The 115,619-nt window shown below is 39.8% G+C and overlaps 1 protein-coding gene and 1 long non-coding RNA gene across 3 annotated transcripts; one reads left to right on the plus strand and one right to left on the minus strand.

Moving 5' to 3' along the window:
• Window positions 1-239: 239 nt before the first annotated feature.
• On the minus strand, window positions 240-51,660 carry ANP32A (acidic nuclear phosphoprotein 32 family member A). Of its 2 annotated transcripts, none has more exons than XM_072615167.1 (7): window positions 51,429-51,660; window positions 9,044-9,193; window positions 8,663-8,785; window positions 5,051-5,249; window positions 3,429-3,526; window positions 1,988-2,051; window positions 240-1,654 (listed from the first exon to the last, which is right to left on the minus strand). In XM_072615167.1, exons 1-7 carry the CDS (start codon window positions 51,480-51,482, stop codon window positions 1,593-1,595), a joined length of 750 nt encoding a protein of 249 aa, XP_072471268.1. In that variant the 5' UTR covers window positions 51,483-51,660; the 3' UTR covers window positions 240-1,592. The 2 variants fall into 2 exon arrangements, with proteins under 2 accessions (XP_072471268.1, XP_072471257.1); XM_072615156.1 differs by lacking the exon at window positions 51,429-51,660 and adding an exon at window positions 48,543-48,722.
• On the plus strand, window positions 48,720-84,027 carry LOC140507170 (uncharacterized). Its single transcript, XR_011968232.1, has 2 exons — window positions 48,720-48,902; window positions 83,122-84,027. It is a non-coding gene; the product is annotated as an uncharacterized lncRNA (long non-coding RNA).
• Window positions 84,028-115,619: the final 31,592 nt, after the last annotated feature.

The following is a 115,619-nucleotide window of genomic DNA, read 5'->3' on the forward strand; positions in this document are numbered from 1 at the left end:
GGAATAAGAATAACCATTCAAGTGTTCAGGAGAGGATTCCATTGTTTTTGGCTTTCAAGTCAAAAACAATGGCTGTTTTGACCCAGCTGGACTTCCTGGTTACATTTCATATAGGAAAAAATAAGCTTCACTGAATACAAAAATTCCTGCAGAATTCCTCCTGAGGAATAATAGGCTATTTGGGAGGTGTTCATGAACGGCCAGTGGGCCATCAGACTCAAATAAGCCACCCCAAAAAATTGTATAAAAAGATTTATTGAAATTTTATCAATGACAAACAGACATAAAACTCAAAGTTTGGCTCTTCTGGGGGAGGGGGAGGAACTGTTGCAAATGTTCTTTTATACAGATGAAATATTGACTAGGAAATAACAAGTCACTTCTAAAGCGATCCAAAAGAGGGATAGGAAAGAAAAACTGTACATTCACTAGGCAATTGCAGTCATTTCAGACTTCCACTAGGTAAGAAAATACAATTTTGCATTAGTTTTTCCGTGCTCGGGTGTACGAAAAAAGAAATCCCTACATTACATGCGGTGCTATCTCCTGCACTTCGGTTCATAAAAATTTTCAAAGTATATAAGCACAAGTGGAAGTCTCTCTTTTTTTTTCCCCAAATGCTGGAGTGTCATAATATAATACAAAACCAAGCAGTATACACCTTGTTTTTGTCCCTTCTTTTAAAAGGGTAGAAAAAAAATGTTGTTTCTTTAAATTACATTTGTCAAATTAATTTCCCGTAGAACTCAGAGGACTTGAGAACCCTTGGACACCTTCCAAATGTCTGCGATTTTCAGCATTCTGGCGCCTCCCCTAGTCAATACAATGGGGACAGCTTAGTCTTTTCATAAAACAGAACCCAGCATGGGATTTGGGGAGTGAGGAGGGGAAAGAGAGGGAAAGAGAGAGACATGATTGTGGAGGGGCCGGGAAAATACCTCTTCAAACCAAGACCACCACCCCCCAAAAAAACCAACCCCACCATCAAACCACTCCCTTGGCTGCTCGTTACAAACCACACACGATTCTGATCCTCCAAGAGGTACAGGGGCAACCCAGGCTGAAAGTGGCAAGTCACTCAGGAACAAGAAACAAGACATCACCTGCTCAGTGTAGCGGCTTCCCCCTTCTGTGGTGGGTGAGTGGGTGATTGTGCCTGTGCCATCCAAAGTAGCACCTATAATATGGCTGGTATTCCATGTGCACCCCCCACCCTGATGGGACAAGCCCAAGCCCAGATGCTGCCCATCTGGGGAAATGTCACCCACCAATATTTGTAAAATGTGAGGATGCCAACACTCTCTACTCCCAGAATAAGAAACATATATAACCACTTGGTTTATACTTGCATTTACGGGGACTAAACCAGACACAAAGAAAAAGTAGGAAAAAAAAAAATTTAAGAGCGGCAGTAAAAATAGTACTTTATTCCACCCTTTCCCACCCCCCACCCAATCCACTTTTCCCCTCTCATTCCCACAGCAACATTACAATCAGAAAAAAATAAGTTTTGGGGTGGGGGTGGGGGTTGGGGGGGATAGGGTAAAAACAGTCAAATCACAATAGGAATTTTTCAAAATAGGTTATTCCGTTTAGTCATCTTCATCTCCCCCGTCTTCAGGTTCTCGTTTTCTCTTTTGTCCCTTTTCTTCTTCTAAAAGAGGAAAAAAAAGGGGGGGGAATGCATGATCTAGTTATATGCATGTCCTATCTTTTTACAGAATACAGTCACCGAGAAAGTACCTAGATGAGGCGGACCTCAGCACATGTTCAGCTGCTCCCAACTCAGTCTGTTTCAAACCCAGAAAGCTAATATGTATTTTCTGCAAAGCAGGAGAGACAACCAGAGCCTTTGGACAGAGACTCCAGCTAGCTCAACCTGGGCCCCACCGCATCTTGTGGAGGAGGGAGGGGGCAGAGGAGGAGAAAACACTAGGAGATCTATTTGCTACCTCTGTTCCCCATGAAAACAAAATGTCTGCCTTACCACCGACTTCATCTTCATCATCTTCATCATCTACTTCCCCATCATTGTAACCTTCCTCATCCTCCTGAAAGAATGAAAGGACAGAACATCAAACATGTCGAAGCCTCACTAGAAGGTCTCACAGTGCAGGGAAGGTTTGCCAGAGAACGGTTACTTTCCTTGATCCTGAATTCAAAAGGTTAAGAATACATCCCTCAAATGCCACAAAGTTCCTTTAATAAACTATTTAAAGGTCTATCATGTAAGAATTTTTTCTAAATCCTACTAGAACTCATTTCTTAGGGACATGAGTTCTATAAATTAACTTATAGAGTATCACATTCTTAGAGCTTCAAAGGCCCTTGAGATCATCTAACCTAACCTTCATCTTGCAAAGTCATAGGTACTGACGCCCAGAAAAGTAAAATGAGTCACAGAGCTAGGAAGGATAAGAACTTGGACCAGAATCTGGATCTCCCAACTTCTAATCCAATGCTTTCTTCCACTTCCCTCTTATCTGAGCTAAGCTTCTTTCTTTGACAGGACCTTGTTCTGGCCTAGCAGGATTTGACAGATAAGTATGTATTCATGTCCTTTGTCCTTTTATAGGTTTTTATTTTTTTTATTTATTTTAAAATTTTATGATTTATTTCTATTTTATTTTATTTTTATTTATTTTCTTTAATCATGGAGAGGGAAAAAAGGAGTATGAAAAGAACTTAGTGTGTTCTCATCCCATGGGAATAATTTCTACATATCCTAGAATGCTGACAGTTAGGACTCATAGTCAAGCTGATATATGTTTTATCCCAAGCAAAAGAACCTCCTTTCACTTTCAACAGACTTCACTTTACACTCCTCCTGAAAAAAAGCATCAGTTGGAAATGGAATCTCCACACATAGAAACTTGTCTTGAATATGCTGAAGGGAGCCCATTGTCTAAAGAAGTCCTGGGATTTTTTTTTAAACAAAGGAAAACATTCCTTTTTCAAGAGTCTGTAAAAGAAATTAGGTAGTGACTAGGTCTAGCTTTGGGAGCATGGTGTGATGGAAGAAACACCAGGCTGGGAGTCAGGAAATCTAGGTTCTGGTCTAGCTAGGGCTAGTTATATAGCTGGACCCAATGTTGGTGCCATTACTTTTGGCAAGAACTGTACCTCTTGTGGGACTTGGCTTCCTTCTCTGCAAAGTGAAGCTATGACACTGGATGCTCTGTAACATTCTCTGACTCTGTCATCTCAAAGAGCAACTAGCCATGTCCATGGAGAGAGCAATGGACTTGGTGTCAGAAAGACCTGAGTTCAAATCCCATCCCAGCCACTCTCTGGTCCTCAAAGAATCAATGAACATCTCTGAGCCTCCAAGTTTTGACATCTGGAATCCTTTCCAGCTCAAAATCTATGCTCAGCACAGAGCTTCTAGAGGACAGCCTCTATCCTTCCACCACACTGTGGGGCCTTACCTCTTCTTCTCCACTCACGTCCTCCTCTTCTCCTTCCTCTTCTTCATCATCATCTTCTTCATCTTCCACGACCTGGGCATCCTTGTCATACTCCTCCTCTGTACAATCAGAGCCAGAATCAAAGTAATTAGGTGGTCCCTTCCTCTTGTACGTGTGCTCCAGATACTATGAGGGCCTGAGTTCTGAAGAGTGTATAGCCAAAAACACCGGTATTTGCACTAATGTTTCACATCGTCTTACCTCTAATTTCTTTCTATCTTTATCTTCTGGCTTGGGGGTTGGGGGAGGGTGAACGTGGGTGGTGGTTGTGGAAAACAAAAAAACTAAAGATCTATTGCAATAATGTTAGTAAGTATTATATGAAAAACCTTATAATCTAAAAGTTTTCTAGCTCTTCTTGAGAAGACACGAACAGCATAAAGAACAAAAGATCTCTTATTTGGTCATTGGAAAAGCCCTTAGGATGAAGCAAAATGGCTACTCAGACCATATTCAAAATGCCACCTTCACAGGTACAATGATTCATAGGGCCCAGAAAGGTCCTAGCCAGTTTCCTGGCCAAAGCAAATATGATGCAATCACTAGAATGGTTTGAGTTAAAAAGGAAAAAAATAAATATTTTGTCTGAATTATTCAGATGATTGCCTCAATTCTCTACTTCCTTTTGGCAGCAAAATCCCCACCAAAGGCTGCTGGACTGACACAGATCTTGGAGTCACTGCAAAATATAGGGGAAAACCAGGAGGTGGGGTTTCTTTCTCTCTCATCTCTCCAGAGGGTTCTGCAAAAGAAGATGGCTGTTTCCCCGAATTTACTTCATTCTGGCTTTTGAGTACACCTTGGCTTGCCTTTACTGCCAAAGTCATCTGCATCCTGGGCACCTGGGTAATCCTTTAGTTCCCTGGGCCACAGCTGCCAGGAGAATGCAGGTGATCTCTCTGCCCCCACATCTAGAGGAGTGAAGACATCATGTGCCTCAGGTGATCAGGGAGAGAGCAGCGCCAATCCTCCCCCACAGCTAAAGAGGTAAAGTCAGCAGAAGGGAACACTAACCCTTGTCTGAACTGACTATGGAGGTCAGGGGAAGGGCATTTTCAGTTCCCATGTTAATCTCCTTTGTCCAGTATACCTGCAGACAGGATGGTTAAACCTTGGGCCAGATTGCACTGGGGCCCAGGAGGATTTCCTTTCCAGGGGCTGGGGGAACATTAGAAAAAGACAGAAATCAAAGGAACAAGGATTATTCTAGTTATATGGCTTTTATCATGGGGTTTGGTGAATTAGGATCCCTTGAGAGGCTTTGTGGTTGAGTTCACATCCTTTCCATTCATATGAAGTCACCTGGGTTAAGAGCTGCTAACTTTTCTACAGGATACTAGGGGACATTGGAATTTCTTTCCCAGGAAGGGTTTGGAAAGAGGATAGACACCCCACCCTGTTAGGAGTCTGGAAGCAGAAGGATGAGCTCAGTGACTTTGTGGAAAGCACAGTGAGCCCTATTGTAATCATTCAACTGTTCCTGGCTTATTCTCTGAAAGGAAGAAGCAGAGAACAGCAGAGGCCCGAGAGCCCGAGAACATCAAAGGCATTTGAAACTACAGAGCTCTCCGTAAGTTACCTACCATCCTCATCTTCCTCGTCATCTTCCAGTCCCTCCACGTAGCCCTCAGCATCTGAGTCAGGGGCCTCCTCCTCATCCCGGTCATAGCCATCAAGGTATGTGAGTTGGGGGAGGAGTTTGAACACGTTTTCTCTGTAGTCATTCAAGTTAGTTACCTCACAATTAAAAAGATCTAAGCTCTTGAGGTTTTCTAACTTTTTCTGAAAGCCAAAAGCAAACAAACAGTGAATCAATGATATGAGGGGACTGGAATTTGAAAAGAGGAAAGTCAAAGAAGTAAATATTGTGCTCAGAAATAATAAACAAATACGTATTAAGCGTCTACTGTGGAACAAGCATCGCCAACAATACAGAATGTAGATGTGCCATGCGTGGTCTCTGCCCTCGCTGACCTTACAAGTTTAGTAGGAGGTAACAGCCCTTAGTTATGTAGAACATAGAATATTATATGATATGAGGTCTGAGGGGAAAGAGTGTTTAGATGGGATAGAATGGGGAGAGAATCCGGGTAGGCTTCTTTGAGATGGGCTCTAAAAAAACAAAGTGAGAGGAGGACATGCTAGGCATGGAAACTGCTGGGATTGTGTGTGTGTGTGTGTGTGTGTGTGTGTGTGTGTGTGTGTGTGTGTGTGAGAGAGAGAGAGAGAGAGAGAGAGAGAGAGAGAGAAAGGGAGAGGGAGAAGGAGAAGGAGGCAAGGCAGAGCGCAATGTGACTACAGTGTAGATAGCATGAAGGGGAGTGATCAGAAATAAGGCTTGGAAAGATATGATGGCCACCAGACTGTGGAAGGCCTTCTGAATGCCACCGAAGGGGAACTGGAATTTTCTTCAAGAGGAAATAGGGAGCCACTGAAGACTGTTTTCTAGCTGGAGTGACAAGTGAATCTGTGAATAAGTAAAATTATTTTTAGCAACATTATCAAGGATGGATTAGAGAGGAGAGAGACTAGAGGTGGGATGTGTAGGGAGGTTTTTAAAAATAGCCTAAGTAGGTGGCAGTGAAGGTAAGATCTATCTGCTAACCCCTTGAAAGAGAAATTAATTTAGCAACCACATTAACCCCATCTGGGCTAAAAGACTTCCCTAAGACAGGCAGCAATATATCTGTGCAGGCCTTTTAATGATTACAACCAATTCTCAATTCTCCAGGGACTCTCCAAACTGTGTTTTCCTTCTCCTTCCTGTAGCCCAAATTGTGGCCACATGTCCCCACCTCTTGTAGAGGAATGCGATGGTCTAGAGTTTTGTCCTGAGGTGTTAATTTGTTTCCATTCAGGATTTAGATGTGTGAGGTTTAGGAGCTTTTTCTGACAAAACTTCTGGCCCTCGAATTCTGCTATCACTTAGTTCAAGTAAAACTGGCCCATCTGCTCACACGTAAAAGTCAAGAAGAAAAAAGTAAACTTTGCTAAACCCCAATCAGAATAGCTCTCTGGTTCCCAGGCAAGTTTAGTAAAAAATAATTTGCATTGTAGAGTGCCTTATATTTTCTCAAAGACCTTTCATATGTAATGAATCTCATTTTTAATTCCCAAGAACTAAGAGGCAGGCAAGGTTCTTGTGTCTCCATTTGACAGATGAGGAAACGAAGCTTCTGCGAGGTAAAGTGAAAGGTCTAGAGTTACACAGCTAGCTAAGGGTTGAGTTAGAACCCAGGCCTCTTGATTTCCTAATCCTGTGCTCTTCTGAAATGGTCCACATTCGGAACAAACAGAACAGGGTAGGGAAGCAAGAAGGAAAATGTGGAAGGTGGCAGAAATTAAGGATGTGACTGCCACAAGTGGACCTAGCAACAGAGCACAGAGTCTGGGAGTGGGCCTTCATGGCCCAAACGTCTCCATCCCACCAAAAGCAGGTTTCTACCACCTAGTGGCCCAGTACAGAAAACACATCATGCTCAATCTCCACAATGAGCCAGTCTTCCCATGGTGCTGTCAGTGGCTCACACACTCTGGGTATTTAGGTTGGCCAATAATCACTGAGCCACACAGATGTCACAAGGACCCTATTCAATCAACAAGTCCTCCAAAGTGCCTACTAGCATCAGGCACCATGGTAGGTGGTGGATATACAAAAACAACACACAAAGCATTCAACAGTCTCTACTTACAGAGAGCACACATTGCCCACAGACCCAAGGATTTCTCCAAAACCCTTTCTAGCTCTAATCCTCTGATCCTGCTCTGATTCCAAGCTTATCTCTTTCCTACTAAAACTGTTCCAATGCCAGGGAGCAAACAAAATGAGCTACCTCAAAAGGTGGGGAATACTCATCACCTGATATGACAGAATAGATGACCAACCTACTGGAAATGACTGAGACAAGGGTTCAGGTACTAAGTTGGCTTATGTTTCTATTTTAGAGGGCCTTCTTTTGTAATAATTTGTATTCTTCTGCCATGTGACTGGAAAAGCAAAGGTGCCTGCTCACTTTTACGGGTACTCCCATTTCAGAGTAGGAGAAACTGAGGCAAATTTGCCAAATGGAACCAGTTCAGTCCCTCTCAGCTATAGCTCAAAACAAATGCCTTCTCTGTGTTCTAATTCACATGCCCCCACATTCCAGGACTGTAGAAGTGCTTTCTAATCACCCTAATCTAGATCCTGTTGGGCTCCCATCTCAGGAATTCAAGGAGCGAATTCATTCACCGGGGCTGGGATTTGCAAGATCTGTAAGGAAAAGGTTTGATAACTAAATTGACAACATGGACAGCATTACAAGGGGAATGCTCAGCTGTTTCGGAACAGACTGCTTAAGTATCCGGAGGCACTTCAGAAACACTCATTTACATTCCAACAGATGTGTTAATCTAATCGGGAATCATTCGGCATTCATTAAAGCAGATCCCCTCAGGATCTCAACCAGGTAACACTTTGTTAACCTAATTCTAGTTACTAGCTTTCCTACCAATTACCATGTCACTTAAAGTGATAAAGAATATTTTAAAATACACATTTAAAATTCAGACATGCTCTCCTTTGCAACTAATAGGAATTTGTGAGATCTGGTCACATTTGCAGCCTTCTGAATCACATATCAAGTCAGATTCATATCCAGGAAAGAGAAGGGGGAACTCATTCCAGTTGGGTCCCCTTCCCCAGGGATGTTACAAAAACTGTAATTCTAAGCTGTCCCAGCAGATTCCTGTGTAAAAGGACACCTGATTAAAGCCTAGAAGCTGATTCCACAGACTCACAGAATGTCAGGGCAGGAGCTACAAGATTACCTGCTTTAACTTCTCCATTTTACAGAGGAAAAAAATGAGGAACAATGAGGTTCCTCAAGTTTCTAGAACATATCAGGGTGGTGTAGAGGGAAAAGTACAGGTATTAGGAACTGGAAGACCTGAGCTCTAGCCCTAGTTCTGCCTCTGATTGGTTCATGATCAGTCATTTAACCTCTGGGACTTAATTTCCTCTCTGGCAAATGAGGATGATAGACCTTATCTGTTGATCGCACAGAGATCTGGTGATGATGACATGTGAGAATGTGTGTGAAAGCACTTTGGAAATGATAAAATATTACACAAGTGTGAAGATTATTGCTATATTCCATGGGGTTTTTGCTTGTTTTTGTTTCAGGAGTAGGGGGCTTCATGCACTCATTACTCACCAGCGGGTCTATTGTACTGAGGTCTTTTATTGTGTTCCCGCTTAGATTTAGATGTGTGAGGTTTGGGCACTTTTCTGCCAATACTTCCAGTCCTCCGGAGATTCTGTTATCACTTAGTTCAAGCTAAAGAAGGCAGGGAAATGAGAAAAAAACCACCACTTCACATTACACAGCCAACTGAAAACAACCAATCTCCACCCTCCCTTCTCAGTCCCCATGCTCCCCACTAAAAAAGCAAGGCTACTAGTCATAGGAAATTATCCGGCAAGTTGGAGCAGACATCTGGCACTTAACCACTTAACTTCAATTACGCTCCTCAAATATAAAATAATAACTCCCCACCTCCACATAGCAAAACACATTCCAATTATTCTTATTTACCTTCTTAAGTTTATTTAACTTTGGTAAGTTTGCAACTGAAGAGAGGCCTACGTTGATTGTACTTAAGAATTCCAGCTCTTCAAATTCATCTGTGAGGCCTTCGATTTTACCATCACATGACCGACAGTTGTCCAGGATGAGCTCTTTCACCTGTAAGGAGAAAACACCTTGGTGAGGAAAAGTGGGGTGGGGGGATGGGGAGGAAGAGAAAGGAAGCCCCACTGCCAACCTGCACAATGAGAACTGAACAGGAGCTCGGGGGAGGGAGTAGGAAGCCGTCTGTAATTACACCGTAGGGAAGGCTTTTCCAGTTTGGGGCGTGACGTTGCTGACGACACAAAGATAGCGTTACAAAACATGGTCTTTTTCCCTTGGGTCTGGAAACACTAGAGAATGGTAGAAGGAGAGGAACAGGGAGAGAGTACGAGGGGAAGAGAGGGAGACAATTTGCTGAATTTAGGAGTGGTGAAAGTCTCGGAGGAAATACAGAGGTGCAGACCCAACTTACTGAAGACACTACTGGCTACTTGTGATAATTGCCACATTACAATCCAACAGCCAAGAGCTCTCAAATTGCCATTAAAAAAATAACACACAGACACACACACACACACCACAGCCCTAAAGCCACCTGACTTGATGCTACCTGCCAGTATTTGCCTCAGCAACAACATGGTTAAGAAATCTTCCAATGCAGAGAAGCAGCATCCCACTGGATTTCTCCGTCCTCTGATTCATCTCCAGTCGCTGCCTGCCCTCTAGCCTTGATTTTTCATCTTTCTTCCCTCTTTGGGTCAGCCATCCAGTTCACTTTATATTTACCACTGTTCTCCTTCCTTGCCCCTTCAGCTTCCCTGGCATTCATACTTTCTGGACATTCCCACAGTCTCCATGTCCCTCATGAGCTGAAACATCACCTTTCTTTAGCTTTTGCAAACACTTGGATTTTCTCCGTCTGTCTGTCTGTCTCCTCCTCCCCCTTAAGACTCACTCTCGTTATGGTTACTGCCATGATCATTTTCCATCATGTCAGGATGATGGAGGTAGCTGTGCTGCGGCAGAAACAGCAATCCAATGGATTTGAAGTCAGAGGAGCAGGATTCAAATCCTCACCTTGAAATTTGTTGCCTGGGTGACCTTGGGGGAGTCAATCTCCCTGTGCCTCAGTTTCCTCATTTGTAAAATGAGCATACCAATACACTACTCTGAGTGCTACACTCAGAGGAATATTGAAATAATGTACACAAGGCATTTTGCAAACATCGGGTAAAGGACAGTTACGATGATCCTCATCACATTATCAGATTAGGGACTGAAGCTAGTGGAGGACAACACAGCTTCAAAGCACCTCAGAGGTCATCTAGACCAGCCCCCTCATTTGAATGAGAAGGAAACCCAGACCAACAGAAGGGGTAGTAGTTGGGTCAAGGTCACACAACTAGACAGGCAAAGTTTGGGCTAGAACCCAGGTCCTGTTCTGATCTTACTTCTTGGATCTCCAGGGTTTAGAATTTCAGTTTTTGTCTTTGTTGCTTCTGTATGTGGTCTGTTTTTTGGGGGTAAAGGAAAGATGAACAAGGGCAGAGAGAATAGAAAATCACAAACTCAGGGCCTGCCCTCAGCAGATTGCCAAATCAGCAGTTTGTCTTCGGAGTCTCTGGTTTCCCTTCCTTCATGTCTCCCCCCCACCCCCCCTTAACCCTACTCCAACCCAACACATCAATGCCCTTACGCTCTTTCTTCCAGCAAACCAGAGCTTTCATTCCTACCAAGGAGTAAATAATTTATAACAGCTTAAAGGGGAATTTTGCACTTTATGAAGAATCAAAACTTTAGCCTAAAAGGATGAAGCTTCAATGTGGGATTCTGAGGAGAGGACAGCAGTGGGGAGGGGGGAAGGGGGACATGAAGAAAGCTTTCCAAGAGTCTGTGAAATCCCATCTTGGTTTAAGGCAGAAATGGCCCAAGAAAGGCCTGGGCAAACTCCACAGACACTGTGAATTGTTCTCACAGTGGTTCATTCTTGTTTGTAAAGAAGTTTGGTTTGCTTAGAAACAGAGCCTGGATATTCAGTGTCCTCACCCCCCTGCACGGCAAAGCAAAAAACTAGATTCCTCTGACGGTGTGAGAAAAGGAAAGGGAGGAGAGGTGACAAACAGAGCAGACATATGGCCTGGCCCAACACCCCAGCCAGCAAACACAGCACAAAGGGTGGGTGCTGCCTGCACAACAGTGCTAGATTTGGGAGCACTGGCAACATACTAGCCTTCTGTTTGCTTTCCTCCTCCTCAGCCCCAGGGCCTGCTTCCCCACTGTGGTCCACTGGACCCATTCCCAGAGTACCTCATTTCCACTGTAGGTAGCCTGGTAAAAGGGCCATATCCTCCAGACTGCTGCTACCTCTCCCAAGAGGGGAGGGAGGGGGAAGTCTGCAGGATGAAGTCACCAGCAGCTTTAATTTTCACGGTCACGTCCATTTTACAGATGGAGAAGTAAAAAACTGGCCCTGGCCCAAAGTCTCTCTCCCAAGCTTCTCCCAGGAGGCAGTGGATGGAAAAGGTAAAGTTCAGTTCAGTTTTCCAAGGTTATTTGTTAAACAAACTGCACTCGGGAGTAAATGGTGATAAACCTCAATTCCCTGGAACAGCTAATTCCTCTTTGCCCTTAGGTCTGGGATCTCCCAACTTGCTGAAAGGGGGGATGACTCTCTGGTCAGAGTCTAAGTGGGGAACCAACTAGGGCATAAGGGATCAGGGGGTAGAATTCTCAACTCTAGAATATTTTCGACAGAGCACCCAGTAAGCACAAATCAGGAGGATATAAGAAAGAGCCTTGAGAGCCAGGCTGTTCTTTCTGTACTCTCCTCCCTCCAGCTCTTAGCTCAGTCAGCCCCTTGCCCAGAGCAGGCAATTGAATGCTTGTTGAATTGAATTAAAAATAGTGATAAATGATTTCTCTTTACTGTGTTACCTCATAAGCAATACTTATTACTAAAGAATATAGGATTACTATGTAACTACAGTACACAGTGAGGGCAGCTAGGAGGTGCAGTGGATAAAGGGCAGGTCTGGAGTTGGGAACACTCACCTTCCTGAATTCAAACATTTAAAGGCTGTGTGACACTAGGTAAGTCATTTTACCCTGCCTGCCTCGGTTTCCTCATCTGTAAAATGAGCTGGAGAAGGAAATGGCAAAGCCCTCCAGTATCTTTGTCGAGAAAACTCCAAATGGGGTCATGAGTTAACATGACTGAAACTACTAGAAGTTACTATGGGATTTGGGATTGGGTGTGGGGATACCTTGGTATAGGGTCATTGATCATAGGGTCCTAGTTTTTTTTACAGTAGATGGGTCCACAGAAGTCACTGAGGCCAACTCTTTCATTTTACAAATATAAGAAATGTTGGATGCATAGAATCTTTTTACAGTTGGGAGGGACCTCATCAACCACCTAATTCAATCCATACCCAGCAAAGGAATCCTCAGTGTAACATGCCCAAACAGTCATCAGCTAGCCTCTGTTTGAGGACTTGCAAAGAGGAGAACCTATTCCACTTCTGGATGGTTCTTTTTTTGGGGGGTGGGGAGGCAAAAAGGGTTAAGTGACTTGCCCAGGGTCACACAGTCAGTAAGTAGCTGAGACTAGATTTAAACTCAGGTCCTCCTGACTCCCACTTAGCCGCCCCTCTGGAAAGTTCCAATTGTTAGTATGCCTAAATCTGTCTCTTTGCACAAAGACAATTATCTTTTCTTCTCCAATCTAAACCTTCTCTGGTACTTCAATTGATCCATCCCATGACACGGACTCAAGGCTCTTTTCTATCCTTGTGGCCTACCTCTGGATACTCCCTAACTGATCAAATTCTTTCCTAACTTTGTGATCAGAACTGAAAACAATATTCCAGATGTGGTCTGAGCAGGGCAGCTGGGCTATGTCACCTACTAATTCTTGGAAGTTATTCTCTTTTAGTAGAACCTAAAATCACACTAGCTTTGGTGTCTGTCATATAACGCTTATCCACTAAAACCCTAAAACCCTGGATCTTTTTGTAGTTGCTGTTCTGTCCTTTCCCATCATTCCTTTTTGGCTAAAAAAACAAAAGCCAAGTAAGAATTGAGCAGCTCTTCTTTCTCTCATCAGTTATCACTGTCCCATCCACCCCATCCTCTTTCCTTCAATCCAATGATCTTTCCACACTATCTCTCATTTCTGGTCTTTAAAAAAAGTTTCTTTTTATTGAATATCCTTATTATAATGGGACTTGGTCATCTCTGTTAACCTTGATCCCTTAGATGGCTTTTAAAATGTTTTAAGTTCCACTGATGGGGGAAAAGATAGAAATCTACCTTTCACTTTCCCCCCAACTTCAAAACAAAACAAAGACTGTCGTCTGTGTTCAGACAACAGCTGTCTGTGTATCTGCAATTCAGAATGCACTGTGACTAATAAACCACTCCCTTTTCAAGCATTTCAGATATAAAGTCTTTCCTGAAGTACAGTGGGAATCTGGCTCTCCTTTCCACTGCCTTCTCCTTTACAGAATCAGAGACTACTTGAGTTGGAAGGGACCTAGGACTAGGTCAGCTAGACCAATCCAAATCTGAAATATGAATCCCCCTCTACAACACCTCCAAAGGGTCACCTAGCCTTTGTTCAAAGGCTTCTAATGATGAAGCACTTCCTAATCCTCAATTCAATTCATTCCACATTTAGCATTTACTACGATTAAGGCACTAGGCTAAGGATACACAGGCCAAAATGAACCAGCCCCTAACTTCGAGGAACTTACAATTCTTCTGGGCAGACTGAATAGGGTGAAGGGGGCAAAGGAGAGACTAGATAAAGTATTCTAGGAATGTTTAGGGGAGAGGACATTTACAGGGGAGATCGGTGATGACTTCAAAGAAGGTTGCTGCCTCAGTTGAACTTTGGAGAAAAGAGAGATTCTGAAAACTGGAGATAAGGGACTGCTTTCCAGGCACTGAGGACAAGCTTGTATTTCTAAATGCACAGCAGTGGGAGACAGTAGGCCAATTTGAGGAAACAGCTAATAGTCTAGTTTGACTGCAACAGAAAATCAAAGCCAAATGGGTATAAAACTGTTGAGGGCATTGAAGAGTTTATACAGTATCTCAGAGCCAACAGGGAGCTGCCGAAAGCTTTTGGAGCAGGACAGTGAAGTGGTCAGGCTACACTTCACACTATAAAGTTTTTTTGTTTTTTTTTTTTTTTTGATACCTGAGTCTAGCTAGATAGTTGGCATATAATAGGCCCCTGATAAAAGCTTGACTGGAAGAGAGGCCTATAGAGGAGAGGAAGGGGAGAGGGAGAATTCAGATGAGGCACAATGCGATGGGTCGGGGGTTGACATCCAGCAACTAGGAAAGAGATCAGGAATATATTAAAGAAGCCCTGGTCTAGGTTAAAATCCCGATAATACTATTTAGGGAAAGGGAACAAGCATTTCTACAGTATCTATTACTTCAGGTACAGTGCTCATTATTATCTCATCTGATGCTCACAACAACTCTGGGAGGTGGGTGCTGTTATTAAACCCATTTTATAGATGAAGAAACTGCAGCAAATTGGGGTTAAGTGACATATGTGACTTAAGAAAGTGACTGAGGCCACATTTGAACTTGGGTCCAGCGCTCCAACCACTGCTGGTCTCCATTTTACGACTGAGGGAACGGAGGTGAAGTGGCTTGCTGGCAGTCACACCATTAGGAAATGTGTCTGAGGTTGGATTCAAAGTCACATTTTCCTAAATCCAGGCCCAACACTCTGTGCACTATGGTGCCACCAAGCTGCCTGGGGGACCTTGACTATCTTCCTTTCTCTGAGCTTTAGTTTCTCATCTGCATCATGGAAGAGGGTAGGCTAAATGATCTCTAAGGAATAAACTTTGTATCTGCCCCAGCTCAAAGAGCCATGTAAAGTGCGTCCTTAACACAAATCTGCTAAACTGAGGTGTTTTGTTTTTGTTTTTGTTTTTTTTTTATTAAATAAGCTATTGGCCTACCTGTAATTTCTACTCATTGGTCCCATTTTTATAGATGAAAAAGCAAGAATGCTTCTTCTATATGACCTTTAAAATAACTGACTATAGTGATCATATGCCCCCCAACCCCCACACACCTTAGTATTCTCTTCCCCAGTGCAAATATCCCCAGTTTCTTGGAGGTATCTTTATATTATGGAGTGTTTAGTCCCTTTATCAATCTTGTTACTATCCAGGTGGTCAATAATCCTTCCTAAAATGTGGTACCTACTCCTGGGGACATGCTAAATGTGAGAAGCCAGGAGAGAGAGGATGGTGGAATTCACTCTCATCGCCATCACTCTGGACTTTGCTCTCATTAACAAAGATTTCTGTCTGCCACATCATACTGTTGACTTCCAGCAACAATCGCTGGTTCTCTTTCCAGTTGTCTGGCCTTGTCTCCCTCATCAGAGAGTAAGCTTGTTGAGGGAAGGGACTGTGTGTGTGTGTGTGTGTGTGTGTGTGTGTATTTCTCTTTCTATTCCTAGCACTCAGCACAGTGCCTGGCACATGGGAAACAATTAATGCTTCCAGGCCGACTGACCTAAGGAGCTGAGTTTTCTTCTAAGTGCCAAACTTTACATTTATCCCTATTACACCTCATCTTGTCAAGATCTTCTCATTGTTCCAACCTGTCAAGGCATTTGTTTGATCCTGATTCTCTCATCCAATACATTAGCTATGCCTCCCAGCTCCCTATGTTATCTGCAAACATATAAGCATGCCATCTCAGGGAAGAGTCAAGGAGAGAGATCTCTGGGGAGACAGACTTAACCACAATGTACCATGGCTTATACCCTGGGAAAGTATATCCTGCCCCACTGCTGTTTCTCAGGGTGGGGGGAGACTAAGGATTTATGGCTGTGAGCTTCTGGTCTCAGCATATGTTGGAAGGTAACCTGCTTTGTCTGGCAATAACCCTCTCCTACAAGAACCAGGCTGTATTAGGCTCAGCCTATCTTCTGTAGGGAGGAAGGCATGCTGAGAGCCAGAAACTATTTGTGTATGGATAATATACCCAGTGTACTTCCTCAACAGCAAATCAGATGTATTGACAGATTCCAAAAATTTGTGCAATTATTCCACTTGGGAGAAAAGAAGGAGAACCAGTCAGTTAGAAAGGGAAAATGAAGTGGCAGGTTCTATGCAGCTCAGTATGTATACACACACACACACACACACACACACATACACACATACACACACACACACTAACATACACATACACTCTAACATACACACACTAACATACACATATACACATACTAACACACACACACACTGATAGCTTTAGACTCATTTCTACTTATACCTATGGTATATATGGCACCAGACTTTCAGTCAGAAAGACCTGGCTTCATATCTCACTTAGTGACTTTGTGACTCCAGGAAAGTCATTTAACCATCCTGGGCCTGAGTTTCTTATCTGTAAAATTCAGTTCCAACTTGTGTCCTGATCTCCAGCCTCATATCTTCAATTATCTACCAGACAATTGGAAATGGATGTCCTTTAGATATTTTAAACCAAGCATATCCAAAACTAAGTTTATTATCTTTCCCCCAAAATTGTCGCCTTTCTCTAACTTTCAAAATACCATCCTCCCAGTCACCCAGACCTGAAAGCTAGGCTTCATGCTTGACTTTCACCCTGCCTCTGTATGTAACCAGATGCCAAGTCCTGTTAATCCTACCTGTGCTACATTTTTCATATATTCCCCCTTCTCTTGAATCTGACATGGCCACTACCCTGGTACCAGCCCTTATCAGCTCAGAGCTGAGCTATCGCAATAGCTTCCTGGCTGGTCTACCTGCCTCAAGTCTCTTTACACTGCAGTCTGTCCTCTACTCAGCCATCAAAATGATCTTTCTAAAGTACAGGTCTGACCAAGTCACTCCCCTATTCATTTAGTGGCTCCCTATTGCCTCCAGGATCAAATATAAAATACTGTTTAGCTTTTAAAGTCCTCCATAACCTTGCCCCTTCCTCTCCCATCTCTCCTGTCTTCTTCCATCTTATTCCCCCTCCTTGCGATTCCTTGTACATCTCGTGACTCCAGTCATATTTACTGACTGTCCCTCACACTTGGAATTCTCATCTCCATCTGTGGGCTTACCTGACTCCTTTCAGGTCCTCGCTTAAAATCCACCTTTCTATAAGAAGCCTTTCCTGATCCTCGTTAATACTAATATCTTCCCTCTGTGATTATCTCCAAATTAATATATATGCATATATATATGTGTATATATGTGGTATATGTATATGTACATATGCATTGTTTGTACTTATTAGTTTCCATGTTGTTTCCCCATTAGACTGCGAGATGCTTGAGAGCAGAAGCTGTTTTGCCTTTTTTTGTGTATCCCTAGTGCTTAGCACAGGACTTGGCACATAGTAGGTGTGTAATAAATGCTCACTGACTAGACTTGACTTGACTGGATCCAAAGGTTTTTCAGTTTCCTTTCAGTTCTAAACCAATGATCCCCGTTAAACACTCTTACCCAACTGTATTCTGACTGCCAATCATTCCTTTCCTTGACTATAACCTGCCCTTCTCATCTCTTTTCATTCTCCCTTCCAAATATATCTGCCGGTTACCTCTCATCTAATTGCATTCATTCTGGGTTATGCCCCGAACAAATGATAAACCAAACCACAGTCTCCTTTCCCAACCGAAGCCTCCCTTCAGCTGGGTGTAAATTCAGTGAAATTCTTGAAAAAAAAGATGATGCCAAAATGAGGTAATGGGTTTGAGAAGGAAAGGGGATGGAGTTGTGAGGACAACCTTCCCTTCCCCAGGCACAGACATTCCACCTGAAAATCCCCTAGTGGGAAAGGCTGTCATTTCTGAACTCAGTAAAAGGCAGTTGGGACAGTTAAGGCTACACTGCTGCCCAGCTCACATCCGTCTAGCTTTCTGCATTTCCTTCCTGGTTGTCGTTACATCACTGTGCATCGGGTGGAGGTGTGGGGGTGGAGGGGGAGGGAGAAATGTGTATCTCTGGGGAGGCCAGCATCACCAAAGAACCCCTTCTACTATGATGCACTGGGCTCTTTGGCACAGAAGGCCCCCCAATGAACAAGGAGATGTGCTATTACGGTTGGGATGGCAACCTGATTTCCGAGTCAGCAGCAGCACATTGTTAGGTGCCTGGCACAGACTCCATTTATTCAACTGCTCCTTTCTCCCACAGCCAATCTCTTATTCATAGACACCTAAGGCTAAAAAAAAGGAGTCATGAAGTTCATCCTGCTGCTTCCAGACCTAGCCATGTTCCACCATTTTCTTTACAGGCCTCTAAGGAAGGAGGCTTTGAGAATGGGAATGTATTATTCTGCCTCACAAGCCTAACTTTCAAGTCACTTCATTCTATCCTATGTTCCATGGGGTTATAACCCCAAACTACCCAATACAAAAAGAATACTATCTCTTTTACATCTAGTGTATGTGTCCTGCCTTAAAAAAAAAAAAAAAAAGAAGTCCTTTCTCCCTGCCAAGTCCTGGGTGTGATCTAAGTGCCAAGTTAAAATTAAACTGAAAATTTGTACTTTGGATTTAAACTACATGTTCCTCATTTTGGGACATCCCTCCCCCCCCCTCAACAAACTAAAAATATCACCAGTATGTGGTTATATTCCTCTTTCCAACAACTAGAGTTACTCAGGTTGTAAAAACTGTTTTTTCTACCTTAAAAAAAAAAATCAAGAACAGGAATCCTAGGTTTTATTCTTCAAGTGTCAACTTAAAAAAAATTTTTTTAAGCAAACTCTTCCAAGTTCAGGCATTACCAATGAAGAGGATCAATGACGTGGAAAATTCTGAAGTAATGGAATCTAGGAGTGACTGTGCTGATCAGCAGGGAAGTTCCAGACTCCGCTTTACACAGTGCATAGCTCTCAACAAACAAATGAAATAAAGCCACATCAGAAACGTGCCACCAACAAAAGAGAAATCTACCATCGCAAACACTGAGTTTAACACCAAATATACCTATTATTACTCTAAGGAATGCCATTAAGCTTCTATGAATGACAGCAAAGAGTACAGGATATGAAGGCAGAAGTCTCAAAGCTCAACTGTTACCTTATAACCACTAGGAAATCACTTAATGTATCTGAACCTCGGTTTCCTCCTCTGTAAAACTGGCAATGAGAGGAAAGAGTGGAAAGATTGGCCATTGAATGATCTCTGAGGTGCCTTGCCAGCTCTTTGATTCCTGAAACTTTGTCTAATTTTTCCTTTAAATTCTTCCATCTTCCTCTCCAGTCCCTCTAGACCATGGGATCTAGAGCTAGGAGGGACCTTATAAGCTATTTGGCTACTTCAAATTCCAACTTCAAATCCAACTCTTTCCACTTAATCGCCTCTCTAAAATGCTAAAGTGTCTAGGTAACTGATTTGAGATTTGTGCTACTGCGTATCTTGGTAGGCAGAGACTGCTTCTTTTATGGGCAGATAGTACTGGCATCTTACTATTCCCATGTGGCATGGCTATCAGCCCTCCGGGTCCATTACGCCATTTGCCTGGTGGCCCGTAATGAAATTGTACAGGCACCACCTCCTCTACAAAGCCTCCCCCGATCTCCCTTGCCAGAAGTAGCCACCAAATTTTTATAGTACTTTGTTTGGCTCTCTGTACAGTCACACTGTACCCTGTCCTAGAGTTGTATGTGTATACAGGATCACAGATTTAGTTTCAGAGTTGGAAGGGAACTTAGAAATTGAGTCTGACCGTCCTCCTCCTTCATTTCAACAAAGAAAATGAGGCCCAGAGAGGCTATGACTTATTTTAGGTCACATAAGTAATAAACTCAGAATCAGGCTTTTGACTTTCAAGTCACCATCCTACTATGATAGGGCAGCAAGTGGATAAAGCACCAGGTCTGAAGTCAGGAAGATCTGAGTTCAAATTCTACCTCAGACATTCCTCCTTGTGTGATCTTGAGATAGTCCCTTAACTGCCATGTGTCTCGGTTTCCGTTTGTAAAATGTGAATAAGAATAGCACCTATTATTTCCCAGGGTTGTTGTGAAGACTAAATGAGGTAATCACTTTGAAGTGTTTACTACGGTGTCCAGCACAATATAAATAAGGGCTGTGTAAATGCTTCACATATGTATGTATACACACATATGTATACATGTGTATGTATATGTACACACACATAACCAAAAATCTTCTCAAAACTCATACCCTTTCCCGTTAGAATCCTAAGCTCCTTTAGGGCGCAGACTATCTTACTGCATCTTTGCACAATGCTTTACATTAAAAGCTTAAGATTTTTTTAGAAAAAAATTAATAGCAGGTGATCAATAAAGTCTTGTGGAGTGCATTCCAGCTCTCCCCAGCACTATGTAGTAGGATCCCAAAATCATGGTAATGGGAGGGACTTGAGAGAGAGCTCATCTAGCTTAAGCCTCCTCCATTTTATTGAGGAAGAAATGGAGGACCACAGAAATAAAATGTCTTGGCCAAGGTAACAGAACCAGTTGGTAGTAGAACTGGGACCAGAATGTTCATTTTCCTGGTCCAGTGCTTGAGCTATAGGACATATATTTTTTTTAAATTTAAATCTTTATGCATGTGTGTGTAAGTGTATGCGTTGCATGTATATATATGTACATTGGTTCTTCCTATCTCATCCAGGCTCTAAAAAGTGATTAGCATAGAAGCTTTAATCTGCTCCGTTTTTCCACTCAGAACCGGTTCACCCCTCCTTGGGCAGCCTGTGCTCCTGGGTGCTCACCATAATGGCACGAGACTTAATTTGGACATCCAGTTGGTTTTAGCCCTCCTGCAGCTCAAAACTCACAAACTCCAGCGATCCATAAACCTCCGGCTCCCCAGCAGGACATATTAATTTAAGTACTTAAACGTATTCATCCCTTTAAGTCTCAGCTAGGACCAGAGGCCCAGATCATGAAAAAGAAAACAAAACAAAAACAATAAAACTATAAAACAAAAACTATGAAACTATAAACGAAAAAAAGACCTTTCTGAATTTGCAAACTGTTTTTGTTTTGTATAACAGAGCATGAGAACACAGACAGGCAAAGCAATGAAGACGCATGGAGGATATGCTGGGTGACGACATCCCTTATTATTTTAAGGAGCCATCTGAATTCAGGATGAGGCTACGCCTTGTGCCGTCGTAATTAAGCTGTCCATCTCCGCCCTAGTTTAATAGGCTAATCCAAACGGGGAGGGGAAAAGGGAGGGAGGAGGGAATAGAAGAGGGAGATTGTCAGAAGTTAATGTAATGTAAGCATTGTTGCTCCCCTGCATAAGTGGGTGAGGGATTGGGTTTCTCCCTCCCAAGTGCAGGACAGCTGGTTCCTTTGCAAGACTCACCCACTGAGCTGAATGAGCAGATCCAAGTGTGGCTTGAAATGACAGCCCAGGTGTAAGAGAAAGATTTTGGTTTGGGCTTTTGAACTAAGCCAGTTCAGTCAGGTTCCATCCCCCTACTCACTCCATGATAGGAGTTTCTGAGAATTTGATGAGACACAGGAATATAGGGTTAGGTTTTGAGTGATGCCAGAAGGCAAGTCTGGGGCTCTTAAGTAATTATGGAAATGGAGAACCACCTGTTCTCCAAAAATACCATGAAAACAAAAAATGTCTCTTGAGATGGTAACCTTGTTAACTGCTGCCACCAGAGGTTGTCAGCGCTTTACTCCATTTGTTTCAGTCAGACTTGTTTCCCAGTCTCCCTGGCCCATGCTCTCTTCTGCTCCATTTCTGGAATGACCCTCCAGTCTGCTTATCTGATTGCCTTACCTATTTCTCAAAGACCATACCGCCCCTCCTCTCCCAAGGTTTTTTCTCCCAACCCTGAGGCTCAGTGACATGATGCAGTTTTACCTAGGTCACAGGAGCAAGCATCTCAAATTGTGAAGTTCTGCTTCCAAACACTGGGCCACACTGTTCTAACTCTGAATTTTACAAATCACAAACAGCCTGTCTTATTAGAGAGATGCAATTTTCCCTAAGCAATAGTAAGTCAGGGAGAAAGGTTCGGAAGGAATGAGCAAAGAAGGAAATCCTGACTCCACTTTGATCATGGCATTTCCTTCCTCAAGAAGCCTCTTCTTCATCTTTAAAACAAAGTGTAACCCCCTTAGATTGTTATTCAAGGCTTTCCACAATCAAACTTTGCAGTATCAATCTATTTCCTTTTCTCTCTATACTCCCCAGCTCCATTTGGCTCCTTGAACATCCCCTTGACGGCCATGGAACCCCTCCCCTCACCTCCCCACCTCCCAGCCCAATCGCACATGTAGAACAAGATTCCTTCTCCTCTCTGCCTATCATTCTTATTCATCCTTCAAAGACTAGTTTTAAACCTCTTGAGGCCTTCCCTGACCAGACCAGTCTTCAGTATTAATTCCCTGGTCTGACTATACACATTACTTATGACCCACCATGCTATTAGTTTTCTTTCTATGTATATGTCCATCTTCCACTAAAGTCCTTAGTCCTGATGCCTCACTGTGGCATGCAGGTGACTTGGAGTTAAACAAAGTGCAGAATTTGGTAGATCCTATACCAAGCTGCTCGGCTTTGGGGACAGGCAGGGTGATGGACTGTATGGACCAACCAGACTAAATGGTTGGACTTAAAGCTTTATTATCAAGTTGGTCCCAGATAATGGATTTTTCAGCTATAGAAACTCTCAAAGACAGTATTAGAGTAAACTATACTCCAATGGTGATCCGCAGTGTTGGGGGTATGCTGTAGCTATGCCCTGAAAGGCCCCATGCCTGGTCTCTCCCACCTTGTCTGTAAGCTCCGAGTAGCCAAAGATGGCTTTTACTTTTTTTTGTACCATTGGAATGTATCATGGAACATGATACAATACTGGGCATATAAATGTCCAGGAGATCAATCAATTAATTGTTGATTGCTTAAATGAGCACATGAAAACGAACCACTAGAGTGGAGACAGAGTTATCAGAAGGGCATCTCTACAAAGAAAGTTTTAAGATCCTCTAAAAATCCATTCATTTGCTTCCAGAGGGAAAGGATATCCTTCTTACGCAAAGTCTTACAAGCTACCAGAATAGTTTTCCAGGTCCACTGGTCAAGTACAAAGATTAATCTAGTTGAATGGGTCTCCTGAAATTGTCTTCTGGTTCTAAAGGTTGGCTAGGGCTCTTTAATGTATCGTCTAACAAACCAGCATAAATAAATGTCCTCAAGAAAATAAGTTAGTCTGAGTTTGTTTCCCTGTGAACAAAAGAGACACATCTGTATGATGTCTGGCTCTGGGGGGGAACAGCAGTAGATGGGAGCAAAGGGGGGATTTTTCTCTGGGTGAAGCTAACTGACCCAATACAGAAATTGAACCCATGACCTTGGCCTCATTAGTCCTGTACTGTGGCAACACAGGATGACAGAATCATCTGCAGTGACAGAGGTACTGTAAAGCCTACACAATTTAAATGTTGCCAATCCAAAGAGGAGTTGGGCAGAAGCAGAGAATAACCGGACAGAATTTTTAGAGCTAGGGCAGAAATCTTTTTTTGATCATGAACCAGAGAATCCACTCCCATGATCCCTCTTCCCCACAAGAGGGCCATATATAAAAAGCAACTTAGTTTAGGTTTGTTTGTTTTTTTCTTAAAGAGAGACATATAAAACAATTATTTTAAAACTATAAACAATAAAAATTCATTCCTAAGTACAACAAATACTAAGAAATATATTTTAGTTCCATGTTAATGAACAGGATGGGGTATGGGCAGGAGGTGGGGAGGAAGGGAAAGGCAAGAAATATAAAAGAGACAGTAAGACAAGAGAGAGGTCAGACTCATTTGTTAAGATGAGTATTAGGAGATTACATTCTGTTTCACTTGGGTAAAGAGATTCAGGTAACAAGATTTGATTAGCCAATTCATGTCTTCACAGGTCTTCATCTATTCTAATCCTTAAGTAGAAGAAAAATTGTAAATAACAGGAAGTACTCTGAGAATAAGTGGAAGAAATAGTAGAAAAACACAGTGAACCTGATATCAACCCCTACTGAAACTTATTAAATAAATCCAAGCACTTAGAAAAGAAATTAGTGATCACCAGAAGTCAGCATAGATTCACTAGGAACAAGAACTTTATTTCCCTTTTTGGTTAGTTTATTAGGGTGGTAAATTGGATGAATACTAGCATATTTCTATTTCAATAAGGAATTTGGAAAAGTCTCATGATCACCATGTGAAGTTAGGCAAATACGAGTTTTGTGATTGTATAGCTAAATGGGTTCAAAGCTGTACCCCCCAAAATGTTAATTAATGATGGATATTAACTTTTAGGAAGGCCTCTTGTGGCTCCATTAAAGGCTCTGTATTTGGATCAGTTCAACTCTTTTTTTTTTTTTTAATCAGTAATGTGAACAGGAAGAAGTCTGCTTACTCAACTTCAGGAATAGACAAGCTAATGTGACAGGTGAGACAATTTAGGTTTTAAAGGATCTCAACAGAATGATTCTATAGGTAAAAGACAAGCTATAATTCAACAGGAACAACTGTCAGGGCCTCCATTTAAGTTTTTAAAGCAAAATCTCATAGGAGATGTTTAATAAACGCTTGTTGATTGCTGATTGTCCTTCATTCTCAGAGGACCAATGATATCAGGAAGGTGAAGTCTTGACTTGCAAGTGACATTTCACTTTTTAAGTGAGGGAGGATTGTGCAAAGTCACCAGCCTTACTCTCTCCTCCAGAGTCGTCTGGATCAGGACAACTGGAAATGACCACAGTGCAGTGGAAACCTTGGCCTTTTTAAGCTGAGGTCTTTCCCAGGTCTGTGTCTGAGGCAACACCCATTCAAGATTAAGTATAGGTAAGAAATGCTGTTTGCTTGTTGATTGACTGATAGGTAGGCAGATCCCTGGCCATAGTCATGTAATTAGTATGTGCCTGAGGCAGTCCTTTAACCTCTGTTTTCCTAACTCCAAAGTCAGACTTTATTCACTTCACTACACCACTTCTCAGGAAATATGTTTGTTTTCTTTACATCTTAATATCTGAAAGGCTGTCACTGGAAGAGTTAGTAAATAGTCTTGCTTACTTCACAGGTGGAGAAACTTAACCATTAGGTGGATGTTAGAAAGGAGCAGATTTCAGCTGAAAGCAAGAGAGAACCTTGAAACCATCAGAGATGTTCCAAAATGGAAGAAGCTACTTTATAGTAAGTTTCCTATCAGAGCTAGTCACCCAGCCTTGAATTCTGGTTTAGGGGGAATGAAATAAATTACTTCTAAGGTCCTAACCAAGGGGTAGCTACATGGCACTGTAGAGAGACCATTGGGCTTGGAATCAGGAAGACTCATTTTCATGATTTTAAATAACACCTCAGATAGTACTGTTAGACCTTGGGCAAGTCACTTTGCCCTGTTTGTCTCAGTTCCTCATCTGTAAAATGAACTGGAAAGGACTATCTATCTTTGCCAAGAAAACCCCAAAACGATGTCACAGAGAATCAGACATGACTGAAATGACTTAACAACAAAAGGACCTGACCACTGCTGAGAGTCTATGACTTCACTCCTGCCAGGTTAGATATTATTCTCTGGCCTATAAGCCCAATGGCCAGAATAAGAGACTTACCCCTACCTTACAAAAGAAGGCTATTTTATCATATGAAAGTAAAAGGAACAACTACTTCTAAAATTTCACAACTAGGACTGCCCATGTTTCCAAATAAAAATGGTACTAATTCTCAGTAAAATTCTTAGGGATACAAGCACTGGTACAGGGAACCTTCAGAAAAGGAAATTCCCTCTACAAATGCAAGCTGGAACCTTCTCTGAAACTTAAGTCTTAGAGGAGTTGTCCAGAACATTGAGAGATTAAGTGACTTGTCCAAGGTCATATACCCAGTTATGTGTCAAAGGTGAGACTTGAACCCAAGCCTTCTTGATTTCCAGACTAGCTCTCTAGCCACTACATCACACTTTCCCACCAAAGTAGAATTTAGGCAGAATGATTCAGGCCCAGGAATAGAAAGTAGGGCCATAGGGCAGTGAGGGGATTGTATTCCCAAAGCAAGAGCTGGGAAAGCGCAGTCAGTAGCAGCCAGCGTAGCACTGGAATGCCAGACAAGCATGGGATGTGAAGTATGGTCTGGTATGGAACCAACTAGATAGATATTGGGCAAGGCTGAGACTGCACTCACTCATCTGGGACTTCAGCTCAGTTCTGTCTCCTAGTTCATAAGCTTTACTTTGCTCTTGAGAAACTTCTCTCTAGTTAAGGGTGACCAGACTCATCCCAACCAGTGAATTGAGTCTGTCTTCAAATGATAAGCTCCCAGGAGCCAAGAAATACCAGCAGCTTGACACCTGTCACCTGACACCTTACTCAGACCACTGCAGAGTGAAATCGTCTTGCTGAAGTTCCTACCTTTTTTAATACTCTGTGACTATTTTCTGAACTGAGCAAGCTGTTGGTTCACAGCCCTGTCCACACAGATCAGAGTAATCCTATGGTGCTCAGTCTGTTGCTAAGGTGGAAGACCATGGCGTAGCCTCCTTGTGTACGTACAGCCAGATTATGTTCACTCAGGAGACCTGTGCTAACCAGTCTGAGGGTTTGACTTTGCCAAAATACCATTCTGCTGGAGGAAAAATATTAGATGATGTTTTATAGTCTCATGGGGGTGGGGCAGAGCAAAAGAGTATTACAGAGTCACCCTTTCCTGGAGTTTATCCACCTGGATGTAATGAAGCCTGGACAGGCAAAGGATACTACTGTTTATATTTATATATGGTAACAACTTGCCTCACCATCTAGATGGAAGATTTCTTGAGGTCATGACTGAGACCTAATTACTTCCTTTTCTCCTCAGAGCTTCACACTGACCTTCACCTCGCACAGGGGCTCTTAATCTGGGGTCAATACATTTTTTATTAATAACTGTACTTCCACATGATTTGTTTTCTTTGAAATCTCACGTATTTTATTTTATGCATTTAAAATTCAAAAGAAGCGATTTAAAGGCATCACCTGCCCACTAAGGAGGGTCATGAGACAAAAATGGTTAAGTACTCAAAGCAGGACCTCATTTATTTCTGAGAACATTAAGGCTTATATCCCTCCCAAGTGGGGAACAAAAAGTCATGTTCATGAGATTTCCATGTAACTTTTAATTATTTTTGCTGATAGGGGAGAGCATAAATTACCCAGCGTAATGAAAAATCCAAACATTATTTTATTGGGCATTAAAATACATTATTGTTGGGAATCTGTAACAATAAACTTCAGTGACTTGATTCAATTCAACACTTATGAAGCACATACTGTGGGTGAAATGCCGTGCTAGGTGCTGAGGATACAGACATTAATAAAATAAATAAATATTATTAAATAATTAAAAATTAATAAAATAAAATAAAATAAAACACAGACCTTGCCTCTCTCTCCTGGGAGATACAACGTATGAATATAGCAAGCCAGAAGCAGATTTGCTTCTCTTGACAGGTTGTCTCTTTAAGTTTGATGTTGGGGAGTACAACTAACTATCCCACAAACCTTCTCAATATGACTGCCTTTCCACAAAGGAGAGAGATGATTGTCAAACAAATTAGAAGTTGACCGACCTAGTGTTTTGTTTTGGATTTTTTGGACAATGTAAAATAGCTTATTTTAAAATAAAGACTTTATAGTATCACAGATACTATTGAAGGCCTGGAAGAGCCTTCAATCAAGGTCACTGAGTTTGATCTTCAAATTTTAATGGCCCACAAGCCTAGAGGTACCAAGTGGCAGCTTCATTGAGCATTGAAAGGGAAATGTTTACAGTAGAGAAGGAATGAAGTTAATGGGGGCATCAACTATAGAGAAGGTTGGAATATGTATGCTATCAATATCCTACCCTGAAGTTGGTTAAAAGGGGCTGTAATTCTCATGCACCATAAAAGGTCTCTGAAGTCTGTTTCAGATTACATGCCCTTACCCTACAAAAAAATTTGAAGTTGCTACATTCACATTCTAACAGTCTCCTTGGTAAATATGATTAGCCAAAGTTTCTACAAATATGTATAAAATCTGGCTAACTAATTTGTGTCTGGTCAGACATTTTTATTCATTGAAATGAAGTCTACAGTTAAAATAAAAGGATGCCCTGGGTGAGGAATACAGTAAGGGTAAAATAAAAGCCTTTACAAAATATGAAGCCACAAGACCACATTTTATTGTATCCACAAGACTTGGAAGTCATTTTTTAAAAAAGTATCTTTTCAAAGAAGCATCTTCCAAATTCACATGGGAAACATCTTTTCATTTAAAACAATCAACAAATCGTAATACTCTATGTACTGGTCCTTAGAGGAAAGAGAATTAATGACTAGGTATGGTAGGCTGAGCTGGGAGTCAGGAGCTGGGGTTCTAGTCTTAACATGGTTTCTAACCCTGTGTTACCTTAGATGAGTCATTTCATTTATCTAACTTTGAAATGAAGAGGTTGGACTAATCTCTCTAAGATTCCTCCAGCTCCCAAGTTGAGTCTCCCTGGGCCTCAGCCTAACTCTGAGCCCCAGTGAGAACTCTTTCCCAAGTCCTCTTGGGAGCTAAAAACCCTCACACAACAGGTGGCATGGAAATCATTAACTCCAACACTGCAACATAACCCCTATGATTGTGAGGCACTTACAACTTTTCAAGGCACTTCTGCCGTATCTATGATCTTATTTTAACTTCATGACAATCCTGGGATGCAGATAGGACAGGTATTAACATTGTTTTTTAAAGCAAGGACCTGAGACCCAGAGACAGTATTGATTTGCCCAACAGAGCAGGTTAGTTGTAGAGCTTAGACTAGAACTAAGTACTCCTGTCTTAATCCCATTTTGGGGACAGACACATTGTGCTTGGGGAGAGCAGCAGACCTATACATCAGGGAGTTTGTGACTCAAGGGACTCCAATCAAAATGCCTTAGTGAGAGGCTATGAGAGGAATGGTGAGAAAAAATGTCTGCCATCCCATGCTACCATCCTCACCTTCCAACCACTCGTTTGTGCTACACATTTTGTTCCTAGATCACAGAGTAGAGGTGGAAAGACCTTTAGATGTCAGACATCTGGTCCACCTCATTACTTACAGATAAGGTTTGGAGTAGGGAACATGGTTAGTCCATGGTAAAGTCAGGAATCAGGCTCAGCTCCTGACTCTAAACCCATTGAATCTTGAAAGTGTCCGATTATGATACTCTGCTAAGTTCAGCTCTGATCTCTTGTCATTACATTACCTCCCTTTATACCAACTTAACATATGATAATTTGGATTTACACAAACAATATGAATCAGGGGGTGATTGTTCACTTTATAAAAAGAACTTGTCATACAATTCCTTTAAATAGAAAGTTCCCTATGGTACATTTATAGGAAATTCTTGATTTTTTTTCCCCAAAAGGTATTTATGTCAACTTGTTGGAAACATGTTCCTGGAACATTCCTCCATTTTGAGGAAACTGGGAACTCAGTAGATCTAGGGCAGGATTTGGAGTCAGAAAAACTTCAGTGCAAAAGATCCTGGGCAACTCACTTAACGTCTATCTGCCTTAGTTTCTTCATCTATATAAAGACAATAACAATAGAACCTTCCTCACAGGGTTGTTTTAAGGACTATGCATGTGTGTGTGTGTATGTGTGTGTGTACATATACACAGACAGACATAATGTGTGTGCATGTGTAGATATGCATAGACATATATGTATATAGACACATTATCCTACATATACATGTATGTATGTATTTGTAAGTATGTAGATGAAAGTGCTTTGCAAACCTTAAAAAACCACATAAATAGAGACGTGAGGCCTAGTTCGGTGGCCATCCCTTCCAAGAAACCTTTCTGGATTCCCACTCTGTAGAAGGGAGGGCAGGGTAATCTGTCTTTTTCACATTCTGCCTTACGGTTATTTGGAAATATAATTATAGTGATCAGACTGTAAGCTCCTAATGGGCAAGGACCATGTCTTTTGTACTTATAATCTATGTTTCCTTAGCTTCTAACACAATGTCTTGCACAGAACAGACACAACAAATCATTGAATTGTTTAGTAAACTCAATAAGTAAAGCAAACTATCCCAGACAGCTTGGACAGAATACAATCCCAACCCCCCAACCTCCTTCACTCGTCAATTCCCTCTTCCCTGGAAAAACCCTAGTTCCCACATTTCTAAATTCCAGTTGCTCTCCAGAGACTTGTCTCTCCTCTAGAAGGATATATATGATAAAGTATATTAAAAGTGCTTTGCAAACCTCAGAACACCAAATACCTATCAACTACTATTATTATGCTTCCAGTTACTGACCTCAGGCTTGCCCATTCCAGTTACTCTACCAAGGCTTTGGAAGAGGAGATTACCATACAGTCAGCCCTCACTTCACCTTAGGTCCCCTTTAATGTAAGTGAAAGTACCAACGTGACCATATTTATTTCAACTAAAGTATTCAAATTGTTGAAATATTTTTCCCTTAACCTAGTTGAAACTCACGGTCTGCTCTACTCAACAAAGCAACAAACTTACAATATGGTTCTCACAAGAAACTTCCCCTTCCCATTCCACCCCTTTCCTGAGCTGTACCTCAGCTGAAAGGGGTCTAGTAATGGGATGAATGCTAACTACCGGCAAGAAATTGGATGGGAAACGAAAGCTGGTTGGTGATGGGCAGAACACTTAAGAACCAGGTAGGAGACCTGGGACCCAGTACTGGCTCTTTCCTTAACTATGTGTAACCTCCTTTTGAGTTAGAATTATTTCATTAATTGCCTTTGTACCCCCAGAACCTAGCTCCTGTACACCTTCCTTAGGTTTTTACTCTGTGTCTTACTGTCCCTTGGAGGTTTTTAGCCTTCGCTCACTCCAACACCTTGACTGGTCACATGTTAAGTAGAGCTGCACATCATGGAGGCGATGAGAATTTTCTGGAATTAAACATATGTATAAGAAGCAACATAAGAAAGCATTCGTTCTTTGTCCCCTTAGGTGACTGCCTAACTTTTCCCTTCCCAGTTCAGGCCTTGGACAAGTCATTTCATCTATGGAAACCTCAGTGTCCCAGCTTGTCAAATGAGACAAATAACATTTACTTTAATTCACCAGTATCATGAAGATCAAATTAGATAATGGTTGTGAAAAAGCTACAAAAAAACCAAGGACATTATATAAATGTAAACTATTATCTTCATCCCCAAAAGTTCCTCACCAAAGAAATAATTCATGCAAAGTAACACCCACATGTGTGTACATATGGGTGTGTATGCATGTGTATGCCACTACAGATACGTATATGAAGTCCAACAGTGGACTAGAGAGAATATGTGTGCAGATGGTTTGGAGTTCTTAAGGAGCCAATGGTGGCCATGATATGCAGGATTTTCTCAAAGTCTCAGTACAGTTTTAAGCTATAATTACAACAACAGAGCTGAGATTGGAAGTTCCTAGAGGGCAAGGACCATGTCTTTCTTATTTTTCTATGTTTCCTTAGCATCTAGCACAATACTTTGCACAGAGTAGACATAACAAATTACTGAATTATTTATTAAACTCAAGAATAAGAAAAGCAGACTGAACTTAAGATGGAACAGTCCCAACCCTCCAACTTCCTTAATTTCCCCTTCCCTGAAAAAAACAACAACCCTAAATTCCCACCTCTCTGAATTCCAGTTGTTCTCCAAAGATTACACTCTACAATGCCTTAAAATTGCACTAAGACTTTTGGGACACACTGTAATATCCATCCTGGACTTGGAGTCAGAGAACTTGGGTGTGAATTCTGGCTCAGAAACTTATACCAACTGATCTTGGAGCTGGACACTTCCTCTTTCTAGAGGTCAACATGAAGTTGGACTAGATGAACTTGAAGGTACCCTTCAACTCTAAATCCTAGTTTATGGGATGAGCCAACATTTAATGTGAATAAAGAGAAAGATGGCAGGTATCTGGTCCCTCGATCTGTGTGAATGTACCTGCCCTATCAATAATCTTGTGAATGACACTATTCACCTCTCAAAAGGGACAAGAGACTTGGGTTCCAGTCCCCTTCCTGCCACAAACTTGGCAAAAGCAACTAAACAAACTTACACATCATTCTTAGTTTCCTTATCTCTAAGGCGAACTGGAGTTTATCTACATGATGATAATAAAAATAACCAAAAGTTACACAGCTTCACAGCTTAAAAAGCCCTTTACATACACAAGTTCACTGGCATCTCACAGAAACACAGTGAGGCAAGTACTGTAGGTAACAACATGCCCATTTTGCAGGTTAGGAAAACTGAGGATCAGAGAATGTAAGCATCTTGTCCATGGTTATATTGTTGTTGTTCAGTCATTTCTGACTCTTCATGACACCATTTGGAGTTTTCTTGGAAAAGATACTAGAGCGGTTTTCCATTTCCTTCTCTAACTCATTTTGCAGATGAGGAAACTGAGGTGAAAATGGTTAAGTGACTTGCCCAGGGTCACACAGCTAGGAGGTGTCTGAGGTCACATTTGAATTCAGGTCTTCTTGACGCCAGGCCTGGTATTGTACTCATTGTGCCACCCAGCTGCCCATTGTTATACCTACTAGTGAATACAAGGGGCAGGATTTGAAGCCCATTCGCTGCTGACTGGGTAAAGCCTCTCCAAAGGTGCCTTCTACTTCTAAAAGGGTTAAGATTTTATATGCTCTGTTTGTTCTCTTGGCACAGAGGGTATAGCAGTGGGCCTGGAATGAGTGAGACCTGGGTTTAAATCTGGCCTCAGATAATGACTAGCTGTATGATGACACAGAGCTAGTTTAACCTGAGTGAGTGCCATTTTCCCCATCTGTAAAAAGGGGATGACAAAGCCTGAAGTAGCTACCCCACAACACTGTGAGACTCATGAAATGGTCTACATAAGGCACTTTACAAACTTTATAGCATTTGCCAAATATTATTCTTTTGAGGAAATATCCAGCTTCTTCACCCCAGGTTATTGAAAGGATTGAATGTATTGGCATCAATAGCTTCAACCGAATTAAATTCAAGCGTTTCTTGAGTACCTGCTACAGTACAGCACGTCCCAAAAGTCTTAGTGTAGTTAAGCTTTGATAGCTATTAAAGTCTAACAGTTATTCGTAGCTATTAAAGCTTAAAATACACTGTCTTTTTATTAGCTTAAATAAGCTATTAAAGCTTAAGACTGTACTAAGACCTTTGAGACATGCCTTACTCACAATACTATTATTGATATGTGTCGATATTGGCCTCCTTGGGTTGGAGCTCAAAGGAATCTTAGGAGTCAATCTCTTCATTTTGTAAATGAGGAAACTGAGTTAAAGGAAGGTAAATGACTGGGCCAGGGTCACATAGCTAGTTGTCCTGTCTGAGGCAAGATTTGAAACCAGGGCTAGATATAAATGATTCCTAACATGGGTGTCATCTAGGACAAGTGACCAAACCCCCTCCCTGAGCCAATCACTGCCATTCAAATACACTGATACTTCAATGTTACACAACTCTGCTTTTGCAACTTATCCTCCGACAGGGCTAGCCAAAATGACTACTTGTGGTGGGTGATTAAAGGCTCTTTAGTTTAACCAAAACCAATTACATTTGGCTCACCTGAATTTCTGCCATAGCTTTAACTAAATGGCATTCTTCCCCTCTTTTCTCCTGAAGCAAAATGTCATGGCTCATTTCTTCTCATGCCCTTGAACCCCCAACTCCATGTCTCAGGTCTCATAGCAGGGATTATATTATATAGTTCATTCTTTGGCTCAGAGCAATGGTATCCTACCCTCAAGCAAGCATATCTGCAGAAGCTTATCGGTCGACACCCTTAGGAATCTGCAGGATGGGATTATGCAGGTCTAGACTACTCACAACATACCCCTAGGCTCTGTAACTACACCTAAGTTGATGAGCTCTGGGGATACATTTACATTCAGCAAGTTGAAATATTTGTAGGTAACTCATACACTTAATTATGAAGATGAATATAATATGACAAAAGGGTTGGAGACTAATATGAAAAAAAGTCTTCATTTTTGGGAAATACTGCAAGTACTTATGACTAACATTTTATGGTTTACAAATATATAACATTTCATTTGTCATTTATAAAACCCTGTATTGTCCCCATTTTGAGGGGACCTCTTGGCCATAGCTGTTCAGTGATTTGCTCCAGATTACACAGTAATGAGTAGGATAGCTGAGACTTGAACTCAAGTTAAACTCTGGCTCCAAAACTAGTAATTTTCCCACTATATATACATATGTATAAGATATATAATATTACATAATGACATATAATTATAACATAATAGATATGGTATATACTGGGGAAAATTTCTCTCTACATATGTATGTGTGAATATATATATATATGTATGCACAAATATATTTATCTGAATTACCAGTGGCCCCAAAGTTAGCAGAGGATCAGCCTCACAAAGGCTTTACCAAAGTACCAAGCTCTATGCAGAGCCATACACGCACTGTAAAACCCACCAACAGGCGGAGTGCCTGCTTCCTGACGTGTAAAGTTGGATGTAGGGCTGTTGGTGGGTAAAGAGCTGGGACCACATTCACCAAATATAAGGACAACTTAAGAAACATGGAGTGAATGTGTGGCTCAAATAACTGATGTTACTCATCTGAGAAGTGGATAAATGTTGGAGGTCAGGGAAGGGGATACTGAGTAAAGGAAATTGTTCTACTTCATATTACTCCTAATTCCAGTCCTCTACAATTCCAACCAAACCTGAAGCCTGGAGTGTCCCTGAATTTGACCTTCCAATTCTTACTTCACTGTATGACTAAAAGTTAACCTCCGTTCCAGGCCTGCACTTCTTTCTCAGAGTCGCTTAAGGCTTGGTTCAGGTGCCTCCCTAACTGCACATTCCTTCCTCAACTGAAAACATTCTCTTTTTCTTCTTCAATTACCTTTCATTTCTTTACTTGTGTGTACTGTCACAATCCCAAGAAGAAAACGAGCCTCTCCAGGACAAGGATTTATTTCTGCATAGTAGGTGCTTAATAACTCTTGGTTGAATTGAATTGAATTGTGTGCATTCAAATGAGATGAGATCAGAGAGAATTTGCTGCCTCTCTGGATCGGCTTCCTCATCTGTAAAATGGAACAAATGGATTCTAGGGTTTTTTGTAGTTCTAATATTTTATGAATCTGTGAATCTTACCATTAAGGGAGGGTTCCTGGAGGAGGGAGACTCTCTAAGGGGAGTAACCAAATACAAGGAAAAGCATGATGTGGTGCAACAGTTTAAGGAAAGCAACACCCAAGATTTTAGGATCCAAAAGAAAGCTCAAAAAAACAGGAGAACTCTAGTGACTAAATTAAAAATGCATGGTGCTTTGCACATCTTAGACACTTAACTATTGGTTAAAGAGGCAGGCCAGAGAAGAAGCTACCGAAAGATGCAGCCTGGCACACTGTCCCCAAGCAGTAAAATGGGGATGGGGAGCACAGGAGGGAAGGGATGTCCATGTTCTGGCTGAAGTCCCAGAATGGGAAGAGATTCAGGGGGCCTGCTGTTTGCCTGCTCTCCCTCCTCTCCTACCCCATCTGCATCACCAGTATTGGGGGGGCAATTTGGCTACAGCTCCCAGCACTGGGAAACAGAAAAACTTGCCACGAATTGATGCTAGGTAGCTTCTGGACTCACTTCATCTTACTCTACAAGCTCAGACACCTTAGAGATTCTTGTTCAGATTAGCCAGACCCTCATTCATAGGAATCATCCAACCAGAGGCAGTTAGTTAGAAGGCAGGTCCCAACCTTCTGTCAGTTCCCTGAGGGGAGAGAATGAGAAACATGTAGTCTGTCTCCACCCACCAAGATGGAGACTTCCCTTTATCATTAATTTGGCCTCCAACGGAAAAGAGAAGCATGGCATGGTTCAGGGAAAGGGGTGGGCCTCTCCTACTCTTGCTCTCTTTTTTCTCTTCCTTTCCTTCCTTCCTTCCTTTCTTACAATCCCCCCCTCCCTTTTCTTGCTCGCCTAAGAGCACTAAGAGTCTGTGCCATACAGTTTAGCACTTACTCATACACTTTCTCTTTTTTGTGTGTATGTCTCACCTCCCAAACTTGACTAAACTTCTCAAGGCCATGTACTTTTTCTATATCCATCCCCATACAGTGCCTAGCCATATGCCCTCTGCAGTAGGCATTCAAAATAAGTAACTTATTTTTTTCCTCCCTTCCTTTTCCTAATGTCTCTAAGACCTGTCGGTGGACCCCACCCACCACCACTGCTCAGAACTGATGTAGACTTAAAGAATTGCCCATCCACAAAATGAGTCTTCATTGTTATTGTGCCAAGGTGGATCTCTCCAGAGTCCCTTTCCTCCAAATAGCACACAAGGCACTTTACTAAATCTGACAGTAATCCTGCTAAATCTCTCATTTCCCTCCTCCCTCCACAATGCACCACCTCATACAAGCCACACACACAGTTCCCATCACCACCACAGAAGGCACCAGAGATCTGGCAGTACAGACCTTCTGGGGGATGGATGGATGAACAGTCCCTGCGCAACCTGGTTCTGTTCTTGGCTTTGCATAGCAGTTTCTGCCTCTCTTAGAAACACCAGGAGTCGACTCTCCAGCATTCAGAGGCTCATCAGTCTGCTGGTTATGGCAAGTCCTCTCCATCCTCTTCCTTCCTTCCTCCACTTTGCCCCCTACTCACTAGCCTGACAAATGATAACCAGCATCCATGTAGTGCTTAAGGGCTGGCAAAGAACTTTACCAAGATATGTCATTTAAGCCTTATAATATTTCTGTGAGGCAGTTGCTAAAAGTATTATCATCCCCATTTTATAAATGAGGGTTAAGTCACTTGCCTATGGTCACATAGCTAGTAAAAAGTCAGCACGACATTTTAAGACTCCTGGTCCAACACTACTACACAAGAGGAAGCTACTCAATCCTGAGCCCAAAATCTAGGGCATTAGGAGTCTCTTGGGGGGTACCAGAGAATTGCTAATGGCCTACTCCCTGCCCCACCCCCAAACTTGAAGCACATGTATCTTTCTCTTCTAAGGTATTCCGAAATGCTGACTAGTCTCCTGAGCCAATAGTTTCACTGGGTAGATGGATGGGAGAGTGCAGTAGTTGTCCTCCATGACATCAACCTCAGAAAGAATGAACACAGGCCTCATAGCGGTCAAGAGATGCATAGCTGCTGTGGGCTGACCATATGACCTTGGGCAAGGGGGCTGAAGTAGAACAAGTACTGGCCTGGAAAGGAAGAGAAACTGAGCTCCACTCTTGGCCCTGTGTCCTCTGCACCAAAGAGGTGAACTACAGCTTTGGACCTCAGCTCCCTTAACTACAGAATGAGGTGGTTCTTGAAGATTCCTTCTTCTTCCAACAACTGCTTTCTTTGGGATGCTTTGAGTCACTCCCCATCATTTCCCTTTTCAGACTGCTCATGACTCACTGGGCTTTCTCTGCCATGCCTGGAGGATCTTTCCACCCCTGGACTTCTCACACTAGGAATATTCTCTGCCCCCATTGGCTGGTTCCTCCCAGAAACTCCATTTTGAGGTGGCCCAGGTCAGTCATGTCTATATTCTGACTCTCTGGACTTTCTCTACCCCATCCCCATGGCTATCCCTTCCCTTTGCAGCTTCCTTTTAACAGAGGCCTTTCCCCATTAGACTTGAGCTCCTTGAGGGTAGGAATAATTTTTGGCTTTCTTTGTATCCCTAGCATTTAGAACAAACCCTGAACATAATGTAAATGCTTAAAAAATGCTTTTTAACTTGATCTTTTTTCTTATCTTACCCCTGGGTCAAATCTAATCAACTGTCAGGTCTTAATGATTTTTCTAGCATCCTATTTCTTGCATCAGTCCTCTTATTTCCACTAATAGGGCCACCACTCTACTTTGGGCCCTCATCTCCTCTTATCTGGACTATTGCAAGTCTCCTTATTTTGGTTCAAAGCCAACACTCTCCCCCCTCTATAATCCATAGCATTCCTCTGATCAAGAACTTTCAGTGGCTCCCTATTGCCTTTAGTATAAAATACAAACACCTCAGCTTGTCATAGAAAGCCCTTCATAGTGTGGCTACAGTCAGCCTTTGCAAGCTTTTTACACATCCCTACCCTTTGCATACTTTGCATGCTGGACAAGCTACTGGCTATTCTTCTAACTTGGCACTCCATCTCTCACCTCTGTGCTTAGACACAACCTGGCCCTCATGCCTGGAATATATGTCCTCATCACCTCTGTCTGTTGGCTTCCTCCAAGGCTCAGCACTGTGCCACCTCCTAGGGGGACCTCTTCTGATTCTCTTTTGTGTTCTTCTCCTTCTTTCCAAGTTACCTGAGTTTAAATCTGGCCTCTGACACTTTCCAGCTGTGTGATTCCAAATGTGTGCCCATCTTTGAGGGCAGAACTGTTGAAATTTGGTTTTGTATTCCCAGAGTTCAATATGGCATCTTGCATATATTAATAAATGTTTGTTGGACTGGAATTATGAATTATGAAACCAAGTCACTTAGAGTCTCTGTTTCCTCATCTTAAAATACATAGATCACCTACCCTACCTGTCTTTTGGGTTTTTTTTAAAGACACACCATGTAAATGTGCTTTGAACAGTACAAAATATCATACAAATGTATGGAATTGATACAAAACAAAGAACCACTCTTTTCCTTATTTCTTCCTCCTTTAGACTTGCCAGTAGTACTTAGAACTAAAAGGCTACTGATCTTAGAATTAAGTAACAACTAAGAACAGGACAGAAGAGTTTACTTATCCATCCTCTTGATTCTTCCTGTGATAGATGAGGTCATAGAAGAGAGAAGGAAAGTTCACACTACTGCCTACTCAAGACACTGGAGAAACAATCAGAAATGACTTTGTACTTCATTGGATTGGTGATCTTATCAAAAACCAATGGTGCAAATCACAATTTATCCAGGCTTCCTTGTCTGATAGTACTTTTTTATACTTCTTTCCATAAATCTATTATAGAGAACTTACCCAATGTGCTGGAAGATTTAGGACTATATATTTCCAAAATGCAATTCATTCTGTCAATTCAGGGCCCAACTCATTGTAAGTCTGCAAGGTCTGTTTAAGACGTGTACTGATGGACTAATGCAATGGCTATGTATCATAATCTGGAAAACAGACATTTTTCATCCATTTGGTTTTTCCTGTGTGTATTGTCAAGTAAATCTCACTTGAGTGGTTGCAGATTACAACAGGGAAACCACATAGTATTTATGTGGGTTTACTAATTTCTTTTTTCCTAAATGTTCTTTTATTTTAACCAACAAGATTTCCTCACCTCCTCTCCCTCCAACTCACCCCTTTTTTGGGGAAATTTAAAACAACCCCCCTAAAACAAATATGTATAGCCAAATATAACAAAATACATTCTCACAGACCTAAATACATTCTCACAGACCATGTCCTAAAATGTATGGGCAGGTAGGTGGTACATTGGATAGAGTGCTGGACCTGGAGTCAGCAAGACTCATTTTCTCGAGTTCAAATCTGACCTCAGACAGCTATTAGCTATGTGACCCTGGGCAAGTCACTTCACTCTGTTGGCCTCAGTTTCCTCATTTGTAAAATGAACCGAAGGAAATGGCAAACCATTCTGATCTTTGCTACTAGCTGCAGTAAACATTTTTTTTTTTGTAAATATTGTTCCTTTCTTTCTTTCTTTCTTTCTTTGATCTCCCTGATGTAAAAGGAGTGACAAAGTATCTAGAATTAGGATTTATATATAGGGAATCCCTCTTTAATTGGATTATGTAAAGAACATCTTTACATGGCAGGGGCAAATATGTGTCTTTTAGCATTACTTGTCAAGTTTTATGCCTTACTGAATAGTAAAATCAGAAGACTGGTAAACAAAGTTACCATTGTGGTTACATCTATCAAAGAATCTTAAATGACCTTAACATAGGCATGGGAGATACTTTGTTAAAAGAGAGACATTAAGTCTGAATTTTGCTGCAGAGAGTCAAATATTTTGTAATCAATAAACAAATAGATCTTGTACTCTCAACCTTTCAGTCAATTGTGTAACTGATCTGATGTAGAAAATGATTTATTTTTGCTTTTTGATGTAGATCATTCATATCATCATAGATTTAGAATAGTAGAGGACCTTCAAAGTTGTTGAATACAATTTCCTCATCGTAGAGATGAGGAAACCAAAGCTCTGAGAAGCTAAGTGACTTGTCCAAACAAGTAACTAAGGCGGGATTCCAACTCCGGTCTTCCTAACTCCAAGTCCAACACATCATAATGCTTCTTCTAGAGATTTTATTAATATGCAAAATATACAAATAGGTTGTTAGTTTCTGATGTCATTTTAATCACTTTTTCCCAATAATATTTACCCTTCATGATGTATGTGTGTATTTTTTCTCATTGTTTGGGTGTTTCCCCTCTTGTAACTATATTAAAAATTGATTCCTTGATGCTCACAAAATTCTTCCCTCCAGATACCTTCTGTGTGTATTACCGGGTCTGCTACTCATCTTTCTGACTTTATTTTCCTATGTGTCATTTCTACTTCTTCAGAGATAGCACACCAGGGGCTGATGTGTTGAAAGTTCAAATGTGGCCATTTCAAACAAATAACAAATAGATGAAAAATGGAACAGATCTGCCAAAGTTTCAATAGATTGTAGTCTACTTTCATTGTTAAAAAAAAGTGGAAACACCATATTTGGAAGGGATATGATAAAAAAAAAAATAACCACACTAACAGATATATAGCCACTTGTTCTGTGGCTCTTCAAAGTAATACAGTAACTAGAATTAGTCAGGGAAGGTTTCAGAGAAAGCTGAATTGAATAATATTGGGGAAGAGTGTTATAAATTAATACAGTACATAAAGGCAGGACAATGGTGTTGAACTGGCCTGTGTAAGATGACTGCAGTAAGGATGGTTTAGGAAATATTTAGGTCATATAGAGAGAGGGAGACAGAGAGAGAGGGGGGGGGGGGAGACAGAGAGAGAGAGAGAGAGAGAGAGAGAGAGAGAGAGAGAGAGAGAGAGAGAGAGAGAGAGAGAGAGAGGTAGAAGCAATTACAAGGGATGATACTAGGGGTATTGGATGTAGGGATCTGAACAGGAGAGACAATATTTGGGCAACTTGGCTAATGGATGGAGCTCTGAACTCCAAGTTAGGTAGACCTAAGTTTGAAACCTTCCTCAGATACTGTGTGACCTTGTACAGGTCACCTTTTTTTTTGCCTTCAGTTTATTCATCTCTAAAATGGGATTGAAGATTATATCTACTTCACTGAGCTGTTGTGATGATCAAACAAGAGAATATATACATGATGCTTTGCCAGTCTTCAAGTGCTACATGTTAGCTATAGTCATGATTACTATTATCATTTCAATAAATGGAAAAGGATTTATTTAGTGCTTCCTCTGTTTAAAGTACTGTACTAAGCTCTGGGGATACAAATAAAACAGACAGTCCCTATTCTCAAGCTTACAAATTTTAATAGAGACAACCCACAATGGAGGGTTCATCAAGAACTCAGATGGTAATGTATTTTCTCCAGTGAAGTTTCATTGATAAAACCACACTCATTGAAACACTTGACAGTGCTGAGGGCTTTGGTTGTGAGAACTTTTGTTTCTGCTCATTGTGGCTACAGCTGTAGCACCTGCAGAAGAAGTTGCCAGGTGGCATCTCCCAAGGGGTTGTTTCCCAGGATGATATCCACAAGGGGTGGGCTGGATACAAGTCATGTGAGTGGGATACAGGTACTGCTATTGTCAAAGGTCTTGGGCTTATCTGTCCATGGTGGTGGTTATGTTAGGCTGCTTCCCCTCAGGGGTTGCTCCCTTGGTTGATGGCTTGGAGGACCAGACTAGAAACAAGGAAGTTGATCTGTGGCCCTCCAACAGCTTTTAAAGAGGATGAGACTTTCAATACCATATGTCAGACATGGGAAAGGTCATCTTAGAGACACAAAACTTGGAGACATGGCCAGTCTCATATGTACACAGGTTTCAGGGAATTTTCTAACTCTCCATCTCAATCACAAAAAGTTAACTGAATTTGAGATGTAGAGCAGGAATACAGGTCTCCTATCTTCCAAGAAGGGGCCACCAATAATTTCCTCATTCATTAGAGACCCAAAATAGGAATATCCTGTTGAAAAGCAACATGTAAATTTAAATTTACACGAAAGTAAATTACTGATATCAGATCCTTTCCTTGGATCAGGTTTTAATTGGGGAAATCTGAGAGAACCAAAGTACCTTCCAACTGTACTTATACTTAGGCCCAGTTGTGTCTGCAGTCCTGGGTTCTAATACCAGTTCTCTATGCCTCTGTTTCTTCATATTATCTTAATAAGGATGGGATAGATATAACAATAAGTGAAAACACCTTGAAGGAAAGAACTTCTATATGAAGCAAGTTACTTTCCTCTGTGGGTGCTTCCATTAACTGTAGAATGAGGGAGCTGAGCTAGAAAATCCAAGTTGGTCATTAGCAACAAACCCTATGGTTGTAGATAAGAAAATAAAATATTACTTCTTCTTTACAAAATTTTGTATTAAAATGCATATCATTACAACTTGTAACTAAGTGATTTCCATGTACAGAAAATGGTTCAGAAAAATAGAGCATCATTTGTCTCATTTTAAAATGATTATAACTTTAAAATCCTCTCTCAAATATAATTAATTTGTTATTTATCATTTATGTCACAAGAATATCTAAATGTTAGGATATAGTCTTAAAGTTAGTAGGGATTTGCCAAAATCTGTTTCTCAAATTGGAGAGTATTTGGATGGAATGAGAAGGAGAAGGCATGAATAAGGATACTTCCTGTGGGGACTAGAACCCTAAATTTTAAGGTAGAACAGAGTTTCATGAAAAGGCAAAAGACCTGGAAACTGTATCTTGTCTCTACATATTGAAGTGATAGGTTTGTTACTTTCTTATAGAATTGAAACTACAATAGCAATTTTGAGGTCCTGTCAATTTTTATTTAAATTAATAGTCTATATATTTGGATCCAGAGTTAATTAGACATGGAGATAAACTGAGTCAAGCAGAGGTGGCAACTCAACTGAAATTTCAAAAATCATTTATAAAAACACCTATTCCATAGAAGGCATTGTACTAAGTACTGGGGACAGAAATAAGATTCTTGCCTATGAGGAGATTTTACACAAATAACCATAATTCATTTTAAAAATGATAAGCACATAGGAGAGGTCAAACAGGCAAGATGATCATGATGGTGATGATGGTTAACATTTATATAGTACTTACCATGTGCCAGACACTACACTAAGCACTTTAAAAATATAATCTCATTTGATCCTTGCAACGATCGGGGTGGGGGGGGGGGGGGAATGCTATTATTATCCCTATTTTACAGATGAGGAAACTGAGACAAACCGAAGTTAAGTGACTTGCCCAAAGTCACAAAGCCAGTAGGTGGGAGGTCAGATTTGAATTCAAGTTTTCCTGACTCCAGGACCATCAATCTATCTACTGTGCCACCTTCTAATCAAACTCAGGCACATCAACGGTTCTATAGCTTTAAAATTTCAATTTGGTGTACTTAATTTAGACTAAAGCTCCAGGCCAGGGATTCTTAACTTGGGGTCTAGAAGCTTTTAAAATATATGTTTTGATAACTGTATCTCAATATAACTGGTTTCCCTTGTAATCTTATGTGTTTTATTTTAGGTATTTAAAAACATGATCCTGGGAGGACCAGTTTTCACCACATTGCCAAAGGTGTCCAGGACAAAGAAAGGTGAAAATCCCTGCTCTAAGGTTATAATATTTAAGAAATAGCAGAAACTCTGGCACATGATATTATACAGTATTTCAAATAGTAATTGCTGTAAATCATTCAAGCCTGCAAAAGTTAAGAGGCATGATGGTGCAGTGTATGGTGGCTAGCCTTGTAATTAGGCAGACTTTGATTCAAGGCTTGCCTTCTGATATATATTAGGTATGTGCTTAAGGGCATATAACTAGGCCTTTCAGTGGTCCAAATCAATTTGTTCAGATTCTAAGCGGAATACTGTCCATCAGTATGTATTTGGAAGAAGGAGTTTCAAAACCAGGAATTCTGCCTGAGGAGCAACTCAAAGGTATAAGAGCCCCACCCTGTACTCCTCACCCTCCAAAAGAACAACTTAGCCTTGAGAGAATGATTCAGTTGATGGCACGGTTTGGTAGAAACATTGGCCTTTGAAATCAGAAGACACGTGGAACCCTAGTTCTCACACATATTTGCTGTCCAACTCTGGGCAGATCACAGCCTCCGTGGGCCTCAGTTTTCTTGTCTGGCAGATAGGGATGATATATCATCTATTTCATTAGAAAATGAGAGGAAAGTGTTTGTACAACTTAAATTATTACAGAAATACTAGTAGCTGCTTGGGCCAGAAAACGAAGATTGATATGTGGTTTGATATCCTCTTGAAGTAAAAAATCCTGGTTTTTCAGCAGCTGGCAATCCCCTTCTCTTCTTAACAGCCTTATATTTTCCCCAATCCTTAGTACTAGCACTAGAGGTCAAAGGTAGGAAAAAGCTAAAAATCAAACCAGTCTATTTATTAACATTCTAGTAAAGAAAAAAAAAGTTTAGTGGAAAAGAAGTGGTTGAAACTATAGTTTTTGGTTATCTATGGTTTTTTATCATTTATATCACATTACTAACAATTGACTGGCTCTAGAGGTGGGGTGCAGCCTCGAGGCTACATGTGGCCTTCTAGGTCCTTGGGTTTTACCTTTTGATAGAGTCCAAGTTTTACAGAACTAGTCTTTTTATGAGGGGTTCTATGAAGTCTGGATTCAGTCAAAGGGCCACATTTGAGAACCAAGAGGGCTAGGTATGGCCTTAAGGCTGCAGGTTGCCCACCCCTGAGGATCTGACATGAATACTAGTCAATGCATAACACAGAGATGTATGTAGTTTAAGACAATTCTACAATTCTACCTCTGCTTTTAACAATGTCAGTTTCCATATGTATAGTGCTTTAGAATTACCAAAGCATAATCTTAAGGTAAACATTTAGCCATGAGATATTTTATAATCATGAATTTTAGATAAAAACTTGAAAAGAGCTTAATATGTAGTATAAAGCAGCTAGGCAGTTAGTTCATACAAATAGACCTGGAAGAAACTTTAGAAGTCATTTATAATCCCACCCTCCCATTTTATGAAGACACTGAGGGCCAAGGAGGATAAGTGACTTGCCCAAGGTCACCTAGGTAGTAATTACCAAAGGTATTATTTGAACCTATTTCCTATGAATTCAGTCATCATTTGTCCTTTGAGTTCGGTGCTTTTTCTACCATTGTTCTCTGTCTCCCAGAAGATCTCTCAAACACTTTAAAGCATTCTCTGTTGCTGCTGCTAAAATTCATGTAGTCTAATCCCTTCATTTTATAGATAGGGAAAGTGAGGCCCAAGAAATTAAGTGACTTGCTTACCTTAACAGAGGTGATAAGAGCCAAAGCCTGGATCTGAATCCATGTTCTCCAATTCCAAATCTCCTTTTACGACCCCATATTGTCTCCCATGTAAGAACTCCACAACACCAAGAGAATCATAGGATTATAGGTTTAGGGCTGGAAGGGACTTTAAAGGTTAGAGTCCAATCCTCTCCATTTCACAAAAGAGCAAACTGAGGCATTTTCACAGAGTGTCACCTATGATTGGAATTCTCTCCCTCCTTGTCTACACCTCTTGGCTTTCCTGGCTTCCTTCTTCAAAAAATCCTACCTTCTATAAGAAGTCTTTTCTGGTCCCCTTTAAAGCTAGTGTCTTCCTTGTGAGATTATTTTCATTTTATCCTGTATATAGCCTGTTTGTACATAGTCATTTGCAAACTGTCTTCTCCATTAGATTGTGAGCTCCTTTAGAAAATATTTTTTTTTAATGGGGGTGATGGGCAATGGGAAGGAGTCCTATGTATTTTTTGTTGTTTTTGGTATGCCCAATACTTAACACAGTGCTGGCAAAAGTAGGTGTTTAATAAATGCTTGTTGACTTGTTGACCTGATTTAGGCCTAAAGTGGTGGTGGCTCCTCCAGAGATTCTTTAAGTATTGGCACAGATTATCAGTCTTCAGTGGCTTAGGTCATGCCTCCAAAAGGAGTCAATAAGAATTGATCCGTGGATCTTGAAGGCTTACTCAGTAGAAATCCCAGATAGCTACCAGCTAAATTACTGTAGGCATTTCCCCTCACCTGCACCCAAATAAGACCATCAGAGATGAAAAAGAAACCTTTCTAAGGAAGGTTAGAAGAGAAGGGGAAAGTCCTGCCTAGGTTAGGTGGCAATTCAACAATCATTTATTAAGGTGCTATACAGGCAATTTACATAAGAAATTTACATAAAAAACACAACCCCTTGAGAGCAGGGACTGTTTCACTTTTGTCTTTGTATGCCCTCTGCCTACCCACAGCAGGCACTTACTACGTGCTTACTGATTGAATTTGTCAGAATACATACTTTTTCCTACCCCATATACGCTATGCTCAAATCTTCATTAAAAAGGTATTGCCCAAGAGCTATTCCTAGGCTTTTTCTGGATGCCAAACCCCACAGAGCTTTTATTCTGAAGTATCAATGCACCTGTACTGTAGTGGGAGAATGAAGAAGTACTGGAAGGAGACTGAAGTCAGTGACTGCTTCTGCTTTGAAGAATCTGGATCAGTTAGCCACTTAATTGAAAGTACTGTTACATCCAGAAAATCATAAACTTAACCAAACTCATTTCCCTCAAAAATATACAAGAGGGCTTCTCCCAATGCAAGTTAACTAGTAATATTTTCCTGGGTTTTTTTTTCCACTAAATTTCAGACCTTCAGGATATATGTATATATAGAGAGAATCTTGTCACCTTTCCCCTATAAATACCATCTATTCCTTTCATCACTATAAAAATAAAACAAATAAGTGTGTCTATGTTTATAGAGTCAATCTCCAATTGTCTATGGCAATATTTCATATCTGCTTTGTTCCCAACCCACCCTTCAAAACTTCCAATGATCTTAAGAATCCTGGGTCCCAAAGCTTCTAAATATTCCGGGAATATAATCATCAGCCCAGATGAAATATAACTAGGTAACTAAGATTGCTATAAAACCATCCTATGATGTATTCTACAGCCTAATAATAGTTTTCTTTCATTATTGCAAAAGGGGACTCCTCTCATTTGATGTCAATAGGAGAACTGCATAGCCCTAGATTTATGTGTTCCCAAGAAAGCTCATTCACTCACAACCAAAGGATCTGGCAACAGGTAGTTGCAACTCAGATATTTTAACCTGTAAGATGTTTGGCTAGTCAAGCCTCACAGAAGAGCCTTCCTTCCAAAAAGAATGCTGCCGTTTGAAAAGTGCCTCAACTCAAGAGCAGTCAACACTAATTTTGCTCTGTGAAAATAAACAAGAGGAAGACCTATTAATATAAGGATTTTGTCTGCTTTTAAAAAATATCCTATTTCCTTTTAGTTTAAGAGAAATATTCATAACCTTAATCTCCTCCAAAGCAAAAGGAGGGGCGGAGGGAGGGAGGACTCCAGGACTTTCACTAAACGCTGACAGCCAGCGGAGGCGCTGTTATAACATACTAGAAACAGAAAGAACGCGACCTACCTTCCCGGAGAGCCCAGCCCAGGAAGGCGTTTTCCCAACTCATCAATAATTCGTTCCCTCCCGTAGGAAGCGGCTGCTGCTGCTGCTGCTGCGGGCATCAGAGATCAAAAGTCTTGTGCATTTCACGTCTCCCCCCACCCCACCCCACCCCCCAAAAAAGAAAGAAAAAGATCGTGTTTGCCCCACCTTTGGTCAATTCCAGTGAAATAATAATGTCAGGTTTTGTTTTTTTCTAAAGAAGCAATATTAATGTAAAAGTTAACTCCGAGGTTCAGGGTGAGAAAAATATAGGAGGAGAGCAAAATATTGGGGTAGGGAAAGGACCTCGGAAGGAAGAGAACCTGATTCGGTGTGGCCGTCTACACAGAAAATTCAATCCTTTCAATGTTACTACTCCAAAGAACATGGACAACAACAACGTTCCATTTAAAGACACAGGACATTCCATTTAAAGATACCGGGCGATTCCAAGGGAGCGGGAGACGTCCCTGCGGAGAAACCACGAAATATGGGCTCCTCCTTCACCCTCTCCGGCCCCAAAAAGACCAGGCAGAGGCAGCCAAGCTCTTGATCGGTCACTCTACTATCAGCCAGTTCGTTTGGAAACTAGTCCTGTGGTGCGCTTTCGGAGATGGCGCAAGACTTAGCATTTTCCCTTTATTTTCTCCCCAGTGACAACAGCCACAGTGACAAAATGGCAGCTCTCTGCGCTGGCAGTCATGTTACACACACACGCAGAGCGCAGTGAAAGCGCCCCTAGAGCCTTCGCTGCAATTCCGGAGCAACCTTCTCCCACCTCCCCCCAATAACCAGAAAGTATACCTCTCTTCTTAACCTCAGAGCGGGGGAGGAGAGGGGTGCGAGCCGTTCGAACCCCCCGGGCTCCCGAGCTGCCCCGGAGAAAGGATATTGACTATTTTTAAAGGCTGGCAACCATCTCGCTCCGCCACCCACCCTAAGACACATACGCACACCCTTGTCCCACATCTCCCGCCCCGAATATCGCCCAAATCCTCATGGAGACAGTCGCCTTCATTTCAAACCCAGCATTTTTCTTTTGCAGCTCGATGGGGGAGGGGGGGGCGGGACGGGAGAAACCCAGGAAAAAATGGCTGCTCGTCCTATTTCAGCTTCAACGCGGTGTTGCCAGCCCCCGGGACAAAGTTGAGAAAGGATTTGGAGGTGTGTACGGGGGGCTAGGGGAAGGGGAGGTTTGGGGGGGCGCTGGGGGCGCTCTCTCGAATCCTTTCGGAAAGAAAACAAAAATACACGCACCCAATTCTCTCCTCTCCTTCCCAACCCCCTTTGTCTCTTATTACCCTGTTTTCTTAGCAAACAACAAGCAAACTGCCCCCCTCCTCCCCCACTAATGCCCAACCACTCCCCACTGGAGTGAAGCGGGGATCTGGGGAAAAAAGGATACGAAGGGTACGGGGTGGGGGGAGGGAGGACGCGTGTGAAATATCGTTTAGTATGCGCGTCGTATTCCCCTCCCCCCTCAACATAAGACACGAAGACTTTGTGAAGTTTAAAGAGCGGGTTCTATTCGCTCCCCAATCTCTCTTCCATTTGGTTAAGCATGTTTTTAGAACCCACTCCTTGATCCACATCATCGCCCAACGCTGTCCTCGGCCCCTCCCCCCCACCAGGGAACGTAGCTCTAGGTCTTATCTGTGGCTGGGTGGGGGTCGTTAAAGTAGGTGGCCAGACCAGTCTCCGTGTAGACTACACGCGGCACCCCCCTTCCCCCATGCCCTAACCCTTAGAGCAGTTATCCAAAGATGTGATGTGAAAACATAACCAAAATATTTATGGTAATTCTCCCTTTCGATGAGCAGCCCCCCTCGTCTAACAAACCATAAAACACGCAAATAGAGTGTACACAACTGCGTTATGACAGCATGGGCACAAAACAAATCTTGGATTCAAAAGTCAAACCGAGGTTTGGAGGAGAAATTACGGGAGGAGAAGTGGAGGAAGGGAGGAGAGGAGGGAGGAAACGGGTGGAAAGGTTCCATCTTCCCCAAGGATTAGTCTTTACTGGGGCGGGCAGAGAGGGTGGTGGTGTTTGGGGTCCGCTTATAACGCTTTCAAAGTTGTCTACGCGCCCAGTCTACGAAACCCATCGTCTCCCGGGTTTCGGCGATAACCTCGTCTCTTCCCGCCCTGCGCCCCTTCGAAAGGGAAATTGGGCGAGACTCCCTATAACCCCGGTCCTTTCTTTGGAAAGTATAAACAACCTCCATCCTCTCGAAAGAGGGCAAATAAACTAAGTCGAGACAGCCAGAATGATCATGGTAATGAGTGCATACGCTTCACCTTCCCCTTTTCTTGGGTGTGTGTTTTGCAAGATGCTCTCTCCTTGCCCATCCATTTAAGTTTCTTCCGACTGTGCTACCGCCGCTGCCCAATCACTAAAAGCCAAGGGAGGTAAGCTCCGATCCGAGAGATACAGGTTTTCTGGTGCTCGCATAAATCTGGACACAGCCAATACCCACCACCGCCACCAGCCATGGACTGCTTGCGTCCTGACAAACTTTCTTGTTCTCGTTTATTCAGCCAGGCGCCCAACAGCTGCCTAAGTGCTAACCGCGGAGGGAAAAAACAGGGTGGAAGGTTTGTTTTAGGGGGCAAAAAGCCCTTCACCTTTGTGGGGAGCAGGGTTCGCAGGGGAGTGGAGTGAGAAGGGGGACACACTGCCTTTTACTAACTTGAAATCGCTTTCAAGGGGGGGGCGCGGGGATTTCAAACGTCTTCTCCCTTTAAAAAAATCCCCTTTTAATTTTTTTTGGGGGGGTGGAGGAGAAGAAGAATCCTCAGCCTCTGGAGGGAAGGTGAGATAGAGTGAGGGAGAAAGAGGAGAAAGAGGAAGGGAGACAGAGAAAGGGAGGGAGGGAGGGGGAGAGAGAGAAAGGGCGCGTTCACGAACACTACAAAGTTACAAATATGGCTCCCCCGTCTCTCGCCTGATCACTGCAAAGAAATGAAGACGCACTTTAAACTCGAACCATTCCCAACTCCACCGCATCCTCTCTCCCCACACTCTCCTCCCTGGGGGGGCACTTAGCCCAAATATATCGGGAACTAAACCCGACTCAAGAAGCACAAAACTTATTGTGTGCTGTGTGCATGGGAAGGGAGGGGGGACGAGGTGGGGGGGGATTTTCTCTCCCTTTCTTTCTTTCTTTCTTTCTTTCTTTCTTTCTTTCTTTCTTCTTTCCTTCTTTTCTTCTTTTTCCTGGGTGGGGGGTTAAATTCTGGAGGCAGCCCCTTCTCCCTCCCCCACCCCTCCTCCTTCATTTATCTTTCATCCAGACACCGACTCACTGGAGCAGCGGGCTCGTAATGTGTTATTTTTTCCCTCATTCTCTCAGACCATAACGCGTGCGCCTTCTGGCCCCCCAATGGGGTGTGCACACACACACACACACACACAGACACACACACACACAGACACACACACACAGACACACACACACAGACACACACACACACACACAGGTAGTCACACACCAAGGGCAGCGGCGGCAGCGGCAACAGCAGCCGGAACATGCATGGCCATTGCAACCCCCACAACCTTGCAATTCATTTTGCAGACGGGCTTCCCAGCCCACCCCACCCCCCGCGCCAAAAAATAAAAATCAAGAAGAGACCACCGCTCCCCCCAAAAAGTGGGAACACAGATCGCTATTTTTGGCCCATGCTCACGTCGGAGGGCGTCCTGTTCCGCAGCTCTAGATGGATCCGTTTCTCCATTTCCATCTCTCGCTCCCTCTGTGCACAAGTCTCCCGCTTGGGCGGTATTCAGTCCGTGCACCCCGAGCCCACGGCAGCGCGTTTAGGACTTTGAAGGCTCAACCAGCTCGCTCGGCTCTCGAGCCCCCAGCACCGCGGCGCACACTAGCCTGATCGCCGCGGAGGCGGGCTCTGCGGGCCCGGCGGAGCGACCGCGGCCCCGGCCAATGGCCGCGCGGGGCCTCCCGGCGTCGGCCAATAACGACGCCGGCGGCGGAGGCCCAGGCCAATGGGCGAGCGGCGGAGCGGGCCGGGGGGGCGCTGCTCTCGGGCTGTGGTGCTGGAGACGGACCCCTTAGATTTCGGGGCGGCTGGAAAGAGCTGCGGCCGTTCGGCGGCAAAGTAGGGGGAAAAAAGGTGACGGTGCCTCGGGGCGCCGCACCGCCATGACTAGCCGCCGCCGCCGCCGCCTCGGCCCTCTCCCGGGGGCGGGGCCGCAGGTGCGTTGTGTCGGGGGGCGGGAGGGCGGCTTCCGCGTTCTGCCGGGGAGGAGGTGGGCACGGATAGCGGGGTGGGGGGCCCACCGCGGCGGGCTCCGGGACGAGGCCCGAGGAGGCCTTGGCGCCGAGCCGGGGGTCAGGCCCTGCAGCCGGCGCGGTCGGCGCGAGGCGGGGCGGGGCGGGCGAGCCTCCTCCCGGGCTGCCCCAGCCCCCACTCCGCAGCCGCGCCGCGCGTGGGAAGAAGGGTGGGCGAGCCTCCGAAGGATCCGGAGCGGCGAGGGAGGACCGGGTATTCGGGGGAGGGGAAGGATGTTTGCGGTTTGTCCCACCGTCCATCCCTCCATCCTCCCTCCCCCCGCTTCCTGCCCAGCCCCCACGAAGGAATTCCACTACCCACCCGCCGCCTCCCCCCAACGTCCCGTCCCCATCCCTGGGCTCAGCCGTGCCCCGCACTCGGCCCGGGTTTGCCAGAGCCAAGGGTAGTTCACCCTCTCCCTTCCCAGCCTTCCAAATAAATAACAGTTCCCCTGTTGCTCCGGGGCGTTCCACGGGTTCTGGGTGAACTTCTGGCGATGCTCTCCATACCCTCTCCATGGCACTTCGAGGGCTGTCAGAGAAAGATCAGCCTCGCTGGGAGAAGCTCCCCCTTTCCTTTCCTCCCGTTCCCCCCAATAAAAATATGGATGGATAAAGGAATGGGACCCGTGGATGAAATGAATGATGCCACTCTTTTTTTCTAAAGGAGAAAGGAAAATAGAGTGAGAGGAGGTGATTTTAATAAGTTTTCTTTAGATACCCCCCCTCCCAGGCTTAGACACCCTGTGTCCTTTTAGTCTGAGAGCGAGTAAAAAGTATTGCAAACATATTTCAGAGACTTGGTTCACAACTTTTGATTTTTATCAGGGACTCCTTATTTGATTAAATTGAGATAACAGAGAAGCTTGAACTTGGAGAGCTTTCTTCAAAGTTTATTTATTAATTTGAGAGGGGAGACCTTGGAGACCTCCATTTTTACAAACACCCTGAATACTCGTTTACTTTCCTTAACTGTTCATCAGTGAAAGTGAGTAATAGTTGTCAGTTCAGCAGCATTACATGGGACGTGTCTGTTCTTTCCTTTAGTTAAAGTTAAAAGGCATAGCATTTTTTGAGTGGGGAAGGGGCCTTAAAGGTGATCTTTTCCAGCCCCCCTGATTTTGCACTGAGAAAACTGGTCCAGAGAGTTTGCAACTTTCCTGAAGGTCAAGCAGTAAATTAGTGGTAGAGCTTGAGACTAACCTGACTTTCCAGTTACAGGATTGTAGAATTTCAGGCTGGGTGGGACCTTCAAGATCATTTAGGCCAACCCCATCATTTAACAAATAAGGAAACTGAGGCCTGGAGAGGTTAAGTGATTTGCCCAAGTCCAGGGCCCTTTGTACTGTGCCATACTTTGTGTAGCGTACCCATTTCCTCATCACCAAAACCATCAAAGATAGCTTTTCTGCCAGATCTAAAGGTGCTGTATGTCTTTTGGGGGGAGGGTAATAGGAAGCAGACTTGATGTAAGTACAATAAATGTGAAATATTGTTTTGCAATTTTCCAATTCAGCTTCATTTTTTTACATGTAAGAAATTCTTTCCTTCAGTGGAAGAGGGAATCAAAAGGGGCAGGAAATAAACAGTATACATTTATATAAACAAATAGAAAATATACACTGGGGAGAGAACTCTAGTCACCATAGGATATTAAGCTGATGGATTACAAATTTAGACCTCTCACTGGAAAATGGCACAGGGCATTATTAACAGAAGCATATTTACTTTAGTTAGTTCTCATTCTCTGATGAAATATCAAGTAATAAATGAAACATAAAAGGGTGAAATATTTAAATTTTGACTAGCATGGAAATACAGAGTAAAGAAAATAAGTTAAGATGTTAGTCTTCCAACTGTGCTTATATTTTTCAGAGCAGGTTAGCTTAACTTTTTTCCTGTCATTGGATAGTATGTGTTCATGGGAAAAACACCCATCTTTACAAACTGACTTCAACCTTGTTAACTTTGAACCAAGTATATTTATATAGTCAAATTATTCATACCAATATTATTTTGTTGTATTCTCTCTACGTCTACATAGATAGTTTTTGAAAATTTCTGTAGTTGAAGAATCATCACCCTTCAACCAGCCTTCTGGTGATGAGCTTCTTTGAACTTACAAGCTAAATCCTTGTCCTTGCAAGATGGACAAACATGTCCATCCTTAGGCCTTTGCATCTTGTTAGGATCTTCTAGCCCTCCTGCTCTGGTCTGAGAACTTGAGTCACCACTAATCCCTTCACTTTAATAAGGAAATGAAAAATTGTTCTTTTTTCCCCCTCTTAATGTGCTGTGGGGTTTTGTATATTGTGTATTTTGTAGAAAAAATATGGTCTTGAGAAAGCAATCTACCTAGTTTGCCCAGGACTCAGTTGCTACTTAAGGATATAGTGCGTAAGAATGTATCAAAACAAACCTCAGAATAACTTAGCCGAGAACACTTTGAATCAACATAATATATGGTAACTGTGTAGTGTAACAGCATAGAAGTTACATGTTTTTAATAAAAGGATCTTTTGCTGTAAATCCCAGGGGTCAATTAATGATTTTAAGACAGAAACAATTAAACAGTTTAAAATTGTTTCAGCAAAAACAAAACCTTAGGAGCTACTCATATTCATTGTGTATGTATTATCATACTGAGTGGAGCTAGTACTATAAATACATAACTGTTTTGATAATAAATTCACATCCCCAAGTAACTAAATTTATTTCTGAATTGAGGAATATAATATAACCTGTGTTGCAGAAGGGGGAGAGTGTTCTTTTGCCACCAGAATAGCCATTATTACCTGGCCAATCAGATTTTAAAACTCTATAGATGAGCCCCAATTAGTTCCTCCAAGCAGAGAGAGATTGAATATTTTTTGTAAGCACTCAAAATAGTAGGACAAAACAGTCACCTATATGTGAAACCAAACTGGAAATGTGAAAATAACCCTTTCTTGGGACAGTCAAATGGGAGAACTAGCGAAGAGGGTTTGTGAAAAGACCATGGTCTTAAATGAAATTCAGTTCTGTTTTGTAGAAGCATATTTGTTTTTTCCATTTTGATAGTAAATTTTACATAGGAGCTTAGAAAATCATTCTTTCACTTTTCTACTAGAAAAGCTTCACTCTACATTTGTACTTCAGAATAACCACTAAACACTGAAATAATCTGAGAAGTAGAATTTATAGTTAATGTAGTATATTTTTCATAGAACAATATGGTTTTAAAAAATGCTTTGCCATATTAACTCACTGGAATTGCCCAACAACTCTCTGAAATAGGTTTTTCAAGTATTATCCCCATTTTGTAGATGAGAAAACTGAGAATAGAAAGTGTTTGTGACTTAACTAAGGTTTCACAGTTCAGTGACAGAGCCAGACTTAAACCCATCTCCAAACATCAGTGTTCTTTCCACTATACCACCCTTACCTCCCTCTCCCCCCACCAACCGCCCTTTGATCCCAGATCATTCAGAAAGATATTTATATTTATCCTGTAAAGATTTTAAAAAGAAGATATTTTCTTACTCTGTCTTGGAGTTATTGTAGTTATTGAAAAACGCCTCGTCTAGCTTGAATCTCTTACCTGTACTAATAGTAATGTCTGATATTGCTACATTACATTTCACTGGTTGCAAAGCATTTTCCTTCCAACCACTGTACAGCAGGTAGTGAAAATGTTACTGTCCCTTTTTTGCAAATGAAGAAATTGATTTGGGTGAAATAACTTATAGGAAATTAAGCCAGGCCTGCACAACATTCCTCCTGCCAAAGGATTTTGGGTGGCCCTCAAAAATTTTAGGGCTGCTACTGTGCATTCTGTTTGTCATATGACCTGTGGCAACCAACCATTGACAGTCTGTCTCTAGTCTAACCCATCTTCATGAAGAAGCTTAGGCTATTTTAATTTTGGCCCCTACATACTGCCAAGTTGTGCAAGTTAGAATTAAACAGTAAATGGCCAAAGAGATTTTGACCTGGCCTCAGTTTTCTTATGAGTAAAATGAAGAGAACTGGATTACATCATTTTAGAAGATTCTTCCCATCATCCTGTGATGCTTTGACTGCCTCATTTACTCTTTTGAGTGTAAGTGAAGATGAAAAAGTGAGTATCCTCATGAGTACTCATAATAATTAGAAGACTGAGCTTAATTTTTCTTTAGAGTGAATAATGTACATACTAAAATCTATCTACTGCATTGGAAACTCCAATATAATACAGTTCTGGTGCCTGGAATTCAAAGACAGTTGTTACAGCAAAGCATCAGTGTGATTATTTTCCTTTTAGTGTGTATTTTAAATAGTTTTTTAGGAGTGTAGATTATTTCTTTAAAGTCTACTGTTAACTAACACTTTAAATTAAAGTGAGATTTGAATAAAAATATGTTGACATATCTAAAATGTTTACTTTTAAAAATTGCCTGTTGCTGAAAAAAAAGGATTTGATTGTGCTTTTTCAAAGATTAGAGTTTACTACCTATCAATTTTATGTATTTACTTAATATATATTTAAATATGAGTGCTTAAAAGACAAGGGAAGAGAGAGATTTTGAACTTAAGCACTTGTGTTGATATTAAAATCCCCTACTTGATACACATGCGTCAGAATCATTACATGAAAATGTTATTATGTATGTCATTTTAAAAGCAATAAAAACTTAAATGCTCTAACTTTTAAAGATGTCTTAGTATTTCAAAGATAAAAAAATTCAAATATACATCCTCCATTTGGAATTACCATTTAAGAGAATTGTATTCAAAATAAATTAAGCATTAGAGAACCAGCTTCCTACATAGTTATTAAGGAAAATTTGAAGTAAACAGCAATAACAATGAACCTATATTTCATCTTCAGCAGAAGAACCTAAGATGTAAGAAAATGTTTGTGTTTTAGAGCAATAATAAATGTTTTAGAAACAAATAATGAAAGAATGTTTGAAAAAAGAATGTATAGGCTTCTTGGTTGTGATTAAAGAAGAAACTTATAAGAACATACAAAACAAAAATCTCATTCATTCAGACTACAGATGTGAGTATGACAATTCAGCCTGAGTCAAAGTTAACCTTTTCATAGTCTCAGAACAAAACATTTATTAGATGAATGAATTGCTTAAACAAAAATTATTTGAGACATACATTACAAAAGAAACATACCTACTTAATGAAACAGGGCCCTCAGAGCCTCTATTTGGTAACAAGTTAACAGTTTGGTACTCTTTACTGTATGTACTTGAAAATAGTAAAACTGCATTCAAAAGTTTTTTAGATTACATTTTCAACTAATTTTCATGTAATTGAATCTGTTGTACAAGGTGAGACCTCTAAAAATTTGATATCTGGAAATACTGAGACTTAGTAGTAATTCATGGTGGCAGCGTTAAACTCTGTCATAAGTGACCATACCAAAGAAATGAACTCTGAAGCATTAGACTAGGCCTTCATGTGAAAATGTCAAAGAACCACAACTTTGACCCTTATGGATTGATTGCAATAACCTGAGCCAAGAATTTACTTCCAGTGGTAAAAAAAAAAAAAAAAAGAAAAGAAAAGAAAAAAAATTATGGCATTTCTGATTGGTGAATTTTTAAAATATATTTATTTAAAAGACAATAAACATGATAAATATACCATAATAAAAATCTAGCTACAGCTCATGATTCTCTATCCTAATGGAGAGAATTAGTAGCATGGATAATTCTTAACAGCAAGTAAGCCAAAGAATAATTTCTGTTTGATTTTGGGAACATTATTGTCTTGGGCTATATATGTATCTGATATTTTGAGCCTTCACAATGATTCGAACTAAGGAAACAATATGGTAAAGGTCCTTCTACAGGACCTTATACTTAGTTCAACTCCTTTCCTTCCCTAATCTCTGTTGGGAATAGATTACATCACCTCTCAGACTAACACAAAGAGCCCACTTAAAAGCAGAGTTGACCTCTGAGCTAACTTGTTCAATCACACCTTCCCTGGAGTAGAGATATAATTGATTTGGCTTAAAAGGCCTCCTCTTACATCTCTTTCTAGTCTAGAATAAACAAAGATATTGTATATGCCAACAAAGTGCTTAACTAAGCTGAGTAGATGATATGAAAATTTGAGAGTAAGAATTAACATGGGATAATCCACAGTGGAGAGATATGATTGTAAACTATAAAAGGTTAATCCTACAATATAAAACCAAAAAATAGGACTCATTTTATACTTTTTAAAAAAAAAAAGCAGAGGAGAACATAGGGATCTCTAGAAACTTAATGATACATGATAGGAACAGTAATGGATTGTCACTAACAGGTTGCTGAACACTTCTCTGTAGACATTATAAACCCACCAAACAGAAGAGTACACTGTTAGGTAAAAGGGAAAGATATAGGTAGTAAAGACACTTGGTTTATTGATACATATGATACTGTACAAAAGGGAAGAAGAGTGATTCCAGTCAGGCCTTTTTCAAGGACAGTTTGTAAGAGAAAGTGCTGGCAATAAAACAAAGTGAAAGTCACAGGTGCATCAGTGATCCCAGTTCCAAGTACTAGAAGGTCTGTATCAACAATTCAAAAGAAACATTTCTGAAATAACTGCATAAAGGAAATGTATTGTCATCTTTTACATAATTCTGAGCCAATAAAATTCCATTTGGGAGGCTTCACCTGGGAAAAGCAGTTACCATGTTATACTAACCACCAAAGAGATGGTTCTAAAATTCAGATGTAACTATTCCACCTCCCTCCCCAATGAAATCCAGTAGCTCCCTAGAGATAATAGGCATGTTTGGCATTTAAAGTACTTTATAACCTGGCCTCTTCCTATCTTTCCAGTCTTCTTACACATTCTTTCCCTTCATGCATTCTACAATCTGGTATACTGGTCTATCTCCATTCTCCAGGCTTTTGAACTAATCTCTCTCTGCCTCTTGAAATCCCTGTTTTATTTTTCAAGACCCAGCTCAAGCTCCACCTTCTCCATCCTTTCCTGCTCCTCTTAACTACTAGTGCCTTGTCATCTTAAGGTTCCCTTGTTATCTCCTTTGTGTGTATCTTGTATATATCCATTTTTGTACATATTGTCTCTCTGGGTAGAATGTTAGCCCTTTGGGCATTTTATTTTTCACTTGTATCCCTCTCACCAGACCCATCTATAGTCTAAGACATTAATGTGCCAAAAGCAAAATATAATTTTTTTTTTGCTTGCTTGCTATTATGATTTTCCATGCTACTAATTTCCTCCATCAGGATGGAGAATCACAAGCTATCACTAGATTTTTTTAGTATGGCATATTGATTGGGTCAATAAAATGGCATTTGAGAGATCTTGCCTGGGAAAAGCTGATAATATCATATTATGAAAACGATTTCCCTCAATTTCAAGAGTGACTTGGGACCTGGGTGGTAGTGCCAGCTCACTTACCTGTCAGCATTATGATCTGAGGTGAGTTACTTCAAATGTGTAAAATAAGGGGCTTGGAAAACACCATTTCTAATATCTAGCTCTAATGTTCTTTGATTCTGGGTTGATCTACATATAGTTAGGCCATTAAAAGAATTCAACTTGTCTTCATTCTATCTTGACAGATGTTAAGGCCTGCTTTGAATGAATAGAAGTTTCTTATAACACTTCCACAAAACAGGAGCAAAACTAATATTCATCACTAAGCAAATGCACTTCATCAAATTTTTTAAGGAAAATGCTTTGTGTTTTAAATTTTAACATTTAACATCACTCTTTTTTTTAAGCCACAAGAACCCTAGATTTCTATTCTTGCAAGCTTTGAGTAGACTATTATTCCTTTTTTAAGAAAACAATCCATAACATTCAAGAGATACCACAAAACTAATATCAGAAGTCTCCCTATATTTTTTAAAAAGCACCAGTAAATGAAGAAAAGATGAGAGGTTGCTTCTAAACTTTTTTTTTAATTTAAGTAACTTTCTTGTTTAAATGAAAGTTAAATGACAATAGGCATGGCTAGAAAGCCAGAAGAATTGTTAAGTGATGGCCTAATTCCTGCTGTAAACACTAACAGAGCAGAAACAAAAGATTTCTGATTTCTAGGACTTTTCAAACCATTGTAATAAAAGTTGATTTTCAGTATAAAATCTTACTTTAACTTACCCCAAAATTGCATTTTGAGTTGTCTTTTATAATTTGTATTAGGAAGGGTGAGGTGAAAAAAAGCATTTTTAAAGTGTCTACTATGTAGGCACTGTGCTAAGCCCTTTACAAATATCTTTTAATCCTCACAACAACCCTCTGAGAGAGAGTTGGAGAGCTGGGAATAAAGCTTAAGAGTAATAGTGTATCCTCTTGCTATTAATCAACAATCTAAATTTTTTGCATTTTTCTCTAAATATGGATCATCTTAACAATTTCATTTTTATTTGTTAATTAGGAGAAATATTGCTACTTTCATAAGTAAATACAGAATATATGCAAAGTATAGGATGGCATCACTAATACCTGGAGAACCAGAAAAAGCCTCTAGTAGGAAGGTGTAGCTAAGTGGTGCCTTAGTGATGGGCCTGGAGTCAGGAAGTCCTAAGTTCAGATCTGGCCTCAGACACTTACTAGCTGTGTGACCCTGGGCAAGTCCCTTAATCTGTTTGCCTCAGTTTCCCCATCTGTCAAATGAGCCAGAGAAGGAAATGGCAAATCACTCCAGTATCTTTGCTAAGAAAACCCCAAATGAGGCCACGAAGTGTTGGACATGACTGAAATGACTGAACAGTAACAACAAACTTGAACTGAACCATGAAGGGATCTGATTATTTCAAAAGGCAAGTGAGGAAGGAGAATGGCAGGTGTGGGGGACAGCCTGTGCAAAGACATGGAAGTGGGAGATGCAGAACCACATAAGACACACAAGTCCTAGTACTTGCAGGAACTTCATTTCCTATGAGATCTTGTCCTACAAGATCAGGTGAGACAGTTTCCTAGAATAAAGAGGGGGCTTTTTTTTTGTTGTTTTTTTTAAAACAAGAAACTAAATCTGAGTGGAAGCAATTGCTAAATAAATCTTGCAACTTTGGCCTTTGTTTACAGATTGAGATATGAAAAACGTATTTGCTCTTTTAACTTTTTGTACCCTTATGAAATGTTTGATTTGCCAGGCCTACAAGTCATTAAAGCTAGGTAGATTCATGTAAAGCCTAGCATACTTAAAAAAAACAATCTGCTTCCTCACTTTTCCTAAGAAACACATTATCATCATCACTGATTTTATACACACACACACATATGTACACAGTTGAGGCATTATTGTATACATTTTTTATATATTTATATACAGCTTATGGACAGCCTAAAATAGAATGGATCGAGGACTTGACCTAGACAGGAAGACTGTAGTTCAAATCTAGCCCCACATAAGTCACTTAATACTCTTGCGTCAGTTTTCCCATCTTTAAAATGGGGGTGATCATAGCACCTATAAAATAAAATTTATAAAGTGCTTCACAAACCTTAAAATTCTGCATAAATGCTGCTGTTATTGTTTTACAAGAATGACTGACTCCCAAAACAAAAGTATGGGCTCTATTCCTTAAAATCTCCAGAGAAAGAGATTCACTCATCTCCCTTAGAAACTAGTTCCAATACTTTATAGCATTTGAAGTCAGAAAGGTAAAATCAAAATACTTTTAGTCAAATACTATGACAAGATAACAAAATCCCAGAGGCTAACACCCAGCCCTCTGTGGAAACAAGGATTTCTCATAATGCAGAAAACATTACTTTACATATGACTTTAAATTCTTCTTTTCTGTTTTACTCTCCAAGCTAAATAAGCTTTATTCCTTTAGCTTAAAAAAAATAAGGCCAATTTCATGAGTGTTTCTCTCTCTCTTTAAGTTATTCAAGTCAGTCTCTAGACATAGACTTCAGGAAATATAAAATTTACATGTATTGATATCCACAGGTTATGTACATTTTTGTGATTCATATTTTTAAAAGCCGGTCTGTTTGCTGTATTGTGTCAACCTGTTATTGTTAATTATTTGCAGATGCAGAAAGAAAACAACACTGATGTATATCAAATGATGGGGCTGGGATCTACTGGAACTTGAATTGTCTTTGTCTAGTTATTAGATTGTTTAAAGCACAGACATTGGCATTTTCTTCCCCTTTCCACATTACTGTGTAAACCCTGGGACTAATAATTCATTTTCATTTTACCTTACTTAATAATCTACCCATTTCATATTTTATAAACAGTCACCATTTCATTTGCACTAATGGTAATAAATTTTTCTTTCCATTTGTATGTCTAGTTATAAACTGCTCTTCTGTTAGCAAATCCAATTTCTTAAATTACTGTAACTGAAATCCCAAATGGTTTTAGATTAAAAGTACTTCTTTTAGGGAGCCAGAAAATTAAGAACTCATATTTTTAGTGAACAAACTAACCCAGACTTGATAAGAACCATAGACCATAAAGAGCTAAAGAAAAGGTGGCATGACCTCATTGAAGGAAGGGGAGAAGAAAAGGGAAGGGTGGTGCTGGCAGGGACCAAGCAAGACATTCCAGAGAGGCAATTGAGTCCAATGAGAACCCAGCAAGGCAGGATTCCAGATTGGCTGCTGTAACAAAAACGCCACAGTGGTGAAAACACTGTCTGCCTCTAGATGCACCACTGGGTTTTAAATATATGAAATGATGCCAAAATAAGAATACATGCCAAGGCTATCTCAGTCTCCTCTCATTTCCACAATGTCACAGTTGGGCAAATAGCCACAAGGGCACAGGTGGTAGAAATGAATTGGGGAGAAAAATTGGAGTATATTTAACAGGGTGCTCCATAACTTTAATCACTAATATATTTCACTTCTCATGAGTAAGACATTTTTATTTCACCTCTTGAAAATTAGCAGAATAATTCAACTATATGACCAAAGTGCATGTGGTATTTACAAAGGATGCAACAAATATGTATTCAATTCCCAAACTTTTCTTGTATATGGGATTTGTAGATCAAAGCTGAAATGACAGACATTGTAATGTTACTTGTTCACAATAAAATACTTAATAAACCTTTGGTAAGTGTATGAGCCTTTATTGTCATTCTATTAAATAACCAATCACACCCAATTCTAAAAAAAACCCCAACAAATCATAAGCATTATAAAGACATTAAAATGAAAACCTTTGACAACAGGTAGGCTAATGTGCTTCATTAAACTTTTGTGATGTCTTATCATAGTCCTAATTCAGCTTGTGAAGAAAATAGACTTGGGGCAATTTATCCCTTCAACTGGTATGCAAAAGATCTTCATCTGTTAATGTCATTAATGGCAGTATTTGTTTATGTTATTACATTTATGTTGTTAAATGATGTATAGTGTCTAGAATTACTAGCCCTAGGTAGAGTTCAAGGGTTAACTGTGCATGTATCATATAAAATATCGAAAAAGTAAATCTTTCTTATTTTCTGATGTTGTGATTCTGATTTTGTTTGAGAGATCTAGTTTGAGGCAAAGGATTATATTGAAAAAGTCTTAATGTCTCTACTATCAAGTGATAATAAAGTAGGATCTAGGATAGCACATTGGGACTCAGAACTAGGAAAGCAGAGAAATAGCGAAAATTGGCATCCAACTCATTATACCTCTGAACTAAGACATGGAATTTTAGTTGGACAATATGATTTTTGAACACAAGGAATCTATGGATTCCAAATCCTGTTAGTTATTTCAAAATGTTTCAAATCTGCCCTCTTCCGATTGCCAGTAACCCAATTCAGGCCCTCAACACTCCATAACTGTTACAACAAGTCCTTAACTGGTCTCTGTGCTTGGTACATCTTACCTCCATACTTTCCTTTGACTCATTTAATTCAATTAAGTATTTATTATGTGCCTAGTATGTGTAAAACATGGCTATATATGGAGGACTCAAAAACATAATCCTTGCTTTTCAGAAATTTACTGTCCAATATATGCAAATATTCTATAATAAAAGAATGTGAACCAAAAATCTATGAGCACTTGAGAAGGGAGTATTCAATTCTAGCTGCAAAGATTCATGGAGAAGGTGACACCTGAAGTTTCTCTTAAGAAAAGAAGTTTAATAGATGGAAATATGGCAAGTTCCTCCCAGCTCTAAGAGTGGAAAGACACAAAGGAGGAAAGCAGATAAGAATGGAGGATGGATAGCAGTTCAGTTTGAATGGAACATGAGTGTGCAAAGAGAAAGAACAAGGATAGAGATTGGTCCTGTAAGTTTGTTGACGTAAGGAACTTTTGAGAACCATCTCTACACAGAACCTTTACAACTTATGGTCTTAGAGTTGCCTAGAATACTAAAGATGATTTGCCCAGGATCTCACACCACAATTTATGCCAGAGGTGGATAAAGGGAAGTAATCTGAAAGGGAAGTGCTATTTTCATTATATTACTTCCTGATGAAAAATTTTTAGTGGCTTCCCAAGGTATATTTAATAAAAATCTAAATTCTACCTCAAACCCTTCCCTGAAATCTGTCTTTACTGTTATTTAACATCAAATCTTTGCTGTCACCCAACAAACAGTACCATTGTTCTCTACATATAACAATCCCTATATTCACTTTTGCCTTTGTTAAAACTGCCACCTGTAATCAATCAAGTAGTGCCATGGCACTCGATGGATACAGGGGATACATGCAAAAACAAATAAACAAAAAAACCTCATAACTCATAACTATTGAGGAGCTTAGGTCCTATAAGGAAAAATACTACTTACACATATAAGTAAATACATTGGTAATTTTTTTTGAAGGAGGAGTCACTAATAGCTGAGGGGAGCTAGGGATTCTAAGATGCAGAGATCAGGAGAGAGTACATTCCAGGCATGAGGGACAACCTATGTCAAAGCACAGAGACCAGAGATAGAATATCACGTATGAGAAATTAGCTAATTTGGCTGAATTCAAGCATATGGGCATGATTCTTAGGTAATATAGGGTTAGAGTTTGATAAGATGTGAGCAAATAGGAAAAGAGGGCAAGAGATTTGAAAAAAATGGTAAAAATTTGAATTAGTTAATTAGAGGGTTGATATTAAGAAGGGAAAAAAATGAAGATAGATCAGAGAGCCCTAAGGGGTGAAGGGACTCATAGTCATGAGGAGATTAAAAAATAGATTGGGAAGAATAAGGCATGGGAAAGATGAAATGATGAGACACTATTGTTAAATCAAGGAATTTCAAAATTCTGAATCATGAAAGTAAAATACCCAAAATGCCTTATTTCAATTCTTTGCATACTTCAAGGCCCAGCTCAAGCCATAAAATGTTATCAGGCCATTCCAGTCTCTCTCCACTCCCTCCAATGATCTCTCCATTTCCTGAAAACTTATAGTGTTTAACTTCTGAAATTCTATGCCCTCACTTTCATACTTATCTGCTACCGTTTTACAATTGTTATTTATACACACATACAATTAAATGTATATATATATGCATATATATATGTATATATACACACATATATTATGTATAATTTCCTCAGTGGGATTATAAATTATTTTGTGGATGAAGATGTTGGTTTTAGATAATATGTGGAAAGACTTGTATGAAATAATAATGAATGAAATGAAGAAAATGAAGAGAAAAGAAGTGAAGAGTAATAGCAATATTGTTTAAAGAATAACTGTGAATTACTAAGCTATTCTGAACATAATAAATATTCAAATCAACTTCAACAGACTTGTGAAGGAAGATGATATCCATTTCCAGAGAAAGAACTGATAAATAGAAATATGCATAGTACAGTGATGTGTGTATGAGTGTGTGTGAGTGTGTGAGTGTGAATGAGTGTGTGTGTGTGTGTGTGTGTGTGTGTGTGTGTGTGAAATGGTGGCCTTCTCTAGTGTAGGGTGAGGAGGGAGATAATTTGGAACTTAAAAAGAGAAAGAGGTGGGGCAGAGCCAAAATGGCAGAGTAGAAGTAGAGACTTGCTAGAGCTCTCCCCCAAAATCTGTAAAAAATGACTCTAACCAAATTCTGGAGCTGCAGAACCCACAGAATGACAGAGTGAAGCAAATCTCCAGCCCAAGACAGCCTGGAAGATTGATGGGAAGCATCTATCGCACCACACTGGGAGCAGAGTGCAGTCCAACGTGGGTCATGCTGGCACAGACAGGATCTGAGCAGGCCTGGGAGGGAGGGAGGGACTGAATCTCTGACACCTGTGGAAATTTCCAGACTTCACAACTCCAAAACACTGAGGACAAGTTGGAAAGTCAGTGGAAAAAACCTGTCGGACTTGTGTAAGAGTAAAGTGGTTGGCCCCTAGCTCCAGGGCAGTGGAGGGGATGGAGGAGCCCAAAACAGCTGCAGCAGGAGGAGAGGCAGAGACAACAGCTATTTCTGGAGCTCTAGGCCAACAGATTGTAGGGGGATCAAGGAGGTGACAGTATACCCCTCCACCCCCGCTGGAAGCAGAGATCTACCTTGCCAAAGAGTTCAAAAGCCAAGTAAATGTCTGGGGAAATGAGCAAAAACTGGAAAAAGAATCAGTCTTACTTTGATGACAAGGAAGACCAAAATATACAAATATACAAATAGAAGACAACAAAGTCAAAGCTCCTACATCCAAAGCCACCAAGAAAAATATGAATTGGTCTCAGTGCATGGAAGAGTTCAAAAAAGATTTTGAAAAATCAAGTAAGAGAGTAGAGGGAAAATTGGGAAGAGCAATGAGAGTGATGCAAGAAAATCATGAAAAACAAATCAACTGCTTGCTAAAGGGGACTCAAAAATGCTAAAGAAAATAATGCCTTAAAAAATAGAGTAACCCAAATGGCAAAAGAGGTCCAAAAAGCCAATAAGGAAAAGAATACCTTAAAAATCAGAATTGGCCAGATAGAAAAGAAGGCTCGAAAGCTCACTGAAGAAAGTAATTCCTTAAAGATTAGAATGGAGCAGATGGAAACTAATGACTTTATGAAAAATCAAGAAATTATAAAACAAAACCAAAGGAATGAAAAATAGCAGACAATGAGAAATATTTCATTGGAAAAACAACTGACCTGGAGAATAGCTCCAGGAATGACAATTTAAAAATTATTGAACTTCCTGAAAACCATGATCAAAAAAGAGCTTAGACATCATCTTTCAAGAAATTATCAAGGCAAACTGCTCTGATATTCTAGAGCCAGAGGGTAAAATAGATATTGAAAGAATCCACCAATCACCTCTTGAAAGAGATCCCAAAAGGAAAACTCCTAGAAATATTGTAGCCAAATTTCAAAATTCCCGGGTCAAGGAGAAAATATTGCAAGTAGCCGGAAAGAAACAATTCGAGTATTGTGAAAATAAAATCAGAATAACACAAGATCTAGCAGCTTCTACATTAAGAGATTGGAGGACTTGGTATATGATATTCCAGACATCAAAGGAGCTAGGATTAGAACCAAGAATCACCTGTCCAGCAAAGCTGAGTATAATTCTTCAGGGAAAAACAATGGAACTTCAATGAAATAGTGAACTGCTGAGCATTCTTGTTGAAAAGACCAGAACTGAATAGAAAATTTGACTTTCAAATACAAGAATCAAGAGAAACATGGTAAACAGGAAAGAGAAATCATAAGGGACTTACTAAAGTTAAACTGTTTACATTCCTACATGGAAAGATCATATTTGTAACTCTTGAGACTTTTCTCAATATTAGGGTAGTTGGAGGGATTATATACATATAGACAGAGGGCACAGGGTGAGTTGAATATGAAGGGATGATATCTAAAAAAATAAAATTAAGGGATGAGTGGAATATATTGGGAGAAGGAGAAAGGGAGAAATAGAATGGGGTAAATTATCTCTCACATAAAAGAGGCAAGGAAAAGGTTTTTCAATGGAGGGGAAGAGGGGAAAGGTGAGAGGGAAAAAGTGACTCTTACTCTCATTGGATTTGGCTTAAGGAGGTAATAACATACACACTCAATTTGGTATGAAAATCTATCTTACACTACAGGAAAATAGGGAGGAAGGGGATAAGTGGGGGTGGGGTGGATGATAAAAGAGAGGGCAAATGGAAAGATAGGGTAAGTAAAAGTAAATACTTTTGAGGAAGGACAGGGTCATCATGACTGTTATGGAAGTGTTTTGCACAACTACACATGTATAACCTATATCCAATTGCTGCCTTCTCAGTAGGGATGGGTGGGGAGGGAGGGGGGCAGAGAAGTTGGAACTCAAAGTTTTAAAAATGAATGTTAAAAATTGTTTTTATATGCATCTGGGAAATAAGACATACAGGCAATGGAGTATAGAAATCTATCTTGCCCTACAAGAAAATAGAGGTGAAGGGAATGAGAGAAGGGAGAGGTGTGATAAAAGGGAGGGCAGATTGGGGGAAGGGGTAATTGAAATGCACTATCTCTTGGGGTGGGTGGAGGGGAGAGATGAGGAGAAAATTTGGAACTCAAATTTGGAACTTCACTTGTGGAAGTGAAGGATGAAAATTAAAAATAATAAATAAATAAATTTCCAACCAAAAAGAAGAAGAAGAAGAAGAAAACCACAGTCTATTTTGCACAAATAAACTTTCTGGTGCTCCTATAGCAAGAGTGATGGATAGTATATGGACAACCCAAGTTTTGCACTAATATCCACAAAATATTAAAAGATTTCAAAAGAGTCTTCTTCAATTTGAGAAATCATTCTTTGAGGATTTGAAAGAGGACAGACAAGAATCCCATGCAATAAGTTGTGGATGGGTTTTGATTTTCATAGAAAGAGGAAATATCCATCACCAAAATGACATAACTATCAAACTTAATTTTGACATTTCAGTGAATGATTTTATACAATGGAGATTTTTACTTTTAAGATAGAATATAACTTCTAGGTAGGAGTTTTCAGATTCATAAAGGGCATGTGGAAAATGACTGTAATTTATTTAAAAAACTGTTGTTCTTTGTCCATTCTATAAAAGGACCGTGACATCAGGAAGGTGATGCCACAACTTGCAAGTGAATTGAATTTAAGTGAGGCAGGGCTGTCTAACTCACCCCCCTCACTTTCTCTTCCAGAGTCATCTGGGTCCAGTGGCAAGATATAGATCATGATGACTGGAGATGACCTTGATGCAGTGGAGGACCTTGGCCCTTTAAAGCTGAGGTCTTTCTGAACTCTCTGTGTGAGGCAATGCCCATTCAGTGATTAAGGCTAGGTAAAAAAAAAAATAAGCCAAGTATTAATCAGTCTGGGAGAGGGAAGATCCACAGGGTTTCTGGCCCAAACAGGAACAATTACTACTGACATCCACTCTTAGTCCTTAGTGCCCAAACAATGACCACTAATTGGGACTTGGGGCCTATTGTTGGCCAATCAAAGAGAGTCAGAGTGAATTGAGTTTAAGGCATGGTCTTTAAGAAAGAAATCTAGCCCACAATACCCAAGATATCTTCCTAAATTTCAGCAATCAAAATTTACTTTCCTTTATATTCCATAAGTAAAGGTGTAATACTCTGTGTAGATGGAGGGTGAGGACGGAGGGAAGGAAAGGGAAGGGAGGGAAGGCAGAAAAGAAGGATGAAGGAAGGAAGGAAGGAAGGAAGGAAGGAAGGAAGGAAGGAAGGAAGGAAGGAAGGAAGGAAGGAAGGAAGGAAGGAAGGAGCTGAGTTGCCTAACTGGAACTGGCCAGTTGGGTCCCCAGTGTGGCAGTTTGTTCTTCATTCTTGAAGAGGACTGTGGCATCAGGAATGTGATGTCATGACTTGTAAGTGAATTGGATTTAAGCGAGGGAGGGCTATGAAAGGCACCAACCTCACTTTCTCCTCCAGAGCCATCTGAGTCCAATGACCAGATATAGATCAGGATGACCGGAGATGGCCCACATTCGAAAACTAGAGGAAGACTGAAGGATATCTCTCTCACATTATGGTTTGAAGGAAATTTCATATACAAATAAGGTATAGAGGAAATTACAAAAGATTATTTTTATTATACTAATTTAAAAGCTTTTTCATAAGCATAATCAGTATAGCTAGAAAAAGAAGTGTGGTTGTTATTGTTCAGTTGTGTCCAACACTTGATGACCCATTTGAGGTTTTCTTTACAAAGATATTGGAGTGGTTTGCCATTTTCTTTTCCAGGTCATTTTACAAAAGAGGAAACTGAGGCAAGCAGGGTTGAGTGACTTGCCCAAGGTCACACAGTTAATAAGTGTCTGAGGCTAGATTTGAACTCAGGAAGATGAGTTTTCCTGACTCCAGACCTGGCACTCTATCCACTGTGTCATCTAGCTGCCCAAGAAAAGAAATCATCTGTTGGGGAAAATTTGCATCAAATATCTCTGATAAAGATCTGATGTCCTGGATAAATGAGAGTCAGTGTAAAGCACCAATTTAAATTATATTTAAAAGTGGTTAAAAGATATGAATAGTTTTGAAAGAAAAACTATAAATGATCCACAGCCACATAAAATGCTCCAGATTACTGTTAATAAGAAATGCACATTGAAACAATGATGAAGTTTTATATAACATTCATCAAATTGTCAGAGATGATAAAAGACAGAAACAGTAATCGTGGAAAGGGCTGTGGGAGGACAGGCTCACTTGGGAGCTTTCAAATGGTCAAACAATTTGGAACTATGGTAGGAGAGTCACTAAATCACATAAACTCCTTGACTCATGAACTCTACATTCCAAGCCAGGGGTGGGGGTGGGGTGTGAAGTCCCATAGATACCAAGATATTCACAGTAATATTTTCTGAGGTGAGAAAAACAAAACAAAACAAAACAAAACAAAATGGGTTTCCATTGATTAGGGAATAATAAATTGTAGACTAGTATTTGAAGAGACTTCTTTGAAGTGATGTAAAAAGTAAGATAAAATAGACAATTAATTTACCGACACAATGGCTAAAATAATGGAAATGAAAGCAAGAGTAGAAGACATATGAATATATCAAAATGTATTCACCTGTCTAGGGGAAGCTAAGTGGTGCAGTGGGAAATGGGGGACCTGGAGTCAGGAAAACTTGTCTTCCTGAGTTCAAATCTGGCCTCAGACATTTACTAGCTGTATGACCCTGGGCAAGTCACTGCACCCTGTTTTCCTAGTTTCCTCATATGTAAAATGAGTTGGAAAAGGAAATGGCAAACTGCGTCTGTGTCTTTGCAAAGAAAAACCTAAAGGGGGTCACAAAGAGTAGGTAGGACACACCTGAAACAGCTCAACAACTACAGGAACAACAATCATCTATCTTGACTCCAAAAGACTAATGATGGAACATACCTTCCTTTTCTCAGGAGAGAAGTGGTGGGCAACAGACGCAGACAAGGCTGTTAATATTAAACATGCAATTTCATTTTGCTTCATTATATTTCCATGTTACAAGTTGAAAGTGAGGGGTATATATGCAATATAAAAGAAAAAAACACCATAGCATTAAGACATTTTAAAAAAAAAACGATAAAAAATATATCCATTTTCCCCTCCCCCCTCCAAATTTTAAAGGTCCTGAGCTCTTCAAAGAGCCATTTGAAAATACACAATGGGTCATGAAAAACTATTAAAGGTAATTTGTTAAAACCGTAAAGTATCATTTATCCAGAATACAAATGATCCCAAATCCAAATAACCACAATTTTTTGGTACTCTTGAAGAATGGTGAAATATTCAAAATGATTCTACATATCCCCTCCCAAAGAACTACATGATTGTAAAATGCATTCTGAATTTTTAAAAATGATTATATTCTTTATCATTTTAATATTAAAGTATATTTTTATACACCTAGTACAGGAAAGCAGAATAGGTACCAGTAGAAATGGTTTCTTCTATTTCTTTAAGGATGGGTTGGCAGAGTTTTCTGTAAACTTTTTCTTCCCTTCCATTGCTCCCAACAGGTTCTCATTATCTTTATGAGGTAATACTAGTAGTAATCTTCCACTATCCTTTTTCATCATATTTATAATGAAGTTTACTTTCTGAATCAGTTATTGGCCTTGGCTGCTATATCTCTCTACCTGATGAGAAGAGTATATTTTCTTGCTAAGGCAGTTTCTATGTTTTTTTTAGTTTCTTTGTAGCAATTGATTGAAATCTACCAAACTTCCTTAGGAAATCATAATAATCTATGTCAATATTGCTTCTCATCTCTTTCCTAAGCACTTAAAATTTGTTTAAGTAGGACAAATTGGTGTTTGTGTGCTTATCTGCTTCTCATTTTTATTTTTCTAATTTGTTATTAATTTTGCTCTTCAATCTAACAAGACAGTGGTGTGACTGTACAGAGATAGCTGATTTAGAAATGATTCTCACAATGGTAAGAAGTCATTTCCTGTAGACTAAAATATAATCAATTTCATTTTTAGTGATGTTATTTTGACCTTACTATGTCTAGTGCCTCCTGACTCTCATCTTGACATAGTCATCACATATGCATGTGGTTTCTGTCTAGTCTATAGCCTTTTAGCCCCTCATCTTATGCCTGAATCAGTCAAGGAGGCAATAATTTATAACTGAACTATGTATGTCAAAATATTTTACCTAGTCCATTGTCCTGCCCACCTTTGAATTGAAACAATTGAGTGAATATTCAAGTCTGTGTTGAACAAAATTAGAGGATCTTATTCAATTTTTTGCAGAATTTCTCTACCTTTACATATTTTGTAACAGTTGTTGGAATATAAATTGTAAATATTTTCATGGTGGTTTTTTTGAAAATGATTATCAAGTATACACTGTAATGCCAGATGACCAAATGTCCCATGCTATGGTATTTCTTGTTGCTTTTGCATGTACAATAACACCAATTGCACCAGAGCTAATTTACATCTCCAAGGAAATTCTGAGAGCCATCCTTCCATTTAGCTATGATTTCTCTCTTTTTTTGTTTCATTTATCACAAAAATCTCAAGACTGATATGATTCAGTTTCTGTAATAGTATGTTAAGTCAAGTCAACAAGCATTTACTGAGAACATTTTTTGTGAGTTCTGGAATACAAAAAAGATGTTGGTGGGGGCAATGGTCCCTACTCTTAAGAAGCTCACATTCTTAATTGGGGAGGATCACATACAAACAATGATGTACATACAGGGTGCATTAGAGGAAATCTCCCACTAGTAGTGGAAGTTGGGTGAGGATGAAAGTCACTGGGAAAGTCTCCTTGCAGAAGGTTCAGTGATGGTCACTAGATGAGGATCTCACATTTAGAGTATCAATAATTAAGTTAATGCTTATAAAATCTATCTTAGCACTCTGGTGCGCCTATCAACCATTCTGCCTCTAAAATCAATTGACAAGCATTTATAAAAGATTTATTATGTTCCATTCAGACCCTGTGCTAAACACTGGGGATGCAAATACAAACAAAACGAAAGACAGTCCCTGTCCTTAGGGAGTCTATATTCTAATGGTCACAGACAGTATATAAAAGGAATCTTAAAGTGAAGGCAAAGATGGAGAAAGAAGTCTGGAGAGTCAGGACCAGAGTCCAGAGAGGAATGGAGAGCTGAATATAGCTGGCCTAGACACTGCCCTTAAAATGGAAGTTCCAGGAGGTCCTGAGCAGTTAGGGAAAGGGGCCATGGGGGCATAGTTAAGCCGAACCAGAAGAGGGACTAGAAGCCCAAGGCCATTTTGTAGTTTTTCACCACATACCCAGTCCACTAGCAATGGTCCTCTCCATACCTAGCTAGGCTGATCCTTAGGAATAGACACAGTCTGCTACTGGAATTATACTTGAAGCCTTTGTATCTTGGGAGACCCTGCCAGAGTTTGTGCCCTACTGGTGTAGCCTTCAAGGACCCACAGTGACCTCCATGGCAAGGAACCAAAGTAGGACTTTGTAGAGTTTTCCAAAAATTGGAAGGTGGGATATGTGCTATAACTCATCACAAGCCTGTCTTAAGTTCTTTTCACTGAGCCTTCCTAATAATGGTGCTCCTTATGTGAGTCTCCCTTTCCATTGTCTTCTATTATTCACTGATGTTCTTCTAAATTCAGTGGGAAGATAACTGCACAGAATCATCTTTGGCCCCAATCAGTCCTTCCCTTTCTGTGCACCCCTTCTCTTTTGGAATGGCTGACTTCACATCAGTTGAGCCCAGAGGATTATTTTTTTCCTAGAGATGAACAGAATCCAACTATTTTCCTTTAGTGTTAAAACAGGCATCTCTACGCTAGAAAAATGGTTGCCAAGAGAAAAAAAGTGCTAGGCTGTGAAGTATGTTGACTTACCAACTCAAATGAAACATTTAATGAAAACAAAATACAATTATGTCATGTCCTTCCTATAAGTTCCAGCAGGGAACTTTACAATCTAGAAAAGAAATTAACAGGAGAGACTTTTATGTTTTTATTTAAAGACTGGATAAAACTCAGCTTTCTAAAATTTGCTTGGAAGACAATTCCACAACTGTGCAGTATAATTATGGAAGTCTGGACTCCCATTATTCTAAGGCTGTATTTAGGGTATCCCAGATAGTCAACCAATTCAGACCACTAAGTGACTAGGGACAGAAAATGGAAGAAATGGATGGAAGATTTTGTGGCACTGCTAAAACTGTATACTGTGTAAGTGAGTTAAAGAACTTCAAAATCAATACACAATTTTACTGGAAGCTAAGCTATTTTAATGTAGTTGTAATGTGCTGAGACAACTTAGTACTAAGGGAGAAGTGCAGCATTCTGTTTGGCTTATGAGTATCTATCCTACTAATAGCATGATCTAGGAGACTCATAAATAACGAGTTATGATGATCAACCCTTGAAGAAAAGTCATTTGAGATCAGGTTTGATGGAAGTCTTTGTCCATTCATACTTCTGAGATGGTAAGATGGAAATCTTTAGAGGTTTAACAGACACATCAAATAAAAAATAATACATCAGAGTGGGGGTTAGCACACCAAAAATGCAGGACTGGTTCACTTATAGCATTAGCATTTAATGTGAGGTGAAGATAAAGTTGAAGAATCCAATGATGATTAGTTGAAAGCAAATCAGAGTTCTTCAGTGTTTTAGAAGAAGAGCTAAATTGATCAGCAGTGCAAAAGGAGAAGCCTGAATTCAAAATTACACCGACAAATGACTACTCTTTTTTCACCCTTCATTCTCCAATGGTACCACTAGCTCTGATTTGCTCCTGCTTTTAGTAGTCACTTACATTTTGTTAATTGATCATAGGACTGCCGTATGTTACGCCATCTCCCCTTGCCTGACCACATCCTTATGATGGGTCAGTTGGTTTAGTGGATTAGACCATGGTGCTAATGAGGTTTGGCAATCTAGTTCAATCCCCACATATATCAGTTAGTGAGATACACATAGAAACACTTCCTTGCATCCTTACTTGTGTCCTCAAGTCTTAATTGCCTTTTAATAAATGCAGTCCCTAATTTTGTCATAAGGTAGATTGGTGACAAAATGGATTTTTTGATACCACTGATCCCTGGGATTCAGGACTATTGCCATAGCCTCTAAATAGGACTGTTGACTTCCAGTCTTTCCCCACTCCAATCCTTCTTTCATAATATGTCAAAATATTATTCCTAAAGCTTGTCTGACCATTTCACTCTCCTACTCAAGAAACATTCGTGGCTTCCTCTTATTGCCTCTAGGATAAAATACAACCTTGTCAGTCTAACTTTTAATGCTCTTTACAATCTGCTCCAACCTTCCTTTCTGGACTTATTGTACATTACTTTTCTAAACATAATTTCCTTTATATTCAAACTTGCTACTCTTCCCTCATGACTTCACCTTTGGTCATGGTGTCTTTGCATAGGTCCTGTGCCTGGATGCCATTATTCCTCATGTTGACATCTCAGAATCCCTAGCTTCTTTCTAAAGTCAGCTCATATGCCATCCCCTATACGAAGTCTTCCCTGAGCCCCTCCATTGTTAATGCTTTCTTCTACCTTCTCAAATCTTCTACATGTTACATCCTTCCTTCCTATAGATTCTCAATTTCTTGGGGTCAGGGACTGATTTTCTTTGTGTCTTTGTAGTTGCCTTTGGAGACAGCTAGGTGGCACAATGCATAGAGTCTGGAGCCAGGAAGACCTGAGTTCAAATCCAGCCTCAGACGCTAGCTGTGTGATCCTGGGCAAGTCATTTAAACTCTGTTTGCCCCAGTTTCCTCAACTGGAAAATGGGGATAATAACAGCACCTAACCGGCAGGGTTATTGTGAGGATCAAATAATATAATATGTGAAAAGCACACAGCACAGTTCCTGGAACATATTAAGTGTTTTATTAAATTCTTATTCTCTTTCCTCACTCTTTTCACCCTTAGCTCTTAGCATAAAATAAGTGATTAATAAATACTTATTGGATTGGGGTCAAAGAGAGATAAAAAATCTGAGATTTTGTGGGATTTTGTTTATGCACATATTACTATCACAGATATAAACCATAAATCTGCTACAACTTAGTAGATGTTCCCCTTGTAGAAATTTCATGACTAAAAATTCCATCCCACTATAGCCAACCAAATGATGAAATCTGTTGATTTAGTTTATGAGACAAAAAAGCCACTTAAGTAGTACTTTACGGTTTGTAAAGTGTTTTGCATATATTATCTCAAAATTCTGAGAAGTAAATGCTAGTATTATCTCCCTTTTACAGATGAGAAAACTGAGGCAGAAGTTAATGTCTTGCCTAGCATTACAGAGCTTATAAGTATTGGAGGCATGATTCAAACTCAGTTCTTCCTAAATCAAGCCCAGCACTCTGACCACTATTCTACCTCTATGGTCTCCCTCATTGGACTCATATCAGAAGCCTTTCTAACTTGATAGAGCCTACCAGAGCTTACCTTCTGCTAGCATAGCCTTCACACTGCGATGAAACATCAGAGAAGGATCATTCATCTCTACTACTGGGAAAACAAACTCCAAGTGAACCTTCCATTCACTGATGAATACAGATAAGATTTCTTTAGGTTTTATAGTCAGTCAATTAACATTTATTAAGCACCTACTATGTATCAGGTACTGGGTCAAGAAGTGAAGATACAGAGGAGACAAGAAATAATCTGTGTCTCAAGGAAGTCACAAACTAATGCTAGAGACACTAGAATAAATAGAAAAGAATTAACAAAAGGAAGACATTAAAATTGAGTGGTTGGGAGAGACTTTCTGTAGAAGATGGGACTTTAAATCAGACTTGAAGGAAGCCAGAGAAGTTAGTAGACAGATAAGAGGAGAGAGAGCATTCTAGGCATGGAAGACAGAGAAAATGCCCAGAGCTGAGAGATGCAACATCTTGCTTTTGGAATAGGAGGCCAGTCTACTGGATCAAAGAGTATGTGGTGGGGAGTATAAGAAGACTGAAAAGATAGAAAGGGGTTAGCTTATGAAGGGCATTGAATGTCAAACAGAGGATTTGATCCTGAAGGAAATAGGCAGCCCCTGACATTTATTGAGTAGGGATGGGTATATTTGAATCTGTGATTTAGGAAAACCCCTTCGGCAGCTGAATGGAGGATGGACTGCAGTGAGGAGAGATTTATGACAGTTAGAACCACCAGCAGGCTGCTGTCCAAGTATAAGATAATGAGAATCTACATGAGGACAGTCACATTATCAGAGGAGATAAAGGGATGCTGCACAGGTAAAATTGACAAACCTTGGCAACAAGTTGTATATGAGGGTGGTGGTGATGAGAGATAATGAGGAGTCAAAGATGACACCTGGGTTGCAAGCCCAGGGGCCTGGGAAGATGCCCTCAACAATAACAGGGAAGTTTGGAGGGGAGGAAGGCTTAGGAAGGAAGATCAAGTCTCATGGGGTATTGCATTCCAAAGGAATGTATAAATAGAACCAAAAAACTATAGGTCAAAAAGTGGCAGAGCCAAGATGGCAGAGTAGAAGGATGGACCTGCTCTAGCTCTCCCCTCATAGCCCATAAAATATTGTAAAAATGACTCTAAATAAATTCTAGAAGAGCAGAAGCCACAAAATGACAAAATGAAACAGATTTCCAGCCCAAGACAACCTGAAAGGCCAAGAGTAAAGGTCTCTATCACACTGGACTTAGAGCAGAGCTCAGCCCACCCTGGGCTACACAGCATGGATAGGACTGGAGGAGGCTCCAGAGTGCTGAGCCATGGGTAGCTGGGGTTCCCAGATTTCTCAACTACAAATGCCAAAGACAGCTTCAAAAGTCAGTAAGGAAACTCTTTCACCTGGGTGAGAGGGGAGCCTAGCCCTAGCCCCAGGCGACAGCCACTGTGGTAACAGCATCCATTTTCAGTGCCCTCAGCTTAAAGATGCTGGAGGAATCAAGCAGCTGATCTGGGTCTCAGTCCTGAGTGGTGGTTCTGGGGTGAGGAGGAGTGCTGGTGTGGTCCAGTCGGTGGTAGCTGTGGAGAGGGAATCCTACTTGCAGTTCCAGCACAGAAAAGAGAACTTGTGGTTGCTCACAGGTCAAAGAGCAGGCCAGGAGAAGACTAAACTCCTCTCCCTTGATTGTGCCACCTTGGAGGAACTGAGAACTTACAGGTCCCTAGAGATATCTCAGAGAATAGCTGCACAAAACCTCTGATGCCTAGGCTAGTATACCCTTTATTTGACAAAGGACTCAAAAGTCAAGTAACTGACTGGGAAAATGCCCAAAGAAAGGGAAAAAATAAGACTATAGAAGGTTACTTTCTTGGTGAAAAGGTACTTTCTTCCATCCTTTTGGATGAGGAAGAACAAAGCATAGCATCAGAAGAAGACATTAAAATCAAGTCTTCTACATCCAAAACCTCCAAAAAAAATATGCAGTGGTCTCAGGTCATGGAAGAGCTCAAAAAGGATTTTGAAAATCAAGTAAGAGAAGTGGAGGAAGAACTGGGAAGAGAAATACGAGCGATGCAAGAAAATCATGAAAAGTGAGTCAACACCTAGCTAAAGGAGACCCTAAAAATGCTGAAGAAAATAACACCTTTAAAAATAAAGTGACTCAAATGGCAAAAGAAGTCCAAAAAGCCAATGAGGAGAAGAATGATTTAAAAATAAGAACTGGCCACATGGAAAAGGAGGTTCAAAAGCTCACTGAAGAAAGTAGTTCCTTAAAAATTAGAATGGAACAGATAGAAGCTAATGACTTTATGAGAAACCAAGAAATTACAAAACAAAACCAAAAGAATGAAAAAATAGAAGACAATGTGAAATATCTCATTGGAAAAACAACTGACCTGGAAAATAGATCCAGGTGAGATAATTTAAAAATTATTGGTCTACCTGAAAACCCTGATCAAAAAAGAGCCTAGACATCATCTTCCAAGAAATTATGGAAAACTGCCCTGATATTCCAGACCCAGAGGGTAAAATAGCAATGGAAAGAATTCACTCATCAACTCCCGAAAGAGATCCTGAAAAGAAAACTCCTAGCAATGTTGTAGCAAAATTTCAGAGTTCCAAGGTCAGGAAGAAAATATTACAAGCAGCCAGAAAGAAACAATCCAAGTATTGTGTAAATACAATCAGAATAGCACAGGATTTAGCAACTTCTACACCAAGGGATCGAAGGACTTGGAATATGATATTCCAGAGGTCAAAGGAGATGGGATTAAAACCAAGACTCACCCACCTAGCAAGACTGAGTATAATACTTCAAGAAAAAAAATGGAATTTCAATGAAATAGAACTTCCAAGCATTCTTGTTGAAATGTCCAGAGCTGAATAGAAAATTTCACTTCCAAATACAAGAATCAAGAGAAATATGAAAAAGTAAACATTTAAGAGAAGCCTTAAGGAACTCATTAAACTTGAACTGTTTACATTCCTACATGGAAAGATGTTATTTGTAACTCATGAGCCCTTTTTCAGTATCAGGGTAGTTACAGGGAATATATGTGTATGTTATATATGTGTAGGTATGTATATATACATGGGTGTATGTGTGTGTGTATATATAGATATCTATATATATCTATATACACACACATAGACAGAGGGCACAGTGTGAGCTGAATATGAAGGGAGAATACCTAAAAAATTTACTATTGGATGGAATGTACTAGGAGTAAGAGAAAGGGAGAGGTAGAATGCAGCAAATCAACTCACATAAAAGAGGGAAGAACTAGCTACTACAATGGAGGGGAAGAAGGGGGAGATGAAAGGAAATAATTGAGCCTCACTCTAATGGGATTTGGCTTAAGGAGGAAATAACATGCACTCAATTGGATATGGAAATCTATTTTACTCTGCAGGAAGGCAAGGGGGGAAGGGGATTGGAGAGGGAAGATAATAGAAGGGATAGCAAATTGGGGAGAGGGATAATCAGAAGCAAACACTATTGGGGGAGAAAGATCAAGGGAGAGAGTAGAATAAATGAATGACAGGATAGATCAGAGGGAAATGTGGTTAGTCTCTTACAACATAACTATTATGGAAGTGCTCTGCATTGTTACACGTGTATGACCTATATTGAATTGCTTGTTTTCTCAATGAGGGTGGGTGGGGAGGGAGGGAGAGAATATGGAACTCAAAGCTTTAAGAATGAATGTTAAAAATTGTTTTAGCATGCAACTGGAAATGAAACTATGCAGGCAATGGAGTATAGAAATCTATTTTGCCCTATAGGAAAATAGAGGGGAAGGGGGATGGAAGAAGGTAATAGAAGGGAGGAAGGGATAGATGGGGTGCATGCTGTCCCAGGGTGGAGGGGTGGGGAGAGATGGGGAGAAAATTTGAAATTCAGATTCTTGTGGAAGTGAATATTGAGAACTGAAAAATAAATAAATTATGTATTAAAAATACTATAGATCAAAAAGCCCATATTTACTGAACCTTTGTAGAAAGGGCCCATTGTGAAAGGGAAAGGAAAACTTTTTTTTTAAGAGCTAGGCTTTAAATAGCTCTCACATATGACATTTCTTTCCATTAAAATTATTTTCGAACTGATTTTTAAAAATATATTATTTCATTACTCTTGAATTGATGTCTTTCTTTGGGTTATAAAATGGAGTCTCTTTTTGAAAAGGAGGGAAAAGTATAAGATAGAAAAATCCTGATTCCTCTAGACATTGCTATATACTGCCAACACACTCCTCACCTTTGCAGCATGCCGCTGGTAGCTTAGCATTGAACATCCATTACTGAAAATTAATTGCATACTTAATTACTAATCGTGCTTAATTAGGCATGCAAAGCATATTATTGGACATGTAACATTGGCACAAAGTTTGGATAGTTTAGTTCAGTCTTCAGAGCTATTGTGTTATTTATTGCTGAATCAGACAGTTCAAACTGAATCTGTTCAAACTACCTCTGCACTTAGCTCAGTATTCAATATACATCCTGGGTGGGCCTTATTTCAGACAATTTGCTTTGAAAAGTTTGCCTGGAAATAATCTATGACAGCTGTTCTCAGAGTGTGGTCTGGGGGTCCTTGAGACCCTTTCAGGGAGTCCTCCAGGTCAAAAGCATTTTCATAATAATACTAAGATATTTTAATTTCCAATATGGCAAATATCAATGGATATAACCCACATAAACAAAAACTCTTTGGGTGAGGGAGTCCTCAATAAGATTTTTAAGAGTACAAAGGAGACTAAAAAGTTTAAAGAACCACTGATCTAGGGAATTACTAAACAAACAAACAAAACTAGAAACAAGGAAAGAGAAATTCTTTCCAAATAACAACAAAATGTATAAAATATTTGACTTTTAGTCAGTCAAAACACATATAAGACTTAATATAAATACAATTAGAAGCATTTTATACAGAAATAAAGGAAGATAAATAATTGGAAAGAAATTCATTGTTCTTGATCTGGCTGCTCCAATATTATAAAAAATGATGGTATTACCAAATGAAATTGTAAATTTAATGCATGGTTATGAAAATTACCAAAGAGGTTCTTTGTAGATCCAGAAAAAAAAGTAATAAAAATTTATTTGGAAAGACAAAATCCCTCTAGAATGTCAAATGAAATAAAGAAAAGAAACAGGAATAAAGGGGTCTTATTAAAATCGCAACTATTTGATTGTGGTTAAAAAAGAAAAAGAAAAATAGATCAGTAGAACAGATTATATAAACAAGATCCAGAAACAATCAAACACACTTGTCCAATGCTTGATTAATTATAGAACATAAAACATTGAGTAAAGGAGACTCTTTTTGACAATAAATGCTAGAAAGCTGGAAAGCAATTTGGCAGAAATTAGTTTTAGACCAGTATCTTATATACTACAATAAGCTCTAAATGAACATAGGACCAAAATACAAAATGTTGTCAGTTAATTTTTAAATTAACTTAAAGTAAATAGAAGAAAATGGAAAGAAGCACCTCTCAGATCTATGTTTTAGGGAAAATTAGGGAATACTAGTTAACCAAGCAAAGAATAAATGATATTAAAAAAAGATAAATGGAACCATTTGCATTACATAAATTTTTTAAAAAGCTTTTACATGAACAAAATCAATACATCTAGAATAAGAAAAAAGTTTTCAGTTAGGAAAACATCTTAGGAAAACAATCTTTGTATGAGATATCTCTGATAAATTCTTATATCTGAGACATGTAGGGATTTGATATAAATATGTAAGAACTAGAACCATTCTCTCATAGATAAATGGTCAAGGAATATAAATGTTTCCAGAAGCGGAGGAAAAAACCATGATCAGCACTATATAAGAAAATGCACTAATAATAAGGTAAGTACAACATTCAAATAACTCTGAGTTCTCACATTAATCAAATTTGCAAAGATGTTAAAAGATAGAAATAGATAATATTGGGAAAACTGAAGAAAAATGGACTGAGTAATGTAGTGTTGTTGGAGTTGTGAACTGGTCATCATTCTGTAAAACTATTTAGAATTATGCAACAAGTCATCAAATTTGTTACACTCTTTGACCCAGAGATCCTACTGCTGTGCATATACCCTAAGGAGGTAAATGACAGACACACAGTTTCCAAATATACCAAAATGTTTACTGCAGTCCTCTGGAAACTGGAAACAAAAATGGATTTCCATCAATTGGGGAAATACCTGAACAAATTGTGGTAAATAAAAATAATAGAACACTTGTCTGGCAAGTAACAGCAAAAATGAAGAAACTTGGGAGACCTTACTTAAAATGGTATAAGGCAAACAAAACAGTATGAGAAGACCAACAGGCACAATGAGTACATGGCTGTTACTAATGTTCATCTTTCATTTTCTAGGAGGACCAATTGTATGTTGGGGTGATATCTTGACTTGCTTGTGAATTGGATTTAGTTGCATCGGACCTGCACAAAGTCATCAGTGTCACTGCCTTCCAGAATCATCAAAATCCAGTGACCAGACCAAAGTCAGGAGGACTGGCAATGGCCTGGGATACAAATGGATGACGTTCGCGTCTTTATGTCTGACCAAGCTTTAGGCACTTCACAAGCACTGCTTTAGTTGCTTCATGGTTGTTGGGATGAATTGTTCTCATCTGTCCACTTCACTGAAGGAAGTCTTCATATGCTTGTGGTAGACATCCCCCTAACTCAACAATGAGTTACACCCATCTGCTTATGTAGATGACTGCTACATATGCTAGAGCATCTTGGAGCCACAGGTGAGAGTTGGGTGAAAGTGGACACCAAAGGTGGATGAGCAGCCTGAAAAGGGCTCAGCAAGACCTCCCATCAGAGGTGCTAATCCTCCCTGAACACCCCACACACCCCACAGTGACTACAATCATTAAAGTGGAAGCAATACTGAAAGGCAACAAATTGATTATAGTATATATATCTTGCTTTTAGATAACAGGATGAAACATCCTTCCTCCAAATAGAGAAATGGTAAACTATGTGTCTGGAGTGCTTCATACATTCTAAAATACAGTCATTTTGCCATTTGGTTTTATCTAATTCTTTTTCCTTCTGACAATGAAAGGTTTGATGTGACCATGGGTATATATATTAAGAGATGACTACGATGTAAAGAAAAAGCAAATAACCCAAAGGCATCACTAAAAATAAATAAACTAAGGAAATGGTCAGAGGTTTTGAAGAGCATGCTGAAGTGCTCTGAGGTTCAAAATTCCCAGAGATCACATTCTGTACCCAGTAAGTCAAATAAAAGGATTGAATAAAATATATTTCTCTATTGACTAGTTACTTCAGAGCTACTTTTAAAAATACAATTTACTCATTTATTTTCTAAATTTCAAATTTCATAACTTGTTTCTTATCTCTGAGATAAATTTTCTTACCCACTTTTCCTCTGCCAATTCCAATTCAATCTAATCCAATAAGCATTTATTTAAGAATTTACTAGAATATGCAAGGCACCATGCTAGGCACTGGGATTAAAAGACAAACTATAAAGAGAATTCCTAACTTCAAGGAGATACATTCTACATTAGAAATTCCTTATATTTGGTTTTCCTGAAAATTTTGGTGAATGTAGATACAGAACACCCAGAATAGAAAGTTACATTTTAATGTCTAATGTGATACTAAATTTTTAAGATTAAAATAAAAATTTTTTTAAATTAAGAAAAACTACATAGGAGCAAAATGAACTTTGAAAAAATTAGTATATGGTCTTTATAAAATGAAGATCTCAGTCAACAAAGCAAAGTGTTGCCTAGTTTTTTAAAATTTTGTTTTATTTTGCTTGGTCTAAAGCAGTTATTTCATTAGTGTAAGGAATTAATATAAAAATTTCATTACTATAAATTACTTTATCAATGCAGGTCTGCAGTTGTTTTATAATTTAGAGTCTTACAAAAGCTTCCTTTAATGACTTGCCCAGACTCACACAGCACATTTATATCAGAGACAGAACCTGAACTCAGATCTATCCTGACTCAGAGGCTAAGATGTAGACCACTAAACCACATTACCTATCCTATAGACACTCAGTTTACAACTAGTATCAGAAGACCTGGAGGACAGCAATGATATCGAACTGGGAAGAATTGTGGTTATCTGTACATAAGAGACCTAGAATTTCACCATGAAAAAGCAGCACTATTTACCATGAATTTGTTTCTACTCTAGAATTACCTTTTCAGATACTATGACACCTATAGTTTCCCTTTGATTTCCAGATATCTTGAAAAAGTCACTGAGTCACAGATTTTGTGAAAATCACCCTACATTAGTTTTGTCAGCTGTCTTGTGCAATTCAACTCAACTTAATTTAATTCATTTCATTTCAATAAAAAAAGCATTTATATAGAGCCTACTATTATGCTACACATTTAGGATACAAAGGCAAAACCAAAATGGCTTGCCCTCAAGGAACTAATTTTCTATAAGGCAGAAACAACATGGACCCAGATAAACAAAAACAAAATATAGACAAAGTAATTCTAGGAAAGAGAGGAAATCCTAATAACTGGAAAATCCAGAAAAGTTTCACATAAGAGGTAGTACTTGAGATAGGCTCATTAGAGACTGCCAGAAGTAGAGGTACAGAGGGAGATTGTTTCAACAATGGGTAATAACTGGTGCAAAGGCAGAGGTAGGAGATGGAATGTTGGGTATGAGAAATTAGAAATAGACTAGTTTGGTTGAAATGAAGAGTATATGAAAAAGAGTTATGGGAAATAACCATAGAAAGACAGCTAGGATACTAGATTGTGAAGGGCTTTTAATGCCAAAAAGAGGAATACATATTTTTTTCTAGAGGAAATGGTCAAAGCTTTTTGAGCAGAGGAGTAGCACTTCTGTATAGCTGTAATTCTGAGGAAGTTTTTCTATGTCAAATCTAAATTTACCTCTTTGAAACTTTGAAGGCTTAAGTAGAGTGCCCCCAAACCCTTGGTCCACAATAGCCCCACAATCAGCTAGCTCTCCATAGGCACTGCAGACAACCAAACATAGTCCTGAACTAGAGGAGTAAAAACAACTTGGGTTCCAAACTCTAGACCACTTCTTTTCAATAAGAAAAATGGACTAAATGATCTCTGTCTTTCTTCCAGTTCTGCTATTTTATGATCCTAATAGCAAGTGCAGCAAATCCTAAGTCAGTCACAGAAGTTTCTATGAAGAGGAAGTTATCTGCTTACCAGGTCATATGCATTTGGTCAGCAAGCACTTATTAAGCTTTCTTTTACTTCTAGTGTACTGGGGGACTCAGACAGGTAGGTGGCAAAGTGGATAGAGTGCAGGCCCTGGAGTGAGGAAGTATCATCTTCCTGAATTCAAATCTGTCCTTAGACCCTTACTTGTTAGTTATGAGACCTTGGACAAGACACTTAACCCTGTTTGCCTCAGTTTCCTCATCTGTAAAATGAGATGGAGAAGGAAATGGCAAACCACTCCAGTATGTCTGCTAAGAAAGCCCCAAATGGAGTCACAAAGAGTTGGACAGGACTGAACAACTAAACAGTAACAATGGGCAATGAAGGTTCAGTCCATAGACCATGGAATGACTGTGACCCTGGTGGGTCACACAGAGTATAAGCAATATTCTCTGCCGACTGCCAATACACTATGTAAGACTTTAGAAAGAGGGATACTGAGCAGCTTTCCCACAAGTTTGTTTGAGGGGCTGGTTCTGTGTGGTATTTAGGAGTTTTCTAATTGGCTTCAGAGCCAAAATGACTAATAATAGAACTGAAAAAAAATTGGAAGGATTCATATGCCCTTTCCCTCCCTCCTTTTTGCATTTTTCTTTCCTAATGATGAGGAAAGAAAGAAGTGCTATAAGCCTCCCGGCCTTGGGAGGAGCTACACTAGTAGCAATAGCTTTGGTTGCCTTATCTTCCTCCCAGCTTCCATGTGTCAGTAAACACATGCTACCTCTATTTCTTTTGTTTCCTATTTATTCTTTTTTGATTGTAAGTAAATGAGTATCTGAAGAACAAATGGACCATTTTATAAACTTGTGAACTTTGAAAGGTTAAAGGAACTATCGGAGGATCAGCAACTGGAGGTGGTAGAAGGGTCTATTGGCCATCACAGCAACTGAATGCAGTGGGGAACCAGCACAGAGGAGTGCCCTGCTTGACCTACACCAGCAGTCCATCTAGCTCGTATCTGAGACACCATGTCCTGAAAACAAGGAACCTACTCGTTCACTGACTGAGTCACCTCCAGACCCCCCAAACTTTGTGGGGTCTCTGTGAAGGGAGAAAATAATTTCCAGGGCCAAGAAGTGCCCTCCAGGTGTATTGGGGTGGGGGTGATATTTTGTAACAACCACTTTGAGTTTAAGCCTACTCTCTCCAGGAATTCAGTGTGTGAAGACAGGAGAGTCCACCTCCCAGTTTATGTGATATCATCCTACTTTTACCCTTGCTACCTCTCCTCAGTAAATATTCCTTTGTTAAAGCTAAGTGATAGCAATTAGTTGAGTGATATTGGGGAACACATCAGATGGGGTTTATAAGTGCTAGTGTTGGAATACCTCAGTTATCTAGGGTTTGCCCTAGAACCTTAGGGAAATTTTGGTCAACTACCTTCTAGGGCAGCTAATCCAGTGGGGACTGAGAAAGTAAGCCCTGAAGAAGAGCTGTACCAGTAGGAATGAACAAATAAGCATTCATTAGTCAACAAATATGTTCCAGGTTCTGTGCTGGCCACTGGGGATACAAATACAAAAGTGAGATACCACTTCTTCCTGGAGGACCTTGTATTCTAATATAACACACAGAAACACAACACATATAGGAGGGTATGTGCCATGGAAAGAAGCTCTGGCATGAAAAATCGTATAATGATGAGTAGAAATGCCATAAAACATCTGGTCATCACAACCTTTCCAGTCGAAATGATAGCACTGATTTTAGTGCAAGAAGAGCTGGAAGGGGGTGGAGAAGGTGGAAGGTCCCTGGTGGATTGTTACACGAGATATGAAGTACAGTTTGGAGTCAGGTACATGTAGTGGGATACCTGAATACTATAAGAGGAAAATACAGTCTTACGCACCCACATAACTTATAGTATAGTACAGAAGACGAGAGAAAGGATGTTCCTAATCTACTAGGAATAAAAACAGTCTTTTATTAATCCATACAAACTAGAAAATATAGGCAAGTTGGTGATAGGGTGCTAACCAGAAACCAACGTCAGGAATCTATGATTTCTAAGGCAGAGGGTCACAACAGCTATAATTTAGTAGCTAAATCTCAGAGAATTGCTTGAAACTCAATGATGCCAAGTGACTTCCCCATGAATTGTCTTATAGATAGTATTAGAAACAGAATTTGACCTTGGGTCTTCCTGACTCTCAAATCTAGCACATTATTTAATAAAGCAAATCCTTTCAGAAGAGAAGGCTTCTTGGAGACGGTAAATCTTAAGCCAGGAAGTGATAAGGGAGGGGGAGTCGGAGACTGGCAGAGAGGAGGTAAGGGTGGAGCCTCTTGTATCCTATGCATCTCTAATTTGAGTGAATTCCACAGATCTCTCTAATTTTAGTTACATGTTCTTGATTTTTAGCTAATGCTTTGAATTTAGAAGACATGTGGAGATGTGAAAAAAAGTTGGGTGTGTATTGAGCATATTAATGTAATTTTTAAAACAATCAAGCACTCTGTTACAGATGGTGGTAGTATGATTATGCTTAGCAAAACATAGACTTGGGGAGCTAGATTATGTGGTTCAACTCGCTGCTTTTGCTGAGAAGGAAACTAAAACCCAAAATGCAATGATCTGCCCACAGTCACACAGAAAGTTAGTGCAGGAGCCAAGACCAGACTCCAGACCTCTTGATTTCCAATCAAGTGCCTTACTGCTGTCCCACACTGCCTCCCAATTCCAACTTTTCCCTTGTAATATAATATTTGCCCAACATAGAAATAATCATTGCTCCCACAGAGCTCTCTAAGACTGTAATTTACAGCTGAGTTGCCAATTTGCATTGCCAAAGGAGTTTCCATGGAAGGACTTCCTTACACTGATGGAATCACAGATCTGAACCAAAAGACAATTCACATGGATATAACACTTCATTGTTTTCAAAGCACTCCCCCTTCCCCCAACCACCACAATATCATATGAGGTAAGTAGTGTGCACATTATTATGCCCATTTTGCAGCTGAAAAGCCTGAGATTCTGAGAGTTAAGGGATCTGCCAAAGGAAACCAAGTGAACAAGTATCTGGGGCAGAATTTAGGTCCAATTCTGCTAACTCTGAATCCAATACTCTTGCCACTAAACTGTACTTCCTCTCTAGCTTCTGCTGCTCTGATGTAAGCTTCAGGGGAAAAGTTGAAAGGACTGAACTGTTGGTTTTTGTTTTGTTTTGTTTTTGTTTTGGGCCCTAGTGTGTATTTTCTCTGGGGACAGAGAGACACAAGGGCAGCTAGGAGGTGCAGTAGATAGAGTGCAGGGTCCAGAGTCAGGAAGACTCTTCTTTGTGAGTTCAAATCTGGTCTCTCGTTTGCTACTGTTCATTCTTCCAAGAGGACCAATGACATCAGGAGGGTGATGTCTTGACTTGCAAGTGAATTGGATTTAAGTAAGACAGGACTGTGCAGTCATCAGCCTCATTGTCTCCTCCAGAGTCACTGGAGTGCAGTGGCAGGACATAGGAGAGGACAACTGGCGATGGCCTCAAATGCAGTAGGCAAAATTCACTTGTAAGTCAAGACATCACCCTCCTGATGTCATCAGTCCTCTTGGAGAAGGAAGGACAAGCAGCAATCTGTGAGCAGTAACAGCTGCCCCCTTGATGACCTACCTGGCTGGTTCCAGTTGGGTAATGCTGCTGTAAATGTGGCCTCATACACTTACTAGTTGCGTAACCTTTGGGCAAGTCACTTAGCATCGTTTGCCTCCACTTCTTTACCTGTAAAATGAGCTGGAGAAAAAATGGCAGACCACTCTAGTACCTTTGCCAAGGAAACTTCAAAATGCGGTCATGAAGAGTCAGACATGACTGAAAAATGATGAATCACAACATCAGCGAGACCCAAAGAAGCAACCTCTCCCACTAATGCAGGTCTATAACTGTTTTGTAATTTATCATCTTAGAATTGTCTCAGGCACTGAGAGTTGAGTGACTTGGCCAGGGTCACAGTGTAGCACTAAAGAAAGGAGCATTTAGACCAGATGTCTGAAAGTCATTCTCTTCTCTAGTCATGATGGTGGTGAAAACACCCATGGAAGTCTTTGTATTATCAGAACCTCAGAATTCCTAACTATCCTGAAGTACAGAGGGGACTTTTCATCATATGCTTTCTTTAAAAAGACCAGGGGAGAAATCCCATGTAGGGCAAGTTCCTATATTGCTGGCCCAATGAGCTACAGTTTTCCCTTCCACATTGCGACTTTCCCCATCATGGTTTTGATATGTTACAAGTTGGTATAAGAAATTAACTAGGAATTTTTCAGGAGTTTTGTGAAAGCCTTAAGTGATACAAAAAGCCCAGCAGATGACATAGAGCCTATGACCAAATACTTAACCCAAATTTTACAAAAGGTATTATAAACACCCCATAAAAGAAAAAGAAAAATTTAGACATCTTGTCTGGTACAAAAAAAGGGCCAAAAAATTTATGTGGATTTTCCAGATCACAGGGATATCATGCCCCTAACCTCCATAACATGGAAGGGATAACTGTAATCTGCCAGCTTCTTCTCAGTCTTACATTTATGTTGCTTCTACATATTGGGTAACACAGCCTGGTGAAAAGAGTACTCCAGTAAGTGGTCAAGAAACCTCAATCCTCTGCAACTAATTTGGTCCCACAGTAAATAGGTTATCTGGGCCTCAGTTTCTTTATCTGTAAAATTTGCCATCACTTGCTTAAGAGCAGAAACTCATACCAGGTTTAGACCTGGTAGTAATTAAGGAGCAAAACAGCCGGCAATTAAAGGTTCATATGTGGAAACGGTAGTTCTAGGCTCAGTTCCAGGACCAGCCTTCCTTGAAGTCTGTCCCTCAGTTCAAAATGTTGAAGATGGGCGGAGAGGAGGTGAGAGTGGAACTTCTTGCATTCTGTGCAGTTTTAATTTCGGTGAATTTCACAGATTTTACTAATTTTAGTTATACGTTCTTGATACTTAGCCACACTTAGAATTTGGAAGACATAGAGATATGGGGAAAAAACCATAATTTTTCCTCAAGTTTTCCCTTTTGTCTAGATGTCACTTTTGCCCTTACTGAATTCAACCTTGCATTATATACATACACACATATGTATATGTGTGTATACATACATATATAGGTATACACACATGTGTGTTTACATGTATATGTTTTCATCCCTTTGAGTAAAATACAGGCTCTTGAGACCTGGAACAGGGTCCTTATTTTTCACTTTTTATCTCTTGCAGCTAACTTGAGGCTTTTCACACATGTAGGTAAGGAAGGAGTTTTGCTTTAATTTAGGTACAGATCACAAGATGAGGTGCACTGATATCAAGTGACTTGCCTAAGATCCTACACAGGAAATATCTGAGATGAGATATGAACCCATATCTTCCTGATTCCAAACCCTGCACATTATAAAATATGCCACATTGAATACCAATTTACTAAGTGCATTTCAACTGATACAGCGCTGAACCTGAATTCTAATTCTGATGCTTACTAACTTAGATCTTAAAGCAACCTTGCATAACCTTGAACCAATCAGGCAAGCTTTGTGAGCCTCGTGTAAAATGAGGATACTGATACTTTTACCATCTATGGATGCAAAGACAAAGATGAAATCATCCTTAATTTCAAGAAGTTTACATTCTATAAACTAACTGGATAAAAAACACGCACTCCCGATTACCTTCCCCCATCTCCTCTGTGCCCTAAGATTTGGCCACAGTGCATCAAAAAGACATGGTGCCCCAAATGGTCAACCACTACTTGAGACTCATAGCCCCATATATATATAATTAGTGTCTTTTTTCACTGCTTCAGTAGAATTGAATTCAACTAATATGTATTGAATTCCTACTGTGTGCCTGCCACTCTGCTCCTTGAAGGCAGGGAATTTTTTTCTCATCTTTGTACCCCTAGTGTCCATCACAGGGACAGGTACTAAATAAATTCTTGTCTTTGTTAATGTTATAGACCTTGCTTTCCCAATTAGTACATAACTAGACATAGAATTTAGAAATCCCCCAGTAAAACCACCTTTCATCCTTAACTTGGCCCATATCGCTGCTATATTGAGTAGTTTTGTTGCTGAGGCATCATCTCTAAACTAACAATCCCAACTTCTGGTCAGGATCTGTAACAAATTTTTACTGGTCTGCAAAACTTTTGCTACCAAGGACCTTGCTTCATAAAACTTATGCACTTAAAAGATCAACTCTATTGCTTTCTCTCTTGCTTTTTGTCCCTCCCTAACTCTTAGTTCTGCTTCCTGAGCTTCTAAGAGACACCTGGAAGACATTAGTGAGTTCTGGGTAGGAAAAGGGCAAAGAAACTAGATTTTTAATTGTTTTATAGCACTAGAGATTACCAAGCCATTTCAACGAGGACTCATCAAGACTTAAAAATTTATTTGTTAACCAAAGTGTCCCCTATTGTGAGATTAAAAAAGGTAACATATTTGTATAAATAATTGGTAATAAATGCTATTTTTTGCAAGTCCTACCCCATTACAGAAATCAAATTATAGATAGATATGCAGCTATCTATATAAATATTTTATTTTGTGGAGATCACTTTATTTTCAGTTATGTTTGTGGGCAGTGCTAGGAGTCATTTATAAATAAGTTTTTAAAATGTACTTTATATGCAGTTTAAGAAATAATTTTAAATTATATAAGAAAAGTCAATAATCTATTAAGACTTTTTGACACAGAGGTCCCATTCCTGGGCATATTTCCCAGAGAGATATAACATTGACAAAGCAGCCTGATATATACTCAAGGCCCAATACATACCAAAATATATACAAATATAAATAATAGCAATTTTTGTGGTGGCAAAAAACGAGAAACAAAGCAAATGTTCATTGATTAGAGAATGCTTGAAAAAAATTGTAGTATATAAGTGTGGTGAGCTACTTTTGTGTTAGAAGAAATATGAATATAAGTAATTCAGAGAAACATGGAAAGAATGTAAGGTGAAATGACCAGAATCAGGAGAGCAATATGCATAACATCTGCATGTGTCAACAAAATCAGCAGTAGAAGGCAACTAACCTTTGATTATTAGTAATAACTAATCTTGTTCATCTTGGATAACAATTGATGAAACATGGCTCCCTCATCCTGGTATAGAGGTGAGGGGCTTTGCATGCTCTGTAAACCTAAGTAACTGTCTTGGTTTTGCTTGTCTATCTATCTATCTAGCTGTCTGTCTGTCTATCTATTTATTCATTGTTATAAAGGAGAATTCAGTGGTAAGGGTAAGGGAAGAGAGGCATACAGTATCAGGAAAATGGGTGCCACAAAAACAAATGGCACTAGTAAAACTTAAAAACAAATACCATCTTATAAAATATAGATATAAATGAATCATTTTTTGGTATCATAAAAATATCTATGTAAAACTAAAAGCAAGTACAATATGGAATGAGGATACACTAGAAGCTTTCCCAATGAAAACAGGAGTAAAGCAAAGATGATCATTGTTCCCACAATTATTTTATATAGTTCTAGGAATGCCAGCAATAGTAATTTTAAAAAGAGAAAAACTGAAGGCATAAAGATGGACAAAGAAAAGATAAAATTAACATCATGATTTGCTTAGAAAATTCCAGGGAATCAGTAAAGATATTAAGTGAGACAATTCATATTTTGAGTCAAGTTGTAATCTACAAAATAAATCCATAAGAATAAATTTCTATTCAATAATAATGAGACAATAGTAGACAGGAAAATCTCATCCTTGATAACTACAAAATACATAAAATACTGTGAGATTAACTTGTCAAAGCACAAAAAAATAATACTAAGGCAGATTTAACTACAAAGTGCTCTTTTATAAAAATAAAGAATAACCTAAATAGCACGAATAATAGTAAATGCTCACATCTAGGCTGTGCTAATATAATAAAATGACAATACTATGAAATTTACAGTTTTAGTGCTCTACTAATCAAATTATCAAAAGGACAATTTACAGAACTCAATAAAACAATTACAAAGTTAATTTGGAGAAATAAAAGATCTAGTATATCAAGAAAAAAATGTAAAAGGCAAGGACGAAGGGAGAATAGCAGTTCCAGGACTCAAACTATGTTCTAAATCAGCCCTTTTCAAAGCCATTTGATAGTGGTTAAAAAATAGAAAAGTAGATCAATGGAACATATGATACAATACAGAATCAGAGACAATGGAACTCAATAATCTTATCTTCAGTACACTATAAAACATAAATCACTTAGGAAAGAACTCTATCTGAGGAAAACTACCATGAAAACTGGAAAGTGATCCAGAAGAAATTAGCTTCATACTAACATCTTACCCCATATTCTTCAATAAATTCCAAATGGATATTATGTTAAAATGAAAGATTATACCATAAAAAAATTTAAAGAGAAGCAGACCATATACTTTTGATAGCTATGAGTAGGAAGTGCATTCTTAAACAAAGAGGGGACAGAGACAATTGCAAAAAATAAATCAGAGAACTGATTGCATGAAACAGAAAAGCTTCTGTACAAATAAAATTAATGCAGAGACAACAAGAAGAGAAGCATCTTATTGGGAGAAATGGGGGGAAACCTTTTATATCAATTTCTCAGCTAAAGGCTTGGTATTCAAGATTACATATATATGCATATATAAACATATATGCATATACATGCATATATTCACATATAATTTACACATATATAGATACCCATAAAACCAAAAGCCTTTTCTCAATAGATGCAAGTAATCAAATGTTATGAACAAGCAGTTCTCAAAGGAAGTATTGAAAATGATTAACAGCCATATGAAGAAATATTCCAAATCACTAATAATTAAAGAAACAGAAATCAAAAACAAATCTGAGGGAAGTTTCATCACACACCCAGCAAATTGTCAAAAATGACAAAAGATGGGGATAGTCAACGTTGGAGGAAGTTATGAATCATTCCAACCATTTTGGAAAGTAATTTGTAATTATGCAAATAAAGTGATCAAAATGTCTATACAATTTGACCCAGAAATTCCGCCATTAGGCTTATACCCCAAGGAGGTCATTGATAAGAAGACAGTCCTTACACAACTATATTTATAGCAGTACTTTCTGTGGCAGCAAGAATTGGAAACAAAGTAGATGTTGATCAATTGAGAAATGGCTAAACAAATTGTGGTATATTAATATCATGGAATATTACTATGCTATAAGAAGTGATGATTAAGATGAATACAGAGATGTGTGGAAAGATCTTCGTGAACTGATGCAGAGTGAAGTAAGCAGTCAAGAAAATAATATATACAAATGACTACATTAACATAAATGGAAAAAACAACACCCATAAAACTGTCAAAAGTGAATGTTGTAAAAGAGCAACGAAGCCACATGGCCCCAGAGAAGAGCATAGATAACTGCCCCACCCCCACTCCTTTGCAGAAGTAGAAGGTGCATGGCTCAGGAATGTATTGATTGGTATAGATGATTTTTCTCTTCCTCATTTTTTTTTCTTTAAAAATATTGTTATGTGGGATGGCTCTCTGGAAATGGAGGAGTGGAGATGGAGTGATACTGGGAGACATTCTGATGATGTAAAAAAGGTAGCAATAAAGTTTATTTTTAAACAAATAATATGTAGATACTCTTTAGTGAAAAATAAAATAAAGTTCAGACATGTTCTTTCAGAAAATTTGACATGAAAATGTGAATTTGCAAAGTAATAAGTTAGAGGTTTTCTATTTGGATCCCAAGGGAATTCTTCACTTCACAAAAGGATACACTGCAGGATTCCTTTAAATAATGAGCTCCCCTAGCACATGGAAGTATTGCTTTACAGCTCATTAACTACATGTCAAAGAGACTGAGTTGCCAAGAAACTTAAAACTGAAGTGTTTAGGGCCATTGCCAATTAAAGATCAGTCAGAACCAATGATGAAACGTCTTTGAAATTATGATGGAAGTGGGTAGCAAAATAAGATTCAGTTTACAAAGATTCAATTTACACAACTTTTGCAGGGAGTGGAGCATATCTAGAACTACATTGAGATATATCTTTAATAAGAAAGGTAGCATTTATATAGAGCTTTAAGGTCTGAAAAGTACTTTGCAAATGTTATCCCATTTGATGCTCACTCTTAGGTGCTATTGTTATCCCCATCTTACAGATGAGGTTACTGAGAGATGGCATATGACTTGTTCAGGGTCACACAGCTAGTGTGTCTGAAGTAGGATTCTAACTCAGTTTCTCAGTCAAAGTCCAGTGCTTTGTTTTTATAAATTGACTTCTCTTTGTCTTTGTGTAGACAGGAAACAAAATAGCTCAGAGCCCAAATGTGCAAGTCCCTTTCATTACATTAGTCCAAGTAAGAAGAGGTGACAGAGGACTGAAGGAGGGTGAGAGCCATGTGAGTGGAGAGAAGGGGCAACACACCAGAGCCGTGGAGGTAGAAATGACAAGTTTGGGTAATTGATTGTAGGGGGAAGGAGGACTGAAATCATCTTCCTTCTCCTTCAGTTATCATGAAGGCCTCTACTCTAGATCATAGAGTAAATGCCATGTAAATATGTAGGAAGGGGCCAGGTGGTGAAGGGCTTTGAAAGGCAAACAGAAGATTTTATATTTGATCCTGGAGGTTGTGGGAAGCCTCGTTTGTACTTATCCTATCCACTATCATATAACTCATATCATAATCACTTATGTACTTGCCTTGCTTCCCCTGGCAGACCAAAAAAAAAACAAAAAACACTTGAAAAGAAGGCCCCTATCTTGGTTCAATTTTGTATCTTTTGCCCTTAGGGGGAAAAAAGCATTTCTGGTAGTAATTACTTAATAACTATTAGCTAAATTGAATTGTAAGCTGGTAAACAGAGGACTCCCTTGGGGTTCATTATTTCTTTCTACCGTATTTAAGAATGTGTCATGTATGTGTGGTGGGATAGTAAAAGGGGAAGCTGTAACCTGGCGATTTTTCAAAAGTTCCAACTTTTGAAAGCATTTGAAGGGATCACCAAGCAGGAAACAATGCTAGCAATTTTTCGTTTCCATAGCACTTTATAATTTACAAAGTGCTTTTCTCAAAACAGCCTGTGAGGCACACAGTACTAGTATTGTCATTTCTCTTTCCAAAGGAGGAAAGTGGCTTCACAGCGAGCTAGGATCTTGCCTATGGCCACAAGTTGACTGTTTAGAAAAATTTTTTGCTCATTTCATCTCTAACTGACGTTTTGTTTTTTCAGATGTGAGACCCTGAGTAGGTTCTAGCATGTAGGATAATTGTCTATATTTCCTAAGGTGGAAGAAAGGGAAAAAAACACCTTGAAAGTCCTTAAGACTACGATAGAGGAGCCAGAGTGCCAGACAGACTGTGGTGGAGGAGCCAGGGTGCCAGAATTCAGTTCAGAGGACCCAACTTCAGGTTCTGTCTCTGCCATTTACTAGCTGAGTGTACAGTTATCCTTTCTACATCATGACTTTTCCCACTATAGCTTTGATATATCATAAGACATTCAATAGGAATTTGGGGGAGTTTAGTGGAAGCCACAGATAATACATGAAGGCCAGCAGATGACATAGAAAAGGTTTAGAAACAGAAATGCATAAAAAAATTTATATAGTATTGTATAGTATTAATATATTTTCTCTTCTAATACCATAATAATTTAGACTTCTTTTCTGCTACTGGGAGAGGGTCAAAAAATTTGGTGTGAATTTTCCAGATCTCAGGAGGTGGGTATCGGTGGGAGGAAGGGAGAAATGACAGGGGAGGCACTGCACCTCTAACACCACAACGAGGAAGGGATAACTGTATTTGGCCAAAGGCACTTGATTTCTCTGACATCCTTTCCTCGTCTATAAAATTAGGATATTGGACTAGAAGCAGGAGCCTCAGGTCTTCACCATAGACTTCATGAAGCTGATTGCCCAAGGGTTCCATGACACAGAAAGAGTCAGAACCCCTAGCCTCAACATCCCTAAGGTCCCTTCTAGCTTCAAAATGCTATAACTCCTCAGTTAGTGGAAATGCCTGGTCTGGATCTATCAGTCCCTAGCAAAGGATCAGGAAAAAAAACCCCAACAACCACCATTATGCCTTGGACTGGTTACTGTGGTTTTTCTTGTTGATGAAAGTCTCTAGACTTTCATCATCTCATTTTCGTTATTATCACCATCAAGTATTTACTGAAAAACCACTAACCAAGTTTCAGGCACTGTGAGTTAAGAATTTTGGCACTTCATCAGACACCCTCCTGTATCCGTCATCTGATTGTTTTGTGTGTATAAAGGCTGCTTCCCCTATGAAATTGTAAGCTCAGTGAGGGAAGAGACTTAGACTTTGCTGTCCCCATAGTGCCTAGCACAGGTCTAGGTACATAGCACATATCCAATTATATGGAAGTGAACTTGAGACATTTTCCTCCTAGGAGTTTAATAAAGACAGCTAGCACATATATATAGGGGTATAAGTTTGCAAAGTGTGTGTATTGTGTGTGTGCACATATATGTGCATATATATACACACATGTGTACACACACAATACATATACATAACATTGTTGTTTAGTCATTTTTTGGTTGTGTCCAACACTTTATGATCCCATTTTAGTTTTCCTGGTTTTCTGAGTCCTGGCTCACTCTATCCACAGCATATACATACATGGGCATATGTGTATATATACACATATATAGGTCTACACACATATACATACACATCTCTCTGTGTATTTATATGTGCATACATATATGTATATATACACATGCATGTATACATATATACATGCATACAGACATATATACATACATACAACACCTAGGTGGTACTGTAAATAGAGTGTTAGGCCTGAAGTCAGGAAAGCTAATTTTCCTGAGTTGAAATTTAGCCTCAAACACTTACTAGCTGTGTGATCCTGGGCAAGTCACTTGATCCTGTTTGCCTCAGTTTCCTCATCTGTAAAATGAACTGGAAAAAAAAATGGCTAAACCACTCCAGCATCTCTACCAAGAAAACCCCAGATGGGGTCACAAAGTCAAACATGACTGAAAAATGACTCAACAACATGTAAATATGCATACATATGTAAATTTCATTTGATCTTCACAGCAACAACCTTGTGAGGTAGGTGCTATTATGATTTGCATTTTACAAACGGAGAAACTGTGAATGAGAAAGATCAAATGACTTGTCCAACTTAACACAGCAGGTATTTAGGTGGAATTTTGGACTCTAGTCTTCCCAAGTCCAAGTAAAACCTCTACCCCCTACTCTGACCTCTAGTGACCTCTGAGCAGATATTCTTAGTGTGTTCATATGAAAACAGGGTTGAAATCAGAGCCCAGGGACTTGAGTTTGATTTCTAGTCCAAGCACTTATTGGCTGTGCGATATGGAAAAGTAGCTGAGTGTCTCTGAACACTTACTGTTGTGAATCACCTACTGAAAGTCTCCATCAAGTTTAGTTTCACACAATGACAGAATTTGAGAGTCTGAACTGATGCAAAGTGAAGTGAGCAGAAGTAGGAGAACGTTGCACACAGTGATGGCAACATTGTACGATGGTCAATGGTGAATGACTTAGCTATTCTCAGCAATACAATGATCTAAGATAGTTCTGAAGGATTTATGATGAAAAATGCTTCCCATCTCCAGGGGAAGAACTGATGGAATCTCAAAGCAGATCAAAATATATTTTTAAAAAAGCTTTCCTTATTTTTTCTTTTATTTTTTTTTTGGAGGGGAGCTGCGTTTTTTTTTTGCAACATGGTTAATATGGAAACGTTTTGTATGCATAATCTATATCTAAAGGCTTGTCAACTCAAGGGTGGGGGAGGGGAAGAAGGAAAAGAGGGAAATTTGAAATTCACATTTTAAAAAATTGAAAGTTAAAAATTGTTTTTACATGAAATCTTAAGAAATATAAAAATTTTAAAAAGAAACCTTTCTAAAATCTAGATAAAATATTTTGACAGCATTCTTGTTCTCTACTAACTTAGTAATCCTTTCAAAAAAAGAAGATGAGGTTATTCTGGTATGACCCATTCTTTTAAAAGAATTAATTTATTTTTAGTTTTCAACATTCACTTCCAAAAGATTTTGAGTTCCAAATTTTCTCCCCATCATTCCTGTCCCCCGCTCCAAGAAAGCATGCAGTCTGATATAGGCTCTACATATACATTCATACTAAGCGATTTCACATTAGTCATGTTGTAAAGAAGAATTAGAAGAACAATGGATGTTGGATGGGGAGGCAGTGAAAATGGTTACCGGTTCTCTCTGTTTCTGAGAAACTGGTGTTGTTATTAGCTGTTCTGCATCTCACTGAAATTTTTAGAACAACTTCCCAGGGTGATTAAGAATAACCACAACAGGCAATGATGTTTCATAAGTGCTTTTGAAATTCAAAGTGCTATATTAAGGTTAAGTACACTGGCCAAATGTTTATATATCTATATAAAGACACATAAATCTATATATGCATATATGCATGTATGTGAGATATCTAATATACAATTGTTCAAATATGGTAAATGCATGTATTTTGTGTCTGTATTTTCTGTTCCAATGGGAGGAACCATGAGAAAAAAGAAACAAGCAAACTTAAAAAGAGAGCAAACAGTCTTCTTTGAGCTACATTCAGTTCATTTTCTGGACATGGATAGCTTTTTCCATCATGAGTCTTTTGGAGTTGTCTTAGGTCCTTACATTGCCAAGAAGAGGTAAGTCTATCAAAGTTGGTCGTTGCACAATGTTACTGAGTACAGTGTTCCCCCGGTTCGGCTCATTTCACTCAGCATTAGTTCATGTAAGTCTTTCCAGGCTTTTCTGTGGCATGACTCATTCTTGATGAAGTATGATGACTGTGATGATGGATGTCCTTCTTAGATATTTTCCAACCATCTTTTAAGTGATGACTTCTAGAATTTTCCACAAAATTCAAGACAAGCTCATTTGCTTTTTTTTTTTTAAAGAAAATCCCCCTTCTCCAATCCTGCAGTATCTCTCCCATTTCCTATGATCTATCCAATATTAGTGACAGCGTCTCAGCAATTACATCTGTCAGTTCTTTTAGGGTTAGGATGCAACTCTTTTGGACCAAATGTCATGAAGTGATAAAGGGAATCTTGGTGGTCCCTTCCAATCCCCTTTGTTATCTTGGGCATTGCCTCTCTGTTAGTCATTTTGGTTTTGTCATTTGTTTTGCCAGTGTAAATGACATCTTCCTTTGCTGAGAAAACAGTAACTAAACAACAAGTGAGCAGCTTTGCCTCAGTAGTGACCTTGGCCAGAATTATAGTGGTAGCCTTGGAATGGACAAGGAGCCATGGAAGCAAGTGAGATGACTAAAGCATAGTATTATTACAATCCTTCACTCTGATGTTCCTAAACTGGGAGCCAGCCTTAGAACTGTTTAATATTTATGGAAAGCCCACCACATGCTGGATGTGGTACAGAACATACACATGACAGCAGCTGTCTTCTCTTCCTTCAAGAGCCTCCCACACTTGCAGCCAGCATGTGCTGCTGGGGGAAGGCCTAGAGCCTGGCGGCGGGAGTTGAAAACACTGGCTAACAAAGCAACTGTGTTTGGGGATTAGGAACGTGTTGTACTGTAGCTTTCAGGTGCACTGACCTCCTCCATAGGAAAATCCTATCAAAGGCCTCTTTGGACTTGTCTTTCCAACAGTCAACCATTTCATTTCCCTCTCTCCACTTAATTGCTGCCCTCGGGCCAGCAAGGGAGGGCTGCTGAGGAGCTTTGCTTGCAGTCAAACCCTGATCGAACTTCATTTTGCACCAGTGGTGCCTGCAAAGAAGATTACCGGACCAGTTAGCAACATAGAATTGAAGAAAGTTAAGAGCTGGAAGGAAGACACCTTCTGCAGTCAAATGTCCTCGTGTTATAGATGAGGAAACTGGGACTCAGAGAACTCTTTGACAAACTGACTTTCTTATGGTAATGACGCTAAGCAGTGGCAGAACCCAAGTCTCCAGATTCTTACCCCAGTGCCCTTTCTATTACACCACATTGCCTCTCTTTTATTAATAAAAGTACACTACTGGTTTCATTACAGCAAGTCCCATTTATCTCAAGGAAACAATGACTTAACTAGAACAAAATAAATGCTGACTTCCCACTGATCACCCCTGTGTTGTTCTGTTTAATTTTTAACCAGGTTTTAAGAGCCATTGGAGAATCAGAGGGCTGGAAGGAACCCTGGGACTCCTTCTGCCTTTGAGTAGGGTGCTCTCACACCCCCGATCAATCAGCTGATTCTTCCAGCTCCCAGGCTATGTATTGAACACCTGCAATTTATAGAGTACCATGCTAGTTGAAGTGCAGCAAACAAAATCAGAGGACATGCTCATTGCCCTCAAAAAGCTTACAATCTAGTCCTCTGTGAGACAACAATGTATGATATTAAAGCACTCCAATGGGTCTGGATTTCATCCATGTGGGTATTACCATGTGGGTAGTCCCTCCAAAAAGGCAGATCACAACTTTGGAGATATTCTTGGCTCTTGGCTTTCCCGCAGTCTTCATACCCAATCAATGGCTGAGTCCTGTGGATTCTACTCACATATCTCTCATATCCATCCTAGTCTCTCCATTCACATATGATATCACCCTCATTCAAACCTTCATTATTTCTCATCTGGATTTTTTCAATAGCCTTCCAACTCTCCCCTCCCCATCTCTAACCCATACCCCACAAAGCTGCTAAAGCAATATTCCAAAGAACATAGCTCGGACTCTATCTGTCTTCTGTCTTTCTATCAGTCATTAGCTCCCAACTGGCCCAAGGATAAAATGTGAAATTTCTCTTTGGCATTTAAAGCCCTCCACAATTTGGCTCTAGTCTACTTTTCAATCCTTATTACACATCTTTCCTCTTTGTACTTGCTACGTTTCAGAGACACTGACTTGCTTTCTGGTCCTCATATAGACATGATAACCTACTTACTGTCTCCATTTCTTTGCCCAGACTGTCCTCCAGACCTGGAATGCACTCTCTCCTTACCTCTTGTCCTTATAATCCCATGCTGCTCTGGTCTGTCATCTCTGCCAAGAGGTGGGAGGCATGTTTCATCAATGTTCTGAAGTCATGGCTAGTCACTGATCTGATCAGGGTTCAAAGTCTTTCATAGTTGTTTTCCCTTCTATTACTGTGGCCATCAGATACATTCTGCTGGTTCTCAGGGGAGGCAGTCTCCAAGTTCTTCTGACATCCTGAGGCTGCCTAAGATGCACATAGGAAATACATCCATTATCCTTCCCTCTCTCCATAAGATAAACTCATCTTTTTCTATTATCCATTTTTTTGGTGACATTGTGTACACCACTCTTCCTATAATCATATCCTTTGTAATTTATAATGACTTTATAGTTCCTTGTTTGAAATACATCTCAACCTTCTCACACCTGCATGGGGCGCTTTGGTTGAGTCTTAAGTTCAGTTTTTCAGAGACTATAGTAGTTCATGCTTTGCCATGTGACTGGAAGAATGTTGCTATTCAAAGATGAGCCTTCATTTCAAGAAGAAGTTCAGAGACTTTCAAATACTTCAATAATACAGGCAACCAGGAAGTCTCAGAATGGCCCAGTGGACAAGGGACAAGGTAACAACAACCAGGGGGTTCAGAGAGAGGCAGAAATTGGAGCTTATCTATAATGAGGAGGGCTACGAGATTCAGTTGGAAATCTCAAAGAGCCAGAAGCATAGGGCCTGCGGGGAAAGTCTGGGCTAGGTGACAGACACCCAGTCCACATGCTCCTGCTGGTGGAAATTGTACATACTTTTTAATATCTGCTTCAACTTGTGTCAATTCAGTATATCCATATGCTGTACTACATACTAACTGGTAAAAAAGTGAAAAATGCCATCATCCCTACTCTCAAGGAGCTTACACATCCAACAGGAGAGAGGCAGTATTCATCTTCGTATGCAACATAATGGGGAACCCAAGACAAATTATTTAATCTCTCCTTGCTTCCGGACATGAATCAAAGGCAATTCTATAAGGTAAGGTAGTAAATTGCTGAGCAGAGGTAAAATTGAATCAGGAGAGAATTTCCTTCTAGAGAGTCCCTCACCTCAGGGAAATCACAGAGCCAGTCCATAAAAAATCACTGAACCAACGCGTAAACTAGTATAACAGAGGGACAAAATGATCAGAGTAAAGAAGTCTGGGTGAAATGTTCTAAGACAATGTGAGCTAGGACAGGCAGGTAACTTGCCGTTCAAATTCTAGGTGGCCTGGTGGATAGAGTGGTTGACCTCAAGTCAAGGAGATCTGAACCCAAATGCAGTCTCATTTGTTAGCTTTGGGACCATGGACAAGTCATTTAACCCCCCTATGCCTCATTTTCCTCATCTATAAAATGGGGATAATAATAGCACCTACCTTCCATGGTAATTGTGAAGTTAAATGAGATAATGTTTGTAGAGCTTGTTCTAAGCCTTAAAGGGCTACATAAATGCTGGATTATATTATTATTATTATTATTATTATATGTTCCATGAATCCTTCTCTAGTCCTTTTAGATAGGAAAGAATCCTTCCTGTCTTTGAATTCTCATATATCTATAACTATTTTTTATATGACACTTTGACATTTGCAAAGTACATATATTCTCTGAGAATCATATATCTGGAATTGGAAGGGACCTCAGAGACCTTCTCTAGAGTCCAATTCCCTCATTTGATGGGGAGGAAACTAAGACCTAGCATGGTTAAGTGATTTGTCCAAGGTAACACAGGTTATTCATAAAAAGATCTGGAATTCAAACACAGAGCCTCTGACCATCAATTCAAGTTTCTTCTCAATGTACTGTGCTAGATTAAGCCTGACCACATCCCATGCGGTAGGAATTAGAAATATTGTTACCTTTTCCACCCGCATCCCTCCCTTTTACAGCTGAGAAAACTGCAGCACAGAGAGATTAGGTGATTCCTCCATGGTCACACAGCTAATAGGTGTCAAGGGGGTTGTTTGCATAATTTCAGAATTCAGGTTCAGTATTCTATCACCCATGTCGCATTCCACTTTATTTAAGGTTTATTTGTGTGTTTGTTTTGTGTTTCCTACTGGAAGGAGCTATAAGCTATAGGACATCTACACATAGTTCAGCACAGGACCTCGAATGTAGTAGGTACTATTTAAATACTTACTCCCTTTCCTTCCCCTTACGAAGGACAAACACATACACACATTTCCAGAGTGATCATTCAGTCTCTGTTAAGCATCTACAAGGTTGAGGAGCTCACTAACTTACAGGAACAGTCTCTAGGCTGTTTTAGCTATGGGTGCTTCATTCCTTTACACCCCAGGGGGGCGGTCCTTTATTGTAGCACATTTCCATACAGGCACTCTATTTCAGTTATGACTCAGAAGTAGCCAAGACAACTAAAGAAAAAAAACAGCAGGGGGTAGAGAGGGACTGCCAGGTTGGAAGACTAACCAAAAACTTCAGTCAGATCTCTACTGGCAGAAAAAGTGGATAAATGAGACATTTCTGGGGCCAATTGAGGGGAAAGTACCTCCAGCTAGAACTGAATCATCCAAATTGTGGCATTTATCCACTTGACTTTCCCAGCCTCATCCTGTTTGTATTTTAGCCACAATGGTGTAGTGGGAAGAGCCCTGGACTGTGCTTTCTCCTTAGCCCTTGAAATTATGACATCGCTTGGCTTATTCTCTTTATCTCAAATGGCAGTGAGGCATAATGGGACTAGATCAGTCCTGAGAGACCTGTATTCAAGTCTTGCCTCTGATGTGAATTGACTGTGTGACTCTGAGCAAATTCCTTGACCTCTCAGTGCTCCAGGCATCTCTCTAAAACCTTAAATTGCAGAATAAGCCCTGAGCTCCCTTTCCTCCCCAATTCCACACTTTGAACTGCTTCAATTTCATTCTCTTCCTTTGCTCCAGTCTTGGAGGAAAGGCGAGCCCTTCTTGCCAGCACCAGCTACTTGAATTCTTAATTCTGTGTCCTGTGAGAATGTGATCACTCCCTCTCTCGCCTTGATTTTCAGCTTCTTATCCACCAGCACCTCCCATGCTGCCTTTAAATATCCTTAAAAATCCTTTACTTGATCCTACCATCTTCTCAATCTATCATACTGTATCTCTCCCCCTCCCTTTTATAACCAAAGTAGAATATGCTGTCTACAATCAGTACCTCCTGTTCCTTCCACCTTCTTCCCTCGCACTCCTCAAATTCTTGCCATCTCGCTCCTCTGCCTGACCCCCCACCCACCACTCTATTGAATCTACTTTCTCCAACATGACCAATGACCTCTTAAATGGTAGATCCAATGGCTTTGTCTAAGTCTTCATCTTTGTCCCATCTAAAGGGTTTGACACTGCTGACCCTCTCTTCCTTTTGGATATTCTCTGTTCCTTGAGTTTCCAGAACATTGTCCTATTAGAGGTTCTGTTGCTACCTGTCTGATCAGTCCTTTTCAGTCATCTTTGCAGGATCATCATTCGTATCCCACTCTCTGTGCATGCATGGATGAACAACAGAGATTTATCTTGGGCTCTCTGCTCTTCCTCTCTCTGATCTTATCTGCTCCCATGGGCTCAACTATCACTTTTGTGTAAATGACTCCCAAATCAATATACCTAGCCCTTATCTACCTATGTGACCTTGGACAAGTAACTTTTTTACTCTAGGCTTCAGTTTCCTTATCTGTCAAATAAGGGAGCTAAACTAGTTTGCTGCTAAAGTTCCCTCCAGCTTTGAATCTGTGATCTTGTGATCCTATAATCTATCTCCTGAGCCCTAGGCCTGGAACTAGAACTTCCTGCTATATCTCTGCCTGAATGTCAGTCATATGGAGATCTTAAACAGCACGTCAGAAACAGAAGTTGTTATCTCTGTTCTTTTTCCTCCTAATTTTTCTGTTTCCCTGATGTCAAAGACATCACTTCCTGGTCCAGGAATTATCCTTAATTCTTTACTTTCATTTATTATCATTTAATTGTGAACTCCTCAAGGCCTTTTACCTCTTAGCATAGTTCCTGGCACATAGAAGGCACTTAGTAAATGCTTATTGACTGACTGACTGACTATCCACTCTCACCATCAGTTGCCAAGTCTTGTCTCTTCTACCTCTACTTCACCCTTGTGACCATTCCTTTCTCTACTCACACCACAGCGACCTTGGCTCAGGCCCTTACCATCTTTCCTTTGGACTATGTTTCCCAGTTGAGTTTCTTCTCTCTCAAATCCAACTTCCAGGCAAATGACAAACTGATATTTCTAAAGAGAGGTATGACTGCTCTGTCCCTGGTTCCCCATTGCCTTTAGGTTAAAATGCAAAACCTTCTGTTTGGCATTTAGAACCCTTCCAGGCTCATTATATATTAGTCTTCCTCATGAACTCTGTGGTCTAGTCAAATAAGTTTATTTGCAGTTCCCTGTATATACCATTCTATCTCCTGCTTCCACACCTTTGCACAGGCTATTTCCCATGCTTTAAATGTTCTCTCTCATCAATTCCACCTATTCGAATGCATGCATTCAATAAGGGCTCAGTTCATGTTTCTTTAAGAAGTTTTTAATAACTTTTTCAATTCTAAGTGCATTTACTCAATCACAAGATATTTTATACATATCCACTATTTACTTATCTGTGGATATGTGCACCCTGATCCAGGGGTTCTTAACCTTTTTTGTGTCATAGACTCCTTGGTCAGGCTAGCAAAACTTATGGACCCTTTCTTGGAATGATACTTTTAAATAATTGAAGAAAATTCTAAATTTCAGTTAGAAGTTTGTGAAAATAAAGATGGCAATTTTTCCCATCCAAATTCCCATACCCTCTGAAGTCTACTCACACCTATGGATTCCAGGTAAAGAACTCCAGACCCAATAAAATGTCAACTCCTTGAGGGCAAGAAATGTCTCACTTTTAAATTTGTATCCTCACACAATACCTGGCTCTTAGTAGGCAGCTGGTAAATGCTTGTGGTTGATTAGCTGGTCTTCATTATTATAAGGAGTTTCCTCGCTGGGAATTCACTGTATCAGTTAATTTCAGGTTTGCCCTCTTCCCCCTAATTCTTCCATCTATTTCAAATCACAAATTTTAGACTATAAAGGGCCCTAGAGCTCTTCTAACCCAATCCCCTCATTTTATAGATGAACTGAGGCCATGGAGGTTACATAATTTGCCCAAAGTCACACATAGTAAGTAGCAGAGATGATATCAGAGCTCAAATTCCAAATCTAATGTTCTTTCATTCAGACCAGTATCCTCAGTATACATACATACTTGTTGACTCTAACTTTCTTTTTTATACAAAAAATTTAATTAATCAATTTCTTTGCAGTTTTCAACAATCACTTCCATATGTTTTAAATTTTCCCCCTCTACCTCTCCCCGAAATGGCATGCAATCTTATGTGGGCTCTACACATGTGTTCTTATTAAACACATTTCCACATTAGTCATGTTGCATAGAAGAATTAAACTGAATGGGAGAAACCATGAGAAAAACCAAACCAAAGCAAAACATAACCCAAGAGAAAACTGACACTAGCCTTCTTGACTTTGCTTATGCTGTGCCCTTCTGCCCTTTCATGTCTTCTTCTTGTCAATTAATGGAAGCTTATGCAACAAGGCACACTAAGAGACTGTGTATATGGCAAGCAAGTCAAACTACCTCAGCTACTCCTTGCCCTCATACCTGAATGTAGCCAACATAGGGCACTTACCCCAAGAATACTGCAAATCATAATGATCTCCCTAGTACCACTAGCTGTTTTTTTCAACTTGGTTTCCACAATAATCTTTGAAGGGAACAGTCTCTGAAGAGAAAAGCCCTCTTTTATCATGACGACTGATTCCAAGAACTGCTTGGCAGGTAAACCCAAATGTCCCAGGAATAGCGATGCCCAACCAGACAGTCCCCTAGGCTGTCATCAGGGAAGCAACTATTTGAAGATGGGGTCCATTGCTGACAAACTGCTACTTATGGGACAGGCAAGGTAATGACTAAAATAACAAGGAAGGCACCATAGAAGAGACAGGAGGCAGCATAAGTCGGGCAAATCAAACCCTCATGACCACCACCTCCCTTCAGACTCTAACTGAAAGAACTTAGAACCCAGAACCGTGGGAACAGTAGCGTTCCCAGACTCTGCCTACAGCCTGGTTCATGTGGCCATCATCCCAGAAAATAATTTCTATGTAGATGTGACTCAGCAGATGCTTATACAGATGCTGATACCTTTACCTACCCCCCACTCCCAGAAAATTATGGTTCCTGAAGATGCAGAAATGTCTCAACAAAGTCCTTGGTATTTTCAAATTGTTACAAAATCAGAAACAGAAATGATTCTTTTTAAATTAGTGGAAACCTCTTTAAAGAAGTGCATCACCATTTGCTTTTTCTATGGTCCTTTTCCCTGAGGATCATGTGACATTTACTCTGACTTGTGTGTGAAACCTTATTAAAATGTGAGCTCCTTGAGAGTAGAGACTGGCTCTGATTTTTTAATTTGTATTCCCAGTGAATATGAATGCACATAGTAAACATTTAGAAAATGTTTGTTTTTCATCCATTCCTTCATCCATTTATCCACCCATCCATTCCTTTAAATCAACAATCTCAAACTAGAACATCTGTTGAAGTTAATATTGCTAGCCTCCATTTTCTAGTATTATCTAAAGCTGTGACTTTTCATGTTTCTCTGAAAAGAGGAGAAAAGGGCCACAATAATCTAAATTATATGGGAGGTACAGAAGCCCCAGAAAGGCATCAACTTTGAAAATCCTGGTTAACCCATTCTCCAAGACCTGGTCCAAGTTTTACTCCCTTTGTGGAGCCTTGTGAAGGCTTTCCTTTCAGTCTTTCTCTCTTCTGAAGTCTGTGTGCTTCTACTACATGAGCTGTACTCCTAATACTTTAATAATATATAAGTTGAGGATCTGTGATTTTCTAGGTGGGGGAATTCCCTCTGTCTATGCAATTAACAAGCCGCCTATAATTTAGCAGCTAGTTTTAGAAAGTTACATGAGTTTCAGAGAAGGGAACTCTTTTGCATATGATTTCAGAGCTCGCAAGCGCTAGAAATTGAGAAATAGTGGAGTGAAATGAACAGAACCATGAAGATATTGTATACAGTAAGAGCAATATTGTTCAAAGAGTAAATGTGAATGACGAGCTTAGTCTGAATTATGTGAATATTCAAAGGACCTATAAAGAAAGATATTATTCACCTCCAGGGAAAGAATAACTATATTGAACTATGTGTTGTATAGTTGTGTGTGCGTGTGTGTGTGTGTGCATGTGTGTGTGAAACATTGACCTGTAGTTTAGGATTGGGAGGGAGGGGGGAAATAGCTTGGAACTCAAATGTAGCAAAAAAAAAAAGTATTACAAAAAAAGAAATATGAGTTGAATCCAGTTTTTACCACTAATATTATACACTACAAATACTACCAGTGTCTCATCTTACCCAATGTTGTCCTTTTCTTCATTGTACAATAGAATAATTTGTTATTTCAGTGCAGAATTTTGTCTTATTCCTCATTCCGTGAGTATTAGGTCTTGCCTCACCACTTAGTTGCTACTTATGGGCATGGGGCATGTATTTAGTTTTGATATCATAGGAAAATGTCCAGCATGTGGTTAGCACACAGTAGCTATAAGGTGTGCTCAGAACATATTTGGAATTTCCCTTTTGGAATTTGGCTTGCACATAGGAGCTCAAAAAATGTTTATTGAATTAAATTAAGACAAAATGATATAATCCAATCCAATATGTATTTATTAATTATCTACCATATACTTTATATTCCTGGGGACACAAAGATAAACAAACAACTAATCCCTGCCATTGCTTTCCACAGGGGATACAACTTGGAAACAGATAAGTACATAAAGCATTATCTTAAGAGTATTTTTAATTTTAGGATTTATCCATCCTTTAGGAAGTGACACAGTGAGCTGATTCATTAGGAAACCAGAGATTCTAAGAGGTAGAGATGAGGAGTACATTCCACAGCCCTCATGAAGGCACAGAAACAAAAAATAGAATGTCATGTACATTTAATAAATACATTTTCTCTTTTGTTGTGTTTTTAATTCTGTAGTTTTATAGAATTGATATTTCAAAGAAGTAGGCAAAAATTCTAACTCATAAAGAGCACATTGCAGTGACTGTTAGAGATATTGTAGAGGCTGTTGGTGTAGGGAAGACATGTTTGTGGATCATTTAAGTTCACAATGAAGCAAAATCAATTGCACCAAGGTGTAAAGGGAGGTGTGGTTAAAAAATAGTTCAAAGACTGGCAGACTGTTGCTGCCAAAACAATCTTATTAATCCTCAGTAAGTAAGCAGAGATCTGTAGAGAGACCTGGGATATAATGGGGCTGTCACTAATTGTTCTGTAATGCAAAATAAGCTTCTTAAATTGGAAGAATGGCAAAAAGATAGTAAAAAAGAGACGTTAACCATTACTATGAGAAAAAACCTTTTGTCCTAGGAAAGACAATACAAAGACTGGAGTACTGAAGAGTGAAAAAAAAGTCTTTTATGGATAAAACTCACTTTTTTATTTAAGGCTAACAATAGAAGTCCAGGAGAATCTATAAGATTTGGACATCTCCATCAGATTATAAAACATCCACCACCACCTCTCCGAAAGTTTTGAAGATTTTCTTTTTATTTCCAATGGATCTGGAAGCCTAGCCCCCGTTAAGGGAATGATGAAGTCTGACAAATGTATCAAGATATTGAGAGTAGAATTGTTCAAGAATTACCGAAATTCTCAAATGAAGATACAATATTGCAACACCACCATGCCACATCTCATAAAAAGGTAAGGTGTTTATTTATCTAAGAGATGGAGATAAACATGCTTTCTTAGCTTAGGAACTTGCCTGATTGAAACTCCATTGAAAACTTATAGGCTGTAAAGCACTCCAAACTGTGAAAAATAAAGCATTGTCAAAGGTATGCTTGATATCCTATGTAATAAATATAGTTTTTATGAAAAATTAAAAAATATATACCAAAACTTAATAAATTCAATAACAGATCAGGTAAAGTAAGTGAAGGCTGCATAAGGAGGGGCTGTTATATGTTAAAATGTTTTCTAAAGATGTAAAAATATTGTAAGGCTTATTGTATAAATTAAAAAATTATTTTACTTTGTACCAGTTAATTCACATACTACTATAGGATAATAGCTCCAGTGGATATTAGAGTTAGGTGAACATTTTTTTTATGGATACAGGAAACTAGGCAGCAAGGAAGGAGCCATGCACACACGCATGAGAGAGAGAGAGACAGAGACAGAGACAGAGAGAGAGACAGAGACAGAGAGAAAGAGAGAGATTGAAAAGTGGATAAAGGGGTTGATCCAAGGGACAAGATCCTGAAGAAGACGGAAGATGATATTAGTAATTGAGGTCTTGGCACACAGAAGGTCTTGGCACAGTCTTTATTAGGGATTGTAGCAAAGGTAGAAAGACTTGAGGATGGTATTGAAGGGTTTTGAGGCATGGAATGTGGGAGAAGAAGAAACAGATGACATTTAATTTGAAAAGAACTCTGAATTTCAAGTCAGAAAACATAGATTAAAATTCTGCTTCTGCCATTTTACTTGCTTTACCTGGGGCAAATCACTTAGTCTCTCTGGGTCTCAGTTTTCTCATATTTAAAAGGAATGTGCTGGACTAGAATCAAGGTTCATCAAACTATTGACCAATGACCAAATGTAGCCTGCCCTCCCTTCTTTGTACAGCCTGCAAGCTCAGAAAGGTTTTTACATTTTGAAATATGATAAAACTTTATTTAAAAATGTAAAAACCAATCTTAACTACACAAAGGTGTGAATTTAGACCCAGGCTGTATAGTTTTCCAGTTCTTGGACTAGATCTATGATCCTATGAATAAAGTTCTAAGTAGAGAAAAAGGCACACTAAACAAAGCACGGGAAACAGTGTAGAGTATACCTTGTCTGAACAAGCAGTGTGCACATGAAAAAATTAGTATGTAAGCCAAGAATGCTAATGCCAGATGGAATTTGTGCCTTATTTGGAGGATAATAGGGAGCCATTGAAGATTTTTGAGGAAGGAGATGACATGATAGAAAGTGTACATAGGACTTTACAAAAGAGCTTTTAAAAGGCAAGGAATTTGTATCTTATCAAGGAAATAGTAGCAATGGCAGAATAACTTGGATGAAAGCATAGATAGCAAGCTTATTAAATCTGCAGATGACATAAAGCTGAGGAGGATAGCTAACACATTGTATGACAGATCCAAAAAGATCTTGACAGGCCAAGTCTAAAAAGAGGAAATTTAATAGGGATAAATGTGTACTGCCCATGTCGCACCCACACAAAACTTCAGAAATGAGTACAGTCAAATACAACGCACATGCCTGTGCAACTAATGGAGGAAACTCAAGGCAGGGGGATTTAAAAGAGGTGACTTGGAAAGTGTGGAGTGAGATTTGGAAAAGGATGAGATGTGCCTGTGGTTGCTGGTGTTTTTTCTCTCTCTGGCCGATTTTGTGGGATTATGATATCCAGGCAGTTTGCATCCTAGAGAGGAACAACTTCTTTGGACTGGTCTGGTACTATGTGGACAGAGATGCAATATAAATGCAAGTACTCATGATGCTATTCAACAGAAAATGGAGGTGTGACTGTTAAGTAGCTAAACCACGCTGGATGTGTGCTATTCAGACAGTGTATGCTGTCTTCAGAAGACATCAGTGAATGTTCCTATATCATATTTTTGGATGTAAATCTGTTGTGGAAGTTTTGTTGTAAATAAAGAAAAAGTCCTGAACTAGTGCCCTTGCTGGCTCCCCATTAGTTGGGATGAGTACATCAGTGGTAGGCTTTCATTCATTTCTACTATTGTGGTTAGTCTCTATATAGACATGCCTTCATAAGTTCTTTAACAGAAAGACTGGTAAAGGGGAGGAGCTTAGAAATAGGGTCCAAGCTATGATCTGATTGATGGCAACAACAAACCATGTACTAGACAGATGAGAGTGTAGATACCACTCATGAAAGGGCAGGGCCAAGAAATGAGTAATGGCCTGGTATCCAAAGAAAGGCATGGGAATTTCATAGTTACCCCTCAAGTACCCTGTAGTGTTAGGTAGTACATATCAGGGAGTAAGGGCTTGATCAACAGCCACAAACTTAGGAACTTGGCAATACTTGAGAAATAGGTTCTTGTTAATGTACAAGATAGATTTTTATTTATTTTAGCACATACCCTCCAGTCTAGACAGGGCAAGCAGATCTCTTTTATATCCCTCAAACACACTATATTCACTTTTGTCTCTATCTTCCCTCATGCTGTGCTCTTCACTGGAATGCCCTCTGCCCTTCTCACTCCATCTCCAAATCTTACCTCCTCCATGAAGTTTTACTTGCCTGTCTGATTTGATTTTTCTAACATCTGATTGCCTATAACACTACATTTGACAATACCAGAGCTAGCTCTGAGTTTGGGATACTCCAAAAGAAAGTATGGCAGAAAAGAAGTATTAGATTATCTACCAAACTGAAGGTCTACAGAGTCATTGTGTTGACCCCATTGGTGTACATACCTGTGAAACCTGGATAGTACATCAGTATAATGCCAGGAAACTGAATTGCTTCCATTTGAATTGTCTTCGGAAGATTCTGAAGATCACCTGGCAAGGTAAGGTACCAAACATTGGGTCTTTCCTCAAGGTGAGCTGCCAAGCATTCAAATTCTACTGCAGAGAGCCCAACTTTTATGGGCTGACCACACTGCTCAAATGCCAAATGGGCACTTGCCTAAAAGACTATTTTACAGAGAAGTCACCCAAAGCAAGCCTTCACATGAAGGTGAGAAGAAACAATACAAGGACACTCTCAAGGTCTCTCTGAAGAACTTTGGAATCGATTGGGAGACATGGGAGACACTGGCAAAGGATCACCCAGCATAGTGTGCCTGACTCAAAGAAGGCACTATGCCCTATGAGGGAAGTAGAAATTTACAGACATATCCATCCCAAATTTTCATATGGACCCTTTGTGCCTAACCTGTGGTAGAGAATTCCAAACTTGTATTGATGTATCAGCCACAGTCAAACACGATATACCTAGATCCCAACGTAGAGAAGTCATTGGTCCTCTTCAAGCACCAAGGACAACAACCAATACTGCATCACTTGGGAGTCACTGAGAGTAACAGAGAGGGCGTTGGTCTCATAGAAAGGAAGACCTGGGCTCAAAATTCTACTTCAGACTCCAGCTGTGTGATACTGGGCAAGTCACTTAATCTCTCTAAGCTTAGTTTCCTCATTTGTAAAATGGAGATATGAATGGGTAGGTTGAACAACTCCCTCACAGGCTGTAGTGAAGATCAAATGAGATATTATACATAAATCACTTTGCCCATCTTAAAGAGCTATGTAAACATAAGCTCTTATTTTTATAACAGTTTATGTTGTTTTACATTGTTGTATGTATGTGTCTCTCCTGATACACTGTAATCTCCTGGGGGCAGCAAATGTTTCATTCTTCAGTTTGTGAATCTACCTTCAGAGCCTGGCACAGTGCCTTGTATGTTGGAATGTTTGTAGATTGATTGATAATTTGACACTTAATTACATACTACCATGTATACTATATTTCATCGTTGCTTCTTGAGTAAAGTTTAGCTTAAGTCCTTTGAGGGTAGAGATTGTCTCCTGTACTCTGC

Source organism: Notamacropus eugenii, chromosome 1 (genome assembly GCF_028372415.1).
Source record: "Notamacropus eugenii isolate mMacEug1 chromosome 1, mMacEug1.pri_v2, whole genome shotgun sequence".
Classification (NCBI taxonomy): domain Eukaryota; kingdom Metazoa; phylum Chordata; class Mammalia; order Diprotodontia; family Macropodidae; genus Notamacropus; species Notamacropus eugenii.

Coding starts and splice junctions, on each gene's coding strand:
- ANP32A (XM_072615156.1), bottom strand. CDS start 48,707: ATGTGGGACAAGGGTGTGCGTATGTGTCTTAGGGTGGGTGGCGGAGCG. Junction 5,250..8,662: donor TCAGTACAATAGACCCGCTG/GTGAGTAATGAG, acceptor TTTGGCTTTCAG/AAAAAGTTAGAAAACCTCAA. Junction 3,527..5,050: donor TGACGAGGAAGATGAGGATG/GTAGGTAACTTA, acceptor CTGATTGTACAG/AGGAGGAGTATGACAAGGAT.